The sequence below is a fragment of the Lichenostomus cassidix genome, chromosome 1 (assembly GCF_008360975.1).
Source record: "Lichenostomus cassidix isolate B80296 chromosome 1, HeHo_3.0, whole genome shotgun sequence".
Taxonomy (NCBI): Eukaryota; Metazoa; Chordata; class Aves; order Passeriformes; family Meliphagidae; genus Lichenostomus; species Lichenostomus cassidix.
Window position 1 is genome coordinate 112,855,943 of NC_139479.1, and position 140,319 is coordinate 112,996,261.

At 39.2% G+C, this 140,319-nt stretch overlaps 3 long non-coding RNA genes across 5 annotated transcripts; all 3 read right to left on the reverse strand.

Moving 5' to 3' along the window:
* Nucleotides 1–305: 305 nt before the first annotated feature.
* On the reverse strand, nt 306–74,928 carry LOC146445593 (uncharacterized). The gene is made up of 3 exons (XR_014852675.1): nt 74,700–74,928; nt 1,572–1,769; nt 306–403 (listed from the first exon to the last, which is right to left on the reverse strand). It is a non-coding gene; the product is annotated as an uncharacterized LOC146445593 (long non-coding RNA).
* A 7,846-nt stretch (nt 74,929–82,774) lies between these two features.
* On the reverse strand, nt 82,775–99,812 carry LOC146445594 (uncharacterized). The gene is made up of 7 exons (XR_014852686.1): nt 99,667–99,812; nt 97,918–98,026; nt 97,161–97,223; nt 95,463–95,644; nt 94,144–94,332; nt 88,097–88,254; nt 82,775–82,949 (listed from the first exon to the last, which is right to left on the reverse strand). It is a non-coding gene; the product is annotated as an uncharacterized LOC146445594 (long non-coding RNA).
* A 1,461-nt stretch (nt 99,813–101,273) lies between these two features.
* On the reverse strand, nt 101,274–119,014 carry LOC146445595 (uncharacterized). Of its 3 annotated transcripts, none has more exons than XR_014852700.1 (4): nt 118,930–119,014; nt 116,789–116,883; nt 110,685–110,777; nt 101,274–103,380 (listed from the first exon to the last, which is right to left on the reverse strand). It is a non-coding gene; the product is annotated as an uncharacterized LOC146445595 (long non-coding RNA). The 3 variants fall into 3 exon arrangements; XR_014852696.1 differs by having other exon boundaries at nt 101,274–103,383; XR_014852691.1 differs by lacking the exon at nt 101,274–103,380 and adding an exon at nt 107,318–107,402.
* Between the last annotated feature and the right edge of the window lie 21,305 nt (nt 119,015–140,319).

Below are 140,319 nucleotides of genomic sequence, written 5' to 3' on the forward strand. Positions count from 1 at the left end.
CACTCTAAGAGAATAATGAAGGGGTTGGGGATTTTTTAAAATGTCCACTAGAGCAAAAGTTCAATCAAGGCCATACCTGTGGTGACAAGGGACCTGTCTGGCTGATCCCATTTGTCACTCATTTAGAGAAGAGCTTTCCATTAAACATTCTGGTTTCTTGTTTTAGAGATCACAAAGTTCATAAATCACCCCTGAGGTTCCAGAAAAGAGTCAGTTGTGTATACATCATCCTACAGTGTTTAAATCTTCCTCAGTGAACTGTGTGTCATCTCTGGCTTCAATATTTGTCATATATCAAATTTTACCTGTGGCACAGCAAGCTGAAAGGCTGGATCATTCTGTCTTCCTCCTGATACTTGTAATTTAGTTTTAAAGATGTGTCTTTAACCTTGATGTTATCTTCCTGAAGAAGAAGAAGGAGTTCATTAATAACATACAATTTTTGCTGGATAAATTCACTGCTTCAACAGATTTGAAGATAGAAGTGAAATCTTTATAAAGCCTACAGGTGAGGTTCAGAAAATCAGACAGGTTTGTTCTTTCATAAACACAGCAAATGTGAATCAGAAGTGTCAAATAAAAGCTGAGACTTTGGTAAGTAAAGTTATTTAGTACCTGTGAAGTAGAGGACATTCCAGGAGTGTATAGAAGAAAAGGAAAGGAGAAGAGTGAGGGGGGAAAGAATGCAGTCAGGACCAGTTGTATCAAATATCTGCCTCTGCAGAACTCACCTAAAGAGGCACCTAGCTAGCCCTAGATGTGTTTCTGCTCCAAAGGAAACATTAAACAATTTAAACTGCTTAAATAAAGTAAATGTCTCTCCAAAACCAGGAAATAAGTGATATCATCCAACACCCATCCCTAGAAAACAGGCTCCTCCTAGGGGTAAAGGAGAGAGCAAGCTTTGCTGAATAAAACAGGTTTTAATCATTTGTTGAGGTGGATAGGAGTGGGGAGAGCATTTGTCAGTTCACTGCTCAAGTTCCCAACAGCTTTGGCTGAAGGAGACCAGCTGGGAGCTACAGACTGGAGGACATTGGAAAATAAAAGATGATGCATGCACATAACTGAGCTCACTGAAACTGGAGCTTTCCTACACCTCTGGGGATATTTTAGACCATACAGTAATTCTGACTGTTATTAATTAACTCAGAGTATTGTTATTTATGTGAAATAAATACTTGTACCTTTGATACAGAACAAAATTCTGAAGATTCCTTCATTTCTGTTACAGCAAAATCAGCTGTGTCCATGCCTTTTTATCCATATTTTGAAAACCATATAAATTGCCTAAATTCCCAAGATAAATTTGAAGTACTAAATCTCCAAGCAATGAAGGTCCTGATTAGATGTGTTTTAAAGACACACTTGCCATAAGTGGAACTGAGGACCTATTTTGGTGTGAATTTTTATTTCTGCAGCGAAATAAATTTTATGTTCAAGTTTTGACATGCAAATAAAAGCAGCCTGGGATTAGATAGTGTGGAATGCAGGTGCTTGTCAGTGAATCACCAAGTGATGAAAATGCTTAGCACCTCTGGGTATAAAAATTCAATTTTTGTCCTACTTACTCATTTGATGGTGCTCTTTCTTCTGCTACCTCATGTTAAAGGTGTAGAGCTGTGGTTTTGTAGATTTGGGAGAAAGACTGCATGAAGAATTTTGAACAAATAGAAGAATCCTCTCCTCTTTCCTGCTGGGCTCACAGTTACCTCCTCAGTAAACTGGATCAGCAAATGCATCTGCTCTTTTGCAATTTCTTTTTTTCTCTTTAAAAGGAGGAAGGGAAAACAAATGGAGAAAAGCATAAGTAAATGGTATTGATTAAAAAAAAAAAAAGCTCCCAGAAAAAGGTATTTAGCCTCATTTCAGAGTGTTTCCATACTCTAAATAAGTATTTAAACTCTGACAGTTTGTTCTTTCAAGCATCATTTTCATTTATTATTTCCGAATTATTGCTAATTTGACTCCTGGTTTTTTGTAAGAAAAATGACCAGCAACTTCCAGATGTAGAAAGATTTGGAAAAACATGAAATGAGACCATTAATACCAGCTATGTTCCAAGATTATTTTCACTTCTTATTTCATTTTTATTTTCTTCCAGCAGCCACAAATGAAAGCATGAGCATGGGATAACCTATAGAATCAAAGAATCTGATGAGTTTTGAAGTAGCAGCTATGAGAGATAAAATTCAGCAGTAATTATAACCAAGTAAATACAATTGAGGTACATTGGATAACACCTCCCAGGCATCCCTATTGGCCCAAGCACTGACAAAAAATAAATATAAAAATTAGTCTTGCTCCTCTGTGATACAAACCATACATAAATCCCATGAGTGCATTAGAGTGATCTGTAAAGTCCCAAACTATGACATATTTGGTGGCATCAGCTGGTTACCATTTCGTGTTTTAAAGATACAATATTTAAATCTTCTATGCCTTTCCAGCATGGCATTTCCTTCCAACATTGAAAAGCCAGTGGATGAGTCTTATTTCCCTTTAAAAGGTGAAGGAAACAGAGCATACACATTACCCACTAGAATTTTTACAGATATGTACATCTGTAATAGCAAAATACAGGTTTTCATGAAGTACAAAGTTGCAGGTCCCATTCTAGTCTGTAGTTGATGCACACAGTGAAGACTCTTTTCAGCCTAATCTGAAGATAAATAATGCCAATGTATTTTGGTAAATATCATACTTTAGATACATGTGGGTTTGTACCTTTGCTTCCTTTCACATAGGGCTGGGTTCAGCTCCTTGAAAGCTGTAATGAATTTATCCAGCCAGTCAACAAAAATGCTAAAATGTGAGTTATCTGATTAACCACATGTACACATGGCAGCTTGAATTCAGAATACTCATGATCAATCAGCTCCGTCAATTGGATCTGGAAAAAAGCTGTTAATAAAAGATATTTGAAGGTATGAACTCCAGGAAATTTTGATCTGTTTGTGGTTATTCCAGCAGTAGAAAAGAGGGACTAAAATCACTCAATATACCACTCCAGCCAGATTATCCTCTCTGCTCCACTGAACACCCACAAGCATAGTCAACTATTAAATTAGCACTGCTAAGCTCTGCTATTTGTGTTGGCTATTTTTATACACAGCAGGCAATAATCATTACTTAATGAGAGCCTAGGCTTTAACACCAGGTGTGATTCGGTCGTCAGGGGATCTATTTTTCTACTTTTTCAGAGTTTTCATCCACATCAGTTTCCATCCCCACCAGCACCACCTATTTCTCTCCTGAGGGCTGCGTGGTGAATGCTGATTCCAGGCTCAGTGTGGTGCACAGTGCTTGATCTGCACTGATTGTCAGAAATTGTCACACACAGACTTCTGCGTGGCTGTGCAATCAAAAAGTGATTTTTGTTGTGTTCCTTGAGTTGGAGATCACCTCTAATTTTCTGTTATGCAACATCCACATCCTTTGCAAAGAAAGGCAAATCTCTGTTTAAATTGTTGTTTTCTCAAAAATCTACCTGGGATAATGAAAGAAATGTATTCACTGTATTTACTGTCAAAACATCACATAAAAGAAGCAATTTTTTTCCTATACTAATGAAAAATGCCCAGAATATAAAAAGCTTGATTACATACTATAAAGGGCTGACTTTCTGCTTTGCTATGCAGCTATTCAAACAGAGAGAAGGTTGCGAAAATCTTAAGAACTAAAAGCCAGTAAGAAAAAACACAACTTCTGCACACTTTAGAAGAGAAAACCCAGTTTTGAGAGAGTTGCAGATGAACACAAACTCCTGCTGCAGGCATTTTTGGGAAAAAGACAAATAAACAAACAAAGCTACACATGACTCTCTTTGACAGATTTCTTTTTCAGCTTAATGAACTTAAGTGCAACCAGATGAAGCAAAAGCATGCATTCCTTTTTCCCAAAAAACACGAGAAGATCCAGTTCCTTTCGTGTGAGACTTTTAGGCCAACCTGAAGCAAACACAGAGCTCAGCTCTAAGTACTCACCTTTATAAAACCCTATTAACAAAGACAAATAGGGAGCAACTTGGGAATATAACTTCAGCGATAGATTACAACTTTCAGATTAGTCTAGATAAAGTAGCAATTCTGTAAAAATGACACCAGCTTTAATTGAATAAAACAGATTTTTTAAAATATTATTTCACTCAGAAAGCAGTCAAACATGTGGGAATACCCTCACATTTACATAATTTCCTTTCTTTTCATAAGCACCAAAGGATAACTTGAACTGTAAACAGCAAACTCCAAAAATACTGAAAATGGATTTCCAAAGTACACTTATGACTTGAATGATTGAAAGCACTGCTGTAAAAAATCACAGTTTCCATCTCTAGGCTGAGGATGGTTTGACATACAGGGCAAGAGAATGCAGAGCATTCCCACTTTTATATGTCTTGTGATACTCACAAATATTACAGGAATGCTAAAGAAAGAAAAATTAGTATTTTCTGTCCTCCATGGACATGAGGGATTTTTGTTGGTTTTGATTATGGCATTTATTACTGTTAATAGGATGAATAACACAGTAATCTCCTGGCCTCCTACAACTGTCTTGAGAGCATTGGCAAACTTAGAAATGTGAGAAAACTCACAAATATCTTTATGATAATTGTTTTATCCAGAACTTAGCAAGACCGGTTAGGGTGCATGCTGCTGAATATTACTACGGTTTGCCTGGTAGCATGATAGCACAGAAACCCCAGGCTCTGCATTTGAATTCCCTAATGACAATTTGGTGGCTTTTTTCTCTGTGTATCATCCTAATCCTATGGAAATTCGACAGCCTCTGTTCTAATGACCATCAGGATCCATAGCTCGATAAGTATTTTTCCAAGTTTACCAAAGTAAAGCAAGACAAAGTGCACAGAGCAGGAAACCCGAAATTTATCAATTTGCTTCAACAACTCTGCTTTACTCTCATGGAAACACTTTGCTTCACCTTTTTACTGCATATATCTTACAAGAAGGAGTAGGTGAAATTAGTAATTAGCATCCATGTAGCTCTTAAAACCTGTAGTCAACTATATAGGAATACTATTAACTACCATTTAAATTAACTTGCTTGTTCTGCAGCAAAATTCTACAGCATTCAGAAGTAGCAAGTAGAAACCAAAACTCAGGCCAAAAGAAAGAAGCAAAAACATGATTGAAAAAATATTTGCTATGTGACATTGCAGCATCCACGTTCCAATTCTATCCCCCACAACCACATTTTTAAAGTCCTCAAGAAACCCCCAAATTCCTGGAGAGGCACTCATGCTGCATCTATTTCACTCATGCTGCATCTATTTTGCACCAGGTGTGGAAAAAACCGACACATTTTGCTTTTTTCCAGCAGCATCAATCACTAAAATCTCAGTGCTGCACTCTCAGCACGTGTTCACCCACCCAGATAACTGCAAAAGAGGAAAGGGATCCAACAGTGCCGGTAATGTGGAACACACTCTGCTGTACTCCACTCTTTCAGGTCTGTTGTCTGGATGAAAGATACAAATATTGTCACATTTGTTAAGGAAATGGTCATTTTTTTCTCCTATATATTGACATCTACTCTGTGCAGCCCGTAGCCATGTAGGAAAATAACTTCTTTTGAAAAATAGCATTTTAGTGCATAAATGATTACTCTCTACCAGAATTTCCCCTACTCATCCAAATGGTACACATGGCTTATTGACAGTGCCTTTTACTGCTGTGAATAAATCACCCAGTGAAGAGGCAGGGTTGTGTCAAAAATAATGCATCTCTTCAGCAGCAGAATATGGATCTGCATATCTGTGAAAATTAAACTGAATAAACAAATCATCCCTTTTAACTTTCTGTGTTCTCTCAGCTCTGCACAAGGAAATGGCTCATGAGGAGCTGCTCATCACCTGGCTTGAGCTTGATTTACAGACAAACTTTTTTCCTCATTTTTCTGTCCAAAAAGGTGTTGGAACCTCCTCAAGTATTTTTGAGGCTCAGCTAGACAAAGCCACAGCCGAGCTGATCTGCCCATTGGTGACAGTCCTGCACTGAGCATATGGTTGGACATTCACTGGTCCCTTCCAGCCAATGTTTCTGTGATTTTCCATCATCAAACAAGTCTCAAATGTGAACTGGAAGCTAACATCACGTTTCTTACACTCTCTCTTCCAGCACAGCATGATTTTCCTTTCTAAACTCCATTGCCCATACTGAGATTTCTCTTTGCAATAATAGTTGCATCATTTCTTTCTGAAAAAAGTTATTTATTGAGCTGCCATGGCCTGCAGCGATGCAAAATAAAAATCTTATGAGTTTAAGGAATTTTGTCCTTTTTAAAGACAACCTCATCAGGGAGGACTGTAGCTGAAGTAAATGCAGAAAACCCAGCCAGGTCTGACCTTTAGAATCTCAGAGTGTTTAAGATGTCCCTGTTGCATTGATTTCCTATGTCTCCCATACTGTATTTCTCCCACACTGACAAACAGGACACTGGGCTGATTCATGAGAACCTCTATTTGCATGTTAAATTAATTGGCTTTCTCTGCCTCAGCTAGTCAGAAATGCTCAACAAAGATACCATCACAATGTGTTCTCCAAGTTGTGTTCTCCATGTGAAAGACAAAATACAGTCAGTATATATATGCATACATTTACCTGCTCTGCGTTTACTACATTCTGATTTTAATGCTTGAACTATAAAAACTGGGGAAACTAGTGCCCAAAATGTAAAGAAAAATACCTTAATTCATGACTGGTAACTGCTGACTCGGCCTGTGCTGTCTCACCTTCTCCTGTCAACTTTTCTCTTCCTCATAGGACAGAACCAGTTCTTGATTTTCTTCCTCCTTGGGTTTACTCATGGTTTATTGCGCTCACTTCTTTGTAGGACCAGAGCTCTACTAGATCCTTTTCACACACTGCATTTGAATTATTTTTCTAATTTTCATTTTGGTGTTAGTTGTTTTTACAAGCATCCTAATTTTCCTGCCTGTTTGAAGCTAAGCATCTGTGTGTCTTACCTGCTCAGTGCAGAGTATCATTTCTAGAGCACTAAAAATTATATCTGAAAAGAGTTAAGCATGAGTTTCCCTCAATTTATTGAGTCTGAATTTAATTTTTTGAAGTGCTGCTTGTATTAATGTTCCCAGCAATTTAATCTACCTAACTTGGTATCCTGTCTGCCACTGGAATTATCCAAGGCACTACAAAGAGCTACTAAAAATTAAGAAATTTTCTGTTCCAAACTAAATGAAAGCAACTGAGTTAAATAATTAAATGCTCTACTTCATTAAGTTCTTCACGGAATTAATTTTACAACTTGAAAATTTATTCTTTCCACAAGATAAAAAAGCAAAGCAATAAAATGATAAGTGTGCTATGCATATGATTACAACAATGGTATCCAGCTGACTTAAGATATGCATTTAATGCTATTTTAGATCCTCCCAAGGTGTTTAAGATGTATATTGGCACTGCACACAGGGTTGAGGATCTCCACACTTCCAGAGCAGCACCTGAATGCTGCTAAAGAGATGTCAGATCAGTGTGATTTGACAGCTGAATCACTCCCTAAATGTCTAATTTTTTTTAGAAGTGTGTGTGTGTTTGTGTGTGTGTGTGTCTATATATATGTATATATATATATATATATATGGGATAATGTTACAAATTGGAAACCCATAGAATATTCTACAAACACAATTAAGACTAAAAAATATCAACATTTTAGCCTAGCTTATGACAGAAAACAATGGAAACCTCCCAGTATTCCTTCATGGAACAGAAATCCAAATTTGGTTCTCCCTGTCACTATATTTATATTATTTTACTGCCTAAGATTAATGGAGCATAGACTAGAGGCTGAGATTCCCATCTCTGTCATCCCTTTTAAAATCACTCTCCTTCCAAAATGCTGAATTTTTTTGTGCTGAAACCTTCACTCATTTGACATCACAATACATAAAGATTTATGTTAATGAAAAACTCGATTGCATATTCATGGAGCTGCAGTGTGAGAGCAGCACAGAAACTTTGGAGGCTTTTAGAAGAGTACATGAATTTCTGTGATTTCTGTGTCCACAGCACATGCCTTTCCTTTTTGGCAATATTTGGATTTTTTTAGAAATGATGGTGAGCTATCATTACTTACTGACATTTGTGGCTTTATTCAACCATCTTAACTCAGTCTGATTGCTAAAAAAGCTGCAGAAAGGAAGTAAGTGCAAACTTGGCATTAAGGTTGGATGCAGACCCACAATATAACAGGACTACTCCTACTCCTGCAGTCATTGTGGCTCTTAATATAATTTAATTAATTTGATTTAAAGATTAAAAATATTGAAATATTACTGATATCCAAATAATGTTCAACTAGTGCTAATTATTTCAACTTTAGGTCTTCAGTTTCCCACTGAGCCAAGTCATTACTTTGGATGGCATAAAAACCAAAGCAGCAGCATTGAAAGATTGAGACCAGAATCAGATCATTTATCTAGAAAAGTGAAAAGGAATCTTCTAGCTTAAGAACTTAAGTTTGAGAAGTGTTTCAACTGCTCCCAAGAACAAACAATCCATTGCCAGAAGCAGTAAGACAAAAACTCTGAGTGCATTCACATTTTACAGAAAAACAACTTACTACAAGCATTGCATTAAAAAGACACCCTGCCTCTAGAAAGCAAAATTTTATTCAAGCTCATGCAAAACTCATCTGAAGGTCTGAGGTATTGAAGAACTAGACTGCCTTTTAAATAAATTTTCTGTTGTTTTTAGGATGAATTTTTGTAGGTGTGCAATAAGTAATGGTTACTAACATTACATATAAATTTTACATATAAATTTTATATTTATATTTACATATATATTTTCTTCCTTAACTGTTTCTAAGATATGAAAAAACTATAAAGGGATCCTAGCCTATGTGTATCACTAACATGATCAATTGCATTATAAGTGAAAATTTCATTGTTATTTTTGATTCTTCGTGTCTTAGATTAATGGGGTTTCAAAGGTTGTTAAATCTTCTGCATTCATTAGGTTTTCAGTAAGTGGAAAATTCTCACTGGCATTACACTAATGAAGTACCCTTAAAGTCAGCTGGTATAAATTGTGAATGTGGCACATAATGACTTTACTCAAATATATCAAGAGGTTTAAAGTCAGGGAAAATTCCATAATAGCTCTACATTTTTAATCAATTTAGTCCAAACCATTTTTTTTTCCCTTCCAGTTGCCAAGTTGCAGCTTAATTAAAATGAATCAAATTTTCATTAGTTTTTGAAAATTTATCCACACAGAGAGATTTCATACAAATAAGTCCAGTCTTGTGGTCTTCCTTTTTTCTTAGTAAAATTCATATCCACATTTATTTCCATCAAATAAAATTGCCAACATACCAGCTCTGTTTCTTTCCTTTTGAGCACGTGAGTTCACAAACAGTAGCTTTTTTTTACCAGAAACCCCCACTATTTATATCCAAAACAAATCTGTGCAGATTATTTTACTTCTAAAGCAAGGGCCAATTAGTAAAATCAGAAAAATGCAAAGATACAAAGCAGTGAGTAATGTCACTTACAGAAAAAAAATCTTGCAGGCATGGAAAAAATCAAAACAAAACAAAAAAGAAACACTCCAAAATCTTATGTGTACTTGCAATACAATGAGATGTTTGTCAGAACACATTTTTCACAGAGGTGTTGATGGCTAGATGCTGAAGAGCAGCAGCAAAATGATGATGATAATAAAGAAAAGTAGATGCAGCCATTAGATTTTACCCTGTTTATACCAGGAAAACTTGAATATTTCCCCTGCAAAGTGAGACACAAGCTATGTCTACACCACAGTCAGCAGCATGCAGCAAATGTGTCCTTACACTGATAAACTGAAGACATCCAGCTCAGGTATTGGCAAGAGAAAAGAAAAAAAACCCAAACCACGACCACATAAATACATGGCCGAATTATCCTGAGTCCTGGCTGGAACCTTCTGGTTGATATCTGGATTGATGCAGGATTTCAGTGTTTTCCATGTCCCATTGAAACCAGCAGGGCTACTTTAAATTAGAAGCCTGCTCTGACCTAGGAATAGCTTTCCAATGGTAAATATGAAAATATTCTGACCAGGTTGCTTGGATTTAAATGTTGCCTTCTCAGCTCACTGCAAGAAAGTCTACACAGCTGGAGAGCAGAGTCCAAGCATCAGGGCCTGAAGGTTATCAGAGCCAAAACAGGTAAATGATGAGGTTCTGGGCTCATCCCAGCTGTGATTCCTTCTCCCTGGAACTGCAGAGGAGGAAGAATCACATTGGAGCTGCACATCATATCAGATTTGGGATCAGATGAGAATTCACCCTTGCAGCAAAGGAGATATAACAGTATTTACATAGGGTGTCAATTAAATATTCTTGTGGGAAGATCAGGGCTCCTCACAAGGGATGGCCTTCTGATGTTTTCAAACATGAATTTCAGTATTTTATCCAATACAAAAAAACCCAACAAAACAGGACAGAATTCTGTTTATCAGCTTAAAGTTGGACTCCATTTCCACTCACTCAAGTGAATTTCACCTAAAATTTGGTATAAATCACTTAAGCCTAAGATGTTTTATAGTCCTGTTGCTGTCCTCTCAGCAGATGATCCAGCAATGCAAATACAAAGATTTGGAAATCCCTGTTTTAAGACTGGTGATGAAAAATTATGTATTTCTTCACCCATTTCAATTTCATGGGAATATTTCACCCCAAAGGAAAATTTACCTACTCTCCTTTCTCCGAGATTCTTCCCAAATCAAAAAATGAAAAGGAGACTTTTTGAGAAGAGGGATAACCTGAGCTGATCTGTTTCAGGTTAATGTTTTCAGCTGGAATGGCAATAATATTCCTCCTGAAGCAAGGTTTACCTGACACTCAGAATGAGAGCTTTCAAATGGCCAGGAACTAAAATCCCACCATGAAATGACTGGAATAAATGGCTAGAAACAAAAAGTGCCCCTATTTACATAAACAGGCTTGAACCACCAGCAGGTTTTTTCAATTAATACTGTCACTTTGCCAGACACTCATGAAATTTGGCAGAAAACAATGATTCACCAATCCCATGTGAAATCTGTCCCTGGAAAACACAATGCATAACAACAGTCATGGCAGAAAAAACATGTGCTGAGGCACTCAAGGGTCTATAGGAATTTTCAGCTCTGATCAGTGATAGCCAGCAGAAAATAAAGCAGAGAGAGTACAAACTGGTAAGAATACTAAGCTCAAAATGGCACTGCTTTGCAGATCTGGTAAATTTAGTGCTCTTTAAAGCAGAAAGAGCATGCAAAGAAGCTCTTAATTGTGAAGCACTGAGCTAGTCCTTCTCCTTTATCAAACTGAAACAGTATTCTGCTTGTCCAGCTCAGGACTCCTCAAATGTGATAAAGTTAGTGGCCAATTACCAATCCACTCACACACCCACCCCAAAAAACAATCACCAAATGAGATGTTTAGCAAACGACTGCCTTCAACCGATATTTTGACAAACAAAAGCAGAGCAAGCGGGATGAAAGGCCCAGACAAGTGCAGGCTGACTGCAGTACATGAAACACCACTATTATGTTCTGAGCATTTTGCACTAATAATGTTGAGAAAACAAAATTGAACAAGTGACATCCAGCAAATACATAATCAGAGAATGCTGAAGTGGCTTGGGATTTGGAAGGCAGTAAGTTAAGTGTTTATGTAGTGGAGTTAAAAATATGTTAAGAAGAGGGTGTAGAATGACTTGCTAGATGTCTTCAATAATATTTCAGCAGGTACCACACAAATAGTTTTGTTAGTATTGGCAAAACTAAATAAACCCTGAGGAGAAGTATGATTGGAAAAAGCAAACCTTGTGGTGTAAAATAAACATGCACGTCAAAATCAAGTACCGAGCTCACTCAGACTCCTGACAGAAGTCTAGAGCAATGAATTGGCAGCCTCACTGTTTATACTGCTCTCACTCTTCTGTGACTTTAAAGGAAATTTCTTTTTTAGCAAAGGCTGAGACCTTGAGGCAGGAAATTCTCCATCTTACTGATGTTCAGCTGTAGAAAATGTGGCAGCTCATCCATTGTTTATCTCATCCCATCCTATCTTCCAGCATCAAGGTGATAAAAGATGATTCACCAAAGCAAGAGGTTGTGGTGGTTTCTTTGTTGTTGATTTGGAATATAAAAGCACAAACGGGAGAAAAAACTTCGAGGGCAGAGTTCAGAATTACAATTTAAAATTATTCTAGAGATATAAAAAAATTAATTCTCAGTGAGATGAAGCTGTGGATTTAGATGCCAGCCTGGAGAAGCTAATCCATACCAAACCAGCAGGAATTACTGAGGAGAGGAGGAAATAACACATTCTTGCTATCAGCCTTAACACAAGCTTACAATTTTTGAGTCTTGTCCTGATCCAGATTTTCAAAATTCTCCTTCTGAGATGTTTGCTTCATGTTATTCAGGTACTAATTACAGGCTTTGAAGGATTTTGAAAGGCTGGAGGTTTTCCCTTAAAAATAAACTCAAATTCTAGGGATTTTGCAGTAATTTCTGGGAATCTTGAATGAAAAGCAATCTTAGGTACAGAAAATAAATAGGCATTTGTGAAAGGTTACATGAGTGAAGGATATGTGGAGTATTTCCCCTGCCTTCGGTTGAACTCACTTTAGAAAAGTCAGAGAAAGGGGAAAAATAAAAAATCCCAAAGTCAGGCAAGCTGTCTTCTCCCCTCCTGCCATGCAGGCAGGCAAAGCCCAGTGTGACAAATAGCATCCTTCCTAAAACAGTTATTATGTCTGGTAGGTGACTCACTCTCTCTCTTCTAAATCATACCAGTAATGCCAGTAGGAATTATTGACTAAACCACATTTGCTGAGACTTGCTTGGATGTCAATAGTATTGAAAGGAAATTATAAAAAGATATCCATGTAGCCCTTTATGGTTGTGAGGGATTTTTCTGATTTAAAATTACATATAGCTGTGGTAGGGTTTGCATCCAGGATGTGGTTTAGATGTGTCTGGAAATCTAAATTAAAAAGGCAGCCTAAGAGCACCCAGCAAAAATTGGGCACATTACAAGTACTCCAAGTTCAACAGAATGAATTTTTCCTCGTTAGTGTTATTGACTTCTCCTAGCAATAAAACCTGCCTGCATTGCATGAATATGATTTACATTCAGAAAGTTCCGATTAGATGTGTATCTCATGTTCTCCACTAACTTACAATTTCTCTAAAATATTTCATGGCTGCTGTGAAGAGATTCATCCTGGATATTGGACAACAGTGGAAATTGCTGCATAAAGATTACATTAATCGTGAAATCATCAGGCATTAATTCTCCCAGCTACTCAAGAGGCCAATATTTCTCCTTTGTGATTAGGGAAGGACAGCAAAGGTTTCCAAGCTTATCAGAAAGTCAGAAAACAAACTGGGACTAGAATTTGAGGACTGTGACATCCAGTCAGATGGAAATTTGCACAGGACTCAATAATGATGGATATATACAAATCACCATGTCCCAGGGTCCTGACCAAAAATAGAGAGCAGCAAACATTTCATCTGCCCTCACTGCATCATCTGCATGAGGACTGATGAAGTTTCTCAACCATGCCTGCTTTTTGATTGGGGTCCTTTCAATTTCTACCCCCCCACACACCCCAGTTAAATACTAGTGAATGTCATTAAAAATTAATGTATTCTTTAAATATATATCAACCTAAGAAAGCTTTCCCAACAAATGCAGAAGGTTCATTTGTTAAAGGAGGAATTAACTGTTTGCCACTATGCCTCTCCACTGTTGGATGTTTGGGGTTTTTTTATATAAAAACGTTGTGAGAGACGAGAAGACAGTCTTTAAACTACAGACATTCCTTCCTTTCTCTCTTCTTGGTGTCTTTAAATGAAGTTCTGATATCAGCTCAGTAGAACTTTCAGTACTGAGTGAAATAACTGCAGTTTATATACAGCATAATGCCAAAGACTCATCTGGAAGACAGAAAAATTTTTTTCACTCAAAACCCTCTTTTTGATCCACATGGGTAATGCTCCAAGTGTTATGTTAAGCAACCATTATTCTAAGAGAGCCAGCATTAAGAATCCTGAGCTTAAACTGTCACTTCATGAGGCAGATTTATGGCTTATGACAGTAATTGCTCACACCAAAGGAACGAGCTGGTGCTCCATCCCAGCACAAAGAGATATTGCCGTTAAATGAGGGTAGGGAGCTGATAATGCCTGGGTTTTACAACTTGAAAATTACCTTTTCTTTAAATAATAATAATAAAAAAAATCATATATAAGCACCATACACAATCAGGCGCTTTTTTGTGTAAATAAACATAAATGCTGGAGTTTTTGTTCAGCTTTGTTTTTTCTAAACTTGAAGTATGGTGCACTTGCTCCTCTATTTGACTGTGTATTGCTTTAAATAAACTACTTAAACCTTAGTTTTAGATATTTTTTTGTTGCCTGAGTATACGTGCTCATTATAAGTGCTAGAAAGAAAAAGAGAAAATAAAACCAAAGCAAAGCAAAACATCTGTGAGAAGGAAAGTAAATCTTGTGGCTGCAAATTGCTGGACTGGGATGTTTGTCAAAGGCAAAGACCAACTCTGTGCACCCAGAAAGTCCATTTCGAAATTTTAATATGGACTATTAAACAAGGACAAATAGAAAGGCTTCCTCATTGTGAAGCTACATATTAACAAAAATAGACAAAACTAAGCCACATCTCCATCTCTCTCTCCATTTTAAAGACCTTTTCCTAACATTGCAATATGACTTCCCTCAGAAAACTGAATAAGCAAAAAATAAAACAGCTCTATAAAGTCTCTGTCTGCTATGTTTTTCCAGGTTCTGCTCTGCCAGTAAATCCAAGCATGATCTGAATGGTAACAGCAAGTTTATGGACAATGAATAATAGCATGACATAGCTAATTAATGCTATTTCAATCCAGACTGTTTAAACAATCAAGCCTAATTGTGCTAAACAATCTGATGGTTTTATATGGACAGCAGTGAATGAGCAAATCCAATGGAGATTTAAAGCTAAATCCCAACTAATTTATGCTTTATGGGTATAACAAACTCAACCAGTACCTTCATTACTTCTATCTCCTGTTGGTTCTGCGTTCTTTCCTAAAAAATCCCCAAAAAATAAAACCACACACACACACACGAGGAAAGAAACAAACACAAAAACCCCCAGAAACTCCCCCACCAAACATACTAACTATGCATTGTTTTGACAGATTTTCTGTCACTGACTTAAAAACAAAGAAATTAAATGTATGCCATTGATTGTACAGAACAGCCCAGCTGCTGAAGGTACAAGGATGCTTTGTGGATATTTACACCTCCGTTAGGCAGAAATCTTGAACTGGGTTAGATTCTTCCTAATCACCTTGTGGCTAACCTTGATATAGTGGAGTAAATATAGCCCCATATTGGGATCAGCCTCTGACAGGATCAGAGTTCTGGGTGTGTTGGGACACCCCTATCAATTTCTTTAAATAAAGAGGAATCAAAATAATCAAAACTGATTGCCTTCAAGAAGTCCAGTTCAATTTCATTCACATCGAAGCAAAGTGCCAATCCTACTGTATTCCAAAGATTCCTTGGTAATGAAGAAAGGAGTGAAAAGAGAGAAAGACAGAGCAAGGATGCAGCTGAAAGGTACAGGGAAGCCAAAAGCAGTTTTATCTGTGTTGAGCTCATACTTTCTGTGAATTCCTAATTTTATCTTTCCTCCTACCAAACCATCCAAGCCTCATCACTACAGCAGCAGGTCACGAGTGTGTATCTTCCAACACTATAATTTCATTTCTTCCAGTTTGGCTTTGGAATCACTTAAAGATATGTGATGGTCCTTTCCCAACTCTCTGCACAGTGACACAACATTGTGACTCTCACCTGGCAGTGGTTCATTCTCTTGCTAGGTAAAGCCCATCTTCCCCATCACAGAGTCAAGGGCAGTATTGGACAATCAAAAACATGGAGGCCAACAAAATTAATAGCTAACTTTATATTAGGAAATGAATTTTTGCTGAGTAACCTAAATTTCAGATCTGAAATAGACATATCTGTGTAATTTTTTTTACCATATGTCAATCTGAAGAATTACTATTAGCAGATAAACTATTTTGTGATAAGTACACAAAACTCCTGCAAAAGGTTTTTATTACCTGAAGAGATTTATTCAATATTTAAAGAGACTTATTACCTTTCTCTGTCTTACTTTTTTTTTAGTCATTCAGTTTAACACAAGTCTAGCTCAATGTACATTTAATCTTCATTATATCAAGATAAAGGTGGTAGTAATGGTCCTTCCAATCAAACCACATAACAGAGCTCTGCAGGATTTCTCTTCTGCAATATTCAGGTTGGGCAGCAATTTATGTCACTTTTGGTGCTTGGGTTCTTCTCCATAATGAGGTTTTTAAGTGTCCTACCTGACATTTACATTCCTAATGAGATTTCCACGCCTCTGCTGGGGTCCATAAATATTAATATTAATAGCTCAAGCTGTTTTACTGGATTTAAAAAGTTAGAATTTACTTTCATATTATGGCCAAGTATAATAGCAATTTCCAGTTCAAATATACTAAACACACATGACTGTAAAGTGCTTCAAAATTAAATACATTTAACTTGCCCACAGTAGAAAACCACTATTATATTTGTTGACTGTTTTAGCAGTTTTTCCCTGCAAGAACTACAATATCTTCTCACCCCAGGTATTCCTGGCCTTTCTCTTTATCCCACTTGGTTTTCTCTCTCTTCTCTTTGTTGCTCTAAGCTCCAGAGGAGGGAGAGGTGAGAGTTATTCCTGCTGCTACTTAGGAAACCAGGATGGGTTTTATTTTTGGGGAAGGAGGGAAGGAAAACCCAGGCTGTCTGTAACATCTGGAGGAGGACACCTGAGAGATATCCAGACTACTGAGTGCAGGGGTGAGGTTAGAGGTGGATCAAAATTGTTTTGAAGGGAATAAGGTGAGCCAGACCAAGGATGTGTCTGTCTCTTCCACTGCCTTTCAACACACCAGAAACTCCCCTCCTGTTTCAAGCTGTCTGTGAGGAAGGTACTGCTGAGCTGTTCAGCCAGAAGGGAAGGGAAATACACTCTGTGCTTGCTGCCTAGGAAGCTTTTGGTTCTCTTCAAATCAAACAAATATTCAGACTGAAAAGGTGTGATTACTCCTCTGCTTATCTGAGAGGTGAATGAGCCAAGCACAGGGCAGGGTTCTGCATTATCTGCAGAGTTTGGTCACTTAATAGCATGGAGGGGGTTGAAAATTTTGATTTGATTACACTTTAGTGCTGATTTAGTCAGTAGCAAGTGGTTTCAAAGCACTGGAGTTCAGACTTCCCTAATTAGTTGATTTTTCAAACATCGTGCAGAAGTATATTTTAACACCCTACCGCTTCACTATTACAAAAATATATTTAAGTTACCTTGCATTTACTGCAAGATAAAATACAGAATAGTGAATGGAACACTACAAAAAACCACTGAAATCTCAATAAGCAAGGCCACAATTCTATCCGAAGGTTGTATAACTGAGGAAAATTTTCTTATAGTAGACTCCAAAACAACCTTAAACAAGGAGATTACTGCCTGGTTTAACAGTCTTGGATTTGAGGTACACAATATATTTTCACCTGCTGACATCACTTGTGAGTAGGTTCTGACAGGTCTAATAAATAAATACACATTAGCAGAGTAATCATCACCCCGTGTTATAATTCCTCACCTCTAAGAAATTAATGTGCATAATTTGTTTCTGTTTACATGCAATGTTGTAATAGCACAACAACTTAAGCAAATGTAGCATATTTTCTGAGTGCCAGCCAGGGGCTGGGTGCTTTCTGCAATATTCAGCATCAATCCTTCACCAGGATAAAAAGCAACAAATATTTTTTTCTTGTGGTAGAATTGATTTTTGCAAATGGAGCCTGGTTCAAGTGGTGTAATCATCTTTCCTACTTTTTCCAGTTGCTCAATGCACAACCTCATCCATTCAGTCACAATCAATTGGGTGATAAAGTATTTCCCTCATCAGTGAAAAAGGAGAGCTTGTACCTTGAGTGTTCAATATCAGTCATATGTTTAATTGGCTAATAAGAGATTATCCCTCCTACAAAACCAAGCTGCACTAACTCCTTTACCTTTAAAAATATCTTGGTCTGCTCCAGTGATTTCAGTTCCCAGACTTCTCTAACGGAAAACTTTTTGAATGCTTATGCCTCAAAATTAATTGTACAAATCTATATCAAAATGACATCTCTGTACAAGACCTTGATGAGGAAAGTAAACACACAAGAAAAACTTGCTTGATGCAGGCAGAGAATATTCATTTCTGTAGCTTACAGGAAGATTTTAAAAATAGGAAATTCTCAGCCTAATTTATTTTGAGAGGAATCCCTGTTTCTGGAATACTTTTTTTTTCTGTTCTCTAAATTATGGCAAATATCTTGTTTATGCAGATATTTTGAAGAAAGCATTTCTCATATAAAGGATGGTGGGATGGTTTGGTTGGGCCTTTTTTACTAGTTTTTATAAACAATCATTTAGCATTTGAAGCTGAAGTGCTAAACAATATTGATACACAGTGCTTCACTGAAGGTACAAAGATATCTGACTCAATTTTTAAGCATTTGGTATTTTTTTGCAATTATGTCTCCTGTTGTTGCTTCATTTCCCCCTTCCTCATTTCTTGAGAGGTTTCAAGACTATTTTAGAGCTTGGGGTATGACAAATGGTACTTGTGAGAACAAGCTTCCTGCCCAAACTCACAGGACATCACTCCCACAAACTCCTAATTACTAAAGTTTTAAAAATTCTTTGTCTATTAATTTTTGAGAGGACATTTGATGTGCAGCAGGTGATCTGTTTGCATGGCTGAAGCAGGGCTGCAAACAGCTAATCTTGGCTAAAAATAGCTGTTATTGTCCTGTAAGTGCTGATCCCTCACTGCACACTGAGCATGAATCTGAATTTGAGCTGCTTTGATGACAACACATGTGCACAGTCAGCTACGTCTCATTGATTTTCTGGGGGGTGGGTGGAATGCACATCAGTTTTCCTCCAGCCATCCCCAAAACAATTGATCCAGGCTCCATTTTTCACCAGATCACTGAGTGTTAATTCAATTTGATGGGCACAGCAGGCAATAATACATCCTACGAGGAACTTACTTTCGGTGGCATACAAAGTACATCCTTTTCATCCAGACAGGTTTTTGATGCAGATCAAATGAATTTTCACATCAAACCTTTGCTGGTTCTCTTTCAGGAAATCAGCATGTTGTAGTATGGATTTCCTATTGCTTCTTTTGTGGTTTTTCCATGAGAATCTAGAAAATAGAACAACTCCACCAACACTCCAGGCAGGCCTCCTTTTACACATAGTAGCTATTTCTGTATTGAAAGAGCTCTGGATTAATCAATTTTAGATAAAGCCAAGTAATATATTTAGCAAAGTGGAAGATTTAAAAAAACAATAAAAATAATAAAAAAGCATTATTTTCTACAGCATTGAAAATGCAGTACAGAAGCTTCCCAAAGAGTGAATAAACTGTATTTGTCCCACTTTAGCTCAGTTTGAGGAAGTAAAAACAGGAAAACCAGAAACTGATTAAATATTAGATAGCAATTAAATATGGAGGTAGCAGTTGGCAATGTAAATTGACAAAACTCTTTCTCTGGGCATTATGAAATTGGCAATTAAAAAAAGTGGAGCCTCCTTTAAAACAAAACTGAGCAGACAGAAAGCTGCTGTTTTAAACAGTGGTTTCTATGGACATGAACTTTGAGGAATTACCATCACCTCCATAAGATTAGGCAAACCAAATACAATTAATAAGGTGTTATTCTTCCAATCGTTAGTAATAAAATAAAATAAAATTTCCATAAATAGAACACGAACATCCAAAGAAGCAGCACAAAACCATAAATCTTTGCCAGCTATTATCTTAATTTATTTCTGTTTTCAGAAGGAAAAGAAAAACTTGTGGGAAACAAAAAGAATAGATAGGAAATGGAACAAATTGTCATCTTTATGAGCCCATGTGCTAAATTAGGTGAAGTTACCTTGGCTAAATTGAAAAGTTAACTTCCTATTGGTCTAGGGAATATGACCTTTGGAGTTCTAATGAAAACTTGTAAAAAAATTAAGTATTTCCAGAGAAATCCTTGCTGCTATAATCTGAGAGAAGGAAGGTTCAAACAGTACAGGGGCATTTTGCAAGTGATCAAGTGCACATACAATTAATAGCTCATCAGGGGTTGTTAAGGACATGATTAAAGGCCAGCCAATTTACTAAAGACTTAAGAGGTTAATGGTGAAGAAAAAATAAAGCGACAATATCCTCCCTTCCTCCCCTCTCTCCTTTGATTGTGATAAATGTATGCTTTCCACACATCCATGAACACAAGACTGCAGATTTTGCCTGGGAATTTAAATAAGCAGACTACCTGGGAAGACCTGCAAAAATTTAGCTGGGGGGAAAAAGTCAAGTGGGGGTGGTGGTGTTGTTATGCAGTGGCTAAAGGAGATTTTAAAAGTTTTTGGAAACTGAAAGCATTTTAGAAGAGTAAAATTATAATCTCTACACACTTAGTGATGTTGTTGAAGACTAATAAACTAAAAGTGAGAGATAAAAATTCACTTTGTCCAAATGTGGGCAAGGCTAGCCATGCTTTGTCTATGCCATTCCCTATTCCTTATACTTTAGAAAATGTTAGCTAAGGTGCATTTTAAGAGGCTTCTTGCTCAGTAGAATAATTTTAATGCCTTTTAGGTAATGATGAGATCAATGACATTTTCCAAAGGACTAAAATGGAAGCAGGGCCTTACTGATTTTGAATTCTCCTTGCATACTTCATATCAGAAAGTCCTCAGTCTGCCTACAGACTCCCAGATCTACCTGAGCAGAGTCAAGACTGTCTGTAGCCCCAGTTGTATTCTTTATTTTAAATATGAATTCCTGAAGTCCCAATTGTATTCTTTATTTATTTTAAACATGAATTACTGGACCTTACTTCAACTAGCACTCTGAAGTGGGAGGGAAAGACTAAGAAGGAAAAATGCTTTTTATTGCAAATCGGATCAGGAGATTTTTGTAAATATTGGTGTTTAGGACAGGTTTATTCCACACAATACAAATCCCTAGAGGCAGATATGCTGCAGAGTAAGAGCTTTACTTAAGGAAGGTTCAGAAAGGCCCAGAAGTTGTTTCTTCTACCCCTGCTCCCCTTCCTTCCCCAGCAACACAAGGAAGTTTTTGGTCCACAAGGCTGATATGGGTTTGAGATATCTCCCTTGAAAAACTGCTGGTTTCAGGACATTTGAGCACTCCAAGATAAACCACAGAGACTAAATTACATGGCTGTCTAATCTAGAATTACCTGAACTATGGGCAGCAAAACATGGTTCACTTCTGCTTTTCTAGCTGAAGGCAAAGACAAAAACAAGTTTTAATGCAAAAAGGACTTGTAAATCCTTTAATTGGCTTTGTAAAGCCACACCAAAATCTGTTGTCCTAGTAGTGAGATAAATTTGTAACACACATCTCTTCTAAACACTGCTAATCTCAGTAACTTCAGGACAGAAGTGGAGCTCAAGCAAACCAGCTCAGCTGCATCAGAGAGCACCCTTTCTGCACATGAATTTCAGTCAGCTGTGAGAAAACTTGAATATTCTTCCATTTATAAAGCTAAAATACCAATTTGACAAACACAGCAAAGGGAAGAGCAAGATTTCATCATGGCATTTCTAACTCCTCAGCCCATAAAGCAGGGAAGAATGGAGGGAAGATGTTAATAAGATTTTATGTCTCATTAACTTACCCTGCTTTGATTGGTAATAAATTAACTCATTTCCCCAAGTCAAGCCTGTTTTGCCCACGACGGCAGCTGGTGAGTTATCTCTTACAGTTCCTATACAGGACCCACAACCCTTTTGGGGTATTTTATCCCCCTGTCCAGCTGAGGAGGGAAGGGACAGCCTGGCTTTGGCGGCCACTTGGTGCCCAGACAGGACCAACACACCATAGATACCTAATTATTGGATTTAACCTGGATAAAACTCAAATAAATCACAGTCCTGGGAAGAGCTGGGTTCAGCTTGGGGGAGCACTGAGCCTTTGGAGCTAGTTACTGTGATGACAAAGAGCTTTCTGAGAACAGATGCAGCCCTCTCTCTGAAGTACACCCAAATGTTACTCCTATCACTTCTCTGACACTTAAGGAAAAATATTAGCAATAGTGAGCTGACCTAAGGTCTAACCCTGCATGATTCTGACTCCATAATGTCCCTGTGATAATTACTGGAGAGTTAATTCTCAGCTGTCCTATTAAAACCCCATAAGCCACCTAAGAGGGTCAGAGAGCATCTGGGGTTCTCCTTTAACTGCTATCATAAAATCAGAAGCTGAGTTTACGAAGGATGGTCACCATGAGAAGAGTCTCTCTGGATACAATTTAACACATTTTGTTCCATGTCCTGAGGGCAGTCCCACCACGAGGAGATAAGCAATTGGTTTTGGATGAAATATCTATAATATGGTCAGAAATATCTAGGGAAGAACCAAGGAAATCAATCTGATGTCAACGGCATTAAAATATATTTGAGTTTATTTCCACACTGCAATAAACTCAGTGCAGGTGATCCTAACCCTGTATTTGTTGAGTTTACTGCTCTCAAAAAATGAGGCAGCTCAGTCTTTAAAGCAATTTTTCCTTAAAATGTAAGCATGTGATTTTAACAAAAGGTTTTACCTGGCAACACTTTGAATATTCATCTCAATATATTAATAACCAAGATCTGCAGTAAATGGAGTTTTTAGGTTATTTTTCTATACAACCTAAAATTCTATTTGCATTCAGTGAATGAAATATTCACTCCTATTGTGTACTGTGGAGAGTTATTTAGCTGATGTTACTTTCCCAAGCAGAGCAAGGTAATTTGTACAGTACAGAAGCTTTTCCCTTTAAGTCCAATGATTACCTCACCATCAAATACTATATTAGAATAATTTTATTAAAAATAGGAGCAGAAAAGTTTGTTGAAGATGGTCTATTTTTAAGAACAAGGCCAGAACACTAATTTTGATTAACTTGGATTTTTTTAACGTGAGGGAAACTTTCTCACTGAAGTGTCATTCCTAAATTTATCCACGGCATTCTGAGAATTTGAGGGCTACTACATAATAAAACTTATATATCCTCCATTGAAAAATGCACAATATTTTTGTATGCCTTAACCATCCTTTCAATTGGAACAAAAAAAAAACCAAACAACCCACAAACAACCAAACCCCCACAAAAAGCCAACCCCTAAGAAAAAGCATCTCAAAAGCCAGAGTTATTAATTGTATCTGTCAGTAACAATGCATCTTCCTTAGAAGAATAAATTTGCAGTCTCTCCCTCATAACTATGTGGGTTTATAATAGAGCAGCTGCCCCAAAGCAATACATGGTAGAATGACAATGAGGTCTTACAAAGACACAGCCCTTTTTAGCAGCATTCTACTGGGAGAAAACAAATAAAAGACCCAAGTCTTGCATTATCTACTCAGTGTAGTCACAAAGTCTAAGGAATTTCAAGCAAAGTTGTTCCAGAAAGGTAAGGAACTTTTCATTTGGTTTATGTGAAGCTCAGTACCTGAAATTCAAATTATAAAGCATCGTAATCTCTATAGATTAATACAAAACCAGCATATTGAGGTGAAAAAAATGATTTAAATCTATCTACAGTGTTGCTTTAAATCACTGATATTTCATTCTCCCAGGCACAAACACTCCTTCTGCCAGAACATTTTTGTTTTCAATTCAGGTCTTTCCCACATGAGCAACAGAAGCTAACACAACGTCTCATCTGAAAGATTTAATGTGGAAGTTTATTTAATTTATGCTTGTAAAAACAATCACCCAGTACAATACTTGGTTCTGTTACCATTATTATTTCTTTACTTTGTTCTAGAAGACATTTTTTACAGCATGGACACTAAACTGGCAGCATAAGGAATGCTTCTTTCATGTAAAAAACTCAGAAACCAACCACCACCACAAGTCTCTGTGGGACTAGAAAAGAGTTTTTTTGACATCACATTTTTAGTGTTCAGTTCATGACAGCATTTCCTCAAAATATTTAATATATTCTAAGGATTTCCTTTAAAAAAGTAAACTGCAGAATGCTTGATTTTTTTCTTTTTTTATTCCCATCAATCACTGGTGAAGTCATTGTACAGCTTCTTCCACAGTATAACATTTATATTTGCATTATGCTGGTTATCATCCACTCACATCTCTCCCATGGAAATATCAGGGTACAATTATGAGAGTTATCTTTATGCTATAACCCAGACATGCACTTAAGCAGATGTTCAATTTCATGCTTATTAGAAGTCTCATTGAAGCAATGATACTGAATTCTATTATCTGTCTACTTTGCTTTCTTACTCCTTTTACTCCCCTCTGTCTTTTAACATCCAGGGCAAAATGAGCATATTTCCTACATGTGTTTTCCAAGAAATGCCTTTAGCTATCCATGTTGTAAAATTTAAGCATCGCTTTCTTCAATAGACTGTAACTTATTATATTTAGTATAAACTGATGCCTTTTGTGCAGCATTCTGCTCCATATTCTGTGCAAATTGAGAAAATATCAGGCTAACATCCATTTCTTAATGCATCATTTTGGCTGCTGGATGCGTGCAACACCAAAGGTTATATCCCAAAATCCATGTGTATCATCCTGCTCTCGCATAGGTGAACCCAACCAGTGCTCCAGGTGTAAACGGGATTTATTTCCCATGTCAGAAGTTAATTCCCCGTTGATACAGGAATGTATTCCTGCTTTTTCAGCTCATCTCTCAGAGAAGAAATGCTGCATTGTTACAAGCCAGCAGCACCCACGGATACCCTCCAAATGGCTCCACAGAGAGCCCAAGCTTCCTGCAGGAGCATCTGGATTGCTGCTGAACGGCCATCTGTGTTTCACCAGGAACAGGATTAGAAAACTATTTGCCAGATAGAACCTTAGGAGATTTTTTTTTCTTTTTTCCCCCCTCCTGCCCCCAAAAGTAAGCCCTAACTCTTAAGAGCAGTATCTGGAAAATGGGCCTGTAATAATGACACCTGGAATTCAGGCATTCTCAGTATTTAAACAAATGTTCATGAACAGACTTTGGTGCATTTTTCTTCAAGTTCTAATTGTGGGGTTTGGGTTTGTGGGGTTTTTTGTCCATTCCTTCTTTCTCTCCCTTCACTTGCATGTGGAAATCACATCTCAAACTTGCAGGCTTTTTCAGTGCCCCTTGCTCCATTATTTAATAAAAAAATAGACCTGTCCCTAATTATTTGGAACCACTAAACAGTTTTTGAGGGGAAAAAGGCCTTTACAGTTCTTTTTAAGTGATTGGAGTGTGCCAGCACATCACACTGCAGGAGATGTTCCTCTCAGCAGATTTGGTATTTTAATATGTGATTTGGCTTGTTATAATGGGAAGAATGACAGAGACTTAAGAGCCAGGACAAAATATTAGCTGACATCTGGAATAAACAGAATATCTCAGAAGATGGACTGATCATATAGGATTAAATTATAATGGACTGCACATACAACTGAAAACAGAGTACAAAAAAGTATTTTCTTTGTCTTAGAGTTCAGACTTGAGGGCTGAGGGAAGAAAGGGGAAGAGGGGGAGAGAAAGAAATTGTAACTCTTGTTTTCACAGTATCTTGTTTTGGCAACAACAAATATTATATGAAATTAAAATAAGGAAAAAACAAAGATAATGAAAACCTTTCTTTTTTTGAGAAGGCAGCAATTATCTAGAAGGGACAAATATCACCTGCAATTCAGAACACTGCTGAAAAGCACACATAGTTATGCCACATATAATTGTAAAAATTAAAATGAGGTCCAGAAAAAATGAAAAGGAAAAGCATTTTTCACATACTTGTTTAAGCCTGAGTTTCGTACCAGTTTATTAATTTGTAATAAAACAAAATCATCCATTTAGATTAAGAGTACTTTGATAATGGTGGTGTTGTTGTGATAGACCTGGAATAAAGTGTGTCAGAGGCAGGTGTGGATAAGAACAGGCTATGGCAGAGGGGAATAGCACCAAGTTCTGCCTCACAAAAGGAAATATTCAGCTCCCCCAGATGCATGCCCAGAAAGGCAGAGCTCAGCTGGGAAATATTCTGCCAAAAAGAAGTGTGAAGAGATGACAACTTGTCTTGATAAGCCTTAGATGAACATTTCCTCTAAGGGTTTATAGAATAACACTGAATGAAGCTACTGCAAATTAGTTCCTCCTAAAGAGAAAAAGGATCAGAATTAGACCTCTTTGGCCTGGTCTTGAGAAGAGAAGACTAAAAAATTAACCAAGCTCTGAATTCAGCTGAATCCAAGCTGCAGCAGTTGAGGTACATGAATCTCCAGGAGGATTGATGCTACAATTATGAGGAATCTGTAAAGTGAGGAGGGACTGGGGAAAGATGGGAAAGATAGCAAATCTCAAGAAGAATACTTGGAACAAACTGTGATCCTGCACAGAATGGAAGAAAATAGCTCCACAGACAGACAGATCTGACTTGGACATCAAGGCATAATAATAAAGCAAGAACAGCCAGCATCAGCGCCAGACTACATAAAGCAGAATATCAAGAGGAAACAGAGCTAGAGATACAAACTGGTAACAGCATTGCTTGATGTGAGCCAGAGGGACTGGAAAATATCCAGTCCAGAAGATTGGAACAAGCTGCATATGAAGTTGTATGTACAGTAGCAAGGATGTTTAAATAATATATTACAATGCAGAGAGTTGCCTGTAATTAGAAATCTGCAAATGCAGTAACTTTGGAAAGGAAATGCTTTGATGACTGAAGTTTTAAGAACACATAAAACTCTGGCTCAGGCCCTAAAGGAGAAAGGGTAAAGTACAGCCAAATTTAAAAGAAAGAGTTTGATCCCAACTGACCTTGTGTATTTTCTTTCATAACATACCTGGCTTCCTAGAAGGAACAGAGAACAAAGGGATCCTCTATTGGGATTTAGCGAAGCATCTTGACTTATTGGCACATCAAAGTCACTGGTTAAGCTGAAATTTAAGAGAACAAGAGGAGGATTGTGCCCCCCATAACGTTAAAGGGAAGAGCTACTGACTGCAGGGAGCTGAGGGCTGCAGCTCCTCACGGAGCAACCTGGGGACAAATTGTGCTGAGCTCATTAATAACACGTTATTAATGAGCATGCCAGCATCCCCACATTTGGAAATGCTATCTACCAGGGGCCTGCAGGAAGCCCTGGATGGTCTTAAGGAAGAGAATAAAAGAAACTGCATAAAACAAAGTGAAGGGCTGTGCCTTTGGGGACCAACAAATTTGGTCATCAGCTCAGAACAATGAAGACAAGTCTGTGCATGCTACTCAACCACATGACATTATGAACCACGAGCGTGACGTGTCTGAGGAGGAATTGAAAGCAATCCTAGGACCCAGCCAGAGATAAATCACAGCCAGCCATGCACAAGGAGGGCAAAAGCTGAAGGAAAAGGCTACGGCGATTTTTATGTGAAGGGGTGAAACGAGCTGGTTTGTTCAGCTTTGTGAAAAGCTGACAGGGAATGTGACTTCTTTCTCTAAATATAATAAGAGTAAAATAAGGAGCAGAAAGCCAGAGTGTAAAAGGACAAAGCCAACACAAGAACAAAGGATGTCATGAGCATATTCAAAATAGAAATTAAAAGAAGGTATATAACCACTAGGTAATGAGGTTTGAACAGCTTTCCAAGGAAGCAAATTAGATCTGTTTCTAAGGCATCCTTTCTGAATGCAATTAAAATAGAAATTGATGTTTACTAGATTTTAATCTGCTTCCTCAGGCCTTTTTTTTTTTCCTCTGGTGAGGCAAAAATAGGATACGGACTGTAATTGATTTAATTTCTGCTGTTTTCTTGTTTGTTTAGGGAAGGTCTGATTATTTCAGCACTGCAAAAGCTTTGAGTATTTTGGGAGTTTATCTTAACCTCAGTCACAAATATTTTGGAAGAAATGTTTTGATTGTACCTCCATCAGGTCTTCATCAAAAATTAATCACAGATATTACAAATTGCATGAAGCAATTGTACAACTTAAAGTATTTCAAATGGGTGCCATAGAGATGCTACAAGACATTCTAACTCTCCAGAATGAATGGGAAATGTTGAGTGTTTGATCTTTCCTCAACAATCAGAAAAAATAAAATCTTACAGCCTTACCACATCCGTATTTCATTCATTCAGATCCCAAGGCCTCAGAGCCCACCCAACACCAATATCTGAATGCCAGATTTGCCAGCTCTCTTTTTTTTTTCTGTCCTTGTTCCTTAGACATTTAAAATATTTCCTTCTGTTTCAATAAAACCAACTGGTGCAGAACTAGTAATTATCTAAGACCAAAATGAGAAAAGCTGACTTTCATGCATAGATCTCACAATTCTTTTTTAAAACAAGTTTTTGACCATCAGTCATGTGGAGTATTCTTCTATATAGAGCGAAGGAAATAACATAAGGGGTTATTGGTCACTTTGCAATCTATGTACTGCTGAACCTCTTTTGCCATTCTGTCTCAGCATCAATTTAATCTTTGAGACGGAGGATCCAGAGCAACATTCCAACAATGCAGACCAATTCTGCCTTGTGTGATTTGCTGATGCTGTGTGCACACCACAATGGAAAGCCTCAGGTCAGTGGGACCTGAATTAATTGTTTTCTGCAGATTGTTAGGCCTAATCTGTTTCATCCAATGCATTCAGCATGCAGAGAGCACATACCAAGTTTTCAGGGAGCCTTTCATATTCAAATGGGGCAAACATCAAGCCATATACATTCATGAACACAGCAGTAATTACCATGCTCTGAGGACATGTTGAAATGACATTATCACTTGTCAGCAGGATACCACTGGCTGCTGCCATTGACAATTCACATTTAGCATCAATGTTAAATAGTCTGCTTATTAGTTTGTTAATGACCTGAAAAAAATCAATGATTTAAAGCACTTTAGGATATAGGATGGTACCGTATAGGTTTGGTGCATAGCCAAGAAAGCAGTGTGTGTACAATGAAATATTAATTCAAAGTAATGGGTCGCTTAATAGGAATAGATTGCACCCACAATAGGTAAATGAGATGATTATGATCAGAAAAACAGAGAAAACCCATGATATAACACTAGTTAATCCAACAATAATAGAAGGGAAGATCAGCACAGTCAAGGATATTCCTTAACTAATGTAAGATTTCCATTAGACAAGAAAATATCTTACAGAACCCTGAATAGTTACTTAATTCGTCTTAGAATTGTCAGAGATGGCTGGCCTCCCTCTTTCTGTGGTAGAAAAAGCTAGAAAAACAGTATTGTTAATGAAGAGAAGTTTTATGGAAAAAAATCTCATGACAACGTTCTGAAAGAAGATGGGTGTTTGGGGTCTATTTCCCATGTAATGATAAATAAAATTGGTTTGCTCTTCTCCAGTGCAACAAAAGCCTGGGAGTCTTTGAATCCACTGATTTTAAATGCCTTATTTTTAGGAAATACTACCACATATGAAAGTAACACTTCCAATGTGTCCTGGTTACTTTGCACACACAATTTTGACTCAGACAAATGCGACAGTAAGTTTTCCACATGTATTTTGCCCTGACTCCATCTGCCTTGATAAACACACAACACATAATATCTCTCAGTCTCTAAAATGCAGAAACGAAGACTATAATTATTATTCTTTTTGAGTTCTCCCCTTTTCAAGAATTTCTTCAGCAATTTCTTTTACATATTGGGGTTTTTTCTTTCCAGGACTTTAAAAAAGCACAAAACACTTCAGCTCAAAGAGAGATAATTAGCAGTTTTGGGGTCCTGGAACAAACAATTTCCATCTGAGCTGCTGCAGGAATAGCAAGGGGAAAGCTATTTATGGCCAGTGGTATTCTCTCTCCAGTGAGTAAATCATAAGCAGTTGTCATTCAAAACTAATTTATATTTTTTGTATGCATGGCCTGTTACTGCTGTGTGCATATGTATCAAGACAGAAGAAAAAAAACCCAAAAAAGAAGAAGAAAGCAAATGCTATGGATATAAGATTCCCTCCAAGTGTTTATTTTGGTGATGTTAACGTTTTCCAAAGACGACAGCCTGGAAACATCAGTAATACTTTACTGTGCTTTGACCAAGGTATTCTTTAAACTTAGACCTACAACAAAAATCGAAATTCATATATCGTCAGTTTCTTCTGTTTTCAGCTACCTTCAGAAAGAAAAGAAAGTGTGCAGGAGGTAAAAACTATGGATTCCTCAAGCTCCATCTTGATGTATTTCATCAGCCACCTCAGATATAGGAGGAGAGGGGCAGTTGCAGTTAAAACCACATTAAGCATTTCTTTGATTTTTTTTTTTTAATTAAGGAAACTATACAGAAGGACCGTGAAATTATGTAGGTAGGTGTCATTTCAAATTCAAAGAAACCAAATCTCAGAAAAGAAGTATCTTGAAAAACTCAGCTCATCTGCTATTAATAAAATGCCATCTGCCATTTTATGGTGCACATATAAACAGCAACAGAGAGATGCCAAGGTAATTTAGAATTTCTAACTGCAGCTAGGCCAGACCTAATTTCATTCAAGGGATAAATGAGGAAGTCTCCCTTTGCCAACTGACAAATGTAATGATTCATGATTAATGAAATCTTTTCTACTCCACAGGCCTTTCCTTTCACATGTTTCATTGTTATCAATGGAGTGAGAGAAACTGTACTTTTAGAACTGAGCACAGCAAACAGTACACCCTTGAATGACTTGGATCAACTTCTTACTGAAAATCAGAGTAAGAAGTGATTAGAGGAGCAGTTGCTGTCTCTTCAGAATTCTAGCACCAATTCTAGCAGAATTCAAGAACTCAATCCAAATATAACTATAAAAGTTAAATCTGATTGGAGAAAATTGAAAATTAATATTAAAAAATGTTTCTGTGGCAGAACCTTGATTTTCATGGAAATTTTTTTCCTAAAAATATTTATATTTGATGGTGAGTTTTGAAGGAATAAAACCTACCATTCAGTCTTATAAATGAATTCTTACATATGAATTCTATCTTTATTCTGTTTTCTCAAGTCAGAATATTAATGCAGTGATAAACAATTCTAAAGAGTCAGAGTGTTTATTTCCTTAAACTCTTTTTTCCTGTGAGATTGGTATCATCCATCCCTTTCTTTGCCTTCTAAGCAGTTTAACTAAACAATTTCTCATGGTTTTTTTTCCTGGGAGGGGGAGTATATTGGGTGTCTTTTTTCACAGGTGTTTCTCAAATTTGAATTGAAAGGCTCCAAATTGAAGGTTTTCAATGCATCTAAACTTGAGGGACTCACAATATTTATGATTTGAATTTGCTCTGTTCCACTCATTTTGTGGTCAGAGAGATTCAGTCAGAGATTTCAGTCTCTCTCAGCACAGATTATCATGGTGGAGAAACAGCCCATACATTGTAGTGGTTTAGGGAAACGTCTCAGCTTCAAACCTACTCATCTGTTCTTTCAGTTCTCTTCTCTTTTTTTCACAATCATGAATGATTTTTGCTGCAACAATTCTCTGCCTTCACTGACGCTGATTTCCATTTTCCAGTTCTCACTCACTCTTCCTAGATGGAGATGTATTTTTCCCCATATCATGAGATGTATTTTTCCCCATATCATGTATCAAGAACAGTCAGTGACATTTTAAGAGATTGCCTCTAGGTCACAGTGGATTTTCAAGACAGTTCAGTGGTAGAGCTGATGCTATTTGGTTTAAGGTCAAGAGAAATTTATCAAGTCCAGTGGGTACCCATCAGATGTTGAACTATCCTACTACCTCATCCTTTTTTGAGATGACAACGAGTGTTGTGACAGAGGGGGAAGTAAGAGATTTGGCACTTTGAACAGTTGAAAAACCCTGGGATTTTATTTGAAGTCAGAAAAAAGCAGCATATATTCATCCAAATATAACTACTAAAGTTAAATCCGATTGGGGAAAATTGAAAATTAATATTAAAAAAAAAAGTTTCTGTGGTAGAAGCACTTTTTTCCTGGAATTTTTTCCCAAAAATATTTATGTTTCAGGGATGGAGAGTTTCAAGGGAATAAAAGTGGTATTCATGATAGATTCTTATTACCCTTTTAAATTAACATTTAAAAGCCAGGCATGGCAGTTTATTGATTTTATAATGAAGCTACACAAGCAGATAAAGCCAAATCTTGCCCACTGATTGTTCCCTCAAAACCAGACTTTCCTCCCTTCAGAATCCCTGCACATAAGGAGTGGGTTAGACTCATGATTGCATCATATTTCTTACATTGAAAAGAGATTTTGTCTTCCATACATCATAATCTCTAACAGAACGGGAAAATATATGTCGTCACATAAATAGATGATATTTAAATAAAAGAAAAAGAGTAGTTGTCAATGAGCTGGAACCATAAAGTGGTTAGAAAGATTAGTGTTTGTAACAACCTGAATGATTAGAGACTGATATGGGGTGTACAAGCACCTGATTATAGAAAGATTATGTTCTAAATGAAATTTCATAGTATTCTCCTAACTTGCTCTGCTTCACAAATAGCACCTGAGATAAGTTTAAAGTTAAGCCTGAAATTTGAGAAGTGGCTATCAGATACTGGAGGGGAAGAAAAACTGAGTCCTTTTGCAGCCTTGTACCTTTTGAAAATTTAACATTGCACAGAATCCCATAGAGTTTAGGCTGTTGGGTTAGTGGCCAAGATTTGAACTTGCAAAGATCAGATTTTGCTGCCAAAACACCAAAGCTTTTGGAAAAGCAGAGTGGATGCTGAACTTGAACAGCAGAAATTAGTCATAATAGATGGAACATAACAAGGGAGACTCAGATATTTTCTTCATAAGGAAGGTCAGATACATCAAAAGGCATATCAATGATAGAGAAATCACTTCAAGATTACTCATAAATGTTTATGTCTTGCAATTACCACATGATTAAAAGCAGAGTTGTACAGTACTCCAAATGTACAATTGCTATTGACCTGATTGTGATTTTTTTCTTGAGCAACATAAACCTCAAAAGTGAAAAGATTATAAACATAAACATTAGAGACACTTGCACGTCAAGTTCATTTTCCATGTGTCTGTGATCATCTATTCCAAATCATACAGCCAGAACGGCAAGAAGAAATCAGGTCAGCAAGTGAGCATCCCCTGAAAGGATATCTTGGGATTTTCTGTAAGGGATCTTTTCACAATCATCTTTAGACAGAAGTAAATTTGCATTGCTCTTGTACTAGAAAAAAAATCCTCATAAAGGTTTGGTTGTTCAGTTAGAAACACTCAAAGTTTCATCATTTTCATGGGAAAGACATAGAGTAACGATTTTCTTAATACTACTTTGCAAGACCACTTCATGCCAGCCATTTCTATGATGTAAGAGGCCTGGAAACACTGTTTACTTCATAATCTAATTTTAGTGGTTTCTTTGGATCAAGTAGAAACTCAGAAGATAGAAGAATTAAAACCAACAGAATAGCTGAAAAATAATTACACCAAGAGACAGTGTTAATTTTAATCTGTAAGGTCATATCCAAAACCAGTAGTACTTACAGGACAACTATTTTCATTAAGGCCAAATTTAATTTTCCACCACACAAAAACATAAAAGTAATGCAAAGACAACCTATGTCTCAGAGAAGAAAGAATTCCTTCATTTCCTTCTATTTGACCTATTTATGAGAAGTTGAAGGATAAACTCATATGTCTTGTAAATCATCTTGTGCACCAAACATTAAATGTTTGAGAGAAACTAAAAGAAGTGATGAATTAACATGGACAGCAAAACATGGCCCTATAAACTTTTTTTTGGAAAAAAACCATGGTAGTACCATTGTAATTAATACTGCAGTGGTCTGATTTTGTAGAGTTATCATCAATTGCCAGGAAAGATAAATAAATCAGGCAACTCATCAGCTATGTCCATCTGCAAAAGTTCAGTGTTATCACCTATTTCTTCTGAGCAAATTTATAGTTAATTGGGATGGTAACCCATTTGAAAATACAACACAGTAGAAGGAATATGAAGAAACCTGGAACACAATGTTAATTCATTAATTATCATAGCTGAGAATGTACCATCTGAGTGGCAGGTATTTACTTCAAATTAAAGAATGGAACTTCCACACCACTAAATAATAATAGTCTTGTGCCATATTCAAAATAAAACCATTTCAATATCAAGGCATAGGAGCTACTCTGAAGAGCTTAATTGCTGGAATGTTTCCAACACAGCTGTTCATTCCAAGGAGCCTTGAAACTGTTAACACTTATCTAAACAGGAAAACACCATGAAATAAAACTTTATTTACAAACTCACACTGCTGCAGAAATGAACCCTCCTTAAACTTTCAGGTTTTGGCACTGTTTCTCTCTAATATTTGGCAGAGCTCATTACAGCAACGTGCAGTCCTGCGATTGTTGTTTCTCCCCATTTCAGCAAAAAGAGCCCAAAACTTCAAAGGGAAATGATTGCAAACAGTCTGCAAACTTCTGCCTACAGGAGACCTAGAGGGAATAAATCTCCCACCCGAGTCTTTGTCATCTCAGTTTAAAGTACATTCGTGGAAATCCTGACAAGGATTCCAGCAGGACCAAGGCCACAAAAAATAAAGGTGCAGATATTCATCTTGAAACACTCTGAAATAAGTTGGGACGTGGCTATTTACTTAGACCTGTGCAGGTTTCTGGCCAGCCTTAGCACAGGTCTGCCAGGAATAGGGCTGGAATTAGAGCAATTCAAAAGATGGGGTAGGTAATGCCCAAGAGGCCCAGGAAATTAGAACAGATTTGTCCTCTCATTTATGCTGGGCTAATATGGGAAATCAGATCCAAGAGGTGCCTTCAACAGCCATGCAATCTCCCTTCCCTGAGATTTTAATTTCTGAAGGCAGAGGACAAATATGTCATCCTTCTTTCTGTCTAATGTATTCTCATGCAAATGGCATGGAGTGCTTTCCCCCTAATTACCCACCTTCTTGCCAAAGCTGTCAAAAAAAAAAAGAAAAGCTAACTTTTTGGATTTATTTTATTAAACTTTTAATATTCAAATTTATGGGAGTCTTCAAGCCTAAATCCTCATTAGAGCTTATCAAATAATTAATGCTCCAGAAATTAACTAACTGAAACAACATGCACAACCCTCATCCAATTAAACAGATGGATAATCCAGAGTGGAAAAAACCCCAAACCCACAACAAAAAAAAACAGCTAGAACCCCTTTGCTGCATCCATGAAGGAAAAGCATAAAAACATAATGTACAAAATATCTTTTCGATTCAAATATTAAGCCCATGAGAGTCAACTCTCCACTAAAGTGCCCTGCATATGAGGGGATGTGGGTGATAGTCCCACTTCCAGTGAAATGTCCCATGCAGATTTACAAAGCTTTTATCCCTTGAGGAAACAGTTCAAAATATCCATCCTCAGTTGTTTTTTATTTTCCTAATTCATTGTTTTAGAAATACGTGGTTCACCAGTTCCAAACAAGCCATTGAAACACATCCAATGAGTTAAAATTCCATTTAGCCATCACAATATGCCTAACTAATAAATCTCATCAACTTTCTGCACTGAATCAAAATCCTGAAGTTTTAAAACAAAATTTAGTCTCAAGGTGGTGAATATGAGCAGTCAGTAAACCTCAAAAGCATTGAAAAGTCCCTCCTGCCCACTCGGGAAGCCCCACACTGGAGGCCCTGAGAAATGGTAGAAATCCAGAAAGACTTGGGGAATTTTTGTCTGGGAAGATGGTACAGGAAGTTCACTCCAAGGTGTTCAGACTTCGAAAACTTAGGCTATTTAACTCCTCATCAGACAGGCTCTCTGAAGTTCACTTGGCTGGAGCATGAGTTTATTGCAGGTGGCATTTCTCTACAACACAATTGAGACATAAAGATGCATTAAAAAAAGTCCTTACAGTCCCACCAGTGGCCCTGTTTTATCTGAGGCTTCCCTTTTGTCCATATAAACAGCTGATGAAGTGATCACAATCTACCCTAAGCCCAGGAGAAAGACCAAACAGAATGTGGGTTTTGGCTGTCTTCCACCTAGTCACTGACAAGAAAAGACTTGAAGGAGAATAATCTTACTATTCTGGCAAGAAACATCTCTTTTACCATTAAACATTTCTGGCTGATTTTCCAAGGGGAAAAAAAAATCTAAAAAAAAAATTGAACAAGAAGTGCATATAAAATTAGATTACCTGGAGACAGGTTTAATTTCTATAAAACCATAAGAAGTTTTTATGTGACTGTTTAATCTTTTAACAGCTGCTTCTTTAAGTACTCATTTGCACTGAATATATCACATGTCACCATGCTTATGATCTTCCTGAAACAAAAGAACATCTTCCAAAATGACTAGAGCTAGTAATATTAAAGCAGCACCTACTGGCATCATTATATTTAAGTATCTGAAATAGACATTACTGTCAGCAGAATTTTTTTAAACCTTTCCCCCTTCTTTTCCTTACGAGAGGTTATTAGAGTTACTTCAGTGTCCTATGTCCTGTGATAAAATGCTGGAAATGAACTCTTAAAATTGGCAATAAATACCTATAGCCCATGAATTTGAGTTTCTCAGATCATTTATGCACCTCAAGAATTTGTGTTCAGAGCACATCCTACTAACTACCTCGAAATTCTTAGCAGACTGCTGACACTGTTGTTCAGGTTTCCTGGAAAGAGTAAAAAAGGCAAGTGAGAGATTCACCCAGGACACAGCTTCATCTCCTTACCCACATTGACTGGGGGTTTCTACTGCATGGGTTTTGTCCTTAAATATATTGATTGATGAGGAAACAAGCAGTCAGCTCTAAATTCTCCAGCTTCTGTCCACAATTGGTGGTGGTGGGGTGGTGCCGGGATGTTGGCATTTTTTATGAACAGCAAAATCAACCTGGGCACACAATTAAGGAATAAAATCCTAGGTTGTTTGGGAAAGATGGCATTTCAGGGACACTGTCAACCAGGTCAAAGTGAAGTTTCTGTAGGAATGCTGCTTTCCCTTTGCACTATTCTCAGTTTCCTGAGGCTGACAAGTCCTGCAACAGAAGCTATACTATTCAATTCCTTATTTTTACAAATTGAACTGCTCTATTCCATCATAGGAAGATTATTGCCTCTATTTAAAGAATTAAAAGAGTCACTATTGCTCAAGATGCAAATTAGAGGCATCAGAGCTGAGCTAGAAAGTATTTTCGGTGCATTTGCCTCAACCCTCTGACGTGATGTTTCCATTTCCATGCCCTGTCATACATCTGAAAAGTTGCTTGTGTTGCTCAGAGCATCCTTGGTTTGATCATAATCCTACTGTCATGTAAAGATATGTGACCTCACCCCAAAAATATGACTGTAGAGCCTCCTTTAAAAGGAGGGAGAAAAGCTTCTGCCCACAGATAATTCCACTTCCCCTATATTGTACTCCAGAGGCCCCAAGTATGTGAGATAAATTGGTTGCTCTGATGAGGTGAGGCCTTTATTTTGGGGACTGAGTTTGAAAAGCACAGGATGGTGTATTTCAGAAGCCAGGTGATGTGAAGCAGTGAAACCTGAGTGGCTTGCTGAGCATCCCTGTGCTGGAGGAATGGGCACTGCTATAAAACACATCTGTCTCTGTTTACACATAAAATACAATTAAATCTTTAAATATCTTAATAGCTTGAAATATGAAAATATGGGGGGCTACACTGTGTGTGATGAATGTGTTTCAAATACAGCAGCTTTGGAAAGGTTTAGGAAATCAGAAGAGTTTTGAAGCCTAGATACATCCTTTTTACGCTGACACCAGCTAAAACACAACTATATAATACAAAAAGAGTAGGATAGTCATATTCCCCCCACCTGCAGAATCCCAAATTAATCAGGTGCTTTTCTAGGCTGCTCAGAAACCTCCTGTAACTTTCACAACCTGCAGCTCCACATGTGAGATACATTAAGCTTCGCCTTCCCTTTCAGTTCTCAGGCTCGACAATACTCAGCAGGCAGCAGCAGTATATTTAGCAAGAGATCTTATCCATCACTGCTGAAAAAGTAGCTGGTATTGACTGATGAATGGAAGATAAATCACAAGAGCTCTGTCCATTCAGGCAGGGCTGAGCGACTCTGGCAGAACCCTGCATGAAAGCTCGTTTTGTGCCTGCCTGTACAATATGTGGTTTGCAGAGAGCATTGTTCTCCAATGATATCAGTCCCTTCTCGGTGTGCAGCCCTCTCCCTTTATTCCCTTCAACAAAGGTGTCCAGTTCATGAAACAGAAAATCCTCAAAGTGAAAAAATGTTATGATGACCTAAAATTCAAGTTCAGATGTAGACTGCCTTTCTTGTTTGCCACAAACTAAAGCAAGTGCAGCCATTTCTCCTTTCTGATGGGAGGAACTAAAAAGGGCAAAGGGACAAGAGCTGGAGGAAGAAGGATCCAGGAGGTGGGCTAAAAGCATTTCATGGGATAGTAACCTGCTATCTGCTTAGTATTACCAATCCCAGCAATATATTCCTTGAAATGCCCAAACCCCAGTAGTGCTAACTGATAATGATAACTCCAAGTACCACTAGATTTGATAAGCACAAAAGGAAATGTTCTTTTTGTTCCTTCTGCATAATATTACCTATCCTGATCCAATACAAAAAGACAAATCTTTCTGGTAGCCAGGAAAGCCATTTTGGTGATGAACCCTGGAGAATCAAGACTTCCATTCCTAAACAATTCTTAATCAGAAAACTATTAAAAAATATATATAGCCTGCCCCTGCTCAAATTTTAACAACAGGTACTTTAGGGGAGCAAATAAGAAGTGGGTGTTTACCTCACCAACACCAACGAAACAGCTCTAGAAGTCTGCTTAGCTGAAGGTTTTATTTTTTGCTCCTATGAGCACAACAAAGCCCCGGGCTGCCAAAGCAGGATTATACAGTGTTTTGGGTTGCTGTCACAGATGCTGGGCTGAGAGGTGGCTATCCCTTATGTCCCCACAGCCCTCAGCTGATGGCTGAGGGTTGCACAGAGAGCCAAGCTGGGCAACAAGGCAGAAGTGTGGACTTAGTGACTTCTAACTGGGAATGCATTGTGCCACAGATGTCAAAGGGGAAGAAAACTCCCTTTGAAACTGGCAGTTCTCAACATCACAGGATCACCAGTTAAGCAAAACCCTCTCAAAAATAGTTTTACCTGCTGTATTCAGCCTCCTGTCAAAACAATTTTTGCACACAACTAACCTAAACCCAAACATGCCTTTTCTGATGAAGCTCTTTCCTTGCCAGAGTCCCAGTGATTGCAGGCAGCACTCCTGTGTATGCCTGAGCTAATATAATTAACATCAAGTATGCTGTGAAGTCAGAACCTGCAAAGAGACTGCAAGCTCAAGAACTGAGTCAAACTCAGAAACACAGGAGCTGTTTGAGCTCAGTCATTTCAATATTCTCCACTTTGAAGAGAAAGAGCACGGAGCCATCCTTAAATCAGCAGTTTCACAGGGCTCCTTTTCATGGTGGACCATCAATCACAACATCCAAAGCCAAAGCATACTTTCACTAGTTTGGTGTTTGCAATCTTTCACAGCAACTTCATAAAAGCAAGACAGTTGACTGATACGAGAGATGTCTCCTTCAGAAGGCAGTTACTTTGATTTTGCTTGAAATCCTCAAATTATATAACTCACTAAAGGATCTTTAAGTCATAGGCACCAGTTAGGGAAAGTATACATTAGACACATTAAACATTAAATACTAATATACAATAAATACTAATACTCTATCAAAATATTCATCTTCATTTTCTGTCACCAAAACTATAGTGCTGCTGAAGACTAACTTTGCCGGTAACTTCACTGATGGATATTTATATAATTTGATGTAAACAGCTCCATTACAAAAATTATGAAGACTCCACACACCTCTACAGTGAACACCTTTTATGTTCTAAGGTCACTTCTTCACTAACAAGATGAGCATGCTTCGTAAACAAGATTTCCTTCATAAAGGAAATCATTATGTATTTGTTTCTATTTATGAGAACAAAAGTTTTAGCTGTACCTCTAGGAGTCATCACCAGTTGGTGTTCATAGCATGATTATGAAAAAACCTTGGTATGGACAAGAAAATCCAAATATAGTTAACACACTGAAGAATAAAAGCATTGCAAAGGGGAAGATGAAAACAAGATGGTCTCACCATAACAGAAGTTTAGACTTCTCAGAAAAGCCCCCATCCCAGACCTCAGTGTCCACCAGACAAGTTAAATCCCAGCTGGCACTCAGAAGATGGGCTCCAACCAGCAGCTACTCACCAGGGTTGTGGTTCTCTCTCTCTTTGGTCACATTACACAGATAACCCTCCCAGAACAGGAAATGGTTACTCCACTGGCTAACTCCACAGCTTAATGCCTTCAATGAAAAATAAAACCAAACCCACAAAACCCAGAACCACTAGCTAGAATGTTATATTAGAGCACATTTTTTATTTCGAGGTGCTCCTGCAGGGAAAATTCTGAGAGATAATTCTTCTGCCCTTAGCTTGTTCCTAAGGATACATGAGGCTTCATTGAATTAATTCAGGGGATATCTGAATAATACATTTATCTATGACAGAAATATCTCTGTGTTAGAAGGAAGGTTAAGTAACTAGCTCCACTGTAGAATTAAATACCAATTGTTGTTGCCTGGCAGCTCTACATTGATTCTAGGCCATTCAAATTTATGTAGTCTCGGGCAACTCTAAATGCTTCATCAAAAAGTGAAAATTAATGTATTCAGCTGGTGACCAAATATTGTTAGGCTGCACGTTAGGGTGTGTGGGTGGAAAGGAGATTAATTAGCTTTTGCATGAAGAAAACAGAAGAGGGAAAGGCCATGGATGTTTTCTATCCAGACGTCAGCAAAGCATTTGACACTGTCTCCCACAGAATCGTCCTAGAGAAACTGGCTGCTCATGGCTTGGACAGATGTATATTTTGTGGGGTGAAAAGCTGGCTGGATGGCCAGGCCCAGAGAGTGGTGGTGAGTGGAGCTAAATGCTGCTGCAGCCACTCACTGGTTGGGTTCCCCAGGGCTCAGGGGATTGAGGCCAGTCCTGTTTAATATCTATATTGATGATTTGGATGAGGGAATCGAGTGTGTCCTCAGTAAATTCACAGTTCACACCAAGCTGGGTGCGAGTGTTGATCTGCTTTAGGGTAGGAAGGCTCTGCAGACGGATCTGGATAGAGTAAATCACAATATGCACTCTAGTAGGACATAAAAGAAAGATCTAAAAAAATTGTATAATCTGTCCCAGGGTTAGCTCAACGCAAAGTTAACTCAGAGCATAAATACAAGTGTCAAACCCCACATCAGTATGCTGCACCAGCCCACAATGAACACACAGGAATTCCCTGGACTCGGGATATCAGCACGGATAACTTAATCTACTGCTGTACCAAAAGAAGCTGCAGTCATATTACTTCTCCCTTCAATTAGCATCAGGGAAAATGCTATTTTAGTTCAAGTAAACTTGATTTTTTTTTTTCCATGTGAAATGCTAGGGAGGCCTTGTTTGGTGGGCTTAGGGCCGCAGGAGAAAGTACAGGAACCTTGTTAACTTCTCAGGCAGGGACACAAATAAAATAGCAATATGAATTGAGAGATAGATATTGAGCTAAGAGTTAGAAGAGTTTAAATCCAAACCCAACCACAGCTTCATTCAAATGACCTTGAGAAGTGATTTCTCCTCTCTGTGCATCTGGCTCCTCATCTGCATAAGCAAACAGCGATGCCGACTCCACTTCACAATGTACTGGGAGATCAAGGCATTATTGGAAACCAATTTAACGTCTGTACCCAGGTGACATAGCTCAGCTGGAATGAAATTTCCTCACGGAAGCAACTAAATTTACAGACTAAATTTACAGACTTTAAATTTAAATCTAATTAGATGACAAAACCGATTCCTCTTCTCCTAAAGTTTGAGGTGAATAAATTAAAGAATAGCAGCTGGGCAGGATGAGCTTTAGTCACACTTTTAGAAAAGGGAAGTTTTTAGAAATGTTATGGAAAAGATCAGCAGCTGTATTCACAGTCACTTTGAATGTATCACACTAACTAGATCATCAACAATTTCCTTTGGCTTTTTAAACACAAGACAGGCAGAAATAACCTTATTTACATAATTACAATTATACACAGTAATGAGATTCTATCTTCTAGATATAACAGCTTCCCCAAACACAAAGGAAAAGAGCAGATCTGCAGATCTAATCCTTAAAAGAAAACATTCTACAAAATAACAGTTAGTGTTGCTGTAAGTACTGTAAGATTTAGAAACCTATCCAAATGCTATATAAATGTAAACATTCTATTTATTCCCCATGCTAATAATTCAGACATCCATTATTTTGCTGAAATCCTCTAACAGAGCATAATTTGCCTTTTTATTTAAGCAAATACCCTGCAATCTACAATTTGCTTTCCCTAATCTCTGTCAATTCATCTTTGTAAAGATGCACCAGGGTGCCTGAATTCATCCAAGGTGCTTGCTGATGAAGTGAGCACAGCCTCAAAAATTCATAGACTATGTGGACTGAAAGTTTCCACATGGTTTTGCAGCAAAAAGCAAAATTTCTACACTCAGCTTCCTCTCTTTGATCCAGAAAGGGTCTGTAAGTACAATTCTGTGATGCCAAAGTCTCAAAGTTTCTGAAATTCCAGCCTAAAAATGACTGACTACAAACAATCTTCTTAAAAAACAAACAAGGAAACAAACATACCCATCCTTAAATCAATCAGTATTTTTTTAAGCAATAAGAGATGTTATTCAAAGGTTTAGTGCACATTAAAGTTGTTTTCAGCAAGTTTTAGCTGTGAATTTTCACACTGTGAGTTCTCAGTTATTGATTCTGTTTTGTGCTACCCAATGGTGTAACAGGTATTGAAAGATGTCACCTCCCTGATCGGAGATTGTCACAACAGAAGGAGAGAAGATGGGAATAACGAGCAAATGACAAAGATGAACTTTGTAGGTGTACAGAAAGATTGGGTTGGAAAGGAGCTCTGGAGGACTTCTAGCCCCACCTCCTGCTCAAGCAGAACCAATTTCAAAGTTAGGTCAGGAAGCTCAGTGTTCAATGTAACCAAGATATTGACTTCTACAAGGATGGAGATTCTTCGGCCTCTCTGAGCTTATGTCAGGGCTTTACCTTACTCGTAGCAAAGAATTATTTTCTCCTTTTTTTTCTCAGCTGGAGTTTCCCTTGTGGCAGTCTGTAACTACTGTTCCTTGCAGTCTTGGCTTGCATCTCATACATCTCCTCTATTGCTGTATTTTTTTAACCTGTTGCTGAAATTAACTGAACCTCATTAAGCTCTGCAGTAGAAGTGGACCTCTAGAATAAACCAGACATAATGCAGATGAACTGATCTTAGTGCAAAGATGCTTTTACCTATGGCATTCTTCACTGGCAAGAGCATGGGGAAAAATACTTACAGCCCACTGCTTTTAAGAAATGAGGGATACTGAGGTTAAGTAGGAATTAAGTCATATTTCTAGATAGTCTTCTTTAAATACATAGTCAGCCCAGAAACATTTCCCTTGAATTTGAGGAAATTATTTTAAATACTCCAGGTAAATTGCAGAGGAGATTTGTGTGCTTCTATTTTTTTTCTTTTTAATATATTTGCAAGAGAAATAATTTTACATAAACAAAGCAATGCCCTTGAGGAGAACAAGGAGATCCACATATGGAACCTACACACAGGAAGGTTTGAAGAGGGTTTCAATTGACTCAAAGTATTTTTTTGAAGAGTAAAGACACTTGTGTTTTCAGAAAACTTAGAACAATAAAATTAACATAGCAGCATTAAAAGACAGATTGTCACTTATCTCCAGAAGAAGATGGAGTAAGTAAAGCCAAGTTAGGTTTAAACAGGAGAACATGAATGACACGAAATATTTTTCCATTTAAAATCACTTCAGATTAGAGCATCTGGCATTACACACACCAGAAAGGACCTAAAATATTACAGCTCTATTTTCTATTTTAATGGATAATTGGTAACACTAGATTACAGGATTTGCAGGTTCCAAGTGCTGTATTTTCATAGGGAAGAGCCTCCTTTCTTTCAGGCTTAATAAGCTTGGCCTATATCAGCTTTTCTCACATCAGTCCAAGTGTCACATTTGGGTTGGGGGAAGCTTGTTAGCAGTAATTACCAGCAGTAGGTTCTATTATTTGCCAAAGTAATTTTCCCTGCTAAGTACCACCAAAACTGCCTCAAGCCTTTAATTTTTTTTGCCTTCCCCCGCTTCCTTTTAAGCGGGTGCATTTTCCCATGATACCGCCGCGCCCGGAGCGGCCGGGGCAGGGGCAAGGCGCTGGGTATCAATGTGATCCTGAGAGATGGGGTCAGCCCCAGCGAAAGCCCTTCACAAACAGACCCTGAACCCTATTACAGATGCAAATCCACTCTCTGAGTGAGGATTGTTTGGCGGGATAATGGAGCCTGAGGAATTCCTGGGCAGCCCGCTTTTCAGCGCCCGGGCTTTTGTCCGCGCCTTAGCAAATTTCTGCAGCCTGTTTAAACCCCAGCCATTGTCCCCATGGCTTCATTGATTTCCCTCCCTGCCACCAGCTCACAATGGGCTGATATGAACATCTTTGTTACTGCTTTTGTACTGTATATCAGAGTAATGTTTCAGCAGATTGAGGCCTAGCAGGAAGAATTAAACCTGTACTACACAGAGCACGATGAATTGCCGGATTTACATATCATTTTAGGGGGTATTTCTGGTGGTTCTCGCTGAATGGTGTTGTGTCTCGAAGGATGTAGTCAAGGGATGAAGTGACAGAAAAGGAAGTGATTTAGATATTCACTGACAGCTTAATACAAGATGGGGACAAATTGTGCTGATTCTCCCACTGCATCCTTCCATGGTGTTAAAGAGATAGGCGGAGGTGGCTGCACCCCGATCCTGTGGAAATGCCGTGTCAGGCTGTGCTCCATGGCCAGGAGAAAGAAGGGTACAGGAGATTTAACTTATTCAATAGGAGCTTACTCTGAAACATCCTAAAGGTGCCAGGGCACACTACCCTGATGTTTTGATCCTACTGTTCTTGGCCAAAAGATAAACTGCTGATTGAGTCAGGTCTTGACATTACACAGGCAACATATTTCCAGGTCCTGACATGCTGTGCAGCACACTTCTGAGGCAATAGCTGCGCTCAATGTGAAACTGCACGACTCAAATAGCCCTAATACCACTGAACATCTTCTGCAGCTTTAAAGCCTCCTCACAGCCTTAGGTGTTGCTCTTTTCCAAAATTTACTACGCATCCCAAAGCCAAAAAACTTTGTTCCTATTTCCATAACTTCTATCAATTACATTTTGAAATAATATCTTAGGTTTTTTTAAAATTTTTTTAGTTTGTCTGCACAAATCACTATCATTCTAAATCTGTGTTGTTTATAATGGACTTAAGAATACTTCTTAGCAGAAGTAAACTCTGCTGTTTAAACTCATAAGGCTTGACAGTGTTTACATAGTTTACAAATGTGAACCGCAATCCACATATGGATCATATTTTCTGTAATTGGCACTAAAACGATGCAATGAGAAGAGATAAGTAAATAAGTCTGTAAAATGGAGGAGGTAACAGTAGAAACAATAAGCAGTAATTTCAAAGTTTTCAAATCAGAAGAAAATTTATATTGACGTTAAATCAAAACAAAAAATATACATGTGATGCAAGTTCTTTTCCAAAAAGAGTAGTTCTGAATCTTACCCTCAAAAATCAGGCATATAATCTTTCCCTTCCTATCATGCAAAGTACCCCAAATTGAGACACAGTGCATAGATTTGGGGGGGAAAAATTCAATAACAAAGACCAAAACAAGGAGATTTTAAAGCAGCTCTAATACCATTTCTTAATCATGGGCATTTCTTTGTGTTAGAAATTAATATTTTCAAAGAGTGGAACTTTTGTTCATTTCTGCCCTCAGTATCTGGTAATTAGCAGATAGATTAAGCAGATCACATGAACTAGAACAATCATCTGTTGGAACGAGTCCAGGGGAGAGTCACTAAGTTGATCACAAGGCTGAAACACCTCTCCTATGAAGAGAGGCTGAGAGAGTTGTTCAGTCCAAGAAGAAAGAGCTCTGGGGAGACCCTGGACAGCATCCCAGTGCCTAAAGGGGGCTACAGGAGAGCTGGAGAGAGGCTTTTCACAAGGGCATGGAGTGACAGGACAAGAAGGAATGGCCTCAAACATGGATGACAGGTTTAGATTAGATATTAGGAAGAAAGTCTTTACTCTAAGGATGGGGAGGCAAGGCAGCGAGTTTCCCTGAGATACTGTGGACTCTGCTTCCCTGGAAGTATTTAAGACCAGACTAGATGGGGCTCTGGGTAACCTGGTCTAGTATAAGGATCTCTACCCACAGCAGAGGGCTTGGAATGAGATGATCTTTAAGGTACCTTTCAACCCAACCCCTTCTATGATTCTAGGAAACTACTTGATCCCTTACAGATGCAGGTATGTACCTAAGAGGTTTCTTTGAGCTAAAGAAAATGGTAGCATTCAGAAATGTCAATGACCACTGCTAAGAATTACCTAGAAAGCAAAGATATGCATTTGAAATGTTATTGCAGCAGTACAGGACTTGCTGCAGACAGTAAGGGAATCAGGTTTGAAAGAATTGAGTGATAGGCATAGTGAGCTGTTTTCATGCTTGAATAAATGCTGGAATGTTTTTGGTTCTCTCTCTATGAGGGTCAGAGCTCCATGCAAGACAGCAGGAGTACTTACTACAGTCTTTTCCTTATCAAGCAGTAGCCTCATGTTAGATGGACCATTTCTACCACAAAAGACTATGAGCAGAAAATCCAGCACCCTTTGGCAATTGCTTACAAGGTTAGATATTCATCCTGCCCTGGTTCCTTTTCAAGAGACCCTTCACCATGAAATCTGGATTTCTAGCTAGGTGCCTACTGATTAATTCATTTCTGGTCATTCTTGCAAACTCTGCAGACACGTGCAGCCTCTCTTCTCAATTGGCACAGAAAGAGCAATAATGAGAAGGTTTATTTACAGCAGGTAGATATCAAATCTGGCTACTGCAGTACAAGCAAAGCTGGCAAGGCAAGGTGGCTCAACACCCATTAAATATAATTATCAGCCATAATTATTTTACTCCATTCTCTTGAACATCTCTTAGTCACTCCAGTTTCTTTACAGTTATTACATGCAGTAGGCAGTGCAAATTCAAAAACTACACTGAAAAATAAATTGGATTATGCAAACAAGGTTTTTTCGCCACATTATTTTCATGTTTTTCTGAACTATATGGAATAAATGAACTTGAAAGCAGCAACTCCTACCAAGGACATTTTAAAATGGTTTTACATGTAACTTTGGCAATCAGATGAAGTGAGAAGCTGGATAAGTCTTTACATAGAACAGGGCTGGTTCAGGCAGTTGTTATTCATTAATGCTGCATTTTGTTTTGCTTGAACAATGTAAAACCTTCACGGTGGCTTTTTTTTTTTTTTTGAGAGCAGGCATCAGTCACCCATAATTGAATTAAAACAAAAAGCATCCACCCACCTACCCCGCCCCCTAAAATTGCAAGCTTGGTTCATTTCCCATCTTACTGGCAGAAGTACCTGGCAAACAAGCTCACAAACAAACTCTGTTACACTTGTCAAAGGGGCTAGTACTGGATGTGCTCTTTGTGAAAGACAGTCCCAAGTAATTTGCAGAGTACTTGTATATTTATTTATGTAGGTAAATAATTATTCTAATGAAACAGAGTTTATTACTCCATTGTGCCATAAATATTTCTCTGATCTAATCATAAGCTCTTAAACAACATCTCTCACCGAGAAAGTCAACAGTCAGCATGTTTCCTATTCTTAACAAGACCTACTCACTGAAAACTAAGTCACCTAATTACCTTTGACAGTTTAATTTCTAAATATGAGATCTATTTGTTCCAGGTAGCCTAATTCAAGTTACTTTTGGTTTTTAACATATTCCTGATACCTAGTTAATGCTACCAAATTATGATTTTGTGGACCCCCCTATAAAATAGTTACTCCTCCCTTCTTAGCCCATTTTACACCTGCTATTATCACCCCAGCCCTGTGCATCCTTTTTCCCCTACTTGCTTCAAAATGTTCTCTGTTAACACTATCTCCAGCATTGCAGGCTTTCACAAAGTCAGTCCTGCTCAGCTTCATGCTAAAGCCATAGCACATTCTCCAAGGAATCTGGAGTCCACATTTATTTAATTCCCAGAATTGTATTAGAACTAAAAATTGCACTCTTTTGAGTCCCTTGAAGACAAAGCAAAATTTGTTTCACAAACAATTAGTATTTCTTTTCAAATTATGTTAAAAGGGTATTCATCTGCTCCTTACAGAAAGGAAGGACAGAATTACAGGCAAGTCCATTAAACAGACAAAAACCTCAGCAAACCAGAATACTTTGGCAATGTGCAGTTTGGTAAACTGATATTGACTTAAACCACACAGAAACTCTTATGTGACAGAATTTATTGAATAACCCGACAAGCCTGCAGGTGTACCTACATCTGTCAAATGCAGGCTCCCAAATTCTGATCTAGATTTTGTTTCTGTGCCTGGAGACCTGAAGCCTCTGGCTTTTGAAGGAAGAAAGGTGAAGTAAAGAAAAGCTGAGCAAAATGGGTAATTCCAACACTAACAGCTACACAGCTCAATTTTTTGTACTTCCAGTGCTGAACTCAAAATAGACAAACCCTGGCACTTAGAAATTTCTGGACTTCATGAACAAAGGGTCATCTGCTCTTCTTTGGCAGGAACAGGCATCTCCAAGGCAGATAGGAAGTATCCTTAATATCCCCCCGTTTTTGGAGCTAATACCATGGAGACCTTATTCATGGGCATTCATTTAGGTTTTTTCCATGGTGGTTTTTTTGGGGGTTTTCACTGCTCCCTCTTTATGCTTGGTTGTCAATTTGCAATCTTTGGGATGTCAGTGTTATACAAACCAAAGCCAGGAGAATTTAATTTCACTCTGAATACCACAACAGCTTTGCTTAAGGTGCAGCCTTTTCCAGAGATTCCCAGAGATGTGACAGCCACACACACACACAAAATGACAGAATATGCATCAAGGGGCAGGGAAGGATGACACAAACCCTCTTTTTCTATACATCATCCCTTAAATAGATCCCCTTAAATGCATTAGCACTTTGGACAAACTTTGGTCTCTGAAATCTCTCCTAGTTTATTGTTCAGCCTAGTCTTACAGGCTATCAGCTGCTACCCTAATCAACTTTTATTTCCCATCACCACTGCCCACCTGGAAAACACATTCATGCTTTCACTCACTCTTTGGATGATTAGAACACTTATCCAAACTTTCAGCCTCCATTTGCTCACAATCATGGGAGGCATTGTTTTAAGTATCACAAGACACCATATAACTGCAGGACAATAAAAAAGAAGTATTAAAAAAAAAAACCCACTGAAAAAGTGAAACAAAACAAAGTGCAGACCACATTTTTGTCACTTAGAAACACTAGACACTTCCTTCTAAAACACATGTGTAAACAAAACTTCTGCTGAGATTCTGTAATGAGTCAGGGATCTGCCTTCCTTGTCTTGGGGGGATGAAGAAATCGTAGGTGGATCAAGGTAGGTGTGATGCATAGCAGGCAAGGAAAATCTAGGGGATGGACAGTTCTGCAGATGTGAACCTTTGTACCCCTGTACATTTTCATTGTTTAGTTATTAAGCAGTTCTCACTTCCTATTCCTCAGAGAAATTCAGGTTTGGAGTGGTTTGTTCCTACCCAATATTAGCTCCTGATGGATCTTGTTGTCGCCCATGAAAAAGAGCAATCCTCAGATCTCCATTTATATTCCTGGTTCCCTCAATATTTGAAAGAAGTTCCTATTCTTTATTCTGTCTTAAAAGGTCATTCTCCAGAACACTCCATTTCTCAAATGCTGTTCAAGGTGAAAATGCAGTGTTAGGAGCACTTCCAGATCTGGCATGGCAAGTTAAACCATCTTAGAGGTCCAACCTATGGTCAGTCCCTTAGGGCACAGACAAGTCCCTTGCTCCAAAGGTAGACATCCAACTCAAAATGCCTTTACTCCAGAATTTTCTTCCCTTGACTGTCCTGCCCAGTCTTTTACCTTATGCCTCCACACACAAATTATCACCTGAACAAGCTTGAAACATACAGGCTGCTGATATTGAGCATTTCATTTAAAATAAACAGCAATAGTGGGAGCAAAGTAGCTGACAGTAGGGAGTGTGTGTCTTTCCTCCATTCCTCCATACTTTCAAGTTACAAGCCTTTTTCTCAAAGCACTCTTTAAAAGTTTCATTTTGAATTTCAGCAGATATTGGAAGCTTAAGAGTGGGGCTTCTAAAAAACATGTAAACTAATTATTGATTTTCCCCCTTAAGACAGCAAGCTCATTCAAAGGAAAAGAGATAATCCTCTTAATGTTTTGCTCTAAGAACCTCTAGGAAGACAGATAAAATAACTTTATAAGTAGGTATCCATTGAGAATTCACTTGCATTTCAGTGTAATAGGGCCTGACAGAGGGTCTGAACAGTATTCTTCTAAAACCTAATATTTGCTGAAGAACTGCTGCCCACACAGTTTTAAAAAGTCACTGTATGAGCAAGATCTTGCATGTTTTATGACAAACTTCTGCCTAGCATTTAAAACCAGTTGGTCCATTTACTTCAGTCAAGTTAATTCTACTGCCTTGAAAATGCACTTTTGTCACAGTGACACCTCATTGCTCCAGAGGTGGTTTGCTTGTAGCAGATGTTCAGCTCTGTTTACTAATCTAGGAATAAATGTATTTCAAGGACTGGAAGACATTCTTCCTTTTTTTTTTTTTTTCCTTCAAAAAGCCATCTGTATTTTTTCCTACCTCACCTGTCACCTTCTCTGTGTTTTCTATAATGTATATAATTATTGAACTACTAAACCCAGTGTTTACTGTTGCTCAGAATCAGAGACATTTATTCTTACACATCCTGTTCTTTCAGTCCTGATCATGAACAAAATCAATAGTTTATTACAGGAACACTTTTTCATCTGTCACTTTCAAATTGCACCTCATGGTGCTCTAATATACAGAGATATTTCCTGCCACCTTCATTTATTAGTGAAGGGACCTTTTATTAGAGAGAAAAGGTTTAATGAAAGTAGTTTTCCACTTGCAAATGTCAGCTTACTTCTTATTTTCAATGGAGAATCTCAGGGTATTTGTCAAAACAAAGAACTGGAGCCTGGCCTGATGACACCACTTCAGATATACTGTTAATCACTGAATACCCACTGACTGTGTCATGGTGTCAATAGAAGGCATAGGGAGGGGGGAAAAAACAATTAAATTAATCTTTAAAAACCCCAAAAACCACTACAACAACAACCAAAAAAAAAAAAAATTCACCCAAAACCAACCAACCAACCAAAAAAAAAAAAAACCAACCCCACCACCCTAAAACAACCAACAGTTTACAGATGGCTTAGCCTGGTTTGTTTAACACTAAATAAATCAAGTTGCAGTTGACACTAAGACTTCATGGTTTTGCTACAAACACAGCAGACAGTAATTTAACATGAGATAATCAAATATTCTCTATTTCTGACGGCTGACAGCACTTCTAGCAGTCAAGTAACAGGTAACAAGTAGGCTGAACTTTGATATCTTTAGCAGTATCTAATGAAGCTGTAGTAAAACCTGAGTAACATAACAGCTACATAAACATAACTGTTGCATCCTCCTTTGCTTCTCTTGGCTTTTCAATGAGACACCAGGAGCTATAAAACTTTTTCACATTATCCAAATTCTACAAGAATGCAAGGAGTTATTTTCCCCATGGACTTCTTGGTTAAGTTATCCTTTTGCTCCACAAATTCAAAGGCAGACCAAGCTGTGTCTCATGCAAAGAAATGAAAATATCTACCCAGAATAACAGTTCTGTTCTTTTAACAGGAAAGGGAACTTCCCACCAACATATTTTTTAAGCAAGAATTCTTTCAAAGGTGTAAAAAAGTGACACTTACCCTGTAGAGCCCAAAATGAAACCATTTTTCAAGGTGCTTGGAAAGGAAGACCCTCTCTACCATTTCACCTTTCCTTCAAGAAATAAAGACCAAACCAATCAAGCTGTAATTTCCTCCCCTACACCTGGGGTGACTTTTCACCCCCAATTAATTCTCCCTCCCTGATCAAGCTAAGAGCTTGCAACTGCTGATCTTTATGAATTAACCCTTCCCTTTGCAGCCACAGCATTTCTGAGCCCACTAAAGTCTTTCATTAGATTGACAACTTGAGGGTGAGATTCACTTCAAATCCACAATTCACAGTAATATGCACAAGTTGCTCACGTTTTCATATTTGTGGCTAACTAACCTGGTCCATTTTTGTTGTTCATAGATAAAATCCTGATTTCATACTGACGATTCCATTAATAATTTATCTGACAACTGGGAAAAAAAATTATCCTTGCGAGAGTCAAGTTAAAATTTTATCATGTCTGTAGCATTTTTTAATAATTACTTAATCCCTTTAAATCCTTCATTAACAAAGGGACTACGTCAAAAGTGCATTCACTTGAATTTGCTAAATTTGCTACCCTGGCTACTGCCTGCCCATGTTACATGTTTTAATCCCCTTCGTCAAATAAATCTATGAAGATTTTTCTTTAAATAGAAAAGCATCCAACACTCGCAGAAAAATGCTTCACACAGAACTTTTCAGCTGAATAGTTGCTTATTCCACAGCTGCTTAAGCTTTCAGTATTTACAAAAAAAGTTCAGGAATACCATTGTCAGAAAAATATTTAAACAAAGAACTTTGTGGTCTTTCATATCAGAGGATTTCCATGTTTATGCACAGTTATTTGTAAACTACCTCTGTCTTGCCAGCTTTACATCCATTCCCCAGTAGCAATTAGAGAGAGGGGAAAGAAACAATGACTGAGAGCAGCACAACCTCACAGACATCTGGTAATTTATGTGTCATGTCTCCCCTTCTGAGCACTGTGTTTATATTATCTTTCCAATTAGTTTTGCCCAGGTCCTTAAATTCTGTAGACCATGTGGGGCTAGAGATTATTCTGGTAGACAAAGTGAGTTGATTGGAAAACAAATAAAGGGGAGAATATCAAGTTTAAAAATGCAGAGATGAAGAGAGACAAGGTTACTGAGGCAAAAGGATGTCAAGGGAAGAATTATAGTCCCAGACAGCAGCTCCAAAGTAGTTCCTAAAACCTTCTGTCTTACTAAAATAGTAACTCCCCACAGTTTGTAGCTCTGTAGAATGCAAAGGTATCATGCTCAAGGCATGAGATTTATTTTCTCTGTAGGCTAAGAAGATGAAGAAGCTGTTGTAATCTATTTAAACACACAAGATGGGTGGGAGCAGAGGATGTAACAGAAAGTACCAGCAATTTAAGGAGCAGGGTTACCATTAGATAGGAATTTGGTGTGTGCTCAGCTCAGTGGAATTCTCATCCCAGACACAAACAGCACATTGCTCATCAGATTTCAAAGGTGCTCTTTCACTGTGTGTGGAAAATGTGCCAAAGCTATAACTGTAAAGAAGGCAGCAAATTGGGAAAAAGAAACGAAAGAGTATCTGAGTTATTCTGGAGTTTACAGGCAGATTTTCAGTTATCATCTTCATTATAACCTAGGGCATTGCTAATGAACAATAAATATCTTGATTTTTACTGCAGCTGACACTTAATCTGTGCTGTGTCCATTCTGCTGGCTGGCATTCTACTCTGCTACAGGCTGAGATCTATAGCTTGAGAACAAAACCCTCTGTCCAACTAAGTAAGAAATATTGTTCATTTTCAATATTGGACAACTGTTATACATCTTATTCTATCAAACTTTCTGTTTGGATTAGAGCATCTTGATCTGTGGTATTTCATTTGGAAAAGTCTATGCACACTAATAATGCCTGCCCTTTTCTTGTCTCCAGTCTTCCCCCTTTAAGGCAATTTATCAACTATCATAAACTGAGATAGAATTCATTTTCCAAAACAAATATTCCCCAAAAATTCACTTTTTCCATTCCTTGCTGTCTGACAGTGGAATTTGCTCTGAAGTCCTGCATTTGTTGGTGCTCAATTTCTAAAATGAGGTGTGTGGCCAAAATTTGTAAAACTTCCTAGTGCGTTACATCTGACTTTCTCCTATGTTACCTTTGATGTGGGGTGTGAGGTATTTAATTATCACACACTTTGATTTTTGATATCTTGTACTCTTGACAAAACAGCATCTCCCGTGCCAAACCTGTACATAAACGCTGTCCTCTGAGCTTTTTCCCTCTCAGCCTGAGGGAAATATGTGCCTAACAGTTAATCCTCATGGCATAGATATTGTGGCATTTTACCCCTTTGCAAGATTTCAACCACCCTGCAGCTAGAGTTCATAGCTGTTCACACTTCCAGCCCCACTGAGTGCCTTTCCAGCCCCCAAATGTCAGATGTTGAGGTCAGAGTTCAGCCTGCGTCTGGCTGCTGAGTGGTATTTTGTCCTCCGAACAAAACAATCGCCAGCAGGATCTCGTGTACTCTGTATCCATCGTGTTAGCACTTTTCCAGCATCCTTATCTCTGCCTCCAGGAAGCCGTGTTGATGATGTTCTTTCATTATCCCACAGCAACTGTGGTGAAAGGTGAGCGAGTCCTTGATGAGGCTGAGCACACAGTGGGGCCCACGCTGAACTGATATGCAGGATGCTGCACAATTTGCTAAGTAGGCTTGTGCCACGAGGCAATTATTCATTTAAAGCTGTCTGAAAACAATAACTTAAGTATGCTAGGAGGCTCATTTTTTACAGCTTTGCCAGGGATGGGGTCACAGAGCCAGAGACTCTTGGAAAGCATTATTTTTGCTGCATGGACTCTGGGCTTCCTGTCCATTACCAGTGAGACAATCTCTAAGGAATAACTCATTTTGCCAGGACTTTACCTATGTTAGTATATTTTTCAGAGGTCTTCACATATGATTCTTCCCATAATATCTAATTCCCCAGAATTAAACATTTGTCATCACAGTAATATCATCACAGCTGAGAATATCCTTTTATCTTGTCATACCGGGAAGGAGGCTGTAATTATGCACCAAAAGAACAATTTCTCATACTTGTTATTGGAAAGAACATCTGATTTGGAGAAGGAAGTCTCTGAAGTACAAGGACTTTAACGGAAAGAACTGTGATATGATGAATGGGAATAAATGTGATATAATCTGATTGTTTGCTCAAACTGGTAGAATGATTCTGACCCTCTGTATCCACCAAAAAATAATTTAATATTGAGATAGGCCAGCACATTTTTCACTCACAAACTGAAAATGTCTTTTTCTATGTTCTTTTTCCCTTTGAATCTCTCATTGCCTCATCATCTCCATATATCTCCTACATTAATCACTCCCTATCACAATGAACACCACATAGTATAAAAACTTTCCTCATTACGACGTACCTGAGGTTGAAAAGGGATTATTGCTCCCCTTTGACTAGAGAAGAGACAGCAGCATGGATAGGCAAAGTGGTTTTTCACAAAGGACTGCTCAAGTCTACAATCATAGAAGGGTTTGAACCTCAGTTTCAGGTCACTTCTTCCTTAAATTATTTTTTTCTCTAGCATTTATTTCATGCAGTATTATAATTTCACTGAATATTGAATATAATCTGCCAGAAAAATTATTGAATGCGTCCAGATTTTAGTTGGGTTTCAACTCAGAATAGTTCAGTGAACGACCTAATTAAAAATTCCTGAAAAATAACAGGTAAACTATGACTCTTTTATATTTGAAACTTTGTTAAGGGTGTTCATAACCACGAGATGATATCGAAATATTATTGGAAATGCATGTATGTGGTGTTGAAATTCAGGAGTATTTGGAAGAAATGTTTTGATTCTAGTCCCTGTCCTCTTCAGCCTCCTTTGTAATTTAGGATTGCATCAGTCTTATTTTATAAACACTTGCAAATTCAGTTCATCTTGTGAACAGGGCTGCTTTCACTGTTGCTTTGAAATTTTGCCAACACCTCACTTATGATGCCCCTGATAATCATCAGGTAGCACTGTGACTGTTCCTGTCACACCTTCCTCGCTTCACAGGCGTTCAAACTTGGGAACAGCAATCACCGGACTGGAATTTTCAGATGAAGGCTGTTCCTGTGGGAGGAGGTTCACAGTTGTCACATTGATTTTGGTAGATATGAACCCAGTACAGAATACTGTGAGATAACCTGCAGAACTCTCAGCTGCGAGCTACACACATATAGAAACATCTCAGATGGACTTTCAGCTAAGTGAATTTGTGATGGGGAGTGGGGAGTTAAATACTGTCAAGACTTAAAATAAAATTGTCTTCCAGCAAAGAACTTATTTTCTACAGCTGTAAAGCCAACTTTTTTCTTTTTTTTTTTAATTAAAAAATTAAAACAGCAAGGCAAATCTGAAGACAGGAAGCCCAGGGCTGTGGTTTGGTCATACCAAGACACTGTTGCAAAAGTGATAGCCATAAGCTGAAACATGCTTTGTTTTGACTTCTAGAAGGAAAGGGCCGTGCCTTATCTCTGGAAACCCTGTAGGGATCTGTAGGGATCTTCTTTTTTTGGTTTTGAACCCTCTATCACTGGCTGAGGAGGAAATTGCTTTTTCAGACCCTATAAATAAATTCTGTGCTTGAAATCACGCACTGTAAAGCACCAGAAGACAATCCTCCTCTCAAAGGTAAGTGAACTGCTTGTGTAAGATTCACAGACCTCAACGGCCCAGTCAAAGGGGCTCTGAGACCTGGGAATTGTTCCCTTCTATATTCTGTGACTCTGCAATAGGAAGGTGGAATAGTACAGCCAAGGTATATATGACTTACAAACCCTTTACTCCTGCCCCTCAAAATCTCTCAAGTATTCATGATTAATTAATTGGCATATGCAGTTGGCTCTGCAGCACAGTAAGAAAGCCTAAAGCATCACAAACGTTTATTTTGGATTCCGGAGAGAACACAGAATGATTATCATTAGGTTTTTAGGTGCATTTGAGATTATAGTGAGGCTGGAGCATTCAATTCTTGTTGCTGTTTTAGAGGAAGGAAGGACACTGTTGAGATTGATAAGGTCAACAAAATGATAGTAACTAATTCAAAAGCAAGATGTCAGTGACTGAAGTTATAAGGAAGGGATTAACCTATAAGCAATTTAGGTGGAATGTGTTTTTCAGTACACAAAGGGTAGCTGACACACAGGATGAAATAAATTGGCAAGGTCAGCATCAAATGAGCAAAGAAATCAAGAAGAAATGGGATAACACTTCTGAAAAACACAAAGTAAAACAATGCCCAGCACTGGGGGAAAGATTCCATAACAACAACAGATCACATCCATCCTCAACGTTGACAAACACAGGCTAAAAGTACAAGTGAAAAGTACAGAGTGTCCTTGTTCTTATGGGAAACACAAAATTACAGATTCAGGTTACAGAGCCTGGTAACCAAGCATCTGTGGATTGAGATACAATTTCTAGGCAGAGCAGGTGCTGACAGATGTTAGGGTTCTTTTTACTTTTCTATATTACAGCTCAGCAGAAGATGTTCATCCTTTTTCCTTTCCATTGCAATGTCAGCCAGCAGTTCAGATAAAAGAATTGTGGAGGAAAAGGATGAGAAGAAGCCACTTTTATAATACTATGGAGAAATAGACTTTGGTATGAGCCATAAACCTCATTTCACAGAATAGCAACCCCTTTAAATCTCAGACACCAAATAAAAAAGGCTCTGTCATTCTCTTTGGCAGTGATTAACATGTGCCATTGAATATAAAACACACACATTTCTATTAACAGAGGGTAAAGTGGAAAATGTTTCTAAACACTATGGACCAATCTAAGGATGAAAGCAATTTGTGGAAGTTACCTTTTTAAAAAAAAAAAAAAAAAAAAAAAAAGGACAAAGATTTGGAGAAACAGAGAAAACACTCCAACTCCAGGGAAAGAGACAAAATTTGTTTTGACATATTCATATTGATTTATCTAAACAAAGGACGTTGCTCCTTGTGCTACTCCAACACTGTGATGTGACAGAGAACTTTAATGATTTCCAGAAAGATTTGGGATTTGGAAAAAAAGTCTGTGGTGGTCCAAGTTCCAAAGAATAAGTTATATTACATGGAACAGCACATGTCACAGGAATCACGGGAAACCAAGCCAATGCCAACATTTTGAGTAAGATGTAAGAGTTACAATGATAACAATACTTTGGAAGAGCTTTCAAAGGAGAGCAGAGGGAATGACGACAGCAGAATCAGCCCAGAGGAATTTCTGGGAGAAGTGGAGTGTGCTACAGCGTGTTTTTCATGCTGTTTGATGTGAGAAAGCAAGGCAATGTTGTTAATCTTGAAGCAATCAAAGGTAAATGGGTACAAGTCAGGGTTTACTGTTGTGAGAAAACTCCTATTAAAGGTGCAAACCCCAGTCCTAAGTAGAAAGTTACAAAAGGCAGTATTTGTTTAAGAAAATAAAATAATCAGGGAAGAATATTTACATTTTTATAAGGCCAGCCTCAAAACTCTGCCCTCTCTGTTGCTTCCAGGATCTTTCTAATGGCTATGGGGCAAAGAGCTAATGAGTATTGGGAAAAATGGCTGCTGTATTTATGACATAAGTCGAAAAATTAATTTAAAGAGTAGAAAAAATAATAAAATTGCTACAAAGTCTAACACAGCTGAAGAGGAGAAGTTCCAGAGGAGATTGCTAGCTTGGATGCATCAGCAGTCTGGAGGCAAACTACAAATTTACTCATGTTCAATTCTGACTTTGGGATGATTCTGTTTCCTCGAACTACCACTTGGATTCTGATTAATACATGAAGTATTCTGCTGAAAAATACCAAAAAAATTTCCACAGCGTAAATATTATGGTTTACAGAGGGACTGTAGCCTTCTGCAGGGAAAATAAACCAAAACAAAACTGTAGAACATAATCATGTGCAGGAAAATCCAACAGTCCTGGGTCAAAGTTAATAAAATAAAACACATATCCATGTATTGAAAATGTTATTTGGGGGCAGATGTTAAGAAAAGACAAGGTGAGAATGATGCTGTTCCAGGTATGCCTGTCCCTAGAGACAAATATAAGCCAAAATAATTTGCAAATATGTGCTTGAGGTGATAAAAGAAATCAGTCTATCCACAATATAATCCTTTCTCTACAATCTAAAATTGCAGCAGAGGTTGTTTCTGCTAAAAGGAAGCAAGAATTTGTTGGGTTTATTTGCCATTGAATTGAAAACTGATTTTTTTTTTCCTTTGGTGGACTTCCTGTATCATTTCCTAGAGAATGATCAAGAAATTCACCATGGTATGAATGTGGCTTAGGTTGCCCAAAAGTTCCAGCTGAACAGAGAACACATCAAAGCTGATCAGGAGCAAAGAGAAGTGACTTTTTTTAATGTCATAGGCCAGGTCAGGCACAGCAGCAGCAGCACAATCCTGCTCTTTGAGCCTCTCACCTCACTCTCTGCCTCCCACACTTCACTGCCTCAAAGGCAGAGCTTTCTACACCTTTCTTTCAGATATGTCCATGAGCACCTTTGTGCTTCATTTCAGTTGCAAACTCATGGCTTTCAATGGAAGTTCTTGTTTTGAAAGAATATAATTCTCTCAATGATATATTATGTCCCACATTGCTGTGTGTGTGCTCATCAAGTCTTACTACTGCCTAAAAAAAAATACTCAGTTGAAAAAGAGTTCCAGGACTGCTGCATGGTTTTTAAAATATTTTTGGGGCAGTCAAATCAGGAGGACAAAAAAAAAAAATAATGACACAAGAGCAGTTAAAAAAATGGAAAAAAAAAAGACTCTGCATTATCTCTAATCAAAACAGACATGCTGTAGTAAAAAAAGAAGTAAAATAAAAATGTCTTGAGCAAATAAACAGTATTGAATTCTTCCAACAGCATCTGGCCCACATACATGTATTAAAGATGAGACACTGGGGGCACAGTGAGTCACAATTCAAGGCGAGTGGATTTGGTAAACTTTAGGGAGATTCAGAGTGCCAAGGAAAGTGAAAGTCCAAGGGAAGATGCTGAGGTGAGTGGAGTCACACTAATTGAAACCAGTTAATGTGGTGGGAGGGAAAGTAGCTGTCAAGAGAAGGGAAACGATTCAGGCATCCATGAAAAGTAGAAACTAGTAGCTAATTGTAACAGACAAATGCCCAGGTCACTTTATTCACTGCTCTGCAATTTAAAGATTTCCTAATTTAAAGCCCATATGAGATAATCCATTTCTTATTGAAACCAGAAAGGAGCCATGTACTTAACACAATGAGCCACGATCAGAAATTTATGTTCTCTTAGCTCTGCTACAGGTTGGGTTTTTTTTTTTTTTCATGTGACCTTGGACAAGTCACAATCTTTCAGTTCCTTATCTCTGAATTGGGGATTATATTCCACTGCTTCACAGAGGTGCCGAGAGATAAACATTTGCTCAGATAATGTGGTGATAACATCTCAGATACAAAAATAAATTAGGGCTATTATCTCCAGGGCAAGGATAGAGACCTTGCATGCATTTGCACTGCATTTACTGCAGCCCAGGCTCACTCCTCACCAGGGTCTTTAGATACCATGGTGATACAGATAATTAATAGGAGAAATCACTGTTCCAGTACAGGCAAGTAACTAATGCAGAAATAGGACAGGGATAGCAGATGAAGCCCTTCACACTACAGAGAAACCCTTCCCAAAATGTCATTTTAAACAGTAGTTGAATCAAAACATAAAGTTAAGGCCATTACAAATGCAAGACTGAAAATTTTTACCTTCTGGTAGAGTTTTATTAGCCCACTGAAAAAAAGGCTTCAATCTCATTTCATAATGAGCAGCCTGGAAAGTCCCACCTGTGGGAGCAAAGCTGTAGTGAACCAAGAGCCTATTTGGATTTGTTCAGGGCAGGAGCAGCCAAAAGGATCTGGACAAATTCCTCTGTCCCATCAAAGGCACCACGACAATTGGCAGTGGTTGGCACATCACGGGAGGTGCCAACCACAGATTTGTCATCACAATAACTTCAGGCAGGAATTTATTGTCCATTTTCAGAAGAACTCCCTGGGTTTGATGTGAGAGCTCTCAAGAGAAAGTTTCCATGACCTGGATAGATAATAACCTTCATACAAGCACTTAGAAGTGCTGAATTACACACATTATTTCCTAAAACCTATAGAAAAAAATTGCTCACTGCAATTGATAAATTTATATGTGTCCATACTGGTTTCTTCTGCATTAAATTATGCAGGACTTCTGCAGAATGGGCATAGTGAAAAGCTATTTTTCTGTTAATCTGGCATGATTCATGAATACCAAATTCACACTGCAATAAAGGAAAAGAAAGACACGTTGTACAATACCTTGATGAAGAAACTTAAAGAGATACTGTGAAGAATAAACCTGTTCCTATAATATGTTCAAGTTACAGCTTAATGTACCTCTATATGTAATACATTTAATTTCTTTGTAATGCCAGTCATACACTAATATTGTCAACTTAATTTTGGCCATTCATAAGACAAGGCATCTGCATAAAAATATTCAAAGATTAAATCTTTATGTTCAAGGAATCCTATAAATCACAGTATTCAACCTTTTCAAAAGTGATTACTGTCCATTCTAGTCTAAAGATTGTTTTAATCTTTAAAAGACTAATATTAGTGCTTCCACAACATCATAAATCAAGTCAAAACCAGAATGAGGCAGACAGCAGATATTTACTCTGATGACTGAACCTGTCATGACAAATACTAAAGCCTCTTCAGCAAACTTTGCTATAAACAGGAAAAATAATAAAAGGTAAATCAGTTCTGTGCATTTTTCTGAAGACTTCAGAAAAAGGGCTGAAATTTCAGAAAAAAAATTGGGCTGAGGAGGCACAGGCTGAGTTGCATGTCCCTGTCAATTTAAAGATCTCCCTCCACCTTTTTTGAAAATACAACATAAGCTATCTTACACAATATTCTTATAATTTTTTTCATAAGAAAACAAATTTTGAAGAAAAAGAAAACAAAGAAATTTTGGTTTTGTTTTGGGGGGTTTTTATGAGGCTTTTTATTTATTTTTTGTGGCATATCTGAGCTGCTTCTTTTATCATTCTTTACAGAAACAAAATTGCAAAGCAATTTTTCATCTCTTTTCATGCAGTTTTTTGGGAGACAATCTTCTAGTCTGAAAAATCCCTTTCTTCTTCTACTTAGACTCAGCCAATGATGGATTTCAGGAGCAAAAAAAAGAACAAGTCCATTAGATTTTGCAACACTTTCAGAGAACATACATTCGTTGTATGCAAATGTGTGCTATTTGAGAGTAATTTGATTTATATTTTACCCAAAGTAGTTCTTGGGGTGGAAAGGAGTTTGGGTCACTACCTCTTCTGTCCTTGCTGCAGGGACAAAAGTGCTGCTCTCCAGCCTTTTCAAATCAGCACCACTAAGAACTGAAACAGGAGTTAAGAGAAGCAGATACCTCTCAAACTGTGAGTTAAAAACTGTCTGCAAACAGATCCTCCAGCAGCATCTCCTTCTCCTATCAAATTCTTATCCTATCAAAGAATTCACCAGCTCTGCCAGCCTCCCAAATTCCTCTATTCAGAAAGACATGCAGGGAAAAATTGGGGGGGAAAAAAAGAAAATAGGCTGGGAAAACTTTAATCATCTTCTAAAAGCAACACAAGTTTTCTAATGTTAAATAAGAATAGCTGTAAATTTAGCTTATAGTAATTGCATGGTTTTTAACATTTTATCTAGTGATAAAATTAAAGTGAGTCACCTTCAGCTATCAAGCTTAAAGGCTCAGCTTCGGCTTTCAAGATTTGGTCTCTGCAGCCACCAAGACTTGGACTTGCTGCTGTTGGGAAAGAGAAACCCAAAGAAGGACCCAGGGCCAGTGCCTGAGCAGCCACAGGGAGATTAATTCACCAAACTGCAATGTTTGCTCAGGAAGGAACAAGCTCCAGCCCTGAGGGGAAGGGGAAGAGCCTCACAAAGAAACTGGCACTTCATTCAACATCTTGCTTTACAAACAGCCCTGCACCGTGCCTGGCTGACCTCCCTCGCTTGGTGCATTAACTCCTTTAAGCGCTCAGCCCTGGCTGTCCCTGCCCTGCCCTGACCACTCTATTAAGCGCCAGGCACTCTCCTGGTAGGACAGCGTGTGGCTCTGAGCTGTCACCTCCAGCACTGCCCTGTGAATGGAGCCTTCACCAGGAAACCTGCTCCTTTTATACCCACAGCCAGCCAGCAGCTATTCATGCTCCCTCAAAATTCCTCTTGCATTTGCAAATTTTTTTTATTGTAAACTCCTGCGTGGGTTTAGGGGATCTCTAAGGTGTCACTTATGCTCCACTGTTCATTGTGGAGCTTTTCTTCACCGCGGTTTTATTTATTTTATTTTTTTTTAAAGATCCAATCCCTGGAGAGTAAGGTCACAAGACCCACTAGCTATTGTGTTTAGCAACACAAAGACAACGCTCTGTTCTTATAAAATTCAGCAAAGCTTTAGTCAGGGAGATTTACATAGCGAAATCCCTTGGCAATGGAATTCATCAGCCCCTGGAATTATTGGGAATGAAGCAGGGCATGCATCTATCAGGGTGTGCTCCATCCTTTTTTGCCCTGACAGAACTGTTCTACAACAGTTTAATTCTTGCTGTTAGACACTGCTCAGAGTGCATCAGTCCTACAACATTTAATCTGGACCTGAGCAAAATACAGAAAGGAGAGATTCTCATTTATGACAGAGAAGGCTGCAGGTGCCTTTTGATGTTCTGTGAGTCCTGTTTGTTACATTCAGAACTTCATCTTGACAAAGGGATTCATATTTTGTGCTATTTTTAGGCTAAAGAATAGACTTGAGTCACTAAAGCTTCTAAGTAAGAAGTATTTTGGTGTAAAAATCTTATTAAAATTGATGATGAAAAGGCAATTACATGATTCCTAAATTAGTATTTTGAGATTTTAAGACTGAACATACTTAGAAATGCCTGTACTATAGTCCTATAGAGACAACTGAAACAATCCTTCTGGAAACAGACTAACTGCCCAAATTTCGGAATTTTTAACTAACTTCACAATACTTTCAGTAGCTATGAAAAAGTAATTTTTTTAAAGGAAACAGGTTGTTTTGTTTTTTTCTCAGCAGCATAGTTGGATGCCCATGCCATAATTTAGCAAGGTAATTTAACACAGACAGAAGGAAAATTTTATAACTGATCTTTAAGAACCAATGAAGGACTTCATCATTTTCATTAACATTTGCATCATTGTCAAAAACATCATTTTGGATTTAATTTCTCATGACTGTTCTTAGACTGTTGTGTTCATGTCTTGGAAAAAAATAATAGTGTGAAAACGAATAGGATTGTGTATATTATGGAAAACAGCAATTCTGAACTCATAATCTATCTCAGCTCCATTTTTACTCAAAAATTACTATTAAAGAGCTGTCTGCTATCAAACTTTTCTCCTCAGAAATTTAGAATGTTAACTATCTTATTTACTCAAGGTTTATACTAACAAAATACTACACAAGTAACTGAAAAAAAGACTCAAATCCTGAATAGTTCAACAGCCAGTCAAACAAAATGGACATATACCACAAAAAAAAAAAAATCAGAAATAAGGATCCCCCTGCAAAAGGCTCTGTACACAAACACCTTCAGAAATTGTCTTTATCTTGATATAAATTACCTGCTTATCTACATGATAAGTGCTCGGAACAAGTTCATGTTGTCATCACAGAGATATGAAAGAGAAGTGTGGGAAGGCTGACAGATATTTTAATTTCATGGAGGAAAAAAAAACTAGCCAAGACCTCCAGGGTACCTTCTAACCTAGATCTAGGTCCTGACAGCAGCCAGCGGTAACTGTAGGGGCAAGTAAGTAAAGGGAATACCAGTTCTTCCTACATATTTTTATTGGCATGGAATTATATTTCCATTTCCCTGCAGCCTCTGTGGGTCCCTCTGAACTACTGGATTTTGAGTTCCAGCACAGAAAGGGCCATGGGATACTTCAGGACCAAGCAAGACTCCAAATCCTGTCCTCTTGGCGCTCATTTGCTCCTAGGGGTTCCCCGAGGGGAGCCAACATATGCTTAAATGAAACCACATGGTGGTTTTTTCTGCTGTATCTTGTAAAATTCAGTAACATGGCACAAAGGAATTAGTTAAAAATGAGTTGTGGTTTCATCATTTTCCAAGCTCCATGATGCTTCCTGCTTTGATTTTCAGAGACCACATGTAGCATTAGAGAGCAAACCAAATTTCTCTGTGTTTAACCCTTTCTTTTACACACCAGCAGACACTTTTTCTCTAAAAATAGACTTCCTTATTAATGGCAATCTGTTGAAGGTGTTTACTTGCAAAAAATATGCCACTATCCCACCTTTTAATATAGAAAGCCATGACTGATGAGATGCCTCAAGAATATGTCAACAGCTGAGTATGAATACAGCTGAAAGACTCAGCACAACCAATATTTAAAATATTTCCTTTTTCTTTTTTTTTATGGCAAAGGATCAATACAAAGCTGCATCTTGTGGCTTGAACACCATCTCTTTTTTGTTCCAGGGAAATAACCTCCTAATATCTATGTGCCAACATTAATGATGCTCCTATGACAGTGAAAGTTTACAAAAGGAGACAATAGAGACAGCAAAAGAAGCAATGAGCAATAAAAAGTGAAAGAACAAAGACAAAACCAGAGATTTTACAGATAAGTGGTTCATTTTGTTTGGTTGGGAGAGCTGGGCTCCAACCACTCCTTGACAAAGTGAATATTTAATGGAATAAAAATTTTGTATTGCAGAATTTGTAATGACAAGGCATTTCTAGAGCTTAAAATACAACTGATAATTATAGAGATTAATTCTGATGTGTGTGTTTTGGAGGTGCCAGAATACCAAATGTAGAAGTAACACTTTTCCTCTTCACTGCAGGAGAAAGGGAATATTTGTGTGCATCTCAAACAAGTAAAAATTGAAGATGAGTATTGATTTATTCTTTTTCTCCCTGACCCAACAAAAGTATTTGTTTTAAAATGAAATTTTAAGAGTCAGGATCTACATTTACAGAAATGTGGGAATAAAGTGAGGAAGGAGAGTTTCATCATCATCTCAAACAGAAAAGCAGAGATACAGAATACTTCCTTGTACTCTTCTTGTGGAACCTGCCTTTAATTCACTGGCTTTCAAGTTTTAAAACTTGCCAACACCTGATAATTTCTCAATGAAAAAGGGCACTTCTGTGTCCTGAGCCCATTAAAATATGGTTGTCTTTCCAAGTGACATGCTACTATGATAAATCCACATGTCCCTAAAGCTAAATATCTGATTTTAAGGTATACATTTCTTCAGTCTGGAATGCTCAAGCTAGCATTAATTATTCTAGGCACTTGCAACAGAAACTTCTGGACATTTACTGGTATAAAAATCAGGGTGAGGGGGAAGGGATCGAGGCTCAAACAGCCCTGGTTACAGCCAGCTATGTGTAATAAAGTCTTTAATTAAGTAGTGCAAGTGAACTCTGTGGGCTCTTTTGGGATGGGAAGGTGGAGAGAGTGGGATTAGAGCCCACAGCACTAAATCAACACTCACAATTACAGCCACATATGGTGCAAGTGGAATTCAGTAGAAGTTTGAGACATCTGAGGCCAAATCAGCCCGACTGCTATAAAGTTATCCCGTTAAAGGAGAGCAGCAAAGGTCATGGCAGCTCATGGCAAATATAAAAATGAGAACTAGAGGCAGGAAACAGTGTTCAGATGTTACCGAGCTTTAAACCTGTTTTATGTCTGCTCTGGGCCTTCCATTTGTCCAGACACTGCACACCAAACCTGCTCTGACCACATCAGCTACAGCACAGCCTGGTTCTTGAACAGCCAAGGAAAGAGCACTGCAGCTGTGTGCCTTTGCCACGTGGGATAATGTAACAGATCATATTGGTAAAAATTAATTGGTGGATATTAATGCATTTATAGCTTCCCTGTTCCCATTCTAGTTGTGAATCAAGTAGAATTCTTATCTTCCATGGGTAGAAACAAAACAAAAACCCCTCCTTTCACTAGGACAGAGTAAAGTGAGACAGAAACAAGAAACAGGACACAATTCCCAGCTGTGCATTGCAGAAAGTTCTATGTGCAATGAACAGTGGCTACTAGGGCAAGATGAAAAAAAAACCCAGAACATTTACTTTATCAAAATTATCTTACAGACTGAGTTAAAACAAGGATTCTATATTTAAAATTTAAAAAAAAAATACACTCCACCCAAGACAGAACACCTTGCATGTTCAGCATGTTTCTGCAAATGTTCTACTATTAAATCAATTCCTGCAAGTATTTTGTTGACAATGGAAAGATGCAAGTAAATAAAAACATTGCAAATATGATACACCAGTAAAAAGGATGAAGACTGAAGAACTAGAAGAGATACTACAAACAATATAAAAATGAACTGCTTTTTGGTTTTTTTTCCCCTGTCCATAACATGAATGTAAGAATATAGTAGCATTTTTCAGTTCCACTCCCTACTCCAGCTTTTAGTGGTTTTTCAGCCATTTGGAAATTCATGTGGGCAAAAAGGGTCTGAACCCTGGGAAAAAGGCTGCCCCCATGGTTAAACAAATAGTGCATGAGAAGAAAAATAGCAGACCTTTTTCAGCTATCTTTGAACATCTGACATCACTGAGCAGTGATTAGAGTCCAAGACAGATCCACATTGCATCTGCAAGGCGCAGACAAACACACCCACACCACTGTTAGCTGCCGGCAGACATGAGGAGCTCTTCCCATCAAGAGGATGTCTTTGTCTAAAAGAGAACACTGACTTATCCTTAACTTACAAATGTCTACCCAGAAGATCAGTTGGGTCTTAAGCAGGCTAACCAAACCTTTTCTCAAAATCATGTACTTTAAGCAGGGTAAGACTTCCCAAAGCTTTAAGGCAACGGAGGTAGGGAGAGAATTGGCATCAATTTCCAGCTTACAGAAGCAATCTTTTGAGTCTTAGACACACCGTCTTCACTCAGAAAATAAGGAAATTTCTTTTATCCATTACTATCCTCTGCTAGAAATACTTTCTTCCTATAGAATTTAAATTTCTGTGCCATATTTGACATATGAATAAATTCACAGATTACTTTTTATTAGCAAATTCCCTAACTTTTAGAACAAGGGGTATTAAAATCACTCATACACCTGGGAAAACTGAGGAAATTATTATAATACAATCTTTACATATGGTATTGAGGCTACATTTACTGCAAGATGACAGATTACTACTTATGAACTTTGCATAGTAGTAACCACTTCTTACTTAATATCTACTGCTATTATCATCATGACAGACAAACAATGTTTTGCTGCTCCCAGCAGTTCAACATTGCATTTATTCACTGTGTAATACAACACATGTATCCAAGTACATAGATTAAAATGGAATTTTGAATCAGTGCTGTACCTGAAACCATTTATTCTTTTGATCAAGGAGTCTGCTAAAAGAAACATTATTGATCTTGGGTTCAGTGCAGCATTGCTGTGTAACTATTTTATGGGTATGTGGTCTGGTAGAGCAAGGGATCTTGTTTCCATTCTGCTGTGAGCAACCAACTGTCAGGAGGGGAACTTGCTTCCAGGGTTTCCCTGTTTTTTCAGAGTGGTGGCTCAGGAATGAAAAGGATCCCTAGATTAATTAAAAGCTGTCTCAAAGGTGGTGAGGAAGATGAGGCCATGGAAACAGGGTGGGTAAAACCTCATGGGCTCTCCAGGTGGACACAGGCAGCAGTTTTTCCAGAGCCATTCCAACCGAGGCAGCAAACCACAGGGACAAGAGACAACAATAAATTAAAAAGAAGTGGTAAACCAGAGGGGGAGTTAGCCTGGTGTGGCTACAAATTATTCCTTAGTTGGAATTGTATTTGCTTCTTTGTTGTTCCCTTCTACATCCATGTTTTTTGCTTTATGGAGGTAAGTTAGTAGTTAGTTATCATAAATATTGTTTCTAAGGCTAGAGACAACTAGGCTGACTTAGGGCTGCTAAGGCAGCTGTGATAAATCACAGGGAAGCCCAGGCCATGCCTGGTGGGAACAGAGTGAGTCAGCTGAGGGGTGATGGATGCTGGAGGTTATTTATTCCAGAGGATGCCAGGGAGAGCTGGAAGTGCAGTTGTCCCTGTGGTGACTGCAACAAATCATCCGATTAATAAAGTTTGTATTTTAAGTCCAGTGATCTTGAAAAGCCAATGCATTCTGTACTCCCATTCTTCTCTCCTTTTGTTTAAAAAGAAACGGCCAAATATAAATATATTTAGCAGGCAAGTAGCAAAATATCACCACCAGTGGGCATCTAATAACTAAACTAAAAGTGTAATGAGTACGTGGTAGTTACAGTACAGTACAGTACTGCCTGAAAATGTTCTCTTTCTAATATTAATATGAAGAACAACCTGAATGTGGATTAACTTTATCAGTCAGATAAATTTCGGCATCTAATGAAAGCTACTTTAGTTCTCACAACTCCTGTTTCCCTTGCAAAATGAGAAAAACTGGGAAAAAATCCTGATTATTTCAGTCAGAGTAACTCCAGCATCCCCCAGTGTCTGAGTTCCCATTTAGCCCAGGTTCAGCAGGGTAAAAGCATCATCTGATTGAATCCTCCGCATAGCTAACTGGAGATTGGTAGGATTTTTGAAAGAAGGGGTAATGCTGGGAGATAAGTTACACATGTCCAATGCAGGATAGCAAGTTGCTGCTGATTAGTGATCTTCTGTAATGGTAATGCAGCCCAGTATTCAGGGGATTGCAATTGATCTCTTTTGAAGATGTACAGTGTGCCCCTTCATTGACCCAGGCTGAGGCTGCACAGTGGGGAATGAGAACAACTTTGAAAAGCAACGATAAAAATGTAGCTTAAATTAAGCCAAAATTAGGGTAACACTGTTTTGTTTATTTGCTTGCTTTTAGAAGTGTTGCATTGTTGCATCAATGCTACTCTAGTCAATAAAGGGCAAATTTAAATTCTAAATATCTGGGTTGTTTACACCCTGATGATTATAGCAATCCCAAGTTACTGACTGCTCGCTCAGTTGCATTTGTTGAAAGCATATTTTCCAAGAAATCTGCAAAATCAAACTGAGCTGTGCCACTCCTCACAGAAGTTTGTTTGAACTTAGCTGCAAAGTTTCAGTGATGGCAACTCTGCTAACTTCCTAGACATTAATTTTCCACTGCTCACTTAAAGAAAGAGATTTCTGCATCAGAAATGGTGAACAATTGCCATAGATGCTCAGGGATTAACTGAGGCAGGAGGACACTTGGTTTTATTTACAGAGGACATCTGTGCTGAAGTTGAACTTGGCTGCAGAGGGAAGCAGCACATTCTCAGTGTCACAGCAAGAGGAATGCTTTGTTCTTTGTCCCGTGCCCCTCACGGAGTCTCTCAGCTCAAACCAAACAACACTGAGGGAATCAAGCAAGTTCATTCTCTCCTCCTACTCCAAGACAGTCTCAGCCAAGAGCAGTGGGAAAGAATCATCCTCAGGATACACCTGTAATGTTCTCACAAATAAATTGGGATCAGTTGCTAATTTACAATCCTGCATAGCCTCCCCAGTTTCTGAGTTCCCCCAAAACTGCTCCTGTTAGTAAGGCACTGCTGCTTCAAGCTTCATCATCACAACCTCTGCACAGCAGCAAGACTTCAATAAAATGTCCAGAAATTTTGTAATAATGTGACATGGAATTTACTAAACTAGATTAGAAAAGTAAAGTCTTCTAGCTCTTTGCAAATTTTCCACAGTCCAGTCCCAATTCAGTGATTTGCTTACTAATTAGGACTCCTATTTTACAGAGCTCTTAATTTATTTTTCTGAATGAGAATGAACTCCTGACACATTTGAAACGGAGATTTTAAGAAAAAAGAATTTGAATCCGAGAGGCTGCAGAGCTTACAGGGCACCAACTATTTGTCTGTTGTGCTTGTTCCTGAATAAAACCTTTTTGACCAAGCTAAGCTCTGTACCCTCACCATCCTTGGCTAGCTCAGGCACACAGAAATTTACCAAAGACAAGTTTTGACTGATCTTTCTTAGCACATCATAACAGCAGCTCCCAAAGAAGCATGTTTTCCAAGGGATGTAGGTGCAGAAGGAGGAATTGCATCCATTGTTCTGTTGCAACTCCAAATATCTGCCCCTCTTTAGGTGCTGCTGCTGAGGAGTTTTGTGTGTTCTGTTGTGAGTGAAGGTGGTCAAACAGCACAAATCCACATTCAGGCATGCAGTTTGCCAGGCACAGCTCCAGCACTGAAGTGTTGTGTGCTGATGGCTGCTGTGCAGCCAACCCACCTGTCAAGACACAGGGAGAGATGACTTAAAATAAAGAACGCCTGGTGTAAATCAAATATTGATGGAAGGAGGCCTTAATCACCTGCCTGCAGCTCCTCGAGGCACTGCGAGAGTTGATTTCAGACTTATTTACTGAGTTCCCTTCACCTTTTCCCCCTTCATTAATTTGCTGGGAAATGCTGAATGGATAGAAGGGAGACTGCTGTCCAAAGAGCAGATGTTGTTGCAAGCACTGATGGCTCTGATATTCTTGCCCTCTGCTTTTCTGTTTAAATGAGACCTTCCCACCCATGCACACACTCTGCACAAAGAACAGAGCAGTCGTGGCACTATCTACATGTTATTCAACACCAGCTTATGTTTAATCAGTGTTCTTCCAGCTGCATGTTTTAGACCAGCTGATTGGTCTTGGCCTCCCTCTGGCTCTTTATCTTGGGAGATTTGGCCATGGGTGCAGGTACAAGGACTTCACAGCTTAAAGCTCCTTTAATCAGGTATTTATCTTTGCTTGCTCAGCTCCGGTTAGGGGCAGCTGGGGGAGACAGTTTGGAAGAAATTGGATACATTAAGGCACAGAGGCACATCTTTCCACCCAATTTTAGGGATCTGACTACTAGCCAGACACACTATTTTGGCTGGGGAAGGTTGCATTTTTGGATTGCTTGGCACTTTTTTCCTGTCCTGCATTACAACGGGTTCAAAGCCAAAAAGGAAAGAGAGAACGGAATGAAAACAGTCGTGTGGGGGGCTGTGAAAAATAACATTGCTGTGAAGCTGGGATAATAAACAGTGACCCATGATGATCATAACTGAGCAGCTACAAAAGCACTGGGAAGAAGGGAAACATCGTTCAGCTGCAATAGAGTCTTTAAGTGAGTGGTCCTACAGCAGCTAACATCCGCTCAGATGGCTGGGAAACCAGCAGGGCTTGAGGGAGCCCAGCCATTTTGCTATTAAAAAGCTTGATGTCCTCTCAGCACTGATGGCAGGAACACGTCTGAAGGTGCAGAGCATCTGTTCAGCTCCCCTTTCCTAAAGCTGGCTGCAGCCTCTGCACACAGAACATTTAAGTGTTTCCCCCATGCACTTCCTGCCTGATACAGGATGCTGTCTCCCACAGCAATAAAGGAAATGATAGCCTCCCATATACATTCGAGTAATAATAAAATGAGAAGTAGGTAATAATAACCAGAGCCATATGAAATATGCACTTCATGAACCAAAATTAAACTGGAGGAATGGCTAAGCAGGAAAGGTCAGGGCTCATAAACTGAACATAATCTCCTGTGCTTTACGCCTCCCTCCCCAAAAGCAAATTAAATTTTAATGATTTTTGGAAGCTCTGACTGCTAAATACCATTTCCAACCTTCTGTATGAATGACAGCATAACCCTAAGGCCAGTGAAAGTGGCCAAGACCGTGTGTTTTTACACGCAATGTGTTGGATAATTCCCTACTCTATAGAACATACATCCTGGTGGGATGATGGAAGCAGTTAGGATTGAAAACTCTGCTCAGCGCTCAGGAGATCAAGATGACTGAGAGGGAGTCTCATCAGTGTCCATCAGTATCTCAAGGGAGGGTGGCAAGGGGATGGAGCCAAGCACTGGGATAAGAGGAATGGGCAGACAGTGATGCACAGGAGGTTCCACCTGAATATGAGGAAGAACTTTGTCCCTGTGAGGTGACAAGGGACAGGGATAGGTTGCCCAGAGAGGTGAGGATTCTCCCTCAGTGGGATTTTTCCAGAAGCATCTGGACACAACCCTGTGCCCTGTGCTCTGGGATGGCCCTGCTGGAGCAGATGCCCCACTGCGGTCCCTTCCAGCCTGGTCCATTCTAGGATTCTGTGATCTCCACTGCTCTAATGCTGACAGCATCATGAAAAATCTCTCCTGGAGCAGATGACAAGGGTTCTGTGTTCACTTTACACAAAATTAAACCTCCACACTAACCGTAATATGTTGAGAATATGGCTTAAGTTATTTGGCAAAAGTAATTTATTGATATATTTCAAATACTGCAAAACTTTGCTTGAGAAAACTGGTATGCTTTTTTTTTTTCTTTTTACTAATTTTTCTCACTACTACTCTACTGATACGAGCATTTCATATTCTGAACTCTATTCAGTATCCATAAATCTGGATAAAAGAAGAAGCTGAAGACCTAAAATAGTTTCTAAGATATTTCTTCAGCTTCAGATGAAGTTTTTTAGTTGCTGTAAAGCCATCAAGAAATTACAGGTATTAAGCTGGGAAGTAAAACAGCACAAAATTAATGTGGACCCCATCAAGAAAAATTTTAGGAGCCTGGTCTAGGTAAATAAAAGGAGCTTAGCCTGAAGTAGAGGGGAGGCTGGGACAGTGTATGACCTCAAGACAGCTGCTTGCCCTAGTGTACCTCAGCCGAACCATAGGCGACTCCTTATACCAAATATTTCACCCATGTTCATCCCAGCTGCTAAATAAACAACCAAAACTGGCAGCAGATTTTAAAACAGTTGTTGCTGGCTTATTCAGTTACTTGAACTGGTTATTGGGTTCACATATTTTTTTAAAGCTTGATTGTTTTTAGATAAAATGAATACAAAATGCCAACTAATAGCAGTTTTTAAATTATTTTCAGGAAAAAGAAAGTCAAACTGGAAGAGATAAAGCTTTCTTAAAGATACTCTGCACTGACTCAGATGCATTAAATAAATTTGCATGAGAAAGGGAAGGGGTTTTTTAGTGCTTTCGAAGCATACAAAATCATGGCATTCACATTAGAGGGAAAAACTTCAAAGTACAGACAAACTCCAACTTTCATGATAAACAAATATTATTACTACTGCTTACCTGTACATCACCATTCATGTAAAAATAATCTGCAATTATCAATCTTTCCTGTTTTACAGAAGAAACTGAAATAAGATTTCACAAAGTCAGCAGAAAAGTCTGGAGTAAAACTTCTCAACTCATCCTACTCTGATTTTTGGACACACTGGGAATTAGAATTAGTTTTTGTATTCTGTGTTGTTTAGAACTATGGGGAAAGTGACTGGCAAACCACAAGAAAGGCAGAGGAGATGCATAAAAAAAAAAAAAAAAAGCAAGCCTTTTCTGATGTGAGGCTACGGTGATGACAATTGCAGAACAAGCCTCTCTTTACAAAAATCAGATCATCTCGAGGTCATTATCACACTTGCAAAACCTCTGAGCATCACTGACTCTTGGCAGCTTTTGTGCTCACCCATCTGTCATTGCCTCCTTGTCCTCCTCACAGCCAGGGGAATGAATGCCCTGGAAAGGAGCAGGGTAATTAACGGGGCTGCTATCTCAGGAGGTGCCTCCTTTTGTGCAGGGCAGCTCTAATGGATTCTGCAGAGACACTCAGCCCAGTCAGGAGCATTCCTGTGCTGCCAGGAACGGCGGCTCACTGCCTCAGCCCGAGCTGGACACTTGGGGGGCTGGAGAAACACTAAACACATTAAAACAAATAAAAAAAGGATAAAGAGACTCAAGCCATGAAGACAAATGTCTTCTGGTGAAGGACTGATTATCATTTCATTTTCCAGCCTACACACATTCTAATAACCTCACAAATAAATAAGGAGTTCCACAATAAACTCCAGAAGCTATTTGCTGGAAATTGCTCTCCCTGCTCTTTACAATTGAGGCAATGGAAATACTACACCTCTTTAGAATTGCTCCTATCTGTTAGTTTCTCTTGAAAAATGTTACCTGCTCAGATTGTAGCAGATCCCCTAACTTTGTTTTTTTTTTTTTTTGTACAGGAAAAAAACCTCTTGAAAGATGGAGCCCATCAGAGCTCAGGAGGCTGCAGGCATTCCCCTCATTCACCTCCTCTCTGCTGGCACAGAAAGGAGCCTGGATCCATCTCAGCAGCCTTTCCTTGACAGTCCTGCATCCCTGGCAGAACCCACAAACATCCTGGCTCACTCTGCTCCTCTGCTCTGCCACAACCATTTAATTACAGCTGCAACAGCCTCTGCTGTGCTCACCATTGGGACAGTAATTACAGCTGCAAGATTCCCCTCCCACGCAGCAGGATATTTGTGCTCTCATCACACCTTCCACAGAAATTCCTGATGTCTTGAGACGTGGCAGTAATGTGGGGTTTGCTGCTGAAAGTCTCAAACATTTGTTTTCTGCTTGCTCACTTGCAGTATCTGAGGTGCTGGTGCCTGGCAAAGCTGTGCCATTGCAGCACCAAGCACTCTGCAAGATGCGACAAGATAGTCTAAAAACACCCTGGAGAGAAAAAACCATCCATATCCCATTTTTCCCCCAGTATTTTTAACTTGCTATTGATTCACATGACTCCAATGAGATCATTAAATCTTGAGAAATAAACCCTGCACTCATCTTGCATTTTATAATTCTGGCAATTTCAGCTTTTGCTGCTGCTGCTCTGAGTTGGACATCCAGGCCTTAACATATTTTCTCCCTTTGACTGCACAATTCTTTCTCACTTTAATCTTTGTAAAGGTACCTTTATACTTACATGGATTTGCACTGTGAGTTTTACAACACATTTCTGAGGTAGGTTTCAAGGGTAGGCACTGAAATAAAAATTTATCCCAAAGGCAAAATGCTGGATTTCTTGAGATTGAGAATTAATGAGGAATGGTCCTGCATCCCTGATTTTTACTTGTGGTTTGGGGGGAAATACAATTTATGGCAATAGACTCAGATTAGACATATTCAAGGGTTAATTTGATTAGATTCAGAAAGTGAATATAATTTTCACTTACAAATCCAGTATTGAAGGATGTGTAAAACTGGTAATAACTTACTGAAGAGAAAGGGTTTTGAAGAGCCTCTCCACAGTTAAATCTTGAATCCTTTCTGGGAAAGTACAGACATGGAACTTCCCTGCAAAGACAGGCTGAGAAAATTGGGAATTTTCATTAAGCAGCACTCACCATGCTTGCTTAGGGGAGCCACTACACAGAAGAATCTATTCACAGGCACTCCATTAATTTCATCAGAATTTTACAGAACTAAAATGAGGCTTTTTTCTCTTTATTTTGGCACTTATAAGAAGGATAGTCTCCCTTCAGACAGCTAAATTTCAGGTCCATATCTTATTAATAGACTTAGACCTTAAATTCAATATTCTAAACTGCTCCAAGCAGCATTTCTGTCTCTATGTTGACTACTTGAGTGCCTGATTTTCAGTCATAGACAACTAAAAGTGCATTGCAGTGCATGGTGTTAGAAATTGGTTCAAATAAGTAAAATGTATGACATGGCTTCTCAGGATGGTTTACATGGACCATAATAAATATAAATCTGCCTGTAATTTTGCCATATATGCTTTTACAGTTGGCTACCAGCAATGCAACTAAAGCAAATGCAAAACCTTGAGATCTGAGTCGTAAAGAATTGGAAATTATTGGCCTAAATTTTTCTGTACAAGTCTCCCAAACAAGCATCCTAGGTCATTTTGATGTTGGCCACATAAAAGAGTGCTAAAATCCCTTAGCTCTTTCACAAATTATACTGATTGTAATTACTGACATAATCCACAATTGCTTTAGTTCTTTCTTTCCTGAGTTTTACTCTCCAGTTTCTTACATTTTGTACCATTATTTCACAATCTTTGGGTGCTTGGATGTTTTGTTGGTTTGGGGTTTTTTTTGTCATTTTGGGGTTTTGGTGGGGTTTCTTTTTGGGGGGAGGGTGGCATGGGACAGGGGAGCTGATGAGCATTCTCTCCAAAGAAGTTTTGCTAACAGTAAGGGCACTTACTCAGTTATTATGCATTTTAAGAGTGTGAAGGGCTCATAAAACACAAATACACCCAGCAATACTTTCCTGACTAAGATTTGACAGAAGGGAGGTTGGGAATGGGATGCAGCTCAGATCAAGTTCTAATGATGTTCCCAGTTGAATCCACAGAAAGCAGAAAGATCCAATGTTTGTCCCCGTGGACAATCCCACTGACAGTGTTTTGCAATCAGACAGGGATAAAGCAAGAAGTGCCAACAAGCTCTGTCCCCACCTTGCCCGAGACAGCCCCTGACACTGCCCCATCTCTGTGCTCCCCCTGTTAAATTACACCTGTCTAGGCTGCTTCTGTTACAGACCTCTGGAGCAGCTCCCATCTTTCACAGCAATATTGCTTATCCTGTGGCCTTTCTCTCTTTCACAGATGTCTAAACCCATATACACCTGTCGTATTTCCATCAGCTCCTTCCTGGGGAGACCTAATCTATCTGTCACTGGCAATCTGCAGATCAGCCATGAGAGGCAGGAGCCATCCTGCTCAATGTGGCCTGTCCTGGTTTTCTGGGGCCAGGCTAACATTTAATTTCTGGCTAAAACAACATGCCAGTGGCTATTTTTCCAAACACGAAATATTTACAAATTGTGCATTTTCGTGTTTTATAGTTCTTGCATGGAGGGGCATACAGACAGCAGAAGACAAGGGGGTGTTACCCACAGCTCTGATGTCTGCCCTGTGCCTTTAAAAACTGACCACACATCCCATTAAAGGAATCCTGTAAATGTCAGTCAAGGCATAATTAGTGTCTGTAAAGGTACTTCCTGGCAATAATTGATTTCTTAATCCAGATCCCAATCTGCTCCACTGATATTCTTTAATGACTTTCTGAAGCCAGTGATAACAAATTGGATAAGAAAAGATGTTTTCGTCAATCTGGAGGATTCACAGGAGACACAAAGGCGGAGTTAACGTGGTGCTGTTGCCAAGAGTGACTGAGCAAACAGTGTTTGCAATTACAATTCACCTCCCTAACTTCGTTTCCAGCAAAGCAGCAGCACTTTAAGTTTAATTATGTCAGCCCCAGAGTAAAGCAGGAGGGGGAAAAATTGCTTTCCATCACTTATTTGTTCTTTTGTCTTTCACACTTCTCGGCAAACTCCATCATACAATTAAACTCTAAAGGCTATTTGCTGACAACCTGTGGTCATAAACCTAACAGAGGATGGTAATGATGCTCAAATCAGGTCCCCTCCTTCCTACAGTGTCAGTTTCCTCCAAAGTGGTTTCTTTGCACCAATTATTGTACATCAAAAATCAGATCATTTGGAAGCAGAGTGTGATGTGAGTGTAGCTGGCAAGTTTTAAAAGCTTGCCATTACAGTTGCTTAACAAGGAACTGCATTAATAGCCTGTTTCTCCCACACCTTACATTCAGAGGAAAGGGTAAATTCAGCCATTAGAGTCCCTGGAAAACACTGGTGTCTCATTTCAAAATTCCACTCAAATTCACCCCTAAGAGTAACAGGCTGCTGTGGCCTCTAATTTCAATAAAAGCAGTATTGAGCATGGGGAGGGAGGTATGGGCTCCCCAAGGAAAGGGAAACACCAGAATATTTTCAGGCAGCATGGGAAAAAAATTGAATTACGAAGATTTAGGAATCTTAATGTCATAAAAAGCAATCCCAAGATTGTTTTATATTGCTTTCCAGCTTATATCTGCACACTGTAATATACCAACATATAAACTGATTTTTCTTCTACTGTTGAGAAATCAAATAAATGAAACAGGGACTCTTGAAGGACATTCTCCAGTGAGAAAAGCTCGCGAAACTTCAATTCTGTGAGTAAATTAAAACAAGGAACACAGTCCTGTCATTTTAACAGTCTTCTGGCCCTACTTGGCTGCCTCTCTGTGGCTTATCAGTCTATAAAATGAGAGGTCTCTGGGTCTAAAATGACAGGAGAAACACTCAAACACAGAATAGGACCCAGGATGAGTTACAGGAGCCTTGGTCAGCTTTGGATCTAGCCAAGGCCAAGGTCACTCACCCCCCTTGCCCACTGATTGTCAGCACTTACTGGTGAATGAAGAAATATGTAGGAGAAAGAAAGGATCCAAGCTGGAAAAGTCTGGCTGGTGTTCAGATGAGGTGCAGTCCTGTGGAGGAAAAAAAAGATTTTTCTCCTGCCCTCCCTTTAAAGGTAACACCTGCTGAAGCTTCTGGCAGGTGTGGGTGCTGCAACAAAATTGGGAAAGCCTGGTGAGGAGTGGTGTGTGGTAGGGAGCAGGCAGAGAGCCAAGTGTCAGAGGTGACAAAACAAGGTGGCTTTTGCAGACACCCACAGGATTAGTGCAGGTGTTTGTGCAAATCAGAAATACACTGAAAGCTGATGGGGCAAAAAGTGAGCATGGAGGAAAGAAATGCCCCAGGAATTTGGGAATATTTGCTCTCCAGCTGGCTCTGTCTCACCCCAGCATCTCTGAGCCCCTGCCCTTTGAGCAAGGCTTCCTTGCTCCAATTTGATACTTTTTTTCCTCCAAATACGACTTTAAACCTACAAAGTCGCTGACCACTCTTGATGAACTCACATTGAAGAAAATACTCCCACCAGGCCTTGAGGGGACCATAAATACTTCTCCTCAAAGCACACTGGGTGTTTGTATCAGCAGTGCCATCTGCTCCCTGTCCATCCCTTGTCTCAGTCTGGAAGAGACTGAGGCATGGGGATGATGCAGGATGGTTATAACTGCTGGTTGTAGCTCTTCTTTCCCTCCCAGTCCTGCATTGGAGCCTTTTCTCCTCTCAGGCAGGAATAACTGGATGATTAGGGACTGTCCCTGTATCATACACTGATGTAGAGATGCCAGACCCAGAGCAGGTGCTGCAAACATCACCACTCTGGCCCCAAGGGCAGTCAGACTTTGCTTCTCCAGATGCTAAAAATCCCTGTCCACACGATTTTTCCTCCATTTATGAACATTCCCTCTGTTCCCAGCATCTGGTTTCAAATTCATACATCTTTGTGTTGCCTGTAGTTTTCTTTCAGCTTTGACATGTTACTGAATCTAATGTCAATTAAACTGCTGGGAATGTCAGCATTTTAATTTTCTGGGAAGCTGCTTGGTTCTCAGTACATTCTAATCTTGAATTTCAGCTTTTTTTTTTTTTCAGGCCTAGACCTTTCCTAAGTACACACTGACAAAAGCTCCAAATTATCCTGTGATTTGGTGATTCTGAGCAAAATGTGCCCTGGGGCTTAGCCTGAGAACATCAACTCATTTTCTTTAGTGACCCGAGACAGATAACCAGAGGCTGGGTTTCCAAAGGTGAAAGGCTGCTGTCACTAAGCCACTGCAGCAACTTAATTGAATGTTTTCTCCCAGCACCAGCAGCAAAGGCTGCTTTTACAATTTGTTCAGTGTTGGGATTAGGATGGAGTATTTGCCTGACCTGTCTCCGAACAAAAACTGTAAAGGAAAAAAAAAGAAAAAAAGTTTGCAATTACTTATTGAGTGCCATCCTGACATATCCAAGGGTCATTTGCACAGTCTACCAGTGACTCTAGGTCAAAGCTCATTTCTGCTTTGGTAAATCACGCCCAGGATGTCTTTGTTGCATGTTATGACCTGCCCCACATCCCCAGATCATCAAACATCTGAATTCAATAGCACAAACACCAAAGTGCCTTTTTTTTTTTTTTTTCCTGCAGAGCTCTTGCATATTTTGGGGGTTTTTACCCCCCTCTTTTTTTCTTCCCAATCAAAGACAAATATAAAGGTTTAATTCACGATATTTTGTTTCCATTAGGTTTGGAATGGAATTCAGCATTTAGCTGAGGGGGGAGCCTGGAGAAGGAGCCACCAGGATGTTCATTAATTTCCCAGTAGGGCTATGCAGATCAGTTCACAGCCCAAACCTGGGAACGTTTGCTTTCCTTCCCCACCCCTCTGCACGCACACCCTCCTAATGGAGATGGAGGAGAGATAATCAGAGAGGGAACAGGCAGCTCTTCACCATTTGTGAAACTAATGAGCCCCTTCATTTAGGCTCATTATAAATATGCCACCTCTGGCACCAGCCTTTGGTTCTGTTCCTAGCTACATCAACATCAATTTGGAGGCACACTGATGCATCACTAACACACACGACAGCCAAACCTCTCCTTTTCAGCATTTTTTTTGTCATTGTACTGTCTGAGACCTTCCCTTCTTCGTTGCTCCCCCTCCGAGAGGCAGAGAGGCCCAGACTGAAAAGTAATGAGACTATTAATTAGAGCTTCTCTAAAGGAAACCTATCCTGACTGGGTGTTGTCTCTGTCTGAGTCTTTGTTCCAGGCATGTTCTGGGAGATTAATACTCGTTTACACAGATTAATACAATAAATTAATATCTCCAGCTAGGTGGAAAAGAAAATCAGCCTGGGTAAAAAGCCTGATTATTCCTGAGGTGGACAGCAGGGTTCATTTTGTGGAAACACAATTATTTTGTCTGCTTTGCACCTCTGTTTTTCTTTGAAAACTCTGTTTTAGGGCAGTTGCTGAGTGCAGCAAGGGACAGACACAGAAATGTTACGTAGGCTGCTCATCAGTTTTGGCTGTTCTCACGCTACCCAGGCCATGGGGGTGGGAATCTCTTTCCTCAGCAATTTAGAGGTCTGGCCAAAATGAGTTTGTGGTCTCCTGTCTAAGAAAATGCATCCCTCTGTTGAGATTTTTATAGTTTTACCACAGGGACTGAGGGCTGAGCAGATAATGGCTGATTTTAGCTCAATTAATTTCTCTATTGCGAAATGAAAATGTAACCACAGTGCACATAAACAATGCAACACCAGGTTGTGTTCCACTGTCGTGGATATATCAAAATACTACTTGTCCAGGAAATCAAGTTGTTGATTGGGTCATTACTGTTTATATTGTACTTTTTCACCTAAAAAAATCCCTAAATCACAGCTGATTTACTGCCTGCAAAATATCTTAGAGAGAGATGCCTTCCTGTTATATTAATGATACAATGCTTTTAACTAGCTGATCTTTTAAGAAATAAGATCTTTTAACCTGCATTATCTCAAGTAACATTATATTATTTTTGTTTCTCTGTTAGCAACCACTAAAGTTAACAAGATCTAGCTGGAGGTTAGAAAGATAATTCCTTTAAAGCTTCTAAAAAATAAAAGCCTGGAAACCAATGCCGTGAAATTTCCCCAAATGTTAAAAAATCAATTATTTTTCTGAACAATCAATAGTTTTCCAAGTAATTTTATTTGTATATCTTTTTTTTTTTCTTTAAAGTATGAAGCATATACTGAAAGTTTGTTTTCAAATAAAGCCAGACATCATCAAGCAGAAATAGGTACCACTGCTGAAATAAAAGTCATTAAAATGATATTGTTATTAAAAGCACTAGCTAAGTATTCCCAAAACAGAAATTTCAAAATTAAAGGAAAAAATTATCAATAAAATTAATAAATTCATAAGGTCAAGATTAATTCCTGCATTCAAAAATTTGGCACATTCACTCAGCAAGGAGTTTCAGTGATTTTAATGGAGTCTTACTATAAGACTTGTGAAAGTCTCTCTTGCTTGTAAAAAAATGACAAATGGTAAGTGCCAGATCTGCATTGGCAGCAGGATTGTTCCTTTCGTCTTCTAAATACAGGCTACTCTGGCTGGATCCAAAAGCCTGGCCTGGATGCAGCAATCCCAGCCAAACACCACCTCAGCATCCAAATTCTCTTTCCTGAAGGAAACCTGCAGAAAATATTGACAAATGCGTCTCATTGGTAACCTTCTGGTTTAGGTGCAATCTGGATTTAGATCAGGATAAGGAATTGAATAAGGAATATTCTTAGTGATAATGAAGGAAAGAGCTGTGCTTTCCCATTCTCCTGGACCTCTCCAACACTCAGCTCTGCTGGGCACAACTTGCTGCTGTCTCACAGAACAGAGAAAAATGTGGTTTCTTCCTCAAAAGATGCACCCGGGCATGCAGCCTCTCACACTTTACTACTGATTTGTGGGACTGGGGAAGAAGAAAGGATCCATTGTGTTACTTTTCTCTTTTATAGGTGTGGTATCCAGCCAGATGACATCAACACACCCAACAAATATAACCACATGGACCAAGTCTGTGGATGAGGAGGAGCTGGCAGCTGAATGCAGCCAGAACAGAGGCAATGTCTGTAGAGTTCACAGCACTGTTGGTCATCTCAGCTGTTGGACTCTTTCTGGTCAAAGCTTTCAAGAGAAACACCTCATGGTGGTGCTTCCTGACACGCTCAAACAGCCAGGGTGATGATCTCACCTTGGTAATTCATGGTGCTGTTACCTTCTGGCTGAAGCACCTTAATGTAACACATGTGCTGGAAAAGTGCTTTCTGTGTTTTACTGCGTCTCTACTCTGAGCTAGCACATAGCAAAGAACACAGCTTGCTTCCCTAAAAAAGAATTTTAGGGTACTCTGTGGGATCTGCTGGAGGGCCCTCCAATTTCATTGGAAATTAATTTATTTTGCTGGACATCAGTACCAAACTCTCCAGCTGCTTTCCCTTAAAAACCTAACAAGAAGAACACAAAAGGAAGAGGCTGTTTTGTTACTCCTGGTAGCCCCAGTCTGTGTCCTGCATGCTGGAATGATAATCTTTTCAATTAAAGACATTCTGCTTCCTTGTCCTTCAGCCAAGCAGAGAAAAATCCTGCTGTAGATGTGACAGGTTAAAAATTTAAGTATTTTCCAGAAGAAAATTGTTATTGTTCCAGCTCCTCTTTTCACAACTTTTATAGACAGCTTTCTAGTCAGCACAAATGTGTGAATCTCCTGCCCTGACATCTCCACAGCTTCCACCCAAATCTTGAGTCTTGCACCTGGCTGCCTTATTATCCTTGCATCTTATTAACTGATGGAAAATCTCATGTTCTGTGTACAGGAAATATTGAGATAATGGCTAACCACTGAAATCTTTATACTTTGGCCTTATTCTTTTCTTTCTGATTTTCGATTTCTTGCACTTAACACTAAAAAAAAGCTTTGGCAACAAGAATTTTCACTCTGTTACTAAAAAGTATCACAAGGGTCACAGAGAATAGGAAACAAATCTTTATTATAACAAAACAAAACTGAAAATTTCTTAAATCTCACTATTTTTTGTTGTTGTTTTATGACTTTTATCACCAAATGTAGGTCTTCAGTTTGTCAGACACATACTGAAGATTGGAAAGGAGCCATTTAGAATATTTTTGTATCAGACAGAATAATACAAAGAAATCTGAAAGCAGTCCAGCTCAAAGCTCTTCAAATAAAAGGAATAGTGAAAGAGTGGGATATTAAGTGGTCTGGCTGAAAATAAAAGGATTTTTTTTTTTATTTCTCTAAAATCCTTCAATTCAATTTATTTAGACAGGAAAAAATCTAGTGTAGTTTCTGCCCTTGGCTACTAAGCCATAGATGTTTAGCTGTAGAAAGCTTTACAACATCTATTTCACTTGACAGAAACAGTAAAACTTTCCTAACTTCCTTAACAAACTTAAAAACTACAATAAAATCTCCAAAACTGGAATTATTGCCAAGAAACCAATCAGCCACTTTCCTGACATGGCAGGAAAAAACTCAGTAAAACCCCAGCTAGATCTAAGCAGGCTACTGTGTCCACACCACAGAAAGAAGTCAAAAATCAGCAAAATCTAAAGCCTACCAGTCTGAAGGAAGGACTCTTCTCCAGGCCCAAATTTGACAGGTACATGGCATGAAATGGGTAAAAAATAACAGTCAGTGCATGAAATGTTAAAGTACTGGGAAGCTCCATCCTTTCATGACGTCTCTCTGACTTTTTCCAGAGGGTTCTAGGGAGAAAAGATTTCCAAGGGTGTGAGAGAGAAGCAATGAGGAAGGAAATGGATGGAAACCCTGAAAGATGGGACATTACCAGACAAACAGCATGCAAAGAGCAAGCTCAACTGTTTCAAACCCTTTTAACAACAGAATTTCTTCTTCCAGTCTCAAGAACTCCTGCTCAAAATGGCTCATATTCTTCTAAACATAAACTTCATTCTTCTGATTATTAGGAAGCTTATAATTTTGAGTCTAAATTTATTCATCACTCCTTGATAAACAGTTTTTAACTGCCTCTTCCTCCTTAGTGATAATTATCCCTCAGCCCTAGATGCATTTACTGACATCTGTTCAATCAGCTTTCTTCTGGCTATTTTCAGAACCAAGTTCTCTTTTCATAAGGGAGGTAATCCACTCATTTCATCATCCCATGAAGCTTTTTGTGTATCTGTTTCCCTTGAATTTTTTGTTCTTCAGAAACAATGATCAGAACTATTTGTATTCTCATTTTTTGTTATATTTTCCTACCTGTTCTACTATTGCACTTATGTATTTTGAACACTATGAAAACCATGTAATTTATCCTTGGATTTTTGCAGCTTCATTCTGCAACTCTGTCAGTCTCCAAATGATCAGATCAGTAACACACCTTGGTCTCTTTCCTTTCCTGTCACTTCCAGCTGATGAGTTCTAACTGAACCTCAATTTAAGTCCACAAAGAGATTTTTTTACTCTGTTTTCTAATCTTAGCATTACCTGTGTTTGCTACTGTTATAACTTTAAATAATATATTTATGCTGTCCACAATCAAAAACTTTTCAGCTCTGAGTGCTTGAAGAAATGCCTGTCAGAAAGGACAAATGCGCCAAATGGGTGGTGTCTTTCTAAACAAACTCCTTAACCAGTGTTTGAATCTGAAATATTAATTTATTAGAACGAGAGAACAGAAATAATTTATGTATGTATACGTATATATGCCAACCTATCCCCAAATTATCCTCATTAAGCACTGAATGAGGGGATTTGGATTTTTTTAATGAAAAGGGCTCTTTTGTCCAAAGTGGGATAATTAAATGACTTAAAACTAAGTTGCTGACAATGATTTCAATTATCAGCCTCATTAACAGGGTGAGGTTATGACTCCAAGTTGGAACAGCCAGCAAAGAGTGTTACTGGGCAAAAACAGTGTGCACACATTTCAGGTGTCTACATGTGTAAAGTAAAGGTCAGGAGGACAGAAAGTCCAGCAAAAATATGTCCCACAGCTCAGTTATAAAATTAAATAATTCATCTTGCTTGTGAAGATAACCTGATCTGTTATACAGATGATTTTTATTTTTTCTCACTTTCAGAACTATCTGAAGTCCAATTATTGTGTTCTAACTTTTATCTGAAATTGCTTTGGACTTCTGAATTTCCCCCAGATTTACTTGTAATTGCCTGGGCCTCTGCTATTCAACAGCTTGGAAATTCCATTTTCAAAAACGAAATGGCAAAGCGTTTTCATGCAGAAGAAAAGACAGACTTTCAGTGCCATAAAGGAAGGTTCAGTTTCTATAAATACTGGCCTATTTCCCATTCAGCTGAACATGTCTGCAGCGTGGGATGCATCTCTCCACAGCAGATCACTCAGACAGTGTCACAGAGGTTTCAGATTTCCTATTGGAAATTGCCAATCAACAGATTTTTACACCCAGTTCATTTTTAGTCAGTGGCACATTGTTCTGGAATGACAAATTACAGGAAGATATTTAGGACTATGTCATAAATTCTGGCAAAAACTTCAGCAGCTTTGGGTGGGTTGAGCCCATGCTGCAGTGAATACCAAATATTTTTATATTTACCACCCCCCCCATAATAAGATATATATTTCTAGATAGATGTCCATGGTACAGCACTAATAAACATGGAAATAGAAGTGATCCAGCCCCACACATAAAAAGCTCCCAAATGCACTTAGGAGGTTTGAACTTATTCAAGGGCATGATCAAAGCTGAGAGGAGTGAATGGGAAGGATCATATTGACATCAATGGGCTCTGGAACAGGCTTGATGTGTTGACAGCTAGAGAGATGCTCTGAAACCATCTGAAAATAAATTCAAAGTCTGATAGGCCACTGTGGCAAAGAGATACCATTGCTTCATTCTCTGCCATGTCAGGAAATTATCTCTGAGCTGTCAGAGTGGGTTTCTCATTTTAGTGTTTATGTTTCTAGCCCATCTCTCACCAAATGGCTTTCCTTTTGTGTGTATGACAATTGATTAGTAACAAAAAGCAACAGGGTCATAAAAGTAGCACACTTTGCATCTATAATACGAAATATTCTTGCACCCAGCCAAGTATTTCAAATAACATTCACCACACAAAAGAAAAAGCTGAGACAAATCAGTCTCTGCTAACAGGGGGCCCATGTACTTTAGCATTCCCTTACATTACATTAGTGAGAAAATTTTAACTTTCCCCTAAGCTCTAATCCACCTTAAAAGCAGCAGCCTCATTCCAATCGATTTGGTGAGATGAATGTTATTTACACTTCAGTTTGCACCTCCTTTTAAGATTTCATACAGGAATAAATCCACACTTCCAGGGACGGCTGCGCATGAGGAAGTCTGGGGCTGTTAAGAAGAAGTGTTAGACACGTATGGGAATGTATTAGTAAGGGTCACACCTCCATCTTAAGATTTTTAAGTGACAGCAAGAGCATAAAAGACAGCAGGATGGCAAAGAGAGATTGATTGCATGTGGTTTTCTTTTCTTTATAACCAGGTTCTTCAAATTGTTAAGCATCGCTCTCCAACAACCTCGACAGATCAGCCTGCCTAGGTGTATCTACATAAGTAAGACAAATAAAGCTTTGATGAAATAAAGCCTTTAAATTAAATATATCATTTCCATGCTATGAATGCTGAGGCCAGGAAACACCTCATGACAAATGTGTTGACAAAAGAGAGGTTAGTAAAAGCAAAGTTATGTTTTTCCTGGTAAAAATTCCTTAGAGCAGCCAGGTGAAACTGAGAACACTCTTTCCAGAGGTTCAGGTTAGGTTTAGGAAAAATTCTGAGAAATCTACCTCAAAACAGAGCAGTGCATTGTACCACTTTTTAACACTAATGCTTTCCTTCTTTTGCCTATCTGATCTCTCATCCCAGTGTCAGTAGTTCCCCCAGCCATCAGAATAGTAACACAGAAAATGTCATTACTGTGATCTCTCCAAACTTCTTATGGATCCTGCAAGAAAAACCAAAGGGATTAATCTGTTCTCTGGGCTTCAGTTACATCTGCTGCAACACTGAAATCAGTTCATGGCCTTCTTGACATGGTCTGATCCTCCAGAGAGCTATCTGGAGGAGAAATCTGTTCAAACTCTGCTCTCAAGGTCAGAGCTCTTGGTTCTGTTGGCGATCCCACTGTCATCTCAGTTTGGCACTATCAGAAGGTTCCTTCAGGAGAGCTCCCAGTTAATCCTGGCCTTGTCTGGTACCACTGGGTTGTGTTTGGGGGAGACTGAGGGTTTCCCACACTCAGAAACTCTGTCATAGTCCAGGCTGAGAGGAAGTAAAATAACTGTCCTTGATTTAACTGAGTTACCAAAGGATGTATATGTATTTTTGAAACTTCTAAAGCCTTGAAACAATCTTCAGTAGTCAAATAGCCCCCTTCCAATATTTCTGGAATTTTCACAGCAATTATTCCTTATTTCCACAAAGGCAAAATCACCTTGCATTTTCAGTGTTTACAAGGAGCAAAGATCAGAAGAAAGCCCAGATCTGGATGATGGTCCATCTGACAATCTGTCTTGGATGCTCACTTTCCAGCACCATGACCCTGTGAACTCATGAGGTCTCACCCTCAGTGTTATGGGAAATTTTATATATGAAGAATTTCATTTGTTTTACTTTTAAGTATGAGTTTGAAAAAAATGGATTCAACAGCATAGAAATATTTTACGGGTTTGTTTTTTTAATTAATCCTTTGTTTTAAAAAAGTTCTGAAGGAACACAAATAAGAGGGATTTCTTCTGATGTTTTTCATTTTAAGTGGACAATTTTAAAATGGATATCATTGAAATGAAACTGTTTATTTGTGTACAGCAACGAAAATGCTTTTTGTACAGAGTGAATTGGAGGCATCTTTTGATGGTTAAGGGTATGACAAATGTTGATGTGTGCTGATAGCAATCATTCTGCAGTGGATGTAAGAGAAGCAAACAGCTTGGGAAGGGTGAAGCAAGGTCTCCCTGAGGGTTTTCTCTTATGTGACACGAATTTCCCCCACCTTCCTTTCTGCAAGTTCTTCTGGTTTGGTTTTTTTACCCCACTGTCCAGTAGCTCTTTTCTGTCTATTCACACAGCATCACAAATCAAGCCAGAGTTGTCCTGTGGAAGGCAGAGCTAACAGGAGGAGACTATTTTTAGCATCAAAGTGAGTTTAACAAATGGATCATAGCTAAGGCAGCGTGACAGCCCTGCTGCCTAATTAATAGAGACACCAAAGGTGATTTTGCAACAGAGCCAGAATCCCCACTATGCTGGGCCTTCAGATCAGGCAGATTCTGCAGCTCTCTTGTGTTAAGCAACCAGAGAAAGCAGCCCAAATATACCCCAAATCTGGCCCATAAATGCTGTAACTCACTCTGCTCTGAGAAAGATAATAAAAGGTTTTCTTGGGTTTTTTTAACTTCACTCTCTGATTATCCCAGCAATAATCAGAACTTTTATTGCTTTCCCTCTTTTCAGTCAGAAAAAATTACTAATAACAGCTGAGATGGACCATGGTGGACTGGATTGAATCCCTCCAGGTAAAGAAGAGGACTGAGACTCCCTCTCTGTAGGGTGACAGGTGATGACATTGGCACAAAAGTGGGAGAAAAATCAAAACCAGGGTCAGAACTCGAGATTTTTCTCCTATCACACCATGTGATTTTGGTTAAACCCTGTCCACTCTCGTGCTCCAAGGAATTTATGGGTGTGCAGATTTTTGAATAGTTGACATGGATAACTGAAAATATACCAGGCTTTTCATTAAACTCTCCCCCAAATTTCCCACTGATCATTTTTTAAGAATATTGAATGCAATGCCCTGGAAGATCACTTTATAGCAAACAACTTTAGGAACACAGATTTTTTCCACAAATGAACTTGCTGTGCCTGCAAGACAGTCTCTCTATGCTCTCTTATCCTTTGAATTCCTATTAAATTTGGCTGAACCCACACGAGTTTAAAAAGACATTTTTCTCAGTAGGCCATCCTGTTTCAGGAAGTCTTCAGCTCTCCATAGCTAAGCTTCTCTTTGGAAATTATTATCTCAGAAGCTGCTCCCCAGGGAAATTACTGCAATCCAATCACCACAAATGTAAATTAAATCAGCATCCAATGCAGCCACAGTGGTTTGTGTTTCTCCCCACTCCTTTCTCCCTTTGAGAAATCTAATTCTGAAACCACTGGAATAAATTCTACTCCAGGCCTCCCACAAGGAAATAGCTGCAATGATCTGAGGGCAGATGTAGCCTGTAGGAAATCACAGTACAACTTGTTTGTGATGTTTATTTTGGTTCTTGACTCCAGCAGTTTTCCTTCTGCTTAGACTCTCTCCTCCTCTGCCTTTGTCCTATATTCTGTGGCAGGGATAAAACTTCCAATCTCCCTTTTTTTGTGGGACTCTGTTTCCAGCACACTGGAAGTTCTACATCCCTGCCTGCAGGTTTGGGAAAACTCCTCCTACGAGCTGAGATGTGGAACTGCTCAGCAAAGCACTGGGATGACAACACTCTGAGAGGTTTAGGATGAGCCTCACCTCACAGCTGGGGAAAAAGGACAAAATCATTCAGCTTGGAGAAATGCTCTTTGGAAAGTGCTATTAAGTGATGCTATTTGGGAAAAGCATCAGATTTCATGTATTAGCAACTAATAAACCAAAATAAGGAAAGGGGTGGGGGGTAGAAGCTGAAGGAATGACGAAAAAATTTGAAAACCTTTGGAACTGAATATATCAAGAGCAAAAGTGGGTTACTCACATGATGCCCACATAACCTGCAATGATGAAAACTGAGATTATTAAGAAATCTCATATTTCAGATTTAAAAGTTATTCTGTACCACTTTTCATGGGGAAAAAAAAAAAGTTCTGCTTGGCACCAAAAATTTTATCCCTCAAAAAAGGAATGATATTCAAACAGCTGGTACAAATCTTGAGAGAATCTTTTCATCAGTTACACCTCTGTACTTTGGATTTGAATGTGCAGGGTTTAAAACTCCAGTCACCAAACACAGCATGATCTTACTCTTAATGCCATTTATAAACCTTGTGACAAGGAGCATCATTAGTAATTATTGACATTATTAATTATAACTAATCTTCGTGTTTAAACAACAGTGTTATGAAGAACAGATAAAAAAATTAATGTCTTTGTAGTCCTGAAAAACCCTGTAAATCTAAAAGGATATATTAAAATATTGGATTTTTTTTCTTACATGTGAATACACAAACACATACACTAATATGCTTCTGTCCAGCAAGACTAGCATTTTTTTTTCTAAATGCATATTTGAAAGGAATGGTAAGTATTGCACAAAATATATCTCTTGAGTGATAGGAAAACCTTTAATTGAAATTAACATGAGCATGTGCAAGCCACATCCAGGAATTTATACTGACAGCCACTGTTGGTGTCAAAGCACAGCACAGTGAGTGGATATATGGTATTTATGTCTTGGAATGAAGATGCAATACAGCTCAGCCATTAAAAAAATTTTAAAATAAAAACAAACCAAAAAAACCTTTTGTTTTGTAGGCACCATAGGCTTTGATGCATTTCCAGATTTTCATTCTGCCTTTCCAAAGCTTTAAGTTTTCTGAGTATCACTTATGTATCTGAGTGACTTAGTTTCAAAAAGGAAAGAGTCTTTGTATAGAGAATTTATACATATCTCTGTTTAACTCCTACTAGGTGACTGAAAAATCTGAAAATTTTAGAGGTAGAAAAGGCAAGTGAATCAGCTCAGCTGTTATACAATTTCTGGCACGTAGCGGAGGTCAGAGAAAAAAAAAATCAGGGACAATTCTGCCAGTTGTAAACATGAGCAGAACTGGTAAAATATAGTTAAAAAGTGCACTTAAGTATGCAGCTGTATTCCAACGGATGGCATCATCCAGGGAGTGATAGAGGCCCAGATTGGTAATGTAATGTAAGCAATTAGTTCTGGCAGCTACAAAAGAACTGGTGAAGCAGAAAAATCAGTCTCAAGGACTAATCTGTATCTGCACAATAGCAATGTCTTGATAACACATCTGAAACATGGCAGTTCAAACAGGCAGGGCAGAGGGGCTCTATGGATGCCTCAGAGAGCTGTCACCCACTAATGACTCCTAGAGCCAGGTGGGAGCAGGGAATTATCATCTGCAAAAGCTGAAAGGGAATACAGGCAAACCACATGATACTTTTAAAAAAATTAAAATTAAAATGCGCTTCAGTGGCTGAGGTCAGAAAAAAACCCCATCGCTTAAATTTCAATTTTACAGAGCAGTTTTTCCAAAGAAAACTGTTTGTTATTCATCAGTAAATTTAAAGCACTGTATGCACTCACAGCATACACTGCCTCTACATCCACTGACCACTTATATTTAAATTTGTACAGACGCACTATTCCAACAACATAATTGCACATTTTCTTGATGATTATGCTTTTCTGTATTTTTACAGTACCTACAGTCCTCACTGTGAACTCCTCTGTGGACTTTCTGGTGTCTGTAAAGGTTGAGCTCATGCTGCTTCCTGGGACATCAATAGGATCTCTCCCTTTGTTCAGCTAACTATTTCTCCCAGAAATAAACATAACATCCTGGACATTCTCTTGTAATATCAGTCCAAAAACTGCCCAAAAGGTGTTGAAAACTTTTAGGAAGAAGAGGGTGGAAGGAAGAAAAAAAAAAATTACAAATTCAAAGTAGATAAATCTTGCTGCTTTAACAAAGCAATCTGAAAAAGGGCAGGTATTTTTACGAGTCTTTAGCAGGAGAGGATTGTTCAGGTCCTGATATACACACCGTGAAAGTTATTTTTAAAAATCGCACGTGTAAGTATCCCAACCTAATTTGCAGGATTTTTACAAGATTGGAATTTTTAAAGGCCTACTGGTTTGAAATCGCAACAGAATTTGTAATTATACAAAGTTAAAAGCATGACTGGATGACAAAAGATTTTAGGAACCTATCTGAAATTTATCTTTAATTTACAATAGTTCTAATGGAAAGTCAGAAAAAGAAAAGGCAAACTTCAGATTATTTGATCCAGTGGATCATTCTTGTTTCAAAATAGCTCCGTTCAGCCTCAGGCTATGAATCTCTGAGTGGCATTTATACAAAAGCTAAAAAGACTGGCTCTCTTCTCTCTTCTCTCTTCCCTCTGCTACCAACTAGAAAGAGGAAAATGCCTTGCATAAGATATCAGACCAAAGCACAAAACCCCTATTCATATTTATTTTAAGAATTATCACAGCTTCTCTTCATTTACTTCCTCCTTTTTTTTTTTTGTTTGAATATCTTAGCAAGGTATGAGATGAACAACTACAGAGGATGGAATAATTTATAAACTCAGCTACAATGGGGCATCACAGCAGCATTTCCCACAGGAACTTTAGTGAGAGAAGCAAAGTGTTGGTTCCCTGTGACAATGACATCCCAAAGCATGTGGCAGAGTACCTCAAAGGCACCCCATGCCATCACAGGGGCTGTTTGCCACACAAAGCAACACTCTGGAGGATTTTCAGAGTCCTCCCACTGTGCATGGGATAGGCATGACGTCATGGGGGGAACAGAGGTCAGAAACACCACTGACCCCCAAGGATGGGTGGCACTGGGTCACCTCTGGGTCACCTCGGGGACCTGTGTGTCCATCTGTCCCAAAGGGAGGTCACGAGCTTCACCATGCACCCACCATGGGTCCTCTGCTCTGCCTCTCCCCTTCCACAACTCCCTCCTTGGACACACACGAATTTCCAGCAGAACAGCGAGAATCACCTTAAATTATGGATGCTTTCTTGTCTCACCTAGATTAGTAGCCCTCTTGCAAAAAGCACTTCTGTAAATGTCATGATGCGCTGGAATCAATTGTAGTACATACCCTTTAAATAAAACAACAAAGTAATTCCTGAGAGCCGTGGTATTTCAAGACATTCAGGGTAAACAGAAAATTTTGTTGGTGCTTGGGCTGATTCTCAGGTGATCCAACAACAGAGAAATACAAGAAAAATCTGTGGTTGTAGCAGAGACATCGCTGGGAGCGGATTTTACCATGTGTGTTTTCTACTCTCTGTGGAAAGAGGAGATAAAGCCAAGTGTGGTTTCCTAAAAATGTGTGACCAGTGGATTACTTCCTGCTTAATAAAACATAACTAAACGCATCTAAGTTTCTCCAGATGGATATTATTTATGAATCAGGGAAAAGATAAAATTAATAGGAACATCAAAGATGCGCTGAAAAGTTTCCTGATTAAATATTATCTGACCTCCAAGTGGTCTTCCTCTGTATTTCCTGAAGCAATTTGGCTATTAGTCAACCCATTCCTTCCACAGAAATGCAGATGACAGGTTTATAAATATCTGAATCAGAGCTGGAATCTAAACTTCACTTTGACTTAAATGCTGTTCGGCAAGGTGACATTTTTTTTCAGGGACCAGATGCCCTGGCAAAAGAGGGAGGACATGTTTTTTGCACTTGGGGTTTTTCCAGCACGGCCAAATATTTATTATCCATGGCACCAGACAGAGGGATTGCTGGGTGTGCATCACCACAGCACACTGCTTTTGTTTGGGCAGGAGTCCTTGTGGAGATAAAAGTCTGCACACCGCTGTGGTGACTGAGCTGTAAAAGTATTTATCATACTCAGCCTTGCTCACACACTGCAGCTCAGAGCTGAACTACTGCACAGAGTTACAGGCACTGCTCTGTCCCAAAGCCAAGGGATTCAAAGGATTCAGAATGACTTCTCCACATTCTTTCTCCCACCCATACTAGATGTACATGTTAGAGAAACCTCTCTTTTTCTGTTTTTCCCTGAAAAAAAAATACAAGGGTGTCCTTGGGAGAGCTTCTTCATTCTGCTGGTGAACTTCCATACTCCGAATTTTCTGCCACTTCAGGAATCTCTCTCTCAAAACACAAACGTGCTGGGAGAAGCTCATAGCTGCAAATCCCAGGAAGCCTCTTCAGGCTCATCATTAAGAGCATCCTCTGAGCTGGCACTTCACAGAAATCAGAGGAGGGAGAGTGAGTAATAGCCTGGGTTAGACAGAATTTCATTAAAATAAATGATACATTCTGTATTCATTCTGAAGGAGTTTTAGGAACATGTGTCAAAACACTTCAGTGACAATTGGAGCTATTATTCCTTCTGCTCAACTGTAGCTTTTACTACTGTAAGCAGAATTCCAGGAACATACCTGCTGTTCCAGAGCTCCACATTCCACACCAAGCAGATCTGGCAGGGCAAATTTGGGACTTTTCCTGCAGGAGAACACAGGAGGCTGCAGTGCACCAGGAAAAGAGCTCAAGCACAGAGGGAATGAAAACACACCATGAGCAGTGAGGTTTCAACACCACCAGTGCCATCAATTACCAAGTGCTACAAAAAATTACCAATTGTGAGTGTCAGAGAAGGACTGCAGAAGAATCACAGCCGTTGCACACAGGACATTCCCACTCTGAGTTGTAATCAAGGAGAAGAGGCAGTAGAAGAAAGAGGGAACTCTGATCTGCATAGTACATTCTGTGTGTTTAGTTAAAGACTTGTCAGATAATTAATTCACTGCATTTTAAGGGCCATATTATTCTCCCTGAAAGTTTGGATTAATTTACATCCCAAAGTATCTGGCTGTGTTTGCTGAGCTAACTTGATCACACAGCACTTTTCTGGGCATTTAATCTTTACATATCCACAGAGAGAACTTTCCTCTCAAAGACAGCTTGGTGATATCCTGCAAAGCCTATCCATTGCTCAGGGAAGCCCAGCTGCTTCAGGATATGCCTTGGCAATGTGAACTGATCCCATCCTGTGCCACAGGGCAGCATCAGTTTGTGCTGAATGCATCCAGTGCCCAGATATTTTTCAAATAGCACCTCGAACAGCCATGTCTTGTGCTAGGAATTCCTGTCTCACCTGCAACAGCTGAGAGATCTTTCACTGCCATGATGGGACTGAAGTCCTGCCATAAATGTGCTCTGGGTCAAGCTCTCCTCTATCACTTTGCTCTTTGATATGTCCACAAAGATATCCACACTGCCTGTGCTTCAATAAATGCAATTGTTGAGGAGGATGAAGATGGTCAGCGTTGTCAGGCTGCTGCAAATGTTTAAACTCTGAAATGGGTCATGAGGCCACAAAACTCCATAGGAACACAAAGCCTCAGTTGTTGCTTTTTATTCAACAGTACAATACAAAGACTGGGAAAAATGGTTGCAAGTTAATCTGTTCTGAGAGTTGCTCCTTTTCCTCATCCTCCCTGCGCATGGGAGAGCTCTCTGTTGGTTGCTTGGGCTTTACTGGTGGTTTTGTTATTGTCCTTTCCTTGTTTGTACAAACAGGACAGTCTTGTCATATGCTGTCATTGTTCATTTTTTAAGGAGTAACTGGAACAGGTTAGATCTCTGATATTAGGATTCACTTTTCCAAAGGTCTCCACTCTTCATGCTGGCAGAAGAAACTTTGCCAGACACGTTTCAGACCAGGTTTTTTTGGTTTGGTTTGGTTTGGGGTTGGGTTTTTTTGTTTGTTTTGTTTGTTTGTTTGTTTGTTTAGCAACCTGGTCTGGTGGAATGTGTCCCTGCTCATTGCAGAGAGTTTGGAACTAGAATACCTTTATAGAGGTCTCTTCTAATCCAAACCATTCCACGATTCAATGGACATCCCTTTTCAGAAATTATCTTTTACTGCCTATAAGGCTTCATTGAAAATAGTATGAAAAAATAAAAATTTCTGGTACATCCATGAGGGCACTCTGAGAGCAAAGAGATCTAGATATCCAGGTGAATTTTTGCAGTAATTTTGTTTTCAATGCAAGTGTGTACATTATTAAAACTAATATTAAGCATACACAAAATGCTTCTATCCACAACAAAATTATTTTATGGGCTGTACTCACCAGTTCTTTACACACGCTCTTCTTTTCCATAATTCAGTCAGTCATAAAGGAAATTGCATTCTCCTGCAAAAGACATTGGTTGTCATCTCAGGAAGAGCATGATTTCTCTTACCTGCTCTTAGGCAGGAAAAATACAAATGAGAATGTCTTGAACCATTTACTCTAGGAAGCTCCTCTAAATTTTAAAAAATAAGTTCCAACAAAAAGAATTTTTTTATTCCTTGTTACATATAGAATTTGCAGAGTCTGAGTACAGTGAAATTTTAAATCTGCCTGTGTGTAATACACCCACACTTATTTTTAAGAGATATTTTGAGAGATCTATATCATAAGAAGCTCCAAAACCCTATTTTTGTCCCATTGGTGCCTTGACATACCCCTTTGTTACCAAAACTAGACAAGAAATTAGCTAAAAATATGTACCTACAATGAGAAAACTGTAATGAATTGTCAAAAACATTACAAATACACTCTGAATGCAGAAAAAGATGTCCTGACCTATTATTCCATGAGCATTTCATTTGTTGCTGAGTTATATGTTGAGATCACAGCAACACCAACAGCCAAGCTGGGTGCACTGCACTGCTACCACACCCATACATCACGACAAATAATGAGAGTGCAAATACTATTAATTCAGCTACACAGCTCATTATGATGAAAAATTTATTTGTAGATTCCTCCTTGATTAATGCCTAATGCCTGGTTAATCTAAAACATATCCAATAGGAGAGAAACTGAAGTCAATGAGAGGTACCTGACATGGGAGTGAGCACAATTTATCACTCCAGTGAATAGTCCATGGCATTGTTCAGTGTGCACACAGACACAAACCCTTCCACAACCTCCCTGGAATAATGAAGTATCTGGGAAAAACACAAAAGGCCAGAAAACTCATGAGGCATGGAGTGTAGGTATTTGCATAGACAGTAGACAAAGGCTGCTGTGAGAAAGAAAGAGACAGAAGACATGCTGGCTGGAAAGAAAGCTGCTCTGCTCTCTTCTGCTGTACTCAGTGGCATTTTAGGAGTTGCCAAAATTGTCAGAGCTTTCTGCTTCAGCACACTTACCCAATTTCCTCAGGTGCTTGGAGCTGCAGTTCACCTGGATTGACTCCATAGGAGTACTGAGGAACATAGTGCTTGGTACTATTGCTCATATCTTACATTTCTACTGGGCATCTTTGGAATGATTATAAAGGTATGATCTATAAAAAGCACTATATTTTGTATTCTGCACTAAGCCATATTATAGTCAGCCCAGTCCTTCAAAACTTTTCCAAGTGTTTAAGTAGCCTTGGACCTTAGAGTGAAGCCTTTGAGGAGTGGCTTCACGTAACAGATCCCATCAGTTCTCCATCCAATGCTGGAGAAGCAGAAGGTGCAGCATGAAAAGGGCCCTGGCCCTCCTCTTGGACCACCCCACTCTTCCCAGCTGGAGAAATCTCATCCATTGCCATGCAGGTGCTCAACCTTTGCTGTAAGCTCAGCCTTAGATTCAGATCTAGCCCCTACATGCTTAGAATTATGTGCACAGAGCAGGCTCTCTCATCAAACAGAAAATGGGAGAATTTCACTGAGATAACTTCTCCTTTACAGCAATTCTATTAATCCAGTCTAATAATTTAGTGGAGTGTCCCTTCAGGATGCCCTCAGCTACCTTAAACACCTAATGAGCTCCGGGAGCAGATGCAATTTTCTGTTCAGAGCAGAAGCCAGGCTGTGTCAGGATTGGCATCCAGCAGCAGCAGCAGCAGCATAGCCATGACATTCCTCTTTTGTGCTCAAAAGGGCAACCCCAGCACCCTGCCAGGGCCTCAGCAGGACCAGGGCCAAGGCTGCTCCTTTCCAAAGCATCCTCTGGGAGTGTCTGGGAGAGAGGAACAGGCTGGGCAGGAGGGGAGGGCAGTGCCAGTGAGTGCTCCATGCCCTACCCAAACCTGCAGATCACCTTCCATGGGCAAAGCAGATTTTAAAATGTCCCAGTCACACACTGGTGGCACACCCCTCTCACTGATGGACATCCAACAACAGCTTTGCAAGCACTCCGGAGAAAATCTGTCTGGAAATTCAGATTTATCAGCTCCTACTTGGCCCTAGATAGAATTCTGCTGGAATATAATTTCTATCTCATGTCACATTTTTAAATGTAACATTTAAGCTAATTAAAAGGAAAAAAAAAAATACACTATTTCAGGGTTTTCTAGAGATAGTTGAAATAGCTAATTTTAAAATAACCCTGAATTTGGTGGTAGTCCTTTCAGGGGAAAAAGAAACTTTCCTTTTTGCTATATTACCAGCCAAACATTTCTCTTATAGAACTAAGTGATTAAAGAAAAGCAAAATGCAGAATAAATAGGAGATTATTTTCTTTATTCTTGGGTACTTAGTCAACAGAAAGAAATTATGAGAATACTAACCAGAGGGAGTTTGAATAAAATTAACAAAAATAAACTAAAAATAAGGAAGAGCTTTTCAATTCCAAACGGAGAAAGAAGGACATGCACCTGCAGTAGTTCCAGTGGTCTGCAGCTCTACAAAGCCCAACATAAATTACTGTGTAAAATCTATGAAGCTGTCACAAGACTGGTTTCTGAAGTCACTGCCACTAAAACTCGAGTAGAGTTACTAAAAGAGGGAAAGAAAATTAGAAAAGTCAATATGGTGTTGACTTAAACAGGAAAAAAAATCACTGGACTAGGAACATAAAAAAGACTGTTTTATTTATAGAGGTTATTTAAGAACAATAAATATTTAAAAAAATAGAAAGCCACCTAAGAGCAGGCATACCTTAAGAGAGGAAGGAAGCAAAAATCTCATGCTAATGGTAGATTTTCAAGATTTTTTGTAATGCTTAATTAAAATTTCAGTGACTTCTTAAGCTCATGGAAAAGTAAAAATGCTAGTGGTGAAAACCCCATGGGAACATCTGTGCTGCTGAATGGCACAGAAGGTGTTAAAAATATACAGAGTTTTGGACAGAGAGCTGCAATAAAGTCCATGAAAGGCTTTTATGCAGGTACCAACCATGACCTATATTCATCAGAAATCTGGTACATTAAAAGTAAAATTATTTGGTAAATCCAGGACCTGACTGCATAGATTTTGCCGGGGAAGCAGAACCCACTCTTTGAACATGAACAATTAATGTTATATTCCTGGAGTGTTTAGACCCAGGAGAGACCCCAGGGATAAGAAAAATTACCAGTCTAATCTATAAAGCCTCTGAATATTCAATATCTGAGTATCTGACTTCTTAAAAATAAGAATTGACAGACCCTGTATCTGCACACAAGAGTGAAATGTCAGTAATTCTGTGTTTGGAGTCCAACACACAATTTTTAATGTTTCCTTGCCATTTTTTCACAAATGACCACTGGATCTCTACCATTGTTCTGAGATGCCACAGAGGCTCTGTGAAAAAGAAAGTTTGGGAATAGCTAAAGAATGAGTCTTTTTGAAGTGGTTTGCAGACTACCTCTAGAACATTAGAGTGCTGAAAATAGTTTCTTATCTGCCCTGCAGTTCACAGGGCTGGATGATATGAACTCTTTGTAATAAAAGGCAGGAGAACCCCTAAGGATATTGGTTTGCTGGGAAATAAGGATAGAAAAGAAAGAAGCTGTTAGAGTGAAAGATGGTGAGCTTGAAAGGGGAGAAATGAAAGAAAAAAGAATGAAATATTTTCAGAAACCAACGTGAGTGCCAAGAAAGGGGAAAGAAGGAAAGAAAATGGAAAGCTACCGAGTGACCTTTACTTTTAGCATGGAAAATAAATGTTTCCTTTTATAGTGTCTTGTTAAAATAAGACCAGTAAGGGATCATGAATCTTTATACAGTTTAATGGCTTCCTTTTCAGTGAACCATTTCAGTTTTACACACAATTTTATAATGCAACTGCATAAGAAACTGAGCTTACCTTTACAATGCCATGATGACAGCCTGTGAAATTGCAAATGTGTACATGCCCACATTTATTTCTGAGCAAAAAAAGAAAAAAATCTGCAACATTTTTTTTTTAATTCACAAAGAAAATCTGCTTTGCAATTGAACTGAAATGATATTTCCTAACAGCTTAATAATTAAATCAAAACAAAAACCAGAATACCCCCCACAACCATACATGCCCACAGCTGTAATCATTAGTTTTTAGCAGACGCCGTGCCTTTGATCTTCCCTGGCCCTCTTCCATCTCCTAGACAGCCCAATCCCAAAGGAATCATTGTCTACCAGATCCTTCTCCATCCCTTGCTGGCCCTGGACTGTCTGCCTCTGCAGCAATGTCATGTGGAAAGCACAGCAATGTCCTGCTGAAAGCCAGGAAGTCAATACCCACAGACTCTGTATCTGACTTGTTCTGCCCCTGGAGACAAACTCCTGGCTTCCCAGAAGTCCATGAGAGCTGCTGGAAAAGAGGGTGAACACACAGCAAGAGGTCTTTCCTTGCAGCTGCGAATCAGGTTTGCATCTCTGTGCTGATGCTGAGGAGGCTGACAGGACCCTGGAGTTCATTAAATCCTTCTTTGTGGAAAACCTGTTCTGACACTGAGTTAGCAGGACCAATTCAGTGTCTAGCTCACAGACAATAAATTCCAGAATATCTGGAGATTTTTCTGGTTTCCAGGCAGCCTACTGGTGCCAAGGTCCAAACTCCACTACTAGCCCACCAGCATATTTAGTTCTTGCCCTGAAAACTCTTCCTCTGGCTTCTGGAGATGCTGGTCTATGCCACCTGCTTTGCAGTGATTAAGATGGCTCAGATGCCCCTCAGCATTGATATGGTGTTTAATCTCTGCTCTATTGTGGCACTTTTCCTCTCTGTGTTGGCTTCTGCAGTACTCTGACATTGCTCTGCAGGCAGTGAGGCACAGAGAGGGAGGAGTCACCTTCTGTCTTTACTTATGATTTCAGTTATTCTTGTCTGTATCTCACATTCTGAGGTATTTTTCTGAGTCTCCACTATGTGTGCTTTGCCTTGTTTTAAAATGTTTTTTCTCCACTCAGGCTATACATAGCCAGACCAAATTATGCATGGCTTCAAGATCTGGCCCATCAGGTAATTCAGTCCTGGTAGTCTGGATTTCTGGGCAAATTAATAACTGGATGAACAATAAATATTTTAACAATGCCAAGGTTGTATAGGAGTCGGATTCATCTCATGCCCTTCCCTTCAGTACTTCCCATCAGACTAGAACAGGAAAGGAATGGAAATGCACAGATCACCTTCCTTACCGTCCCCATGGCCAGAGGGAAAATCCCTGTCCACCTTCCCCCCAAAGGAGTGGGCGAGCTTGTCCAGGTGGGATACACAGGCAGGGCCATAGGGTGGTTTTGCTCTGCCCAGAGTGAAGAAGCCCCCCTATAAAATCTCAGTTAAATCAATGCATCCATTTTAAAGGTGTCTCCAGAACTTCTCTATCCCTTCAATTTTGTCAAACATGTTCAACCCACGTCAGGCTTTAAACTTGTGTTTTGAACTCTGATTTTGCTAGAAACTCAGGAGCAGAGAAAAAACCTAATTAGAGATATTTCAGTCCCCCAAAGTCAAAGCCAAACAATGAGAATCCACAGGATATGCCAGAGAATATTACCTCTTTTGTTCGTCTTCATGCAACATGAAATGGAGCTTTATCACTGAAGTCATCCTAGCCATAACTTCTACTAAATACCTGGTAGATAGCAACTAAAAGGAGAATTAAAACACTTTTAATGATAGATACAAGGCCCTTCACACACCGTATTTCTGGACAGGTTATTATAAGTGGCAGCAGCAGTCTATTCTTCTGCTTTTTGATATACTGAGATTCAGGGCTGGCCTTAAAAATGGATGCATTGCCTCATAAATTACACAGCATATTGGAGTATGCTCGTGACATGCTGCCAAATGTATCCTCTGTTGATGGCTGTCCCCTAAATTAGATCCTTTCTGTCCTGCCTGCCTGCAGAGGCTCAGCAAAAAGGAAGGATGGACACAGCAAAAGCTGACAGGAGACATTAGGACAGAGCAAACACAAACCCAGGTGAAAGGTAAGAGATTAGCAGCAAACCCAGCTGCCCCTGTTGTGCTTCTCTGTCGGATTTCATGAGAGAGAACACGTTGTGGGAAGGGATCCATCCTGACTTGTGTTTCCTCAGATGTGTTTTCTGTCAGCATGGAACCTCCACAGAGCTGCTCACCCTTTCCACTTGTGCAAAGCCTCAGGAGCTGCCACATCCACACCCTGCTGGAAAAAGAGGGAGAAGTGAGAAGTAATTAATGGCAGAGAACTGAAAGAGCAAAGCAGCAAAGGGGAAAAGCCTCGAGCTGACTTTTTACCCTCCCTGCTGCTCTGGGTGCTAAGAGGCTGTGCTCTCTGACCCCACACTGCTATAAATCAGCACCATCTCTGTGGCACCTAGAGAGTTGTGTCCCTGCAGGGTCTCAAACAAGGCTTCTGGTGCTTCCACTTCAGGATATATTTCCCATTATGATCTCTAAATATATGGAAAGGCAGGTGGATACATGTGCACACACATTGGCATGCACCATTCCTCTGCATTTAGGCACTCTGAGGACCAAAGGGATGAAAATAAAATAGCATAACATAACATAAAAATAAAATAAAATAAAATTATGAAGTTTGTAACTACTGCAGCAAGTAGTGCTGCATGCGGTTACTTTTAATGAAAATGTCAAGTACCAGTTCTGCCCAAAAGCAATCTGAAAACCTCTTTTCTGAGTCAAGCTGAGCAGGACTTAACGTCTGCACTTCTTCCATCAAAAATTATTGCCTGAAATCAGCAAGATGAAGTAGATACCTGATGTGCACTTCTCCATCTCCCAGAGCTGGAGAAAAACAATGAAAAATTTTGCTTCATTTCGTTGTCAGCCTGAAAAAAAACAAAAACCATATCAAACCCCTGGAAACCACAGAAAACAGGTCCTGCTTTCCACTTCTCAGCCGTGCCCTGACGACTGGCCCATGAGGTCAGTAATAAACCTCTGGTGCTTGCCCCTGCTGCTGCTCTAATCCATCTGCTCAGCCCTCAAAATGATTTCCATTTCCCTGGGCTCCAGAGGTCCATTTTTCCTCATCTCACTGATGGGGGTGCTCCCATCACCCCAATAATCCCCTACAGTCCTTGTGTCCCTTTTAGCACAGTTAAGTGTCCTCAATTGCTCATGGCAGCCTTGGAATGAAACCCTAATTTTTGCTGGAAGAGTTCAAGGAGGTGCAATAGCTTGTTCAAAACAGATAATTTAAAACTCTTTTGCTAAACATAACCTAGTGGATCAGTATTTTGCTTAAAGAACTCCAAAACTCAAAAGAAACAAAAATCCCAACAACAACACAGAAAGAGATCATTTTTAACCAGCATCTGTACTGCTGCACATCTGTGAAGTTCAGTTGTGACAGATGCAAAATATTTGTGTGTGTTTTATGAGTGAAGGGCAGGGGATTGTCACCTTCCAAGCACATGGTGGTAAAAGAATGTTTAAACACGGTGACATGAAAGGGAGGATTGATCATCACATTTATGGACTCACCAGTGGGTCCACCATTCACCCAAAAACGTGTCACTGGTGTCACTCTTTGCAGGCTTGAGGAGCTAATGGATGCAGCTGCAGCTGAACTCGGTATTTTTGCTGGCAGAAGAACCTGACCTGGTGCTGAATTGGAATCTGAAGGAGTTGCAGGTGGTCTGAGGAGAGGTGCAGCAGGAGACCAGCTCCATGTCCATGAGCACAAAGCAGTCTCATAATAGACTGGAGAGACACTGCGGTTTGGGGCGTTTGTGAGGCAAAGTCTGGGAAAACCCAAACAGTGCCTGACCTGGAGCAGCAGGAACAGCTGGAATATCAACACTGTGACTTAGTGATCTCTCATTAAAAGTCCTAATCCACCCTTTATCCACAGCCTGAATCAGAAACCAGGTTTGCATTCACCTCTTTACAATACTTGCTTCAAACTCTTGTCCATTCCACCATCCCATGTTCTTTTTTCCCCTTAAGAGCATTTGGGGGAGTGAAAATTTCACATGCTGAAGTGACCCCCAGTGATTCTCTGGGTAGTTATAGATCACCCAGTTCAGGAGATTCCTCTTCCAAATGATTTATTTTGCACTTCCCAGTAGAAAATTTTGTTTGCTCTTAATATATAAAACTAATTGTTAAAATGTTGATACTTCAGTTTTCATCCTGCTTTCCAAACCTCACATTAACATAAGGAGCAATTCTTTAGAACAATGTGGTGGCCTGCTGAACTCTGCCATCTTGTAAAGCAATTATTTAGTGGTATTCTTTGTATATTTGTATATGTTCTTAGGATATCTCTTGTCTTGCTTGATGACTGTTTTAATGACAGTCTGTGAATACAAAACCACCAGAAATTGAGACACCTAATAACTGTCAAGTTTGCTTGTAGATCTACCTGTCTTCTGGTCTTATCAAGGTACCAATATTAGGAATAAACATTTCAGGAATCATCCTAGAGCCCCAGAGCATCAGACCAGGATCTGTATTTCTTTCCTAGAGTCTTTTCATAGTGCTCAGTGTGAGCTCTAAGGAGCACTGTCACTGTATATATGTATATGTATATATATTTTTTTTTAGATTTTGAAACAAAGCACATCATTAATTCTGTATTTTACCATGAGTTACAACAACTGCTTAACATCAACTACAGAGAGCTTGATCATCACCACAAAGAGCTGAGTAAACATTCTTACAAAAAACTCTGTGCCTACAGGCTCAGCATCATCTTCCTAGATCTGAAAAAAAAAAAAACCATCATATCTTTACATTCAGGTCATTTTTAATCCACTGAGAGCAAGCTGGGGAACTGCTTTTTTTGGATCTGTTTATGTTAAATGCATTATATGTATGCTGGTACTTCTCAATATATTTTTACTGCACAGAAAAACAATGGCAACTTGTAAATTCCCCTGCCCATAGTAGAAAGACTAAACAGCCTTTTAGATAAAGAACTTTTTCTTTTTTTTTTTTTAACCTATACCACACAAAAAATTGCATTCAATAGTTGAGCTTAGCAACACTGCAGGAGGACCTGTTATGAGAATTTTTTTACTCATGAGACACTAATGCTCCATGCAGGAAATAATTATAAATAGCAAAGGGAGGAATGTGCAAATTTACCAAATGTTTATTATTTTGAATGTATGTTTGCAGTCATAAATCACTCCTCACCTAAGAAATTGAGTTTCAAGCTCTAATTTTCCTTAACTAAAGCACTACCTATGGTGCAAGCAACAAAAACCATCTAGCACCCACACAAAAACTTATTATACTTGATTTACACCTTTTTTCCTCATCAAAATAATCTTCCTACTCATAATAGTTGATCAGTTAGAGTAGAAACCAGTACTAGTGTTGTATGGGTGAAACTTGGGAATATTTATAAATTTTTTTTAATTTTTTTAAAAAACAATATTATATCATGGGTTGAAAATAATAAGGATATTATGGCCAAATTAATGGCCAAATTGACAACTATTTTTTCATGAATTTTTGAAATTTATTCCAGTTCTTAATAACCACATCTGTTCTCTGAAAAAATTTACTTTGCCATGCAATGAACGTGTCTCTGGAGACAGAGGGAAAATAAAGGAAAAAAATTATCAGTGAGAATAACTTTTCCAAAAACTCACCATTTCTATTCTCTGCTTCCCAGAAGCCACAATGAATCACACCCAGCTGTGTTTCCTAAAGGTAAATTTCCACAGAACCAACATATTATTTAGCATCATAAAGAAGGGGATAAAATTTGGGGATCAGTTTGTCACAAAGTTGTCCATATTACTCACAAGTCACAATTCCCAGTTCTACATTTTTTTAGATGCTGAATATATTAGTGAAATATTGGGGTTTTTTTAAAAATAGAGGACAAATTAGGCATATTACTGAAGGCTGACTGAGCCCTTTCCACATTCAGCTGATGCACAGAGGACATTTTTGCAGATTATCCTTGAAAAATTGGCAATAAAAATGCAGTATACATTAAACGGAGATTTTAGGAGAGGATAAATTGCAATCAGCTTTTGAAAGAAAAAAAAGAAACAACTGAAACAATACAAACCTCACATGAACACAGTTTAAGAATTATGCATGAACCAAATAAAAGTGTCTATAAATTCTCCATACATTAAAGAAGTATTTACATTAAGGAGGTTATTCCTGGTAAGAAACCCAAGCAAACACCAGGAAAGGAGTAGGCAGTGGGGAGGTCAAGGCCAGAATTGATTCCTGGAAGAAAGAAGGAACTCACAACTATTAATTTCCACATTTAGTTTAGAAAAAAAAAAAAAAAAAAAAAAAAAGAAAAAAAAACCACATAGACAATGTCCAGAAAGTGTCCTTTGCACATTTTTCATGTAAATTGCTGCAGGTGAACTAATTTGATGCCTGTGGAGCTTTATCATCACTAACTAGCTTTTGCACAAAATAGCAATTTTTTTTAGCTCCCATCCCTTCTGAAGTGGTAGAGAAAAACTGCTGTGCAGTAAGACAGTGCCTATATGTTTAAGATGCTACAGAAATCCAACACTCTCTGGTGCCATTATTCACAGGCAGGGAGAGTGCCTCGGTGACAACACACTTGACAGCTGGCTGAGTTGTTAACTGCAATAAAATTGTTTGGAACAGAGATGCCTGATGTTTTTATTAAGCTGGCTCTTACAAAACCATTTTTGCGGCAGAGCTTTGAGAATCACAATTTTTTTGCCAAAGTGTGACACTCTTGAGAGTGGAAACACTGAAATACAGAACAGGAAAAGAGTATCCATTCTTGAAAAGAAACATTTATAAGTATAAATGAGAATATATATATGTGTGTATGTATATACATACACATGTTCTGCATATTAAGACAAAAACACTGAATTTTTTCCCATGGAGCTGCCAGCTGCAGCTTTAAAATCCCGAGGTTTTCTTTGGTCTCAGCCCAATACTGAGTGGTGTTCCTGTCACAGAACTCAAGTGAAATCTGTAAAAATAGACCACACCCTCTCTAGTTCACACAGAAGGTCCCAACCACTCCCTTAGCAGCCCACATGGGAACAGAAGGATTAAAAGACCTTGGAAGTAAGATATGCAAAAAAAAATTAATTAGAGGTGAAAGTTCAAACCTACTGAAAATGAATAAAATAGTAAATTAGCAACTCTCATTATTTCTAATGGAGTTGATGCCATTGATTTTAAGGGAATTAAATTGGAAAGTGATGGTGTTGGAGGAGAATTGAAAGTACCTGCTGAAACCCTTGCTTCACTTTCCACAAATGAGAATTATTTTTTTTTTCTGTACTCTTAATGTGCTGAATTTCTGTAGTCTAGTGTGAAAATACTCAGAATTACTGGATTTCCACTGGACAGGGTGGGATCTGCCTTTCCAACACGTGATGTGCATCCTGCATAAAGTTCTGAACACCAAAAGGTAGCACTAATGAATTGTTTCCCATGATTATTTGAATTACTGTTTGAAGGTTCCAGAACTTGGAGTGACTCCAGCTTTGGTGGGTTTGATATAAAGGAGAAAACATGAAATATCTGCTCTTCCAAAGCCACAACAACCACATGAAATATTTTGCTAACATGCTATTTTTAGGACCTTGCACTATGTACATGGAGGATAGACCAGCCAACCCCACAATTTCCCATTTTCATCTTCTAGATCAGACTGAGAAATCCATGAGTTTCTAGATATTCCTTTCACAGATTTAACTCGGGTTTGAGCCCACTTGAATTTTGTCAAGAGCAAAAGTGCAAATTCCTCAAATTGTACTTGCCTCAAGCGACACAGGTTGCACCCCTAAATATATTTATGGATCCTCCTGGATCTTGTTCTGGTAATTTTTGCAAGCTCCAAACAGAAAGGCAAAGTCTACCTGCCAGGAAAGTCCATTTTTGCTATCCCATAATTGCCTCCATCTGTTTTAAAGCCACATCACCCAAAAAAATCCCACCTAAATACCTACACTTAAGATCCCGTGTTCCAATGTGGGCATTTTGACAGAACCAATCAGTTCTCAAACTTGGTTCAGTGAACACTGGAATGGAAATTTTTGCAATTCAGAGTCTGAAGGGTTTTCATTTTCTCTTAAATATTGGAATTCTGAGTCAGACAGTAGGTTATACCAGGTTGTACCAGGATCACCTCCCTTCTGGCAGAGCTGTTTAAAGACATGAGTAGCCTAATGCAGACAGGAAGGTGAATTCATGAAGTACCAAAATCCATACCCCATCATGACAAAACAATTAACATGTTTTTGGACATAATCCATACCATGCTAGGCAAAATATTTCACTTTTCCCGTGGGAAAAGCAGGTCTCTCTCTTCCAAAACAGTTTTGTTTTGAAAAAGGAAGTGCTAGCCAACATCTCTGTTAAAGATAAAAATGATTGAAACTACTTTTGGCCAATGATACATACGAATGGAGTTTAATTTTAAGGTCTTCTAGGGTTTGCATCATTCAGACTCCATGCCCAAGTCTGTTACAACAAGTCAACCAGAGGAGCAGGACCTTATGGCTAAACCCTAATTCCTCAATATTGGCTGCTGTTCAACTCTGCCTAATAATGTCTTCATTAAAATAAGAAATGCCTAATTAAAAAAAAAAAAAGGTGGAGGGAAACTTCTTGTTTTTCTGTTTTGTTTTCATTGGGTTAAGGTCCACGTAAAAGTAATTTTAAAATAAAATTACGTTTAAAAAAAAAAAAAAGGAAGAGTCATTTGGAAAGTCTGCAGACACAAATATTAAATCTTCTCTTCATTACAGTCAGCAAATCCACTAAGGAATTATTCTAATGTACAGAAATTATATCTAGCATATGTTGTGTGATAAAATAACACAACAAGCTCCTGATAAGCACAGGAAGAAAATCAAGCTGACCACTTCCACTACTCACAGCAAGCTGAAATATGCTGAGAAATTCGCTTCTCTAAAAATAAATCTGGAGGACTTTTCCTGCCTGCAAAGATGCATTTTTAAACATTACATCTGGATAAAAGCCATACCACTGAAGGCATCTGAGCCACCTCTTATTGTGTTACTTTTCTCCTAAATATCTATTGGCTGCAAAGTATTTCATGAGCAGACAGGGAAAAAAAAAAAAGAGCTGTGTTGAATTTAATATTAAGGAACATGTTTATAATAATTATTTTTTTCATAAAAGTTGGTATGCCTGTTTTAACTGTTTTTTCTCAGTTTTTCAATATTTTCTAGCTTCTGCCTACATCTGCAACAAATTTGGCACATAATGTTCACAGCTTTGTATAAGACTCGAGTGCCTTGTATTCACACTGGTGGAGTATATGATTGTGTACAGATGCTTGTTTTCCTTTTCCAACTAATTTTCCCTTTCCTATCCAGCCTTCCTTTGGCTGTGTTTAAAGAAGGAAAGGGGTTGAGAGGTGAAGCAAACTAAAAAGGGTGGGGTCTTGGGAAGAATTAGATGGAGTGTACCCAGAATAAACATTTGCGAATTTGCTGTTCAAAGAGAAATTAAAACTGCCCAGTCCCATTTACATACCTGGGGAGAGTCTGTAGGATTCAGTTACCTGGGAAGCTGACGTGGTTGGATTTCACCATGTCCTGCTGCAAGGAACTTCAGCTCACAAAATTCCTGTTAATAAATAATTTTAATTTTGATTGTGCATTTATTTTGTCGATGGGATAAAGAATTTATGCAATTCAGACGAGCACACACAGCTGGACAGAGCACCAGTCACACCAACTGCTGGATGGGTTTGGGGTAGGAACCAGCCAAAATCCAGCATCCCTCTGTCACACCTCTGTGTCACACGATAACATGCAGAAATGCTGAAAGAATGAATAATGCTATGAGTCTGGATTTAATGCCAGAGATCTTATGCTAGCAGACAATTTGGGAGATCACAGTGCTGAGAGCTGTGTTGTGTTTCCAGCATTGCAACAACTTGTCTCAGCCTTCCACAAAAGAGGCACAAATTTTTCCACTCATCACTTTGGTTACAGCAAGGCCCTGGACAGAGAAAACACGAAATCCCAGAGCTGTGATTCTGTTTCTGGGTCCTACCCAATCTGGAGGTTTTGATTAATCACTCAAGCTCAAATTTCCACAGCCTCACTGTTCTGGGGTGCCCTGAATTTTAGTGTCTTAGATCCTGTGAGGATTGCCAGAATTTCAGAAGTTCCTGGTGTTCTTAAAATGAAAGACTTAACTAAAGGCAGTCCAAAAGGAAACCCAAGTGGCTGAACCCAACAAATCAGGCTTTTACAACACTGTCTGGATCTTTCCCATCTGCAAAAATGACAGCAAAATCCTATACTAAGACAAGATACTAATCATCAGATATTTACTTAGACTGTGGATGAAGGAGATGGTCTTCAAACTTTTATGAAATTAGTGGTCCCAAGGAGAAAGGGAGTGACATTTTGAGATGCCCAGCCAGCTATTTCACAAACCTCCTTGCTTTCAGAGTAATTTTCCTTCTTGCATTCTCAGTTCAGCCCTGTTCAGCTTTCACTGAAAGCTGCTACCTAGTCAAAACATAGAAAAAAAATTCAACACTATTCTATTTTTATTGTTTGGGGTTTTTTTTTTTTTTTTAAATGCACACAGACTACACATCTGGCTGAAGCTTTCATCTGAATTACAAAGTCTCTGCAGCTTCCTGTGAAGAGAAGAAAATTCTTATTCAGGCCAGAACTTGTCCAGCAGAGTTCAAACTCTAAAAAACAATTCTAGCCAAGGTCAAGGAATACAAAGTGAGTCTATGAAGGCAGGATGCAAGGAAGTCAGTAGATCTGAAGGTGATGGATGACGTCCATAGGTACCTGTCCTCTGGTTACTCTTGGAAGAATAAGTTTATATCACAGTTGTCAAAGATGAAGCCTTAGTTTAAGGAGTTCATGCTAATCAGGCAGTGACTGACATTCTCCTTGGGTCTCCTTCCGGAGAAACTCCACACGAATCCGAGACACCGAGGAATCACAAATGAGGAGAAATTTGTTGGGCAATTTTCACTGACATTTGTTCTATAACAGCTAATTTTGTGCTGATCATTTACTCTAACAGGTCACCCCTTTGCCACAGGCCTGTTTAGACTTTGCCACTGTTTTTGCAGAGAAGCAGACACACCACAGGAGCTCACAGATCTCCTTGGGAGCTCTCAGCTCTCTGCTGTATCATTTCCTAAATCGCCAGATCCCTGTTCCTCCTCCCTCCTCACAGCTTTATTCTGGATATTCTGAAATCTGGATCTGCTCTGCAGATGGACATGGGTTGGATGTGGAGTCTGTAGCGCATGGAGCACAAAGAAAGTGTCCTCAGACCTTCCCTGTCCTACAAATATGAACAGGTTTGGCTGCCTCGGGCTCTTTCCCAGCTTCTAGAATCACAAGCTGCTTTTCCTAGACCGAATGTTCCTATTGACTGTGTTTCTCCAGCTCCTAGATGCTGCTAGGAAGCCATGAATTCAGCTTAATGTGCTGCCCTGATTTAATCCAGATAATATTTCTACTGGCTTATGAGTTGGAATTACTTAAAATTTTGTTTTCAGAGAGGGTGGTTTGTGGTTTTTTCCTTCTTGTTTTAAATATGGGTTTGGTCATCAAAAAACCCCCACACTCTCACTGAATTAAATTACTTCTGATTTAGGAAGAAGTGAACACACACAAGGAAAGACACACATCTGGAAAATACAGGAAATGCAATTCAAGTGCTCTGAGTAGGTGGTTCAAGTTACTTTTCTCAGGTAATTATTCTCTTGCTCCCCTTCTACTCACAGATATTTGCTAAATGCAGCTTCAACGTCAAGCACTTTATAGACTTAGAATAGAAACAGAAGTCTTTTCAGCCAGTAAATAAGCATGAAAACCTTCAATTTCCTATGTATGCTAAGAAAGGATCGCTGCTTTCTTCACAAAGGAAGGCAACTTTTACCTGGTTTGCCTGAAAGCAAATTTATGTCTTCTGCTTGCAATTTATGCCCCTGGTGCTGTAAGTTACAAAGAGCTTCATTTGAACAATCTGTCTCCTCAGAGTCAGTTTTCCATCTGCCAACTTTTCACAGCGTTTTCATTGCCTTTGATTCTATGTATCCCTAAAAAAATTCACTAATCCATTACAAATTTCAGTTGAAATAGCTATGCTACTGCAGAGACAACTGGGACATGTGAATACCTTTGGCCATTTCCAGTGTAAATTGCCATTTTTCTGTAAATGCAAGTCCATTTTTGTACCAGTGAAACATCTGCATTCAGATTTTCAGCATCTGTATTGCGTGAAATACTGTGGACTAGTAGTATTTCATCACCCTCCAGAGCTCCCAACTGCAAAGGCATGCAGCAAGAAGAATCATATTTACTTTAAGCCAGAGCTAAGTATTTCGGTTCACTTTTAAAAAGGTCAAATAATTAGAAAGTCGTCCCAGGAATCAATCTGCATTTGAAAAGAATTCAACAGTTTGGGTGTGGCAGAGGCAAAATTTTGTACCATGGAGTTTTGCTCTACTTTGTGACTGGAGCCCTGAGCCTCAAACACATCCTAGAGCTCAGTTGTGTGAATTTTCGTCCAGCTCCCTGCAAAGAAATCTTGTCCTTGCTGCAGTCACAGTTCTTCAGATATGGTGATAACCCAGGTGTGAAGTTTTTCCTTTACTGATTCATCTTGCCCTAAGCACCAAGAGAAAATTAGGTTCTCCAACCCATCTGTGCTTCCCCCACAACTGTATCCCTAAATCTTCTCTTACAGCCTTCCCTTCCCAGATGGCAGAGATCCCTTTCCCCTTTGCAGCAGCCCAGGGACAGAACCCTCTGCCATTTCTTTGCCATTGGTTGGCTCAGAAATTAGGCTGGAATTTGACATTATTTCCCTTTCCCCTGTGGGACCAAGCTGAATTGAGTTCCTGTGCTTCTGCAGGGAAGAAGGAAATCAAGAAGGGATTTTCTCTCAGTGCCCCAGATGAACATCAGACAGCAACTCCCAGTCTCAGCATCTGCCCTTTTCAAAAGGAGCTAGCCATAAGGTCAAAAAAACCTAAATCATCACTCTTAGCAGTGCCTTCCCCAGGTGCCAGCTCTGCTCATGAGTTCCACAAGCAAAGGGAAGAGGATAAGAAATCATCACAGTCTCAAATCCACTTTTATCCTGAAACTCCAGTTTCTCATTTTTTGTTGGCTTTCTGGCTTCTAAATCTGAGCTCTTCTCAATCACAACAATGTGATCCTAAATTATTCACTAGCAAAAGGCTGAGAAGAATGAAGCTGCTCAAAAATAAGAACATACCTGCAATTTCTTTCTCACCTTCTCTTAAAACCACCATCTCTTTTAGCAAAAACTGAATTTCACGAGATTTTTAACATTATTTTCTTGGGGGTTTTTGTGGCTTTCTGAAGTTGCCACTGGTGTGTTAAAATTCAAAACATAAACCAATGGTAAATACAACCACGCAGGATTCTTAGGATGTCATGGGAATGGGTTTTCTCCAAGCAAATTTTTTAAGAGCTCACAGAACCCCAACAGTTCAACATCTGCTGATCCTGCAGCTCCAGAAAGGAAGTACCAACCTTATGCCAACAAAAACATCACTGCTGAGCCAAATACCTGGCTTAATCTACTTCACCAGAAGAAGAGACAGCAGAACTGTGCATCTAAAACTATTTTCCTAGAGTGACCAGGAGATCCTCAATACATTTAATGTATATTACACTCACCAAAATATTCATAGGCAGGTCAAGTTTTAACTCACAACTCCCTAAAAAGTTTCAGGAAACTGGAGAAGAGTGTGATGCTCTTTGCTTTAGCACTCAAAAATGCCAGAACACACTTCGTCTTCATTCCTAATACTTGAGGAATACCTTTGCAGATCCAGCTTGGATTTGTGCGTTGGAAGCTTGGATTGAAATTTTTGAAAATCCTGCCTGTAGTTCTTGCTATTTTAACACTGACCCCTGGTTGTGCATAAATGCAAGCATTAAAAAAAAAAGTTATTCCTTTGAGAATTCTGAAAAATAAATAAATGCAGAAGGACCATATAAAAAAGAATTTTTTTTTTACCAAATTGTGATACTGAAATTCTATTACCTTTCTCAAAATCAAACTTTATTGAATGTAAAAACAGCTATGTTAAAAAATGACTGTGTCGAATGCAGACCTGTTTTACTGAAGACTCAAATTGATCCAATTCATGGTCACACCAAGGCCAACATTTAAAACCCCACTCACTTCACAGAGACTAGAACTCAGCCCACAGATTTTGTTAAAATGTCTGTGTGATCCATTAATCTTTTTACGCAAATATTTTTCCAGAAATTCCTTTTAAGCATTCAGCAGCAAGTGATATCAGTTGTGTAAATGCAATTAGCTAGAATTTTAAGACAGATTTTTTATATGTGCTTTTTTGATTTTATTTTTTCAGTGAAGGTAAGATGCCAGATTGATTGTATCTGTCTTTCAACTCTGCTCTCTATGCATTTGCACATTTTTCTTTTGCTTTTGCTAACATCTGGAAATGAGCTGCAAGAGGCTGTTTTCCCCACATGAAGCAGCAGAAATGCCTGTCTCAGCCAAAGAATCCCCAGCCACTGCTGGTGGCACTTCAGGAGCTGCTGCTCAGCCTCTGCACCTCCACAGGCAAGGAGTGGCTGCTGTCACCCTGGGAGGGCTGCATTTGTCACAAAGCAGCTCCTTATTCCCGGCGTGACCTGCAGCCAGCTCTGCCCCCATCCCATCAGGTGTGTTTGCCTGTAAACAGCAAATCCAAGCTGGACTTTTCCCACAGCAGCCTTTCCTCAGCTGTCCCAGCCTGCCTTCAATCCAGCTGCTTGATGCACCAGCGGTGTCCATTAGAAATGTCACTTTGTGTTCCCTGGCTCTCTGCCAAGGACAACTCCTGCTTCCCAGCCTCCGTGCAGATGATATTAAAGGTGCACTCTCTCATGACTCTCGTGAAAGCAATCCCTGCTGGAAGCCCCAGTTTCTTCAGAGCTGCCAGCAGCCCATAATGGGAGGCACACAGAGAGAGGGAATACACAAAAACAAAAGGGCAGCAATTAAAGCACTCCAGGCTGGGCATGGCTGGCAGCCCCAAAGAAAGGCTGGCTGCCACCGTGGTGTGACCAGCCCTGCAAAGTGCCACCGAGCAGCCCAGAGCCCTGTGTGATTCCAGGCAGAGAGCTTCCCTCTGTGGTTTGTCTTCTCAATGGGCACCACTGTGCTTCCGTCTCTCATTTTAAGAATGGGAGAAAATTGCCCCTTCTGTGGCAGACCCACTGATCTAATTGCCATTTATCAGACAGCCAAGTGACAGTCACTGATGCAACATTAAGACATCCTGAATATATTCCTTCCCATACCCGGCGAGGAAAGAACAACAGAAACAAAAAGTGCCAGCAAGATCATTTAATTTGCATCCCTGCTTATTGACATTTCCATAGCAACTTCATTAGGAAGTCATTCATTTTAATGCTCCTGCCTGTTTTGTTCACAAATTCCTGCTTCCCAACGTCCTCTTTCGAGTGGTGGTAATTTTCAGGGAAGGTTTTTTGGTACAAGTCAAAGAAGTCACTCAGAAACAGACTCACAAAGCCTGGGGATCTACATTTTTCACTTAAAAAAAAAAAAAAAAAAAAAAAGGAATGTGTTTGGTTTACCTTGAGGGAGTATTATGCAGATCATGATTCACGAAGGCATTTAAGCACAGGCTTCACTCCATCCAAGGCAGGGCTTTAACTGACTTGACTTTCACCTGAATAGGCATCAACATGAGCCAAAAAACATTCTTGAATCAGGGTCTTAAAACATCTGTCAATCATCACTTACTCTACAGGTCTATGAAGTATTAATGCACCAAGGCCAACACAATAAATAAATGAAGCCAATAATGTACAAACTGTTACAGGCAACTAAAGTAACTCAAAACATATGGGTTTCCTTGTGATCATAAAGCCAGTCTTGGTTTTTTGTAGTGTATATACACCAAGGCCTTTCCTCTCTCCTGTTATTTGAGTATCTTGGTAATCATCCCACCTGAAAATGTCACATAAAATCCATGGGCCTTTTTAAGCCCCTTGGGCTAAAGTCAACATTTGATCTTGGAAAGGAAACCTAAATCATCTTCTCTGGAAAGTCTCTCATTTGTACTTACAATTTTTTTTTCCATCATTGTTCCAAAGAGCTAAAAAGGTACAATTGAATCACTGAAAATTTCCTATAAAAGAAAAATCATAATGACAGCCCTGCAGAGAAATAAACAGCAATGCAACTAATGCAATTTCGGTCTTTGAATTTCTCCTAAAATTTAAGATGAGGAAATCCAAATTCTTTTCCCAGATGATTTAGCTGGGAACAAACTCAAATTAACTGACAGCAAAAGCCTATCTCATTTAGGATGAAACAGATAAAAGAAAAAGTCCAGTAAGTAAAGGATAAAGAGAAAACATTGATGAAGATATTGAAGGTATTGAAATGCCACTACCAACCACCTACTGCATGCAGCCTGGAGAAATACATGCATATATATTTAATATAAATATCAACAAACACCTGATTTTATAGCAAAGTCCCATAGTTTTAAGCCTGTCTGCTACATTTGAATATAGGTTCTCAAACCAGATAAAAAGGAAAAGACATTTACTGATCTAACACAGCATGAGGATACAGGATATTGTTAGGATTGTGGTTGTTTTTGAAATAGGCAGTCAAGTAAAACAATGTATTCAGGTAACTTCTATAAATGTGGGCTTCTGTGCTTACCCATTTTTCTGCACCTTGTGCTTTCTCAAGTCCAGCACTTTAACAGGATGAGTTCTTAACCTAAAGCACCACAAAACTCTAAATCAAAGACTTCTGAAGAGCTGCAGTGTGCTTTCTCCCAAATTAGATATTGGTTCAAATTGAAGGATCGGGATTCAAACCCAAAGAACCTACACATACAGAGTAAAATCTCTCTAATTATATGCAACAGTTTAATTCCTCTTTCCATGCCACTCCTATGAGAAAATCTTAGGAAAAGAGATTTCTGCCGTTCCTGGGATGTACAGCACACATTGCTTCTCACAGAATGTGTGAACGTGGCACTGATGTTCTGCAAGAGCACTGCTGAGCTCTTTCAAAGGGCACATGCTAACACCTGAGGATTTCTTGGAGGACAGCTTAACAAGTGACACACAGAAAACTCAGAAATACCATTCCAGCAGTGCTCCCCACCTCCTTCACTTTCTATGAAACGCTACTGTTAAAGGGTTGTTTTGATATCTCTGCTTTGATTTATTTACGCTCTCCCATCCCTCATAACTACCTTGTTATGATTCATTCTAGCTCCACAACATTTCATCAGTCATATCAGCTCCCAGTGCAGCTGTATTTCAAGCAGAGATTTACATAGAGGGCACCCAATTTCTCAGCACCAGAATGCAGGATGTGTCCTACATGCACATTCCACTCGGGCTGCAAGGTCAGCCGGAGCAGGGAGTTTGCTTCTCTTAACAAAGAGAGGGAAAAAAATTAGAAATTCAGGCTGCCCTGGGACAAGGCCACTTGTTTTCTGCACTGTGACAGAGTCTGACATTTATGTGATGTCAGTATAAACTGCGTGACATTATTCTGTGACACACAAAGCACGCAGAAAGAATTTACGTCCTCGTCTGACATAATCTATGGGTTTGGTTTGAAGCTAGGAAAAATATGCACTGCTGATCCCTGTTTGAATGTGATGCCTCTGGAGATAGTATTTTCCTGCCTTGTATCACTTTTATCACTAATTATGACAGTTGCTATTCAGAGGACAACTTACATTCAGAAAAATCATCGCAGTGGAATCTCAGATACCACGTTTTGGTCATTATCAATGAATGAATGCTGATTCTTCTGTGGAAATCATTATCCTAGAAGAACAAGTAGAAAACAAAAAGAAGCATGAACAAATGAAAATTGAAAAGAGTTAATATTGTCTCCATGGAATTTCCGGTGTCAGCAGTGCAAGTGAATAAATACTTCCAAGAATGGCATTGTCTGCAATTTTTAGAACTTTCTGTTGCAAAATGGAAATCCAAACAAACAATTAAAAAGAAATTTAGAATAGATAAAAATTTAGCGTTTATGAAATTTAAACTTCGTTATTAAATTTTTAAGCCTTGATAAAGCTACATATTATAAAAAGAGTAAGAAAAAAATTGAAGAAAAAATGTATTTCAGAAATATTAAAAAAACCCCTCAAGCTTACTGGTTTTAGCCATTCTCCTGGAAAAAAAGAATCTATCTTAGTTGAATTTCCTTCAAAATGTTTTGTTTTTCACAGGATTTCATTTCCTAGTAGAAGGCACTTCAAATAAAAAAATTTGGAATTGATAGGGTTTGACAAACAGTATTTGTCTTGTACTTCAGGTTTCTGTGTCATCAAGAGCTACCGTGACACAGATGAGCAATAAAATAAACAGTGTTGCTTCAGAATTGATCTTGGTTTTATAAAGATTTACAGATTGTCGGTAATTTTTCAACAAATCCATCTTTCACAGAGAAGTTTGAAACGTTACGACTTCTAAGCGGTGCCAGCTGCTTTGAAAAATACGTTTTGTGATCCTTTAAATTTAAAGGCTAATAAAATACAGATTCAGGGAGAGAGAGAGCAGGCAGGGAGTGTCTGCCCTCTTTCTTAGCATGGATTACTGCAAAAGCAGGTGTTGGGATGGATCTCACAGAAACGGGAAAGAGAAAAACACAGGACAACCAATTGTGACAGTGCTGGGTCAAAATCCTTGAGTGACAACCTGCAGGGACATCGTGACATTTCCCTTTGAGCCTGGTGCAGGATGGTGTCCTACTGATGAGGATGTTCATTAATTAATTAATTTAAAAAGTGTAAGAAAAATAATTAGTGAAGCCTATTGAAAAAGAAAAAAAAAAAGAAAAAGTAATGGGGGGGGGAAAGGTGCAACAAATTATTTTATGGTGATGATAACTAGCAACAGGAACAAATTGCCAAAAACCAGAAGATTATTTTTTCATTGCTAGAAATTTTCACATTTGAACTGGACAATTTTTAAATTTGAAAACGTTCTAATTCAAACAAGATTCATTTAAGTCATAAGATACTTGATTTGTGAAACAACCAAACAAAAATAAGTAATGGCACCTTCTTAATTAGCTAAATTAGTAACGTTTTTCTTCTAATTTTTTCTTTCTTTCTTCTTGAAGGTGAAGTTTTAAGACCTTTAATCATTGGAGAACCAAGGCCCTGACCCATGTCTTTTCCCCAAGAGCACACTGTACCAAAGATAAAAAACCCCAAATTCAATAATGATGGAAAGAAGAGCAGATTATTTATTTTGGTTTTTCTGGCTCCTGCTCATATGTTCTCCATACTCAGGACTGGAAGCCAGTGGAGTCCATAGTACAGTGATGAGGTGATCCTTTATGTCATCCTGAGGGACAAGAATTTCTGTTATCCAGGTTGGACCTTTTGATCTCACCACAGCTCTGTGTAAACCTCAGGACTTCCTTCACACAGACAAAATCAGAAAAACAAAATAAACCCCACAACCATCTCTGTTTTGTTTCCAGTGAACTCTATCTGTTTACAGTAGAGATGACTGCTTTCCCAGAAAATAATAAATACTCTGCTTGGAATTTATTTACTTTTAGGGAACATTGGCAGAGAGATTTTGCCCTTCAACTGAAATTTCCATATGAAACATTGGAAAACATAAAGAATTCTTTACCTTAACTTTATTCTTACCTTGAAGTGAAGAAATGTGTCTGTAAATACACATTCTTAGTAAAAATCTGAGTTAAGCATTGGAAAGGCACCAAAGTTACCCAAATGCCCTCCTTTTGGATGTCTGTGCCTCTCAGACTCATCAGGCTGTTTCCTTCAGTATTTCCTGGCACACCAAGGCAGAAATTAAATTGCCCCTCTTCCATTTGGCAAGCAAAAATCCACAAAGTTTCTATTTTAATAGAAACCTTGTCCATATTCTGCCCAAACTTCAATGAGAAGCCCTCTGACACATGATACAGCCGAGCATGAAACACAACAGGGCAGGATGGTCCATTTCAGGCCCTTAATTCACCACTGAGCCTCCAGAAGGAACCTGATTCCCTTTGTCCCTGGGTGCCACGGAGAGCTGATGTCATGGAATGCCTATGAGGAAGAATAATACCATCAGCTCTGTTTATTTAATTAGGACTGAGGGTAAAACCCTCCTAATGCAGCTTGATCAAGGGTCAGCTTGAGGGGTCTTTATCCGAGTAGGGGTAGCCTTCAGTGGCTGAGGCTTAATAATAATCTCTAGACTTCAATTTCCTACTAATAAAGGGTAATATAATGTAGGGTAAGCCCTCTTATTTGTTCAGATCTTTTTAACCACTGAGGAGCTAATATGCAACAACTGAACAAACAGTGGCCACACAGGTTTCATTTTTAGAGGCACAGATGACCTCTGATGAAAGAAATGATCAGTCAAGCTCTGAGGCAAGGATAGAAAGTCAGCTAGCAAAGGCATGCTCTTTTTTTTTTTTTTTTTTTTTTTGCTGTCCACCAAAAGGAAAGTAAGCTGCCCTTAAATAACCATTTTTGCTATGAAGTAAAAGTGACTGTTGAATTGCTACATGACAAAATCATTATGTCTTTCAGTGAATTTGTGTTGTAGGTTCTGATGAACATTGCAAGGGCATTTTACTAAATAGCATTTGTAGAAATCTCTGCAGCTGTTGGCGTTTCATTAGTGATGGAGGTGCTGAAGTTTGAACATTGTACAATTTTATCAGCACTGAAGCTCACTTTGCTGTTCACTCCCACACACACTATCCCAAATGCCTGCTAAAGTTCAATCTGCCTCAGGAAAGGTTTTCCCCACTACAGAAAAACACGATTAAAACATGACTTTGCCCTTTTTTGTTGTAGATTCTAAAGTCTAGATACTACAGTAGCCTCCAGATGTCAGGGCCAATTTCAGCTCGAATGCAAGACAGCAGAGACATGTACAACATGCCCACTTGCTGGAGGGGGAAACTAATTCTCTTTAATCCAACATTTTTAAGAATGTGTTCCAAAATGTTTTTTTCTCGAAACTTCTGGTTTTTTGGGTTTTTTTTTTCAGTATGCCCACAGGTGTTTGAGTTTAGACAGCAGTTCTTAGCTTGCTCACTGTTCTCTGGATGCAACCTGCCCCACCTTTCCTCTTAATTCACCATCTCCTAATTTACCTGGAGGGTTGCTCTCGCAGCACCTCCCTCAGGGATGACCCTCAGTTCCCATTGCAGGATTTTAATCCACTGAGTCTTTTTCCCTGGGGTGGGTAAACAACACTGAGAGTCAGATTTATGTCCCTCTAAATGTATTAGCTATGAAATAAAACTTAGAGAGGGTGCCATGTCATCAGGAAAGAGAAGTGATTAAAACTATCCTATTACATTTTTATGCTTCTCTGGCCAGAATAAGTTTGAAGGCAAAGTTGGTAAGATCAAATATTGAAAATATTTGCAAATATGCTGTAGTATTTTACTCTACACCAGTTCCTGTAAGCTCTGTATCAAAAAAATGAGAAGCAAATTAAAGAATATGCTCTCCAGTGAACAGGAAATGTAAATCCTGTTAATGCTTATAGGAATTACACCTACACATTTAAAGGGCAGTATGGAAGGCCTTTAAATTGATTACCTAACAAATGACTATAAAATGAGCATAATTTTTTTTAAAGGACTACATGACTCTGTTTCAAACTCCACATTTCATGGATTTTACAGCCACAGAAGCAGTTTGTAAAGATTATAAAACAATATGTAGGACAAACAGCAATGGAAAAGAGCACAAAAATTCAGTGTTTGCCAAAATAATCATCATCATCACTAAAAACTGAGGTTAATTCAGCATCAATAAAATAAGTGACAATCTGTTCATAATCATGAGGCAGGGGCAATACACTGGATAAAGAAGGAAGTTCTGGTTGTAGTAAAGTAACTTACAAGCAGCTGCTTGAAAGGCCAAAGAAATTAAATGGCAGCAAAGCTCTGTAGCATCTCTGGGAAACCTGCACTGGGCCATTCTCAAAGGACCAATATTGGTGTAAACAGCAAAAATCCCACAGCATGTGAGAGAGAGAGAGAGAGAAAAGGAAAGGGGAAGATAATATCAAATCTCATGTTTAACAAAAACATAGTCTGAAAGAATCTGATGCAATTCAGTGACTGACAATCTCGCTTAATTTTACCTGCAAACATCTTCTAATGGTTCAGAATTCTCAGCATTTTATTCTCGTTCTCCCCTTCCAAGAACAGAAGAAGAATTATTTAAGCTATTGGCAGGAGCCTATTCCTTGCAAATTCCTTCTGACACAGAATGAATTCTGACATGAATTCTGACATGAATTCTGACACAGTGAGAATTTAGATTATTTCACATAAGGTTATTGACAAGGTGCTTGAGGTACCCTCTTCAAGCCTTTTGATAGCACAGCAATTTGCTTTCTGTTCATGTATTTCATAAAATTTTTTTGGTATCAGCACCACCCTTCTCTCAACCCAGCTCTCCTCTTTCACATCCTCAATTTCTACACGCCATGGATTTCTGTTCTCATTCTGACTGGTTTCCACAAAGGTATTATCAATATTTTTCCCTCTCATCTTCAGATTGACACAATTTCTGGTGAATGAGGGATTCCCAACCCTGCAGTTGGATTCCCACCCTTCAGTCCCCCTCTGTTCACAAGCAAGAACATTTCCTCAGACAGATCCTCAGCCAGCAATGATGGAATAAAATCATCTCCAATCCTTCCAGAGCTCCTAAGTCCTTTCTGCTTCATTTTTCACTGTCATTGGCATGCCATAGACAGGGACTTGCTAAATTGGAAGAGGTTGCATTGCTAATTAATAATGAAGTAGCTAAAGTAATTAGCTAAGGACTGATTGCATCCCATGTCCTCAAATGCTGTAATCAGCCTTCAAAAGCAAGCACAGTCCAACAACATCAAATCATAGTATTCCGAGGGAAAAGAAAAAAAGAAAATAAAATAACCCAACCAAAAAAAACCCAGGAAGTCTTTTCTCAGTCTTGGTTAATAAAATAAGCTACACATTTATTCCTTGACAAAAAGCAAATCCCATGATCACATATAAAATGGGGGAGTTAAGTATTTACTTGCCACACAATACAGGATGTTTCTTACAGGTAATGCTTGCACATAAAAATATCATGACTGTTGAGTTCTGCAGGTCAAAGAGATGTCCAGGTTAAAAGGTCCTATGCAATTTGGACTGCAAACCTCTGCTTTTCAAATTGTTGACTTTCTGCGATGCAAAATGAAATAAACATGAAGCCTTTATCCTGTATTGCTTGCACAATCAGATCATTAGATAATTAAAACAACAAAAGACATGCAGAAATATTGGCTATAGATGTAAATCAATTACTCCAGAAGCAATTACTTTGGATCTAAATTAGCCAGGGTTATATGGGAGATATATAATATTTAATTTGCTGTATGACTCTGGCACAAATCCAGTCAACAGCAGCAGCAAACAAAAGTCACCACTTCTCATTCAAGGTAGAGACCAACACAATCACTCTGCACTGGTGGCACTAGTTCCTAAAGCAAAGATGTAATTGGTGCTGCAACTAGTTATGGCATGGAAAGAAAACTGTCCCATCACAATTTGACTGGGAATGAAAAGTGGTGACCAGGAGGCAGAATGAGAACTGGGGTCACAAATCCTTAAAGGAGAAGGCGAAATAAGGAAGGGAAGATTTCTTTAACATCTCTAATTTTTCTCTTTTTTTTTTCCCCTGCTTGTTTTGCTGTATCATTTTGAAATATCCCATTATGAAAGGCAGTGGTTCTTGCCTTTTTGAAGAGAGAGAAAGAGGACACATGGGCAGGCCAACCCCAGGCAGAGACACAGACTGTCCCACACACACAAGGTCTTATCTGGCTATGGATGAGCAGCCAGAGAAAATTCCTCTCAACTGGAAATCACAAGTATTTCTTCTGTTTTGAAAAGCTCCATCTATTTGCATATGGCAAAACTCACTGCAGCACTTCATGCTTTCTTTTTTCCCAGTCTGAGCCTGTGTTGCCTTTCCCCTGCCATCCTGGGCTCTGCTGCCTGGCCCCCAAACCCCTCGGTGCCTGCCCTGCCCAGGGCAAAGCCTCAGGAGCACCTTAGATTGGGGTTGCTCAGGGTTCAGTGTATGTTCAGCTGCTTTGGGCAGCGTTTTCTGTTGTTAAGGAGGGCATGCTCTGGAATTTTCAAAGAAAAGCTTTGCATTTTCACTTGTTTACAAAAAACCAATTAAAAATCTTAGCCCACAGCTACATAAAAACATCTTTCCTTTTTCAGCCAGTCACGCAGATTTGGCAAGGGGTGCTCTAGCACACAGCCCCAGAGCACCAGGGAAAATCTTCACCACCATGTTCAAGGTCACTTTGCGTGGGCAGAACTGCTCAATGACTTGGTTTTGCTTCTCAAAAAGCCCCTTGAAAACATCTGTGGCCCTAAAAACTCTGATATTTGGCTGATGTGTGTTACTCCTGCCCCAGGAAGAGAAACCTCTGTCAAAGTGATCACAGAACACAATCCTGAGCTGGCCACTATCAGGGCAGGCAAAATACACTCATCTTAGCCATAGGACATGGAGAATTTCTCACATGTCCCAAAGAACTTCGAAAAGTTACACAATTTCAGATAGATTAATTTTTGTGTCAGGCCAGTGCAGCTCTAAAGTCACAGTTAAGCCTTTTCTTTTTGGAGAAAAGCCCAGTGGAGGCAAGATGAAATTTCATTTTAATTCCCCCTTGGAGTGAGAGGAGGCAGGGAAAAGAGGACAGATGGGGTCTTGGGTCAGAGGGAGAGAAGGTGATAAAATGCTACAAAAGGAGAAGGGTAATAGCTACAGCTCATCAAAAAGAAAATTGCTCAAAATACCATAAGTAGTTCTAAGAAAACCTCAAATCCCCTTAAGCACTTAAAATAGGACAAAACTGGTGCTTGGAGTCGTTCGGAATATCTTAGTCTGTGCTGTTAAATCAACTCTCTCTCACTGCACGTTTAATCTGCCCCTCTATAAACAAACACTGGGGTGAGTAAAGTTCAAAGACAGGGTAGGGATGCAGGAAGGTTCAGTTTTGGGAGAAAGTCTCTCCAAACCAGCAATTTCAAGACAGGCTTCAGAGAACTAGCTCCTTTTAACACACAAAATAAAATGAAATAATCTGTTAAAACAGGGGGACAGAAGCTTTTGTCATGCCTGTGCCTCAGTCCTCCCCACTGCCTGATGAGGGGAGTCAAAGCATAAAGCCCCCATCCCTGATTCTGTGCAACTACTGGAAAAATAAATTACCGAGCTAGGAACGTGAGAGAAAGAGCAATTAAAAATTTTCCCCCCTTTTTTTAATCAAGGACTGTTTTGCCTCGGGGGCTTGGAGGGATAGGAAATCAGGCTTTTCAAGCTTCTGCAGAGCAGGCTTTGGAAAATATCTGTACCAGACATCCCTGTCCTTTACAGATTGTGCTCTGCCCTTCTTTCCTTCCCTTATGGCACACGTGTGGGGGGAGATTTGTTAGCCCTTAAACTTGTCACAAATGTAGTCGCTAACCATTTGCCCCCGCGCTCAGATGCTCTCGCGATTGCTTTCTCCAGTAATTACTCAGTGGGAGCGCCACAGCGAGCTCCATAAGTTACAGCTAATCACTCCTAAGTGCTGGAAGCAGGAGTGTATTTGTGCAAAGAAACAGCAATCAAATACGGTAAGCAGATGGCTGCTCCTTGTCCTGTTACCACACTGAGCACAACAGATTAAGCCATGATGGATTTATCAGCACTGATGGATACATTAACACCATACGCTTTTATGGAATAAATAGCTTCTGACATCTCGTCATAACTTCTGATGCCCCAGTTTTTTGAAGGCTGGGTTGTTGGGTTTTTTTTTAAATTAAATAGTAGATGTTTCTGACAAATCCTGTAGGCTTTTGTATGTTCTCCTCAGCACCTGATATTATGAATGGCACGATTAAAATCTCAGAAATAGTTGAAGAAATCCATAGCATTTCTGTCAACCATAAACTCAATATTCTAGAAGCTTTGTGGCAATCAATTCTTCTAATTGATAAGTGCCAGTATTTTAAACAGATGAAAGCATTAGCTCATTTGCCATATCTCAAGAATCACACATAACACTATGCAAACAGCAATAAAACAAACATAAGTATCCAAACCCTTTTTTCTTCCAGATTTATAGGCTGATCTGCAGGCTGGGGGAAGGCACTTGAAGGCTTAACTCATGTTTTGCCATCCTAGAGAAAACATGTCCTCAGATTTTTCAGAAGTCCTCATCTCATGGGATGAAGAAGGGATGATGAGAGTAAGAAATTTTCGAGGAATGTGGGTGTCAGCTGCCCAGGCTGCTGTCAGTAAATGAGCAGCTGAAGTGTTTAATGGGTGCACTGACACAGCAGACACTTCAAACCAGGCTCTGAGCAGCCACAGTCACCATACAAAGGCTGATCAATAGGTATTCATTTCTAGTCCTGCTGCCTCTAGAAAAGCAGAGTGCAGGCTGCTTAAACTGCAATAAAGCTGTTAACAAACCCATGTGCTTTCTGGGGACAATAGGCATTTTGGGGGTTTTCTATTCAGGAGCTCACAGCAGCAGAAAACAGGCAGAAAAGCCCATTCAGTGTCATCAATCAGAAGCAGCTGCCTGTGTGTGCACTGCTGCACCTTCTCCATCCCTCCCGTCATGTACTTAAATTCCTGTACAGGCCATCAGCTTGCCGTTTGCTAATTGCTCCTCTGCAGCCTAGGTTTTAATCACCTGATCCATCAAAAGCCCTTCTTCTCCTGCCTATATCCATCTTGTCAGTCTGTGACATTTTTTGTGATGAAAGCAGCAGATCTGTTGATAGCACCCCTCAACAGCATGGAAGGCATCCTGCATTAGCTTTGTCTTCCGAACCAGCCTGGTCTATTACAATTGACCTTCTCCTCTTGATTACCACACAAATCATAGTCCTCTCCCTGCTCCTCCCCCTGCTTCCCTCCCCTCCCACCCCCCAGCATCTCAGATTATTTCTTCTGTGGCCATTCAATTGCCTGACTGCAGCTGGTAATTGGATTCATGTTTGGAGCACAGCTTTCCACGTACAAGTCTGGAATAATTCAAATAGAACCCTGGCCTAGGGCTGAGGCCATATGTTAAATTCAGATTTGTGTCTGTAAAATCTGGAGTACCTGACAGAGGTGTAATCCACTTAGCAGCACCAAATCCTGTGCTGTTTGGAAGCTGCACTTACTTTCTTCTCTGAAAGTTAAATTTCACTACTCTTTTAAGGGCGAGGAAATTTTATTATGATAGCTTAGTGAAATGTAAAGGTGATGTTACTTTGGCAGCTGTCTTGACTCACTCTAGGAAACAATTTGAGCAGTCTGCATGATAACACAATAATTAAACACCATAAAACACTAATAACCCAACATAAATGACAGCATTCTTTGTGTATACAGCAAACCATTTTACAGTGTGTCTCCAGAGTCTGAAACTCACCACTGGGACCAAGCTCAGCGTAACCAAGCTGTTACACTGAAAACCTAAAGTGCAGTTAGTGGTGTCAGCTTTCCTGCCACACATATCTCATGATTTCAGCATCAATTTAGTCACCTTAAGTTAAATAATAGAGAAATGAAATGCATATTCATCCTGCTCCAGCTCTGAGTGTATGCAGTTTCTCCCTTTGTGTCTCTCAGCCCCTCAGAAAACCAGCCCTAGATTTTGTACTATTTATTTACTACTTATTAAGCTTACAGAATTCAATTTACCAATAATCTTTAAGGCTCCTGAAACCTTAAAAAAATAAAATTGCCATAATCTCCACTTCCAGTGTTCCCATAAGGAGAAGGAAGTAGTTGTTGGCTCCATCTATGGTGTCAGCTTCCTACAACCCAGCTTGTCAAAACACAAGAGATTTCCTAATCACTTCCTAATCAAGAGGTTAGAAATTAGGCTCGGGTGCTACTATACCCTTTCCCTTAAAGTACTTTCTTTAGAAATCAGTTTGTTTCTTGAGTTTCTCAGTGTAACCCACCTTGAGACCAGAACTCCACATTTACACCTCTCCTTTTGCTGCCAGGGGAGCAGAGAGCTTTGAAAGTTCCTGTGCTGCCTCCCAGCTGTGTGGCTGTACAGGTGGAGACCAAAGGAGCCTTCCCAGACTGTCAACCACTGAAACTATCAGCCTGAAGCAACTCATTTCTGTCTCTACATCTTCCAGCGTATCACAAAAAGAAAGATGCCATCTTAAGAAAATATTTCAAAGCAATGACATTTGACTACAGGGTCATCTCACACCAAGAGAGCAGCTTTTGAGTTTGTGGTTATCAAGCACCTGCCTGCCATGTGGAGGATCTGGGTTATGCTTCCAGCTGTTCTGGGCTCAAAGCAAACTGGGAGGACAGAGGCTTCTGACATCGCTTGGAAATGTGCTCTTGCTGCCCTGCCAAAGGCAGATTTGCTGCTCCATTTCTGTAAGCAACTCCACGAGCACAATCTGCAGTTCCTGGTGGGTTGAATGAGGTTTGAAGCAGCGTCTTGAAACTCCCCTACAGAAAATTTAACTCTCCCTTTTTCCCATTTCACTCTCATGTTAGTTTCAGGACCTAAATTTTCTGGCTGAAAATATCACCCAAATTCACACATTCCTGCAATGATATTCCCTTGGACAACTTTACGTTTTCAAATGTCCTTTGTCCAGGAAAGGGTAGCTATGGAGCAGGACACCACCATCTCAAGAATCAGGCAAAATTAGCCAATGTGCCACCAGAATAAGAGAAGAACTTGAAATTAGTTAAAATTTGTGTCTCCTCCCCACCAAGGTTCCTTCATGAAGTTGATCACCACCATCTCTTTCATCACTAAAAGTCTGAACTTCAGGTTGATAATCTTCACCTGAGCCCTTTGGCTCATGTTATCTATTTCCATCAAGAAAGAGAAATTAAACTATTTACTAAGCTTACAGAATTCAATTTATCAACAACCTTTAAGGCTCCTGAAACCTTAAAAAAATAAAATTGTCATAATAGCCACTTCCAGTGTTCCCATCATGGGAAGGAATTAGCTGTTGGCTCCATCCATGGTGTCAGCTTCCTACAACCCAGCTCTTCAAAAGACCAGAGATTTCCTAATAATTTTTAAACTGCCAATTTCTGACTTTTTCCCCTTCTTTGCCTCTGGGACTTCATAACTAAAATCTGTCTCTGCAGTTTAAATGCTGGTGATGGCCTGATTTCCTCAACTCTACAAACAGAAGTCAGCAGTTAGCAGAATTTATCTTTTCACCTACATCTATCCCACAAATAAAGTGGGGTTTCTTCTGCACTACCTGATTGAAATTGTACTGAAACGAATGCAATCTGTCTATTGCTGACAGCACCAACACTCTTTGTGGTGGATCTTGTGTTGTTTACTTTCCCTAGAACTGCAGCTCCTAAAAGTTAGCATCTTCCTCTTTCTCATTTTCACTCACCTTGGGAATTCCTACCACAACCTTACCCTGTAAGCCTGAAAATGTCGTTGAAGTAAGCTTTAAAGCCATTAAAACAACAGAAAAAAAAAACCAACCTTTTTTCTTACCTTCCTCTTATTATTTTATAGCTTTAAACTCTTGGCAAGCTGAAATGCCCTCCAAATCAGGAGGAAAAAGGCCATTTCTGGCCATGCAGTGATGGAGAGCCTCTTCACAGGTGCTGGTCGACTTTCACCTCACAGCAGAAGTTTGGAAAACCTGAAAAGGGACCAAAGAGCTCATTCAGAATCCAAGAGATTGCAGGATTCATGTCCTCACAAGACTTCTCATTTCAAGCAAACTCCCTTGGCTAGACATTTTCATCCAGTTTTTGGACTGAAAGAACTAAAAATTATTTCAGTGGGGAAAAAGACAAACCACACATAAAAGAACAAATTCAATTGTGACAGATTACTTCTCTCTTGGTGGTCATGCAAACAATTGGAAAATAAAGAAGGCAGGTGCTACCATCTGTATTATCTTAGTTTGTGAAATTTGCCTTAAATTTACATTACAATGTTCCTGCTAATGTAACTAAACCATAATTCTGCCTGTGGAAGACAAAAGCTGTCAATACACTTATAAAAAGTGCCTTACTGTACTCATCTAAGTCAACATTTATTCTGTGAAATGTAATCAGGATGTTAAATGTTTCTGGAAGGTTTGAGATGCCATATTTTGCCATCTGTTCTAATTATTTTTGAATAATTTGGCAGATCTTGCTTTTGTTGCTGAACTACAGAAGCAGATTTCACCAGTCTGAATTGCACTTAAAAAAAAGAAAGGAAGAAAAGGAAAAAAAAAAAACCCAACCAAAAAGATGGTATTTAGTTCAAAACTGCAACATTAAAGAGTCACATAGCAATAAGATGCAAGTAGAGGTCCAGAACATCCTGGATAGGGAAATAAAGTAGAGCTAAGTCATCACAATTCTCTGAGGGGTGACATAAAAGTGAGGAAAAAAACCAGCAGACACAGATAGGTGCTGGCACTATATTGTGCAGTATATTCTACATTTCCCAGTTTATTTTCCTTGAAGAACCCTAAATGAATTTTTAAAGTTATTCACCTCTTGATCAGAGGCCCTCAAAAGGAGAGAATCATTAATTCCCTCCCTTAGATATGGAGAAACAAGATAGGAGGCAATGAATGACTTCCCTGAGGTCACAGAGGACATCTGAGGGAAAGCTGAAGGCAGCACCCTAGGCTCTGCAAATCCAAAATGGAATGTCTGGAATTATCATGAATCTTTTTGGAACAGTCACTATGGAGCTGCACACTATTCTGGGACACGGACAACTTACTGAAATGTTTGGTTACAAAGTCCTACTGCTGCATGAAGGCTAAATACACAACATTGGGCTACTGGAAAAAAATGAAGGAGCAGGATGAGCCAAAATGAATTGGTATTGAATAGTGCACAGCAGATTGCCCAGTTATTTATTCTGAAGGTAACTCGTCCACTTCAACCTACCTCATGCAAAACCACTCTGATTTTGAAGGAGAAAAACAGGACAACACAGAAACAAACCCCAAAACCCAGCTGGTGTTTAAGAGCCAAGCCATGAGTCCTGAACCAGTTTCTGACACTGCTGGGCACATGACCTTCAGCTGGTCCTTGCTCATCCTGCCTCATTTTCCCATCTGTGAAAGAGGCCAGAAAATCCTCCTCCCTCTGGTTCGCAGCAGCAGTGCTGTGAGAACCAGTGGATATTTGCACAGCTTTCTGAATGTAACAAAGGCTAGGAAAAGGCAAAACATTATCTGAAAGCTGACAATGCCAGGGTTTGTGTTATGATGACTCTCAGGGGTGTTAAATTTTATGGAAACAGCAAACAGCAACTTCAGTAATAGCACCGGTAAGGCTGCACTGACAGTTTGCATAATATGAACATAAACGTCCTTGATTCAGTGCTTGAATCACAGACAGAAAGGAAGAGTGTACAAGGTTGCTGGTTTTGTTTTCTTCCTTCAGAGTGTATCTGTGTGCCAGTGCTGGGTTCACGATCAAATCAGTGCTTTCATCCCCCAGGCTGAGATAAAGCTCAGGTGTGATATGCTGTGACTCAGATCTCTGTGCACAGCTGCCGTGGTGCTCTCACAGCCAGACCTCTCAGCAAACACAGGCCACAGGAAAGCTGCCTTTTTATCAGCTGAGGAAATAATAACACTTCATTATCTTCTGCGCTGAAGTGACTCAGGAGCAGCAGCATTGCTGTTTCTGTCACTGTGCGCTGGAGCAGTGTGTGGTGTGGATAGGAAGGACCAGACAGCCTCCTCTCCCCACTCCAAATTTGACACCAAATTCCTCCTGAAAGGACCCTCCCTCTGCCAGATCACCAGATGGTTTCCATTCTTTTATTGATACCACTGCAGGGATTGAGACCAGCAAAATCCATCCCCATTTCAAACTTCACCACAGTTTTTAAATACAGTATTTTCAAGGATTGCTCTTAATTTGGGGTGTGCAATGTCAGGTCTGACAGGGCCAATGAGTCACTGTAAAAAGCTGAAATACAGGAGCAGGACATTATTTACATGAGTTTTTCTGTGATACATTTCTTTATGAAAACCAAAATCAGTCTGTGGTAAGCAGGACACATTACTCTCACCCCTTGTGATAATACATAATATAATACTCACTTCTAAACTGCAGTAACTTACTGCAGTGCCATAAAAATACCTATACAAACAAGATATTTTAGTATAGAAGACTATTTTTGCACTCATATGACTTCTGTAATTAAAAAAAATTCAACTCATATAGTCTTGTTTTGTGCCAGTCTCAACAAAATGCTAAAAAAACTTCAAGCATTTGCTTGCAGTCTTTCACAGAGAAAATGGGAACATTTCTATGATGTTCAATGGAAGCATTTTTTAGACACTTGCCTTTTGTGAAACGTTCTAACTGAAAAAAATTGATTTTCTAATCAGCTGAAATGGTAATTGCAATGCTAAAGCAGAATCCACTCCAGACACTAAGAACATGCAGCAGTGAGCATCGTATTTGGATCAGCCAGTGGACCAAATTCAACTGTGGTGTAAGGAAGACCTTGCTAATTTTACTGAGAAAAGAACCAGAAGATAACAGGGAAAGAGAGACAAATAAATGAGAACTCAGAAGGACATGGCAGATTGCCAGCATGAGATGGAGTGTAAATTCAAGTTTACATAAGGGTAAAAAAAAATTAATGAAGATCAAAAGGAAAATTTCCCCAAGCTGTCTTAAAGGTGAGATACTGAAAAGCCTTTCTTGTTTTAACAAAAATAGTATCAACAGAATTTTACTCTAGGAAGCACAAAACCAGCCATTAAGAAGACCTGGGGGAAAACAGGGAAGACTTAGCATATTTCCTGATTTAGAACCTCATAAACCAAACAGTAAAGAATGTAATTAGGATAATTTCACTCTCTTTTTCAGACCTAATGCTCACTAAGATGCTGGGCCAAATACATCTCTTGTGCAAGCAGGCATAACCCTATTTATCTTCAGTTCAAATAACACAGCTAAGATAAATAAATATAACTTAAAGTGGGATCATAGACATGAGATGGCACCTGGGGAGGTGCCTGCCTGAGTGAGGCTGGAGCATCTGAGTCCTTTCCTGAGCCCCATGGAGGCCCCAGGGTGTGAGGGATTTCAGGCTCACCAGGCACCTGTGGCTCCAAGCTTTAGCCTGCAGCCATTGGGCTCCTGTTCAGTCTGTGTTCAATGAAATCATCCTCAGTGTTAAGTTAAAGCATCCTCTCCCCCCACCCAACTACCATTCAGCATATCCAGTTTGTCAGTTAGATCTCAGTCTGATATTTTGAAAACTGGTGGTGTTTTCTGTGAAGTGTGGTGATTCCTGCTCCCATCAAGTGCAAGTGCAGCTCAGCTCCCATCATCGCTTGCCATTTAGAGGTTGGGAGGAGACAATGTTTGTGTTTTTCTTTCCATCCATCTCAGTAAGGAAAGATCAGCAGCAAGATTGTTCCTTTGAGGTTAGAAGTCCATGCAGAATAGTCCTGTATCCCGCAGAGCAGTCAGGACCTAACTTAGAACACAAATATCTCTGAAAAATCTCCTTAACCTCAACTCCAGCAATGCTCAAAGACCTTGAGAGATGTTTATCTTTAGCATCTTGAAGTCCTAGCCTTCTTTAAGAAAAAGATATTCTTATCAACTCTTTATATGTAGTCATCAGGGGAAAACGCAGCTGTGCATCCCTCTCTTCCTAAACAAGCAGCCCTACACCAACTGGATTCTCATCTAAGAGATGTTTGAAGACAAAATAACATTAAGAAAACATTATAACATTACATGGAAATGAATACAAACAATTACATCATTACTTGAAAATATGCCTGCAAAGAAAGACTAAAAATCTATAACCTTGACTGTGAGATAAACCCCAAGTAGGTTAATTTTTGTCTTTCAGATTCCAAGAATTATATGGCTGGAAAATTATATCTAATAAAATGTATAACTTAGCTAATTAATATCTTTGCTCATAAATTCTCACAGAACTCACCCAGCAATCGCAGTAAGTGCTGTTAGTGTAGGGTGAACAGTCTTTCTATAAATCCATATCTGCCAAAGTGAGTTAAAACACTTTTAAGTGAAAATTTTAACTAAGAAACGATTGCACAGTTTATATATAAACATGTAAAAAATATATTCCCAAAGGAATACTCTCATACTGCCTCATCACAGACTGTAAAATTCTGTGATATATTTATTTGCAGGAGGAAAACACAAAATGCCAACAGGAAATCCCACATCCAAGGGGGAAAAAAAATGCATATTTAAGAGAGGAATTCTGCACACTCAAGTTACAGTTGAATCCAGTACTACGATACATTCTTCAAGAACCTATTATTTTTTTAAGGAGCTGCACATAAAACCCCCAAGACAAAAGTTAGAAGGCCTGAAAATATTCAAATTGTGTATCATGGAAGATTTTGAACATTTGCTGTTGACATTGTATCAAGCACACAGCCATGAAAGCTGAAATTAAGCATGTCTTGGCCTACTCAGATTAGTTGTTTATTTTTATTTTTCTTTAAGCTTGTATTTGAAGCCCTGTTTGAAATGGAGCTCGAGGAAGGATGCCTTTGTACAACCTTCAATAAAGAAATATCCACATCAGAGACAAAATTGTAATTGAACTCCTTTCTAGTAATCCATACAAAGAGGCAGAGGTCTGAAGGAAATCATAGATCAAATGTCTTAGAAGTGGAAAATAACTGCAGACAAAAACAAAATCAAAAGAGACTACAAAGTTAGGTGAACATAGAAGTGTAATAAAAATCTGCTATGAATATATGGTTTATGAATAAAATAATGATCCAGTAGACCTTGAATACCTTTTTAGGTTTTTTAAATAAGATTACATACAGAGTGTTTTTCTAGGTTGTCCACCCTTCCCTAATCTCACACTCTGGATGCTGTATGGATTCAAATATTAAGTGCCACATGCAGCAAAAAAGTTCTCAAGTTTTCTCTATTTTGAAGAGCAGCCCAGCTAGGAGGGTTCTTATATAAACCCACATTTTACTGATCAGGTTTAGAGACAGAGGAACTTGAAATTTCTGTGGAAAGCAAGAAAAATTCAGATTTAATATGTAGTTGAATATATTATGCTAGGGAAAAGAATTACCCAACTCCTACTTTCCGACTCAGGAAACAGATTAAGCTGAATCCATACACCGTCACCACTAAGGACAAGTACTGCCAAGTCCTTGCTTTAGAGATGACCAGAAAAACCTTCTCATTGTCCAAGTCAACCTGCAAACTCAGTTTGAGCAACTGAACCAGGCATGAAAATCTGTGTGGGGGCTACTTCTGGTGGGAAGTGAACATCCTTGTGGACTTGGGTTGGCGTAGCATGAAAATTTCAGTCTGAGAGAGGTGGAGAGAGGTGGGGATGGCTCAAGATCTTTCCCTATATTAGCGTGAGCTGCTGACACAGGAGAAATGGGGGGAACAAGAGTGGCAGAGAATGGAACAATGGATGGGAGTTTCCCCAGGCAAGCCTGAGCACCTCTGTGTCAGATTTATGCTCTCCAGAGGGCTGTAGCAAACCCCATGGCCCACAGGCAGCTCTTACTCCCACTAATGACATTTTTAGAGGGTGAAGAGCTCATTGAATCCATTGATTCTGACCCACGGGGATCCATTTTCCCTGTGCTGCTCAGTGAATTAAGCAGGCAACAGGTCTTCATAAAAACAGGCTATGTATGAGTTTCTAAAAGAGTTTCTAAGTCTCAGGGTTGCTAACACATCCCATAAGTTGAGAGAATTGTGTCTCAAAGGCTGTGCTGTAATAGAGAAATCGCTCGTGATGAAATAATGTTTAAGTGGTGGAAAAATCCTTGTTCTAATGTCGAATGAATTCCTCTGACACAGACTTTCAAGCAGGTATTGGATGAAAATCTCACACTTCAAAATACCTAATTTAAAATACAGCTTATATCTCAGGTGGTCTGGAATACTGAAATGAGGAGGCCCATTCCTGTGAAGTGGCTGTCCCAATTCTTTTTGTCTGGAATGTTCTGCCCTACTTAATCAAAACAAAACCTAAGACACTGACATTTAGGAGGTTTTAAGTGATTATAATGATTATGAGTGAAATTTCTATGCTGCTTTTTGAGAGAAGAGGTGGGTACCCATAAAATCCAAGTGCCCTACCACCAATGCCATTATTTTAACTGACATCTGTGAGCATATTTTCTTAGGTTGCATCAAGACAGATGAGGGCCCTTTGTGCCCTTCTGACAGTGATGGCAATCATTAAAGATTTACCAGGGTCATTAAAGTGAGAAATAGCAGTAATGCAGAGCTGAATATCACCATCCCATGTGGATTCCACTGAAGTGCAAGGCAAGCCAGCACAGAGTAAGCCAAGATCCTGCACTGCCACCTTAACCTCATTTTACAGGAGAAAAAGGGGGAAAAAATCACCAACTTGTCTAAAACACATTAGAGGAGCACATTTCACTTGTAGGGAGGCATTGCCAGAAGAGGACATAACACTTCCCTCCCCACTAAAGCACTCCCTGTGCTTCCCCACAGTGAGAACTGTGGGGGGACCTGGGGTCACTGTGCTGGTGCCAGCCCAGGAAATGTCTCTGTCACATTCTCCTGGGGCACTGCAGCTCCTGGGCCACCCCAAAGGGGTGCAAAGGGACACCTGAAGGTGGAGCTGCCAGGGACAGCCCACCCAGCTTTGCTGGCTGAGAGTGAGCTGAGCAATCCCTGAGTCAGGAGCTTGCAGCTGAGAGCCCAGCCAAGCCTGGTGACTCTTTCCACAGCACCTGCCTTCCTCTTAATGATCTTCTCTCTGAGCACAAACCAGATTTTTCTGTTCATTACTGTCTGTTCAAATCCAATGTTCAAGCAACATCCCACCATACCTTTGAAATTGAGTCCTTATGAAGGCATGGCGGCTATTTTTAGCAAAGATCAAAAGAATGAAAAGAAACAAACAGCTGCAGATTTAATCAGTTTTAACATGTTTAACTACAAGCCTGATGATTCAGAAGGCACACACCTTGCCAGAGCGGCTGTATGTAAATTATTTGAAAGCAAAAAAGGAAACTTTCTAAAATCGTTATAGCACATGTGTTCCATTATTATAATACCTTGTGAACTGACATAACAAAAATCGTTGGGAAAAAAAAAATGTACATGGGGCTTCTAACCCTGCTTTGATTCTCCTGTTCATTCTATCAAATGAAACAGGAAAGTGATCTCCTACGGAAATCAGTGGCTGCTCTTGTTTTAATCCTCCCCCTTTGATTTCCCGAGCAGCTCAGATTAAAGGTAGACCTTTCTCCTGTGTGTGATGCGGTGCCTGGCTGAGGGCTGTGGGCAGCAGCAGCACAAAGCCCTTTGTCTGCCAGGGCTGTGCTGAGCAGCCAAGCCTTGTCCCAGAGACAGTGCCAGGCTGGGAAAAATGCTTCTTCTGAGTCACCTGAAAAATGAAACGACTCACAGCACCGGGCAGGGGGCAAAAATAATCATGGGTTTAAAATAAACACTGTGGAGATTGCTTTGGGCATGCAAACACACACATGCACACCTATATTTGTAAAAAAGGGAATAGTACACACCAGCTCTGAATGCTCCACTTGAGCCAATTACATGTGAGCAGTCTCCTGCATTATGGATGTTGGGTTTGTTGAAGCTGTGGGACTCTGTAGCTCCAGCCCCTTTCAAGATAACTTTTGCCAGTCATGCATATCCCGGTGGAAAAAAAAAAAACCCAAACAAACCAAAACACTTCATGCTCCTATCACCTCACACCTGATATATTGGTCCTTTGGAGTCAGACATCATTATCACATGATGCACAAGGCTGAACATGTTTTAAACACATGTTTGACATGCTGCAATCAATCTCAGTGCAGCTAATAAGGCTGATAGTTGGTGTACAGCGACAGTGCCCCCCAGCCTCCTGCCGTGGTGAGATAAATGCCTTTCCCAAGTCACTGAAGGCACTCATTTCACCTCCTGCCTCACGATACTTCCAGGGAGCGTGTTATCTCAGGGTAACACACGTCTGCTGCTACCTGGCTGTTTAATTACTGTACACAAAACTCCAAATCAGAGTAATTGGCGTCTCAAGGCACCGCCAGCGCTGCAGGGTCCTCCCGATGTAAGTGAGCAACTTATGCATGAAACAGAATGACCTTGATAGAGATTTCTCCCCAAGACTGATGGCATCTCACTACTGTAAAGCACAACCTGGTGAAGAAACCAATACTGTGATTACATTTTAAGTTCAAAAATTCACAGCGGTTCTCAATTTGTTTTTAATATGTAATTTCTCTATACAAAAGGTGGTTTTTTTGGAAAATACACAAACCAGGATGTCTCAAAACACTTTCTTTAGGCCATTTCTTAGCAGGAGTGAATGCTTCAGTCATCTTAGTGATAACATTCTGCTTTATATAAAGAAACCCACACATTCACACTGAGCTTGGTGTATGGGAGACCCACTCCTGAGTCTCCAGCAGAACCAGCACACACAGACATGAATTCACCCCTGAATATCTGCTCTCTGTGCTTTGAACACTGAAAATATCCAGAACCCGCATCAGAGCACCATGCTATAGACACCCAGCTGATTCTACTTTTCTTTTAGGAGAAACCTGATCTCAGAGCTGAGATGCCTTTCCTCATAACCAAACCCATTCCTACAAGAGCAAGGATCCCTGATTGGTTGCCATTATCAATCACTCCAAAAAGAAGTAAGGACTAATCACCTCAATATCCACATACTTCCTAGTAACTCAGAAAAAAGCTCAGTAATTCAGTCATATCTAATTTTCACTGATCTTTTTTAAACACTCAAATATTGTGAAGCATCCAGACTAATTTACTTATTATAAATCAGGAACTTTGGGGGTAAATTAGGAACTTCATGAAAACAGAAGGCTTCATATAATCACTGGGCTGTTCTGAATGATGGCTGCACCACCAGGTCTGTTCTGACCCCAAGAGCAATTGGTCCTGACTTGTCATCGGATGAAAATCCATCACCTGAATTGCCTGATATTTGGGATGGCAATCCATTATCCAGGCTACTTGATACATGACATACCAGACAGTATCTTCCCAGAGCTCACTAAAGGAAGATATGGA